We start from the raw sequence: 121,896 nt of genomic DNA, 5'->3' as shown, positions 1-121,896 counted from the left end.
CCTCGAGGGTTTCCTCAGGGTACTCCGGTTTCCTCCCCCGGTCCAAAGACATGCATGGTAGGTTGATTGGCATCTCTGGAAAATTGTCCGTAGTGTGTGAGTGAATGAGAGTGTGTGTGTGCCCTGTGATGGGTTGGCACTCCGTCCAGGGTGTAGATAGACACAGGCTCCCCGTGACCCGAGAAGTTCGGATAAGCGGTAGAAAATGAATAGATGAATGAATGAAATGTTACTGATGAGCTCCATCCTGAAGATTCTTCTCAGGTGGAAAAAACTGACTGCAACAAACCACTGACATCGAAGTCTGTAAAGGTTAAACTTTAATGTTAAACAAATCTTTACCATAACAGCTACGACGCTTTCATTGATCATTAACATGTGGTATGTGCACCCTACATGCCCCTGTAAATCAGAACGAGCTCTACAAGCAGAGATGCTGACACAGAACATTATTCAACACCTTCTAACCCATCGGATTTGGGAACGTAAATTATATTAATAAATGTATCGCGTATTCCAGGTCACGGTATGATCCTGGATGGTGGAGACAAAGCAGTGACAGCATTTAGCATTTGAGAGGAAATGCTTCAATGAAGGGCTGAATTTTACTTCGCTCTTTTCATTAAAATGTGAAGTGCTGCTGGAGTGTTTTGCTATGCAGTCATTTTGCAGTCCTACCCCTCCACCCCTCCACCCCTCCACCATTTGCCTTCAAAGAAGCCTTCTATTGCAGCAATTAATAAATCATTTAGACAAGCCCTTGTTCCATGCTGTTAAGACCTCAATTCACCTTCCGCACAAAGTAAGTAAGACAACACAGTTTGGAATTTTCTAACATACGTATCTTGATGAATACTGATTAAAATGTCAAGGTCTTTAAAAAGAACTGGTTTTCATTCTCAGCATGACATCATGGGCCTCTTTCCGACACCACGTCTTCACACTAAGATTCACACACATTTCCGCAAGGATCATTATCAGCCAAATGTTTTTTTGTTTTTTTTTAATCACTGGTTCGTTGTAGAAAACCAGCTCTTGACTTCAGAGTACTTAAGAAAATGAGTCGGGGTTTCAATAGAAGTCTCACAGTCGCACTAATAAAGAATTTACTTCATTGATAAACTGCATGCAGTCAGAAAGGATGGTTAAACACACACACACACACACACACACACACACACACACACACACACACACACACACACAGAGCTTTGTCTATGGCTACGGCTATCTGAAGCATCTGTTACAAAAAAGTAAACCTTTTGTTAACATCTGTCTTTTATCCCACAGAACAAAAACGTGTGTTAAACTGCTCAAACATATTATATACAAACACTAATAAAAAACACAACATCATAAGAATTTTTTTAATCCAAACCAACAAATTAAATTATTGTAACAATATAAAGTCAGCTTGACATTGTCAAATGATTGTGGACTATGTTTTTCCCCCCCAAAATTGTTTCCGCCATGTCAGAAGCACACAATTGTCTCGAACGCCATTGTTTGCTGTAGTGTTACAATTTCCCATTATTGAGCCTAGCCTAAGCCTTTGACCAGCATCACAGTGCCTCTGTTCACAAAGACATGTTCATGAAGATATTTTGCCAGGATTGGAATGGAGGACGTTGAGTGGCCCTTTCCAAACAAAGCGAAGTCCATGAAGACAAATTTTTACTGATGCCGGTGATAACAGAGAACTGACCTGACTTCACACCTACTGAAGTCCTTCGTGAAGAACTGGAACCGGAACACCATAGGCTTCCTTGTCCATCATCAGTGCCTGACCTCACTGATGTTCTTATGGATAATTTATCAGAATTTGCTTTGACTACGTTCCAAAATCTACTGGAAATTCATCCCAGAAGAGTGGAAGTTGTTAGAACAGCAAAGGGAGGACCAACTTCATATCAGTGGCTATGGAATTGAAGGGATGTTCAACAAGCACTATGTAGTTTAACACAAAATCTTTATAACAGCGTAATATAAACTTAATAAATAGTTATTCCAGCAAATGTCATCAAAAATGTCAGCTGCTTTGAGGGTTTTATTGTTGATTTGTTTTAAAACATTCTGTGGTTTTGTGTAATTCTGTTTTTTAGGGGCCAAAATGATCGATTCTTAATTTGTAAAACACAAGGGTTTACCTCATAGGAACAATGACTGTGGTACAATTAGTACATTTCAGAACATTGGATGAGGAGGAGGAGGAGGATGAGGATGAAGAGGAGGTCAAGTGCATGCTTCTGATGTGCTAAACTTCACAAAACGCGCTCAACCTCGCAAGAAACATTTTGCGCAAAACATCAGAGTAAGAAAATAATATAAACATTACAGCACAAATCCTGATAACAATAATGATAGAACACTTTCTGAACGTGGTTCATTATCCATATTACTACTGCATGTATTTGTATACAGGTTTATATGTCTATGTCAGGACCGAGTACTGGGCTCTGGACACCTTAGCCATTGTTTCACCCTGATAGACAAGAAGATTGACACTAACCCACATAGGGTTCCTGATATTAGCAGCAATCTGAATGCACAAGAGCTCACTTCAACCTACTGGAGTCAGAAACACACAACAGTTTAGAGAATTAGCTCTTAAGTGGAAGCTCCAGCTCACTGATGGGAGGACATTTGCCTGCGCTCAGATGCCGAACCATGCTCCATTTTCGGCTTTTTTTGCTAAACATTCGAAGCCTGTCAAAATAAATTTACATAATTATCCTTCTATATATAGGGGTAGTATCCAAGCATAAATTATTCACAGGCCAATGAATCTGCTTTATTTACCTCTTACTCTTAGTAAACACCGACTCCTTGACTACATCCGACCCGTATAACACGGCCACGATAAAGATCAGTTTAATCTCTGTACTTGAATTTTTTAAAAGGGAGGAGAGATAATACCAGGGAATGTGTGTGTCTGACTGTCCATGCAAGTGTCCTGGAGATCTGGAGGACATTAATGGAGCTGTGACAAGTGCACAAGGACCCCGAGGCAATCATGCATCACATCACGTCACGGAGGGTGAAGGAAACATCACCCTCTGACAAAATCCAGACGACACAGAGTCAGAGGACAAGTCTCTCAGCCTGACATGTCCTCTCTCTCTTTCTCTGTTGTTTTTTTTTCAGCATACACACATTTCCTGTTGCTTTTTTCTCATCACACACACACACACACCCCGGAACCCCTTGGCAGAAAAGTAACTTGAACCTAACACTAATAATCACACAATCCCCCTTTGAAATATACACATAGTAGGTTCGCACATTTTCATGCGTATTGGATGTGAATTTATTATTTGAACTGATTTCTACACACGATTATTTCAATTTCACATCAGTTATTCACATCAGTTATTCACAGAGGTTTTAGTGCAATTCATTTATTTTCACATGTCATTTTTACATGATTCATTTATGTCACGATTCATTTCTACACGATTCATTTCTACACGATTCACTCATTTTGATGTTTTTTCACACATTGCATTGTTTTTTGCCCAAATGATTCGTTTAATTATCTTATTTTGACACGTTTGGCAAACGGTTTGTTTATTTATTTAATTATCTAATAAATTTATTCCATTTACTGTCTTTGGCAGATGATTCATTTATTTTCTCATGCGATCTTGGCACATGATTCGTGTAATTTCACATGATTTCATTTGGAATTTTGGCCACACATAAATTTCAGGGTATAACATGTTGAAATGAATTATATCTTTATCTCTGCTAGTCACACTGTTGCATTGATAAATAATCTCTCTCTCTTTCTCTCTCTCTCTGCCCTAAACTTTACAGCAAGATACAGCTTCTCTGAAAGAACAACGGTTGCATAAAAAGCATTATACCTGTCACATAACTGTCAACATCATTAAAGATAAACACAATGCTATTATGTTTTAGCACCCTTAGGAATGCTGCAAAATGGAAAACGTTCCACATTAACATGCCTTGTTTTTGTAGTGCCATTCGGAGTGGCATGAAAAAAATATCATAGCATCTTCATGAACACATCTGGCAGTGCTGTATCCCAGTGTAACAGTCCCAGTTTGATGAGTGTGCCCTGCTTGGCTGTGGCTGGAGAAAAATGTCACCTTCCATTTTCCCTCAAGTTATTAATGAATGTCTCTGGATGACAGACGTCAGCTGTGCTGTCTAGCTGATACCTGCCAAGCACCATCCAAAGCACTTAAAGCTCAAACCCAAGTTTTAGATGCTCTGAAAGTTACAAATCATCCAGGTGTTGACTCTGATAGAGACATTTCTATAAAAGATGAATATTTCCTAAGATTTGTAAGAGGAATTGCTTCCACATTTAATACTCCGTTGCCATGATAAATTTTATTGGAGCTTAAAAAGCTGAGTGTGGCTCTACGTACAGACTGAAGCTACAACTGAAATAAATAATAAAAAAACAAACAGATCTTGGTTTGCTAAATAATTAGTCTTCATGATGCTGTGTGTCTTAGATATATTCTCTAAAATCTGGAATAGTTATTTTTTTTTTTTTTTTATAATAATATTCTTATATATACAGTACAGACCAAAAGTTTGGACACACCTTCCAAAAGTTTGGACACACCACCTTTTCAACAGGACAATGACCCCAAACACACCTCCAGGCTGTGTAAGGGCTATTTGACCATGAAGGAGAGTGATGGGGTGCTGCACCAGATGACCTGGCCTCCACAGTCACCGGACCTGAACCCGATCGAGATGGTTTGGGGTGAGCTGGACCGCAGAGTGAAGGCAAAAGGGCCAACAAGTGCTAAGCATCTCTGGGAACTCCTTCAAGACTGTTGGAAGACCATTTCAGGTGACGACCTGTTGAAGCTCATCAAGAGAATGCCAAGCGTGTGCAAAGCAGTAACCAAAGCAAAAGGTGACTTTGAAGAACCTAGAATATGACATATGTTCAGTTGTTTCACACTTTTTTGTTATGTACGTATATAATTCCACACGTGTTAATTCATAGTTTTGATGCCTTCAGTGTCAATCTACAATTTTCATAGTCATGAAAATAAAGAAAACTCTTTGAATGAGAAGGTGTGTTTTTGGTCTGTGTATATATATATATATAAAAATGAGTGAACCAGAGCTAAATGAGTTTACCTTTAACGAGGTGAATTCTTGTGTAGAAGTTTTTTTTTTTAAATTGAGTAGTAATATGAATGTGTGTAGATTCATTACATGTGATCCGAAATGTGAAAAAGTTCAAGCCAGGTGAATTCTGTCACATGACATAATGTCACAGGATCTGTTTCACCACCAACAAACACGGCTTTCTTTTTTAATGATGTGCACCTGCTTTTCCATCGCATACTCTGTTTTTTTTACCCTTTATTTACACCCTTCTTTTAGTTTCTTGTTGTGAGGTATATGTCCTTGTACTTTGATGCTACAAAGCTGTTAGTCTGTGTTTCTCCAGTTTTTGACTTCACTATTGTTGCCAGACTTCTGATCCTGTTAAGCTCTGATGTTCCTGTTGACTCTTCCCTGTGTCATGGATTGTGCTTTTTTTTCTTCCAGGATTTACACTGTGCCCATTTACCTGTCCCGATACTTTTGCCTATCCCTATTTTTGTGAAGATTTTTGTTATTTAAGCCAGCATTTGCATCCAACCCCTTGAATCTACCTCATGATAAATACTTATGCAAAGTGCCATATTAAGACCGCTGCTAACTGATGGATACGTGTGGACCCGAGAGAGTCCACTCTCAGGAGAAAACACTCTGAGTCACAGGTGGAATTGATTGATATCCAATAAACGTGTGAAGAGCTGCTTTAAAATTAGCCTAATCCCTAGGGATGAAATTGCTTTTAAGCTAAAATATACTCGATCCCTATTTTGCATTTTACCAAAAGCCTAATACATTAATCTTTTGTTAAGCAAAGTCTGAGAGAAGAACACGTTGCAATTTTTTCTTGTCAGCTATACAAAAGGAATGGCGGGAGGCCTGACAGATACACACGTTAGCGTTTACCGGTGATTTATTTCCCACGTTGCCTGATGACAGCAGCAGTCCTGTTTTTTCGCAGGCTTTTCTAGATAAATGAGCTAAAAGACCAATCGGAAGTTTCTCGCTACAGCCCTCTTAATACTGCCTGTCCCTCAGGGTGATCCTCCTTCCTCTCAGATCTAAAGGGAAATGACAGCCACTCGTCTCCTGTCTCCATAAATACTCTCTCCATCACTCTTGTCTCCCTTTACCTTAGACTCGGATGTGGGTTTTTTTTTTTTTTTTTCATCTGTGCTCTTTGACTTAGAGGAAAGGAAATATCTGTGAAGAGTGTCTGAAAGAAGATGAGCTCCTCGGTGAGAATGGCAAGTCAATAAAACCTCAAGCACAACCGATTAAAGTTGTAAGTGAAAATCAGAGTTTCCGGCCATGATATACACAATGATTTAGTGCAACTACTGTAAGAATTTGTGCAGATTTACACTAAGATAACACTCAGCATGATGCTGCCACCACCATGCTTCACTGTGGAAATGATGGAATAGGGGGAAGTCGTGGCCTAATGGTTAGAGAGTCTGACTCGTAACCCTAAGGTTGTGGTTTCGAGTCTTGGGCCGGCAATACCACAACTGAGGTGCCCTTGAGCAAGGCACCGAACCCCCCCAACTGCTCCCCGAGCGCCGCAGCATAAATGGCTGCCCACTGATCCGGGTGTGTGTTCACTGTGTGTGTGTTCACTGCTGTGTGTGTGCACTTTGGATGGGTTAAATGCAGAGAACGAATTCTGAGTACGGGTCACCGTACTTAGCCGTACGTCACGTCACTTTCAAATGGTCTTCTCAGTACAGGAGAAGTGTTGTGGTTATCTTAAATTATACACAGGTTTAAATCTCAAATGTAGAAAATGCCTGGTTTAACCACCTGTATGTCCTCTGTAGCAGATTTCCATTGCAGGTTGCTATAATATACAGTATCAGCCTATAGGTGGAATAAAACAGCCTACAGCATGGGTGACTAATCCACCTGATGTGTCATACTGGATACGTTCATTCACTCAAAGCATGAGAACCTTTCACATTCCACATTAATGATTTACTCACTGTTATTGATGAAATTCACATTGAATGAAATTAACCATTGGTGGTAAAGTGGCAGGAAACATGGCAGATGCGGTAGGAAGAATAATTGAATACAAAAAAAAAATGTCTGAAAAGCATCCCACGCATTGTGCAGTTGTGATAAAGTGATTCACTACGGAGCGAGTGGGCATGAATAAAAAGCAAGAGGAGTGGCAGAACAAATCACTAAAGATCGGTTGGAGACAGTTACCGAAAAAGCGTCATGACCTTGGCTGATGTTTTACTAATGGTTCGTTTCCATTTTTCAGTTTCATCTTCGCTCAATTTTCATACACTTTGTCAGGTCAGTCTTTTAAAAAGACGAGATTACATTGTTATGTCTGAGTGAAGACAGTTAAAAGATAATTTGATGAAATATTATGCCAGCATACGGTACGTACTACTGGTGTCTTCTGTCAAATCAGTCAGGAGCAAACCATTGGCAACTGCAGAGACTGTCAAAAGCCTTAGCCTGAGAAACATCTTTAAAGAGTTAACAGTTTTCAGGGGAGAACATGTCTGGAGAGAATAATCAGGATATAATTCTGTATTTACTTACTTACTTACTGTATACGCTTTCATATATTCCACCTGCTGTAAATATGCTATCTATCTATCTATCTATCTATCTATCTATCTATCTCAGATTATAAGCCTGTACTCTGTACTGAAGTTCAGTAGGTCTGCATGAGTTTTTGCTGCAGCAAAGGTCTTGTTGGAGTGAAAGTGTGAAGGTGGACGTTTGGGTGTTCAAAGTGTCAGGCTAGTTGGCTGAGGACAATGTAGTCAAATTTGACTTGAGGAAAGGCATCTTGGAAGAACGAGATTACCAGATGGGTAGTGAGAAATAAAAAGGCATAGAAGCATGTTGTAGCGCTAGAGGATTTGGAACCATGGTTGTCCATCTGGGTTCTCCAAATACATTGACGTGAAACAGAGATAAAGGTGAAGGTTTGTGAAAAGGGCAGATATGAGGAACCATACTGTCTAAAGTGACTGGGAAAACATCACTGGAAATATATGGTTCATGTACAAAACCAAGTGCATCTAAGGAATTTCCTAGAAATAAATTACTATATCATTATACATACTAACTTCACTACAGCCGTATTTGCTTGTATAAATGCTTTACTATTTCATCACTAACTCAGAAAATCTCAGGATGCATAATTGCTTTTTAAAGCCTCCTTAATTTTCCTAAAGCTTCATTTTAACAGCGTCTTAACAGCATCAAAAATCTGGTTTAAAACTTTTTCTAGCTGAAGATGACTCACGTTCACATTTCATTAAATCCTAAGGTCATTCTCACTGTACAGCACTGTACATATGTACACTGTTAACAGGTATAAAAATCACATTAAAACTGTCTGATTACAGAATTTATATCATTTATTTATTCCAAATTGGCATGCTCAGCTCTCCAGTGATATGCAATCTCAAATTGAACATGAGACTGTGGGCTGACTAAATTTGCTTACTAATAAGACTGTAAATCTTTACAATAACTGACTTGTTTACCTTTCCATAACTCAGTTGCCTTCTTTACAGGAAGCAAAGCAGCGGTTTAGGTCTTAATCAGGCAGGCTGTGTTAGCTGGAAGGATTTATTCAATTCAATTCAAGGCATTGTCTCAAAGCAGCTTTACAGAACATAAACATAGAGCAGAAGGTAAACATAATTAATGATAAAGGAAATAACAAATAATAAAAGTAAAAGAATTGACAATAAAATTCTAGATTATTATAAGATATATAAAGTTCACAATGTGTATGTATTTATTCCCCTATGAGCAAGTCTGAGGTGACTCAGGCAGCAGTGGCAAGGAAAAACTCCCTTAAATTGGTAAAGGAAGAAACCTTGAGAGGAACCGGACTCAAGGGGGAACCTCATCCTCATATGGGTGACACTGGGGGTGTGATTGTAATATACATAAGCATGTTGTTAGGCCTTTGTGATTTAGCATGAGATGTGATGAAAACATGAACACACACGGAGACCGTGCAACAACACTGTTCTTTAGAGTCAGTGACTTGCTGATGAAGCACATAAACAAACATCATGGAAAGTTGAGGTAAGGATCGTCAAGCCCAGTATCGATGTGGTTGGAATCCTGCATATTTACTTTCTCAGACACACCTAACTACACTCTGATCAATTATAAGACTTAGCATGGATGTGAAAGCAGGGAACTTACCAAAATGTACACTGTTCTTGAATGAATTATAAAGCAAGTGAAATATGTCACGTGTCTTGTGATTGGTTTAAGGTCGCTGTGCCGTGCACGGCACGGAAGTAGAAGTGACCACTAGGGGATGACCCAGAAACAAGCTTCAATTCAACTTTAAAGCATCAAATCCTCCAAAAACACGAAAAAACCTATTTACCTAGTAAAGTTTATACTCTCAATAATTTTTTAAGCCCACACACAAAGCACAATATGATTCACAGCCTTCATACAATTAGAAAAAAATTTTTGGACAAAACTGACCTAGGTGGCGCTAGACCGGCTTTTCCCTTACCTTTAGACGCGTCTCTTTCTTCACTGGGGTAATATATTCCAACACAAATAATCCACAAAAATCCACACAGGTCCAAGGAATTGAAATCTGTAAGCCATTTTATCCAAAACGCTCTGGTCGCGCCGCAAATATTCCGTTAGTGTTCTGAAAACTGGAAACAGAAGTGCGCCATCATCTCGTTTTGCCGCTCTAACTCCTAATTGGGATATTCAAAAATTCAAAGCCTACGTCATATTTATAGCCCAGGTCCTAACGAATCAAATAAGCCCTCATTTGAGCCAATCGGTGCTTGTATGGCAGAGATAGACGGCTGAGAAGCCAATGGTGGCATGACCTCATTTTTGGGAACCCGCCTTTGACTGACAATTACTCCTTCCAATAGCAATGAAATGGGCTGGGACCTTTACAGCCGTTTAGCCAATAAGCAGACGATTCCAACGGTATGCGACATGCCTTACATTCTTTGCCTGTGTCTGCGTGAACTGGATGCGCAGAAGAATTCTTGCGTAATCCCTGACCTTTTGTCCCTCTCACAGCTCAGGGTGTCAAGTTACAGGCCTGTTTTCACACCAGAGTGATAGAGAGAGAGTCTAGGCTTGTTTATGGCTTGTCAGACTGAGCCTGCAGCCTTTTATTTCAAAGTTATATAGTAAACAAGTACACAAAAACGCTGCACCAGACGACCAGGGCCGTAGAAAAATATTTTTATTGAAGCCATTTTTGGGTCTTTTGACTTGAAATTTTTTTGGTGAAAGCCAAGACATGTGGCTATGACCCTCAGTTGTTATTTGGTCCCTAACATGTTCCAGAAAAATAAGATTAATCAGTTTATCAGGTAAACAACCCAGGCGGAAATGAAAACCTGCATTCAAACCCCTGTAACTTTGTGCCAGTAAGGCCTAGAATCAATCTGTTACTGAATCAAACTAGTTTCTGAAACTAGAGAATCTCTTCTTTCCAATGAGACCAGGCTCACCCCTGTGTGTCAAAGTATGTGGGAGCTGTACCACTTTTTGTTGGGTAGGTCATGTAGGCGAAAAAGCTGCAAAAGGGGGGCAATGCTTAAAGGGGTTAATTATTGTACGTGTATTTATTTCCGCCACGTTACAGTTAGCTTCGCGGAGTCCTCATCTTTTGTCGGCTTCTTTTTTCGGCTCCTGTTTCATGTATTTATTTTTGAGTTTTGTTAATAAGTCTGTTTTTATTTTGTTATCCCTGTAATTGGGCCTGCTTTTTTCACCGTGTCCCTAAAAGAAAGACTCTGCCACTTACAGACCTAGCAGGATACTCCAAGCTTACCCTATGGCTTTGGGAGCGTTTTTTTTTTTTCTTCTTCGTTTTTATAAACTTTTTTTTTTGGTGCCCCTGACCTCGCCTCGCCACTCCACTTCCTGTTTTTTTTGCGCCATGAGGGTGTGTGTGTGTGTGTGTGTGTGTGTGTGTACTTCTGCTTAGACATTCTCTGCCGGAACATTAGGGGGCATTCCGGCAGTGTGTTTTCAGTCACGAGTCTGGTTGTAATTGGTTTAATTATTTTTTTGTGTATTTATTTCCTCCGCATTGCGTTTAGCTTCGCGAAGTCCTCATCTTTAGTCTGCCTCTTTGTTTCGGTTCCTGTTTCATGTATTCACACGTCCATATGGTTCTTCTACAAACTGTGGCTACAAAATTGAAAGCACACAATTATATAGAATGTTGTTTAGAATTCTGTACCATTGCAATTATCTTCACAAAGGCCCAACCCTGTTCCAGCATAACAATGCCCCTGTGCACAAAGAGAACCCCATTAAGACATGTCTTGCCAAGGCTGAATTATAAGCACTCCTGACAGAACCCTGACCTCATCTTCTAGCCAGTCATCAGTGCTTGACCTTACCAATGCTCTTGCGGTTAAATAAGCAAATCCTTACAGTCACACTAAATCTGGAATGGCCCATTTCATGTGCCACTGTATTAAAGGTACAAAAGCCAAAGTCCTTAATGCAAGGCAAAAAGCTACAGTAGGAAATGTGAGTGGGATTTTGCAGTAAGAAATCATTTTTGTATTTACAAATTGGAATGACCTTGAACTTGCATGAGCAATGACAAATCCATTGAATCATGAAGTTTTTGAATCATTGATGCTTCGTAGGCCCTTTAAATGGTGTTCATGGTCACATGGTTAACATTGTCTACATACAGTCTTCTCTTTCCACTGTTTCTTTGATTAGGGAAAAGGAAATAAACTAGTATTCAGACATTCAGGCTAAGATTAATGTAGCCACTGTAATTACAGGTACATCCAGTATAAAACCACGCTATATAATTCCCATATAAATATAAAATATATAATATAGACCACAATATTACTACTATATTAACATTTTTATAATAATCATTGATTTATTTCCTTACTTCAGAATTCTGTAATTATTTTAACGTTTGACTTAATAACTCAAGTCCAAATACTGAGTTATGAATAACGAAAGTCAAAATAACAACACAGCACTTCAACATGGCTTGAAGTAGCTTTGCACTAAGGCTGCGTGATGAAAATTTCCTAAATGTCCTGCCGATTTGCGATTACGCTTTCCAATCTCAGACGTGTGAGTCTATAGGGATTTAAATCAATAGATCACCGGATACACATAACTGAGCCAATATACATAAATAAATGTGGTCTAAATAAAGGCAAAATCATTAACCATGTCACATATAAGGTACAGGATGCATTAACATTTTGAAAAACATATTTGCTTTGCGAGCGAGAACAGCATAATTGGAATAAAAATTGAATAATTTTCAAAAGTGCCCAGAGATCTCTGAGTCAGTGCTGTGGATCAGATGACTCATCTCTCATGACTGAATTTTAATAAGATGCTTATTTTCAGCAAAACGGTCAAAGACCCTCTCAGATGCACTTCGCAATAACAAACCCATTTAGTCTTTTTTTAATGTGTAAGTGTAAGATTTTATACGATGTGCCAAATGGTCATATTGTCATAGAATGAGTCTTTTTTTGTGTCCATTGTTATGATGGCCCTATGTGTAGCCATTCTGTAAAGAAAAATCCATCCAACCAACTTGAATATTCATCTTTATAATTTTACAATTTGATCTTCAGATCTTCAGTGGGATCCAGGATTTATTTGGAAGCGCAGTTCTGAGGTAACCAGTTCAATTTACACTTTTCATATGCATATTGGTCTATTTTTACATTCCAGCACACTCTTGGTTTCCTGCATGATACCACTTGTCGACCTGCTTATAGTGTAGTATAAGAGGAATAAAAATAAGAAGCAAATATTCCATTTTGCAGTGATAATGATCTGACAGAAAACATCCCACGCTAGAGAGGTTTTTGTTGTTTTTTTCTCACAACACACACCCATTGTGTTGTATTCCTTACTGGAATGATAATTATCATTACATGTCAATTAATACTTGACAAATGAGCTCTAAACAGGAATAGTGCTATCAGAGCTGCATTAGTATCAGGGTGTACTGCAACATCTATACCAGTTGTCCCCAACCTTTTTATCGCCGCGGACCGGTCAATGTTTGATCATTTTACCGCGGCCCGCTGGGGGTGGGGGGTGGCGGCTATACAATTAAATTAAAATTAATAATTTAATTGTAATTAAACATGCCTTTTTAACTCACTACAACGCTAAATCAATCAGAACCCTGAGCTTGTTTTTTTGCAATGGGACGGTTCCATCTGGGGTAATAGGAGACAATGACACCCGAAGTGTGTTGCTTATGTCCAGTTTATTCCGTTGTTTTGTTTCGGTTGCCGTCACTGCAGAAATCCCCGCTTCACACAGATAGCATGTCGGAAATGGCGATAGGGATTTAAGTGCTGTGGTGACAATCTCAGGGTATTCCGCCATGACTTTAATCCAGAACACCGGCAGAGTTTCTAACTTTCCAACGACGTCTGTTTCATGCTTATTTTTGCTAATTTGTGGGTTAAATTTGAGCAAACACAATATACACGTACACCAAGTACTGTTAAACAAGTACCTGTGAACAGAGAGAAGAGCGATACACACCTTCTCTCTCCTCCAAAGCTACAACACCACTGCCGCTTGCAGCCGCTCAGCTCCAGACGTCACCTAAACCCGGCCCGATATCATGATATTTTGCGCCTGCGCGGTATTGGTGCGGCTTTAGGTGACGTCTCTCAGCTCCCGGTTAACCTCTCGTCCATGGAAAGTCGCACAAACCTGAGAGAAATACACCACAGTAAATAAAATGGAAATAATTTAATGTTCCTTGGGTGGCCCAGTACCATTTGGTCCACGGACCGGTACCGGTCTGCGGCCCGGGGGTTGGGGACCACTGATTTATTCTGTATATGTACTCCTCGCATTGCACCTCGCACCCTCAAATCTACCAGCACTGCTTCACTCGTCCCACCATCTCTCAAAGTATGGGGTATCTACACAGCAAGGCTCTTTTCTGTTCTGGCACCGATGTGGTGGAATTAATTTCTCTTAATTAATTAATGTCCAAACAGCTGAGTCTTTAAACGACGGGAGAAGACCTACCACTTCCTGAAACACTTGAACTAGCACTTTTTAACTGTTTGTTGTATGTGTATGAAAAAAATTCCTGAATTTTAGGTTGACGGTGTCTTAAATCTGTAATCTAGTGAATCAGTGTTAATGTACTGTATTTATCCATCGACTTCAAAGCACTATTGTATGTCGCTCCGAATAAGGAAAATGTAAATGTATATGTATACGGGTGAAATGACAATAAAAGCTCTTTCAGTTTTTCTCGATTGCTAAAACACTAAACCCCATTCTCCGAATCAAATGTTCAGTGAACTAAACCAATTTGTCAAATCAGACACTCTTTTGGCAAAACTCTAAACACATTCTCATTCACGAAACACATTTTGCACTGTGATGCACTTGTGCTGCAAATTGGTAAACACACGCGGCAAACAGTAAACACAACTACAACACAGTAAACCAATTGCCCAGAATATAAGCCAGTTCAGAGGGCACAGGTGTGTTGGGTGGATGTAAGAATGGCGGGAAACAATCTGAGAGGCAGAGGAAGAGGAAGCGTAAGAGGAGGAGTAGGAAGACGTGGAGGAAGAAGAGGAGGAAGACCAAGAGCAGTCATTTCAGATGATATTCGAGCAACAGTCATAGACCATGTTCTTGTTCATGGTATGACAATGAGGGAAGCAGGCCTACGAGTTCAACCCAATTTGAGAAGATTCTCTGTGGCCACCACTGTCAGGACATTCAGAGAAGAAAACAGGTAAATGTTTCTTTTCTTTTCGGTAATTGAAAGTTTACTGTATTCATTTGAACCAGTACATATCTTTGTCAACAGTAAAATGACTGGGGGGAAATAAGCATTTTCCCTTCTTGTAGAATTGCAAGACTACAACATGCGGGTGGAAGGTCTGGTATGTTCTCCCAACAGCAAGAGGCTCTCATTGTTGATATGGTCCTTCAAAACAATGCAATCCATCTGCGTGAAATAAGGGAAAGAGTTGTTGAAGACAATGCAAACTTTGAAGGAATGAAACATCCTCAAACGCAACAGGCTACGCATGCAGCAAGTGTACAGAGTACCCTTTGAGCGCAACTCAGAACGGGTCAAAGAACTACGATGTCAATATGTACAAGTACGTGTTCACTCAGACACTTTCAGCTCTGATGCTTACAGTACAATTCTATGCGACTAGCCAACCTTTACTGTAAACTGGCCTTTATACTAGTGTAGGGTATGTAAATACTGTAAGGTGTGTATACAAACACACTTGCAGAAGTTTGTCTTTCTGTATCACTTACTACTGTAAACTAATTACTGTATGTATCCTTTTTTACATGTGTAGTGAGTATTTGAACTGGGTTCCATGGAAAGGCCCCATGAATGCATTTTCGTTGATGAAGCAGGGTTCAATCTGGCAAAGAGGACAGGGAGAGGCAGGAACATAATTGACCAACGTGCCATTGTGGGTGTCCTTGGCCAGCGTGGTGGCAATGTCACCCTTTGTGCAGCCATAAGTAACCGTGGGGTTCTCCACCATTGTGAAACCCTGGGGCCATACAACACTGAACATCTATTAACCTTTCTTGGTGGTCTTCAGGATGTTCTGCTTGAGCGTTAGGACCAGGATTATCAGCAGGCAGTGCATGCTGTGTATGTGGTGGTTTGGGACAATGTCAGCTTTCACCGGAGTGTCCGTGTACGTGAATGGTTCAATATCAACCAGCAATACAGCCCTTTTCTAAACTCAATCGAGGAATTTTGGTGGAAGGTCTATGGCCGAAACCCATATAACGGGGTAAGTCTTCTAAAGGCTATGGAATTGGCCTGTGGTGACATAGATGTGGAATGTTGTCAAGGCTGGATCCGACACACCAGAGGGTTTTTCCCCCGTTGCCTGGCAAGGGACAACATTGCCTGTGAGGTGGATGAAGTCCTCTGGCCAGACCCAGCACGAAGACGCGACGCTGAGGCAGACTGAATTGTGTAAAACAGACTTTTCAGTTGCACAACATTTGAGTTTATTATGCTTTTCATTTATAATTTTCTTTGACACTACTAAGTGATGGTTACTGTAATATTTTCTATATTGCAAATGGCATTTACGTACTGTGTATACAGTAACAACAACATTTTCTTTAACTACATGCCCTGGATGCTGTGTTCTCTATTTTTTTGTGTTGTGTCTAATGATTGCTCCATAGTGTTTATATATTGATGGGTTGGGTTTATGATCTGAAAGCATAGTTTGATTTTGAGGACAGGTTAAATAGTTTAGGGGCGAGTGTTTGATTTTGCCAGAAGAGTCAACGGTTTTGGAAATTTAGTTTGAATATTTTGTTTTGTGTTTACAGTCCTGAAAAAATTGACTGTTTCAAGAAATGTGTTTTAGCAATCGAGAACAACTGTAATATATACTAATTCTATTTCCCAGTGAACTAGATGATAAATCTTTTCGTTCCTCTCACACCAGTAAAATGCTTCATCTGACGGCATTTGCTTTGTCATCACATGCCTGAATATGGGAACCCTCACAGCACTGAAAGATCTCCACCTGTGTCTGAAGGGAAAATGTAACTGTCAGTCCCATTTCATTAATGTACCATGATCGTCTTTAATAAATGATATCATGTCTCTGGCAGTGACATCTAGCTAAAACCCAAGACTCTGCTTATTGTGAGTTAACCTGTCATAATAAAAAAAAATCTCGTACTAAGCGCATTGTCTTTGATGAGCAAATGACAGCTAGTCATAATCATTTATTTTTTCAAGTAAGTATATATATTAGAGAGTTTCATATGTAAAGAATAGGTTTTAAAGTGAAATAACTTACTGTACATGTTTATATAAAGGGACTAAAATGGTTCTATCCATCCACCCACCCATTCACCCACCCACCCACCCACCCACCACCGAGAGGTCAAGGGAATAACATTGATTATCTTGTTACAATCACATCTAAATAACGGGGTGCAATATATTCTCAAACTTGATGTGTTGTAAGTATATGTGTGTGGAAATACTGTACTTACAGTGATTTTTCCAAGAATATAAGGGTGCTTTTATGCACAACATGAAGCACACTCTAAAACCACATTACCTGTAATAAATTCACTGTAAGATGCCCTTGAGTGGCTTGTTTTATAAAATAGTAACATAACAGGACGATAAAATCCAGTGCTCGGTCAATAATTTATATATTATTAGCATTATTTGCAATGTGGGCAAATGCTTTGGCTGCAAAGCAACAAAATGGGCAAAAGGGAATCCAGTTGAATAGAATTTATTTGGCTTGTTATACAAGAATGTTTGTTAGGAACAGCAAAATTTAAAGACAAACAAAACAAAATTCCTGGTGACATACAGTATAAAATTAGCTCCATGTCTTTTAACTATACCCCCAGTTCTCTCCTGGTTACTGACTTCAAATCAAACAAAACTTCCTTCAGTTTTTTTTTCTCTTATTCTCCAATTTTCTTATTTCCTTAAAAATAGGGCAGATTGACATGATCAACAACTCTCTTTTTATTTTCCTTAAAAAGTACAATGTGGGAATTGGGCCTTTGTCAGGGATTACTCCAGGTGACAGATGTAATGTAAGATGTGTGTACTGCCTCTCCTGTAAGCATTGGGATGTAATCTGTCACATCCTCACACGTCACAAACTGTTTACCTGTGGCCTACAAACATGGCTTCCCTGAAATCACGCTCCCAGCATCCACCTGCAATCCCAAGCTCCTGGTCGCCATCCCTCTGATTCTGTTCAACTGTAAATATTAAATTTAATTAGCATACTCCATTAGCATTGTTTAAAAGCACCTTTCTTTCAGTTTATGATTTGTGAAGTATATATTTAATTAAAGGGGGTACGGTGGCTTAGTGGTTAGCACGTTCGCCTCACACCTCCAGGGTCGGGGTTCGATTCCCGCCTTCGCCTTGTGTGTGTGGAGTTTGCATGTTCTCCCCGTGCCTTGGGGGTTTCCTCCGGGTACTCCGGTGTCCTCCCCCGGTCCAAAGACATACACGGTAGGTTGATTGGCATCTCTAGAAAATTGTCCGTAGTGTGTGATTGAGTGAGTGAATGAGATTGTGTGTGTGCCCTGTGATGGGTTGGCACTCCGTCCAGGGTGTAACCTGCCTTGATGCCCGATGATGCCTGGGATAGGCACAAGCTCCCCGTGACCTGAGAAGTTCGGATAAGCGGTAGAAAATGAATGAATGAATATTTAATTAAAAAAAACCAATGTTGCTGAAGAAACAGTGGCATTTCAGCACCAAGGACAGCACCACTGAGAGTAGCTGTAAGGTGAAGTGGCCAAAAGCCTGCCAAAATTGGAGGAGCCAATCAGGACTAACTCCTCAACCTCCAGGGGAAGGCAAGCTTAGAGAACCTGTTGTAATGCTGGGTCCTTACCTCTGTGTGTCTCTGCAAAATTCTCTAGTGCGAAGACGATGACAACGCTCCCGAGTCTGCTGAGCCAAGCCACGCCCCTGGGTTCATTCAGCTTACCTGCACTCTCCAGCAACACCACCCAGCTCTGAAAGCCTTCACGATCACCCCCACAACTCACCTGCAAGCTGCACTGCTTTCTTTCTTCATTTTCCACTAATAAAAGAGCACTTATTCCTGTTTTTTGAAATGTTCCTATTTTTGTGACACTGACTAAACAACCTGCATTTGCATCCTATCTCCAAGAGTCTGTGTTTATGATATACTCCCAGATGGGCGTATATCAAGGACAACATACAGCCAATCAGATTTCAGCACCAAAACATTATGTTTTATAATAAGGTTTCATAATAAGTGCTATAACCAAAAATGGCTGATATTTTAGTAAGGTCAAAGACCAATAATCCACACTTTTCCTCTGTGGATAAAAAAAGTAACTTATACTTACATAACAAGAACTTTGTCAGAGATTTTAGCATAGAATAGAATATCACAGTATTCATAGAAAGTCTACAAAAGCTTCATAAAATCATTTTTTTATTTATTTAAGAATATTACTTAAACGTTTAGCAATGTTAGGACACAAACATAAATAGGATGAAATGCCCACAACACCGTGCCTTAATATTTCTTTCAGTGTCAATACAAAGCATGAAAAAACCCAGCAGATGTCACTTTTACTAGTAGAATTGATATTTTCACCATTGGGAAGTCATAGTGATTCTCAAGGTCATACCAGTCCCGATGCATCAGTTAGCTTAAGCTGTGTTTGTGCTTTGCAACTGATTTTTCCCTGGACATGATCAGCAGTACTGTATCTCTAGCAAATGGTACAATTGGGAATGTTTAATTTTGACATTAAGTAGACAGAGTAGACAAAAAACAAACATGTTAGCAAGCGATACCCCTTTTTCCACCGACACACTGCTGGAGCTGGTGCTGGATCCGGTGCTGTGTGAGGGATCCGGCTATGATTGTTTTAGGCTCACTGGTTAAACAGCAAAACCATTACATAATCAAATTCTGTCACATAATGAGTAGATATTTCTGGGAGCACTTGTTTAATCTATCAGGGTTCATTATCAAAACTATCGTTTTAAAAAAATATATATGTATATCCTGTATGTTCTTTTCAGTGTGCGTGACATGTAGTGGACAGCACAGTGGTACAGTGGGTCGTATTCCTACCTCACTTCATCTCCAGAATCCAAGAATCCAAGACTTAACACTGTCCCTGATACTGATATTGTCCTATTGTCCAGTGTTCTAGTCATACTGTATGTTTTCTCTGTTTTTCTGGCACATGCAGGTGTCTGTAGGTCTGTTGGCTGCTCTAAATTGCCCCTTGGTACGAATGCACAAAATTAGCACAAGTCTCATCTGCTAATTTAGTTCATTTCAACTTCTGGAAAGCTTTCTAAAATAAATAAATAAATAAATAAATAAATAAATAAATAAATAAATAAATAAATAAATAAAGTACTCATATTTATCAACCTTTCAGTCTGATTATCATATTTATATTTGGCTATATTTTAGCACACACACACACACACACACACACACACACACGCACACCCGCACACACATACTATTCCACTTTGCTGACTGCTCATGGTAAAGTCAGATCAGGATGCATTGACCCTCACTCTCGAGGTCATCACACACACTCATTCACCAACACAGTCTATAACTACACTTTAACCAACCACTCATCATACTCTTGTTCTCTGCTCACTGTGTGTGACCATACCCCTTGCTTAACCAATCATAATCAAAGCTTTGCTTCTAGCTAAATAACTCAAATGAAAATAAATAAATAAATAAATAAATAAATAAATAAATAAATAAATAAATAAATAAATAAATAAACTCTTCTATCCTGTATCCTGAGTTCTGTGAATGAAAACACCGACACTGGGCCCAATTGGATCGATTTCCAAAAATCAAAAATGCTTAGCATCCCAGCACAATGTCTTAACATCCACCCTCAAATCCTTCGACATCTTTCAAGTGCTTAGTAGCTTAGTAGTCAATGCACTGGCCTATTAATCAAAATGTTTTTTAAATTGAAATTCAAATCCCAGGTCTACCAAGCTGCCACTGCCGGTCCCCTGTGCAAGGCCCTTAACCCTCAGATTAAAAAAAACACAAGTCGCTATAAATAACGATGTCTTTTCAGTGTCTTTCCATCAGCAACTGGCCTCATCGACAATATCCAGGACGCACCATAGTCTCTTATCCACATCTTTGGACATTAACATATAAACCCCTTTGTTGTGTTCATATGTGTTACATTAACGCACAGAACAGACACAGACAGCCATACTGCACCTTCTTACCTTCCTACCTCCAACTGTGAGCACTAATATAATTTTTAATTTTCAAGTTTCTTCTTAGGTTAATTTTTTAGGTTTATTCTCATAGGTTCTTTATACGTATGCTCCCTTGCTTCACATTAATATTCGCTAATACACCAAGACAGATTCCTTGTAAATAAATGAAGGTGAATCTGATTCTGATCTGAATGTAACAAAGAACCATTAATAACAACTAGTATGTTCATGATGAGCTTAATGTGGATGATGTATTACTAATTCATCTATTCAAACTGTCGGTGTGAAAAAAACAAAAAACAAAAACAGCTTCTAAACCAGCACCAAAACATTGTTGGTGGAAAAAGGCTACCATTTCCCTTCTGTATGGAGAAGTGAACATAGAGATGTTAATTTACAAAGTGAACAAAGCCAAGCTCTGGGGATCACTTAAACTATTTACAAGCTAATTATTGTGTTAAAAGTCTTTCCAGAATGTACTGCAAAGAGTCCACTGTGCTCCGTCAACCATTATTAAGGACATTCATCGTAATCCGCTCCGTAGCACTCGAGCACAGCTTCAATCACTTTGTTTTTTTTTTCTTTTTTTTTTCTTTTTTCTCCTCTTGATCATTTCCATAGATGCAACGATTCCGTCACCTTGTTGTCCTTGTTCTGGTTTAGTAGGAGTAATTCCTCTTGATGAACAAGGGCATAGTATCACCACTCCACCACTGATAAAAGTCTCCGTAATTGTGCTCTTTCCTTTATAGTGCTGTTGAGATGTCAGAGAGAAGAACAGTTCATACTAGGCTAATGGTTCCTAGACAGTTTTCAGAAAGATCACATCATTGTACACTTCTTTTGTGTCTAGTTAGTGGCTCTAACACCGAGTCCAGCTCACCTTTTTTTTCCATTAGCAGTGTTCTTTGTGTCCATTACTCACTAATTTTCCTCACATATAGGCCTGATTTTCATCTCCGTGAATTTTAGCGAGTACTGCCAGCCCGTCCAGGAGGACCACTCGATGCCGTCGGCGTAAGACGAGTGCTGGCCTCGTAGGTACTGTCCATTCAGGTTGGACATGTGGCAGTTCCGGTACCACCAGGCTCCGTGGTAGAAGGATGCACAGTTGTTCTCCGAGTGATCGTTGTCCTTGTCCTTTGTAGTGAACTTCATGCCGTTGTGTTTGAGCAATGAGTCACCTAAAGCAAGAGAAAAGAAAATAAATAAACTAAGCCAAGAGGGAAAAGGATTATTGTGTGACTCATTAAAAGGTAGAAGGCCTTTTCAGACATAATTATAAAACTCTCACTGACTAGGCTTTTTTTTTTCAGTGGCTGGAGCTTACTTTTCAACTTAAGGACGATCTTTGGAGTTGTGTGCTCTCTTGGCTTACTAGCTGAATTAAAGTGCTGTAAAGTTTGATGTATAATACCTATTCTTTTATTTTTACTCTGTAACTGATTTATTCTCTAAAACAAAAATATTAGCAAGTACACTTATGCCTCTTTTCCACCAAAAAAAACCGGGTGCCGGTTCAGAGCTAGCGCTAGTGCTGGTTCAAAGTTGGTTCCAATGGCGAACCTTCTAAGAACCGGTTTGCCTTTCCACCAGCTAGAGAGTCATCGCAGCGCCGAGTGTGACGTCACTGTATGTACGTGTCACGTGTCCCAGCAACTTTAGCGCAGCAGCGGCAAACACAAACACAACAACAATGGCGGATGTTACTTTACTGTTAATGCTCATGGCTTTGCGAACCTACATTGGCATCCAAACGCGGCGAATAAAACGTGTACGTGCAGCTACATGTAATCTGTATAAACGGAGGTTGTAATCGATAAAGTACATAACGTTATTTTATCGTTAACACAGAAAAAAATTTAGCCTTAGCATGTAGCTACCTACTATCATGTGTGCTGATAATGTATCATATCGTGGTAAAGTAAAAATTTATTAAACATTAGTAAACTTAAGGTACATTATCAAATGCGCTAACAGTAGCCCTGCCCACAGCTCCTGACGCAAGCGGTTCTTAAGTCTAGACCAGCAACCTTTTGGTGCTACATAAGAACCACTTTTCCTGGATCGGAGCCGGTGCTTCGGCTGTCGAAAAAGAAAGAACTGGTTCTAAATTAGGCCCTGACTCCGAACCAGCACTCGAACTGCCTCGGTGGAAAAGGGGCATTTAATGCCTTACTAGCATTAGGATGCTACTTGTTTGCTTGCTAGTTTAACTAATACCTTTCTGGATAAATACAGTAGTCACAAGTAATATAAATATTTTGTTGGGGAAATGTAAAGGCGTAACTGGGTCAACTATTATAAACTATTATTTGCCAACTTCCACCCGCTGGATATTAGCAAATGAATTCTGTTCTGCTTTTGTTCTGCTTCTACAATACCCTCTAGAGTAGATTCGATGATGGAATTCAGCCATTAAAAGTAATTCATACTTTTAATATTCATTAATTAAGAGAGATTTATCACAGGTATTGGATTTGCATTTACATTTGATTCATTAAATCCTTTTTCTCCGACGCGAGACAGAATACAAACCAGGTTTAACGATGTTAAATAACCCAATATGTAATTAGATCAATATTCAGTTCTTAATTTTCCTATTGTCTAATATTTCTCTCTCTTTTATACACACACACACACACTTTATGAGCTTGGCTGTTTAGTATAATTTGATTTCTATTATAGTGAAGTGTTTCAGTCATATTCTGTTTGGCCTAAATACAATGATCTGTAGAGGAGAGTCGATCTGTAGAGACTCTGGTACGTTTCATCATTAATCATGAACTAAAACAAACCCATTTTTAACTGAATCTGTCTGCTTGATTGACAATTCAAACATAAATGCTGTCCTTAAACTCGTAGCAAAAGAGAGGGAGTAAACTCGAAAAGCTCAGACATGGGCTGTGGAATGAAGAGAATAAAGATCACATTACTACGTCTCATTACGTTCCATTATGAACTTTAATTACTCAAAATAACTGAGTGATTCAACAGTACAGAATGTAATTCATCATGTCTAAGCTCATCGTTTTAATACAGGTTCTACCTTGTACACGATCTGCTAAAATATTATTCATTAGCTAAGAAGTGTTTAAGCCGCACAGATAATACATAAAAAAGGCGATGAAATGAGAAAGACAAGAGAGATGGAACAAGGCAAAAAGAACAGAAGAGATGAGAAAAAACGTACAGGGAGAGGAGGAGAGGAGAAGAAAGGAGAAGAGAAGAGAAGAGAAGAGAAGAGAAGAGAAGAGAAGAGGGGGAAGGGAGGAGAGGAGAAAATAGAGGAGAGAATAGAGGAGAGGAGAGAATAGAGGAGATGAGAGAAGAGAAGAGAAGAGAAGAGAAGAGGACAAGAGAGGGGAGGAGAGGAGAGAATAGAGGAGATAATAGAGGAGAGAAAAGAGAAGAGAAGAGGACAAGAGAGGGGAGGAGAGGAGAGGAAAGAAGAGGAGAGGAGAGAATAGAGGAGAGAATAGAGGAGAGAATAGAGAAGAGGAGAGGAAAGGAGAGAATAGAGGAGATGAGAGAAGAGAAGAGAAGAGGACAAGAGAGGGGTGGAGAGGAGAGGAAAGAAGAGGAGAGGAGAGAATAGAGGAGATAATAGAGGAGAGAATAGAGAAGAGAAGAGAAGAGAAGAGGAGGGGAAAGGAGAGAATAGAGGAGATAATAAAGGAGAGAAAAGAAGATAATAGAGGAGAGGAGAGGAGAGGAGAGGAGAGGAGAGGAGAGGAGAGGAGAGAAGGGAAGAGAAGAGAAGGGAGGAGAGGAGAATACAGGAGAGAAGAGAGGAGAGGAGAGGAGAGAAGAGAAGGGAGGAGAGGAGAAGAGAATACAGGAGAGAAGAGGAGAGAAGAGGAGAGAAGAGAAGAGAAGAGAAGGGAGGAGAGGAGAATACAGGAGAGAAGAGGAGAATACAGGAGAGAAGAGAAGAGAAGGGAGGAGAAGAGAAGGGAGGAGAGGAGAATACAGGAGAGAAGAGGAGAGAAGAGAAGAGAAGGGAGGAGAAGAGAAGGGAGGAGAGGAGAATACAGGAGAGAAGAGGAGAATACAGGAGAGAAGAGGAGAATACAGGAGAGAAGAGGAGAATACAGGAGAGGAGAGGAGAGAAGAGAAGGGAGGAGAGGAGAGGAGAATACAGGAGAGAAGAGAAGAGAATCGAGGAGAGGAGAGGAGAATCGAGGAGAGGAGAGGAGAGGAGAATAGAGAAGAGGAGAGGAGTTTAATTTGCTGTAACAGGTTAATTCGGTGTACAGTAGCAGTGTGATGGACTGCAGGTCTCGTAACTGTAATGTTGCAGTGTAATGGAATTAGATGGCGGTTGATGACATCAGCTTTTCCTGCAGACATACTGTATGAATCACACCAGAACTTTTAGAGAAATAAGCGAGAGATCATATCATAAAGCCAAGATATGCTCATAAATCTCTGATGCCTACTTTGTCACTTTGCTGTGTTCAGTGTGGAGTGTGTAAAATGTCCTAATATCTGCTACACCTCCATTCCAAGTGCCGTTTATTACACTGTGCTGTTTTTGGTGGATCTGTAATTGTGGGAAATTAAAACTAATTTACAAACCTTACGGATGGTCACATTATGGTTACCGCAAAATACACATCAGAACAACATGGAGGTCTGACATCAGAACAACATGGAGTTATGAGATCAGAACAACATGGAGGTCTGACATCAGAACAACATGGAGTTATGAGATCAGAACAACATGGAGTTATGAGATCAGAACAACATGGAGTTATGAGATCAGAACAACATGAAGTTGTGAGATCAGAACAACATGGAGGTTTGACATCAGAACAACATGGAGGTTTGACATCAGAACAACATGGAGTTATGAGATCAGAACAACATGGAGTTATGAGATCAGAACAACATGAAGTTATGAGATCAGAACAACATGAAGTTATGAGATCAGAACAACATGGAGGTTTGACATCAGAACAACATGGAGTTACGAGATCAGAACAACATGGAGTTACGAGATCAGAACAACATGGAGGCTTGACAACAGAGCAACATGGAGGTTTGACAACAGAGCAACATAAAGATATCAGATCAGAACAACATGGAGTTATGAGATCAGAACAACATGGAGGTTTGACAACAGAGCAACATAAAGATATCAGATCAGAACAACATGGAGTTATGAGATCAGAACAACATGGAGGTTTGACATCAGAGCGACATAAAGATATGAGATCAGAGCAACACGAGGTTTGACATCAGAACAACATGGAGTTATGAGATTGATCAGAACAACATGGAGTTATGAGATCGATCAGAACAACATGGAGTTATGAGATCGATCAGAACAACATGGAGTTATGAGATCACAACAACATTGAAATATGACATCAAAGCCTTGTGGGGTTATGACATCAGTACCCTGTGGAGTTGTGAAATCAAAACAACATGGAGATATGACATAAAAGCCTTCTGGAGTTATGACATCAGAACAACATGGAAATATGACATGAAAGCCTTGTGAGGTTATGATATCAGAACCCTGTGGAGTTATAAAATCAGAACAACATGGAGTTATGAGATCGATCAGAACAACATGGAGTTATGAGATCGATCAGAACAACATGGAGTTATGAGATCACAACAACATTGAAATATGACATCAAAGCCTTGTGGGGTTATGACATCAGTACCCTGTGGAGTTGTGAAATCAAAACAACATGGAGATATGACATAAAAGCCTTCTGGAGTTATGACATCAGAACAACATGGAAATATGACATGAAAGCCTTGTGAGGTTATGATATCAGAACCCTGTGGAGTTATAAAATCAGAACAACATGGAGTTATGACATCAAAACAACATGGAGTTATGACATAACCAGGCGTAGTTTAATTTTATTCCCTCCGATTCTCATATTTTCAGACTAATTTCAGCTACAGAATGTTACAAAGCAAAGCAAAACAAATCACTGATCATGTTCAAGCTAATGCAGTAATTTTCCTACTTAAACATACATAGTCATAGTCAATTGTTTTCCCCAAACATTTCAGGCTTCAGCGCTTCAGCACAGAAATGACAAAAACACCCGACTACACCACGCATTTAAATCAGACGTCTTGGGACAGACCCACCTAGCCATGAAATCATTATGAGCTATTATGCACACACATTTATAAATAGACCAGCACAGAATACATTACAAAGAGCGTGCACTCAAACAGCATTGTAAGGAAAAAAAAAACACTTGGGGGGTGTGCTGTGATAGGAAAATAATCAGGTTTGGCCTAATGTCTAGTCACTCTTATCAACCCGAAGTGATGCATAAGAATGTTTTATTCTGCTTATACCACAGTGAACTGCCAAGAAAAATGTAATGCTGTAGAATTTACTTTATACTTACATTCATACAGAAATTCCAAGACTTTTAACAACTTTTCTGGCAGTATTTTTAGCCTACATAAGAGAAACTTAAGGGGAACACGGTGGCTTAGTGGTTAGCACGTTCGCCTCACACCTCCAGGGTTGGGGGTTCGATTCCTGCCTCCGCCTTGTGTTTGCATGTTCTCCCCGTGCCTCGGGGGTTTCCTCCGGGTACTCCGGTTTCCTCCCCCGGTCCAAAGACATGCATGGTAGGTTTATTGGCATCTCTGGAAAATTGTCCGTAGTGTGTGAGTGAATGAGAGTGTGTGTGTGCCCTGCGATGGGTTGGCACTCCGTCCAGGGTGTATCCTGCCTCGATGCCCGATGACGCCTGAGATAGGCGTCCCCCGTGACCCGAGGTAGTTCGGATAAGCGGTAGAAAATGAATGAATGAATGAAGAGACACTTAGGAGAGTAAATTAATCTTTACTTTTAAATTCCAAAAAAAAAAAAAAATAATAAAAATTAGTAATAAATCTTTCAACAGGCACAAAGCACATATGTCTTTAAGAAGCCAATTTTTATACTGTATGCTGCCATTTCTATTCATTTAATCTGGTATGAGTAGAAACAAAGCTACTCTATATAGAAATTGACTTCTTGAAGACAAGGAACCGAAAGATCCGTTCTATCTGAGGAAAGACTTGTGCTAATCTTTGTTATATCGGGGTTTTTTTTAAGTCTTTTAATTATTCAAATGATTTTTGTTCACGTTATTTGTTCCAAAAATAAAAATGATGTAGAATAAAAGTGATAATATGAACCTGTGAGTTGCCTTGTAGCAAAAGCTACAGTCAGAGCTGCTGCTATAGACAATACATCAACACCTTCTTACCAGTCAGACTTTCTTTGGTTTTCGGTGCAAACAAAAGTGACATAAAAATTAGTATTAAGCTGCTGGGAAGGTTGGAACAAGCATTCGAGGAAATATGTATTAATTTAGCTGTGCTAATAGAGTGTCTGCTGTGGAGGTTCGGTAAGGTAAGTAAACCGTGACAAGTGACAGGTCCTATTGCTTTAGTCAGCTGCAGAAACCTGATTGGCCACCACAGAATTACTCCTGTATAAGAAGCAATGAAGTGAGGCCATGTGCGTCCCGAGGGACAGCCTAAGGGGATTAGCCTAAGGGACAAAATAACTGCATTAGACTTTAGGTTGCTATTCACTGGCCACATATTTTTATTTCTCCTTTCAGTGCTAGCTTCAGAATAGAATTACTTGACACATCATGCTGAAATAATACAGTATGTGCAGTGGTCTGGGAAAGCCTACTGACTGCTGCTGCTGAGGCTGAATTCTGGAAAACAGACAATAATTACAACAAATCAGCTTCAGATAGAATAAGAGCTAGAGTTTAAGAGCTAAACATTTTCTTAAAAGACTGAGATACATGCAAAAGAAAGTCTGTTTTTTTTAGAAGTAGTGGGAAATGTCTCAATGAGAAACGTTTCCATGCTGTTAAATTATCAAATACTAGTAATAATACTGTAATAGATTTTTGTGATCAAGGATTCTATTTTTGCTTTTGGTCACTTTGTCAATTTACACCTTGGTAATTGGTACAACTTCAGTATTGTTCTGTAACTCTGTGCTATTATTTAACTCATGTGTATTTCCTGTCTAAATCTCTCTGCTGGGAAGACGGTTGTACAAGCATTTCACTTCCTGCCTTACTGTGTATGGTTATGTAGGTGACAAATACATTGGAATTTTTTGAAAATTGATTAGTAATTGTGTAAATCTGTCGGGAGTGGTTCCTTGCCAAACCACTAATGCCCCTTTTCCACCAGAAAGAACCGGGTGCTGGTTCAAAGCTGGTGCTGGTCAAAGTTGGTTCCACTGGCAAGCCTTCTAAAAACCGATCTGCCTTTCCATGGGCTAGAGAGCCATCACAGAGCCAAGTCTTACGTTACTGTACACAACGTTATACAGTAACGTTAGCGCAGCAGCGGAAAACACAACATCGACAATGGTGGATGTTGCTTTACTGTTGAAGCTCATGGCCTTGCGAACCTACGTTGGTATCCAACCACGGTTAATCCTGATTTAAAATGATTTAAAAATGCCGCTAACGACCTTGTCTTTTGTCTTGTAAACGCTACTGTTTACAAGACAAAAGACAAGGTCGTTAGCGGCATGCACGCCCCCAGAACCTGACACAAGTGGCTCTTAAGTCTAGACCAGCAACGTTTTGGTGATACTTAAGAACCACTTTTCCTGGTTCAGAGCCGGTGCTTTGGGTGTCGAAAAACTTTGACATACAGTAAGTGGGAAACTATTCAATAGTTTCTATTTTAATTCAATTCAATTCAAATGTATTTGTATAGCACTTTTAACAATGGACATTGTCTCAAAGCAGCTTTACAGAAGATAAGAAACATAATCCAAAAAAATGTAACATTATACAAAGATATAATACAAACATTCAAGATTCATATTAGACTTATATTTAAATGTGTGTGTTTTTATCCCCAATGAACAAGTCTGAGGTGACTGAGGCGACTGTGGTGAGGAAAAACTCCCTTAGATGGAAGAGGAAGAAACCTTGAGAGGAACCAGACTCAAAAGGGAACCTCATCCTCATTTGGGTGACATTTAAGAGTGTGATTATAAATATGCAGTCCAGCAATTGTGTTTTGATAAGAAGGATGTTGTCATGAAAGACCGCACGTATTTGGCATCTCCTCATGTCCTAATACTTCATGAGGCAGAGTCCAACTGGAGCTGGTACATCTTGAGATGCCTCAGGATCCTCACAGGGTGTTATTCCTTTATGGGTGGTGCCACCACCTTTCTTAATGTGTTTTCCCATTTTTTCACCTGTCCCTTGTTGCGCTGCTATATATATATGCTTGTCCTGTTGTTGTGATTATTGTCAGCCATAATTTGCGATATCGCAGTGCAACGTTGTGTGTGAGCCCTTATGCCAGACGCCATTTTATCCAGGTTATTATGATGTATTGTTTAGGTTATTTATGTTTCCATGTCACGGTTATGATTTGTCTTTCTTACGTTTTATGCAAGTTGTGTTAGTCTCTCACTCTCACTCACTCATTTTCTACCGCTTATCCGAACTACCTCGGGTCACGGGGAGCCTGTGCCTATCTCAGGCGACATCGGGCATCGAGGCAGGATACACCCTGGATGGAGTGCCAACCCATCGCAGGGCACAGTTGTGTTAGTCTTCGTGTGTTAAATTAAAGCACTGCATGCATTGAATCCTGCAAATTGGTCTTAAATGCTAAATACGGAAGACCAACACAACCGCGTAGGTCATTATTTTGACTTGTTTACAAAAAATTTGAAAGATTAAAAAAAATACTTCATGATATGTTCCAATTTTGTCAGTACAGCTATATCTTATATCTAGTTACAACATGTCTGTGAAATAACATAAAGCACATATACTGGTTCACTAGCAAGACAAGCAGGTTGTCTACTGGATTTTGTCCATTGTGTTATGTTGTTCTTGGGATTTAATAGATCTGGAGATGAAAAAGTGCTTGACATCCCTCAATTTATTTTGTGACAACATGACGTTACATTCCCTGTGCCTCGGGGGTTTCCTCCGAGTACTCTGTTTCCTCCACCGGTCCAAAGACATGCATGGTAGGTTGATTGGCATCTCTGGAAAATTGTCCGTAGTGTGTGTGTGTGTGTGAGTGAATGAGAGTGTGTTTGTGCCCTGCGATGGGTTGGCACTCCGTCCAGGATGTATCCTGCTTCGATGCCCGATGACGCCTGAGATAGGCACAGGCTCACCGTGACCCGAGAAGTTCGGAGAAGTGGTAGAAAATGAATGAATGAATAAAAACAGGATAAAAAACGAGTGGACATTCTAAAGTACTCACCTCTGGAATCACTGCAGTATGTTCTGCAGAAAGCCGAAGGTGCACCGGTTAATTAAAGCAGAGCAGACTCTTTTCCTTTACTGATTTATATTTATAAAGTGTTTTTTTTTTTTGCCTCTTATAATTAGCAAACTGTCCACCTTTATGGCATCCCATAGACGTGCCACACTGCCTCATTATCGCTGCTCCTCCCAGTGAGTCCGACCTGGTGAGGAGGCCAGAGGCAGAGGACAGGAACCTGGGACGGATTGATTGCAGAAAACCAATTAACGCTTGACAGAGAACCTGAGGGCAGTGTAGGTAAAGGTTCTCTGCCACACTGAGATAAGCACCCCATATACTTTATTTGTTCAGTATTTACTTATGGGAAGTTTTAAAAATACAGTAAGTGCTGATTTCTACAATAATTCCTATACTATCTTCTCAGACTTTGGTCTATTGTTCTCTCAGGATACTGTAGCTAACTATAACAATACTTTGGGTCTTATAAGGGTGAAACAGTAGAGATTGCATACGTACGTAGGTAGTGACGTTTATACAAACACTCCTCAACTTTTCCTGCGGTAAGAGAAATCTGAGCCTCAGGCTAAAGCTGTGTCAAATGAAATAAGAAAGCGAGCAACAGCGAGTGAGCGTCTGTAGCGCAAAACCTCCAACCGTTTGAAATCCACTGAACAGATTTTGTTTGAACGTTAAATAACGTATTTTTCCGAATTCCATTTACATTCTTTCACTCATGAAAAGGAGTTCACTCAAGTATACCACAAGTTTATCCCTATTCTCTACTAGTAATGTATATATTTGAATTATTCATATGATGTCGTGTTTATATGCAAGCATTTTTACATATACTTAAAAAGTCACACCTCGTTCATCCGAGCACTCGACGCTTTCTCAAGCCGCCATAAGGCATACATGTGTATACAGTACAGTATGTGAACACTCCAAATGATCTCAGACCCCTCCAAAAGGACCCACGATTGAACCGTAATGAACCTGTGAACACCAAAAGCACTGACAGCACATGCAGCAGCTTTCCCTTTCTGGTTCATGTTAACTGAACTGAATTTGGTTCATTTGTACAAGTGTACTCTATGTATTTCTTAGTACACCGAATTCTCATATCTCAGATAAGATAGTACACATTACTACTGTATCTAGTACACATAAACACAATGCTTTTACGTTTAGGGCACAAAGTTGGTCATTGAAAAAATGCTAGTACAGTATGTTCTACTTTTTTGTAGTACAGCAGTAGTCTTTACAATATGACTCAATAAAGCAGTACGGTATAACACACCTTCAAAAAGGTTCCTCCTTCCTCATAAATCTAAAGGATTCAGCCTGAGATATAGTCTTACCTGCTGAATACTAAAGCTCTTCAGACAAATAATAAACATACCAGCGGTTCCCGAGTAGTCCGCTATGCTCAACGGGTAGCCGTCCTCGTCCGGGTCAACGGAGAACAATCCAACGCCGAAGGATCCATACTGCGCGAAGGAAGTGCTGTTCTCAAAGTCCTCCAGGTCAATCCTCAACTCATAATTAGCCTGGATGGTCAGAGCATGAATCCGCTTCAGACCTGTAAAATAAAAAGAAGATGATGCTGTTAAGGAAAAAGTTAGAAAATAACTGAACTTAATTAATTAGATTGAGGTGTCTGGCAGTGAACATAAACTTCCAGGAGAACCAGCATCATGTACTGTAGAGTTTGGTAATCAGTAGTAGTAATAAGTAAATTCAAACAACTTTGTTTAGAGGGGTCAGATATTCTCAGGTTAAGGCTGGGTTCCTAACCGGAGTCACTTCAACATACTCCTTCAAAAAAAAAAAAAAAAAGGCAAATCTAGAACCCTAAAGTGTGTATTTCTGGATTTCTCACTAATTTGTCTTTGTAGACCAAGTGTATAGCTGTATTTAGATGCATTAGTAGCAACTGGTCAGGACATAAATGTTATCAAACATAAAAATCTGTAAAACATTTTAATAAAGAAATTGCACACATTAATATTTAGACATCAGGTGCAAGTTTGGAATTAAACACAGTTCAGAAACGAATTGAAAGTTAAACACAAAGGGTAGAGTTCGAGTAAACCTGCACCGTGTCTAAGTTACATGAAATTTTATTAGCATTTATCTTGAGAAAAATCTTTTCAAGAGCATCATCACTGATACGTTGCAGAAATTAGGAAGAACACTTAAAAAGAGCTATAAGCCTCTTAAAATAGAAGAAAACGACAATGTACTAGTCAATGAATTGTATTTACACGATGAATTCATTATATGGGGGGGGGGGGGTTGCCTATATTATATACAGCCGATTCTATTTAATTTTATTTTACTTTACTTTTTTGAAAATATCATTTTAATTTAACACATTACAATTCCATGACTTTAATTATCTTTTATTCGTTCATTCGTTCTTTTTCTACCGCTTATCCGAACTTCTCCGGTCACGGGGAGCCTGTGCCTATCTCAGGCGTCATCGGGCATCGAGGCAGGATACACCCTGGACGGAGTGCCAACCCATCGCAGAGCACACACACACTCTCATTCACTCACACACTCACACACTACGAACAATTTTCCAGAGATGCCAATCAACCTACCATGCATGTCTTTGGACCGGGGGAGGAAACCGGAGTACCCTAATTATCTTTTACCTTAATTCAATTGTGTGCACAATAATCTGGGACAGTGGTGGCTCAACTTGTTAAGGCTCTGGGTTGTTGATCGGAGGATTGGGGTTCAATGCCCAGCACAGCCAAAGCTGCCACTGTTGGGCCCTTGAGCAAGGCCCTCAACTCTCCTTTCTCCTGGGGCGTTATGTATCATAGCTGCCCCTGCACTCTGACCCCAACCTCCTCAGTTCAGGTATGTGAAGGAAAGAATTCCACTGTGCTGTATTGTATATGTGGCGATAATAAAGGCTTCTATGCCCCCGTTCTTCTTCTTCTTCTAAACAGTTGCACAAACAGTTACGCGCATGTTGCGGAATAACGAGGGTGGAAGCCATATTGTCAAATATAACCAATTTTAAAATTCAGATAGTTATGTAATAATTGTGACAGGTCTAGTGATAACAATAGCAGTGATAACAGTACAGCTATATGTTGAATTAAGGTGCGCATCACTGTTGTGTAGTTAATAATGTAAAATGAGTCTTTACCATAAACCACCAGTACTTTTACTTTGTAATAATGGAATACACTTAAATAACTGTACTTTTGCACCATCACTTAAGTACAACTGCCTCAATACAGACCATTATTTTGTTTTTAATTACCGATTTCTTCACAGCATTGAGAGCTACATGTGCTAAGTTGTTTTCAGGAGTAAATGTGTGTTATGTACAAAAAAATGGTACAAACAACTTGGTCTCTAGTCCTCAGAGCTGTGAAGACAACCATTAAATTCTTCTATTGGCAAAAAGACAACTATAATTATACAGTAAAGACAACATCGTAAGCACTTAAAACATAATGTTCAAGAAGCGCTGAAAGGAAACATTAAGCTAGATGAGGGTTAAACGTAAAAAAGAAAGCTATTTGCACCCATTTTCAGACATAATTAAGCAAATCTCGCATACTTTTTTAGGAAATTCGGAGACAGAATACATATTTCTGCCCAGTGTTCTAAACTTTTTTCTTTTAGGAACATTATCCCACAATAGGTGTTGTGTTGTGGCTATTGAGTGGCTCAGAGCTGTGCATGGTGATGCCAGGTACATGTTTACTCCCCCTCGTGTTTTAATTATGGAAAAAAAAAAAAAAAAAACGTTTTTGGACATCTGTGAAATAACTATCTAAGAAAACACATTTAAATTCAATTAAATTTTATTTGAATAACAATTTTGACAATGCTTTAAAGATATTAAAATTCTAATTGAAATTTCTGAAAAGGAAAAACTCCTTGAGATGTCATGAATCAGAATCAAGCAGGAATCCCCTCCTCATCAGGGTGACAAATCAAGTCAAGTCAAATCAAGAAGCTTTTATTGTCATTTTAACCATATATAGCTGACGCAGTACACAGTGAGATGAGACAACATTTCTCCAGGACTGTTATGTTACATCATATAACATAGTGACAGTGAATAGTGTGAATATAAATCGTTTCACTTTTATAACTAAATACTATATAGCCAAGTAGTGGAAAGTGTCTTTAAGTTAACTTTAGAGCTTTAAGTTTCTTGTATCAAGCTCAACTGGTCAAACGGAGACTTAGATAAAGTAAACTTTTCTTAGTTATTGAGATTTTAAAGCGTTCAAAGAATGAATATTCACAACCATACAGATATCCATATATATCCTGATATTGGTCTGCTTCTGAATGTTTGCAGATCTGGCAACAGATTTATATATATTCATATCTATCTATCTATCTATCTATCTATCTATCTATCTATCTATCTATCTATCTATCTATCTATCTATCTATCTATCTATCTATCTATCTACACACACACACACACACACACACACACACACACACACACACACACACATATATATATATATACATACACACCATGAACACATACAGTACATCAATTTCTACATATCTACGCTTTTGTGACACTGACACCGACTTGCTAAATGTTAGAGACTAACTGTTGCAGTCAACCGCAAGAAAAAGTAATAAAGGTAAATTAGCACTTTCACTGGTTCCTTATTCTGCCCAAAATCTTATCATTAAAGCCAATTAAATGGAAAATCAGCTCCATTCATGCCCTCTACCATCCAGTTCTGACACAAGCCTTTGTTTTAATAAGAATCATTTACATACCTTCATTAGGCAGCTTGAATTTATTCCTGATCATGTTGACAGCTCTACAGCTAAACTTTTCCCAGAACTTCACGGCGGCTTTTAAACCACAATCTGACCCCGTGTGTCTAAGCTAAGAGCATGCTCAGTGAAGCAACACTCCAAAGAGCTCAAGTCAGCTCTCTGACATCAAGGCTCCAACTTCAGTACATTTTTCATTAAATATTCCCAACACTGGCTTCAGAGAGCAAGCATGGAGTGTACACACAAATTCCCCAGGAAGTCCAGGTACGTGTGTGTGTGTGTGTGTGTGTGTGTGTGTGTGTGTGTGTGTGTGTGTGTGTGTGCGTGTGTGTGCATGTGTGTGCCTGTCAAAAATCAATAAAGCAAGGATTTTTAACAGATCTAGATCTCTATTAGGGATTGTTGGGGATCTTAAATGGTTGTTCTTAGCAATAGACTGGAAGACTAAACCATATCTTAGTAATCCATAACATACAATTATAATATTCTATAATAAACCATATTCTTAAAACCTACATTCTTAAGACATTTCCTGGCCTATTAAGGAATGTTAAAGTTTGAAGCAGGTATTTCTGGTTACTTGTGTTCAGAAATCATTAACACATTACTGTTTACTGCAAACGATTTATTTCAGACCCGGTCATAGAAACAAGTGTCTACAATTTTCTCAAGCTCTTTAATTCTACTGCCAAGGGATGTTTTTCAATCCTGAGGCTGGGGAATGACACTAAAAAGATGAGCGATACTAAAAAGATGTTAATAATTATGAGGCTGTTTGGTTTACAACATGACATAAAATGTGAGGAGCAGTAACTGGTAACTGGTTACTGTCTCACCATTTCAAGTCATTTTATCATTTCAGTTTGTAACATTTAGGATTCATGAAAAAGATTTCACTTGCAAAGTGTAAAAAAAAATGGCACTTAGACATCAGAGTGTCTCTAGTACGGTTTTAAGAGATATTCAATTATTCAGTAGTTCTAAGATGAAGGTTTTTACTAAAAATTCCTTAACAAGTGTCAAATTTGATGTTTTCTCTTGTAAACTAGAAAAATGGAAGCGTAATAAGCCTCTTTATACGTGGCAAGATTCCCCATGATCATGGCTGTCTTGTCCCAGTCCTGTTCTTTCATTGTTTTGTTGCCTACTTGTGTTCACCTGTTCCGTGTCAGTCCTAAAATAGTTTGTCCTCTCTATGTATGTCATTCATTCATTCATTCATTCATTCATTTTCTATCGCTTATCCGAACTTCTCGGGTCACGAGGAGCCTGTGCCTATCTCAGGCGTCATCGGGCATCAAGGCAGGATACACGCTGAACGGAGTGCCAACCCATCGCAGGGCACACACACAAACACACACTCTCATTCACTCACACAATCACACACTACGGACAATTTTCCAGAGATGCCAATCAACCTAACATGCATGTCTTTGGACCGGGGGAGGAAACCGGAGTACCCGGAGGAAACCCCCGAGGCACGGGGAGAACATGTAAACTCCACACACACAAGGCGGAGGCGGGAATCAAAACCCCAACCCTATAGGTGTGAGGCAAACGTGCTAACCACTAAGCCACCGTGCCCCCTCTATGTATGTTTAAATTGTTATAAATTGTTTAAATAGTTATCCAATCTGATTGCATATTATTCTTGTTTGGTGTTTTTGGTTGTTTGGTGTTTTTAACTAATACTATTTTTGTCAAGTTTACAAGTTTACTAAGTATACTTAAACCCAAAAAGTTTGTAAAAGTGTCCTTGCAGAATGTGGAATTGACATCTGGGATTGATTAGGTGCTTACAAAAGGCCAGATTGTATACAATACAGCCTGAGGGTGAGCTTCAACCAGGTATAATGTTTGGACTTTTGTATTTTGTATGGCGTTGAAAGAAATCCCCATTGCTTACTGAAAAACTGTAGACATATAACATATGGCCTCATTTTACTGTACTCATGTGTCTCTCTAACTATATACTACCATGTCCTTTATTCTATCATCATAAACCAGATAAATAAAAAGAACACATTTGAAGATTATTCAGATCTCTTTGCCCCTAAGCTTAGCCATTCAGAGCACTCATAGCCATGGGCTTTCCTGAATAAAAGAATGCACGGCTCCATCGATTTATTATCCAAATGGAGCAAATATTTGAACAGTAAGCACACTGTTGATGTTTAAACAGTTCAATTGTTTGAAAGTCTAATTGATTCTCACAAGAATCTCACATTCACATTAGACTGTCAAATCATCCGAATTCTGAATCAAAGATTAATGTTTTTGGTGTAATCACAATAAATAGACTAATTCAATTTGATCAGTTGTTTAAACACATTTTAATACGTTGTCTTAAAGTAATACACTTTTTTTGTTTTTACAGTTTAATATAATAAAATATTCTACACTATCGTCTCTAAACGATTGCTCCAAAAAGATGTTGCCATTTTTTTTTTAAATATATATATTTAAATATATCCGAGTACCAAAGTATTGCACGGATCCATTATCTTTTTTCTAACAAAAAATTGGGTCTGTGACTATAAAAAAGTTTCAGTCTTCCCTGCTCTACATTAAGTGAGCTTTCATGAAAAAAAAAAAGTGTTGTTTTTAAATAAGATGTGTGTATGTTTTTTTTTTTTTGTTTTTTTTTCGTGCAGAGGAGCTGTATGACAGTCAGCTCTACTCTCCTTTTCCCTCCACGCAACAAAACAGGGTCATTAATTTTTAATCACAGTCCTCCGTTTGTGCGGCTGCTCGTGGGAGAGCTTTTGGGAAAAGAGGCTTATATATGGTGGTGTTCCTTTCACTCTGTCACACAGTGGCAGAGAGAGGAGAGATGAACAGGGAGGAGAGTAGAGAAAGGTGATAAAAGCTCACACACACACACACACACACACACACACACACACACACACACACACACACACACACAAATCACCTTCTCGCTAGAGGTAAGTGTGTTGTGCCTGTAAGCTTTCAGGTCTTGGTATGGGGTCTCTGAACACCTGGCATGTGACTGACATGTCACAGACACATTAGCTCTTTCAAACACACACACACACACACACACACACACACACACACACACACACACACACACACACACACACACACACACACACACACATGATTCCTTCACTCAATTCACAAGGCCCCATTTACATATAAATCATGTATATAAAAATTAATATTTTAGAACACAAACATAAGGTGAACATTTTAGACAAAAAATGAAAGACAGACATTATGCTTCATTTCATTCTCTCTCGCTCTCACACACACACATATACACACACACAAGATTCTGTACTCATAAATATAAAAATTTAAAAAGGTAAAAAAAGAAAGAAAAGAAAGATAGATCTTGTGTGTACGAGTGTGCAAACATCTTATGCAAAATGATTTACAAAGTATAATTTTCTACATATTGGTCATATGTCCTGGAATCCTGACAGCATCCAATGCTTTACATCTCCATCAGCAGAAATCATATGAATCCATTAGCTTCTCTGTGTAACTACTCTGACCCGTTTTACCCTCTCCATCTGGTTTCCGATCTATCCCGAAGAAAAGCATCACATCAAACAAATTACTGTTCATTACTGCTTTCCCATCCAGCTAACCAAATAGCCTCTCTGGGACCAAGAGATATGCGGTGCATCCAGAAGGTAGCACCAGACTATGAAATTAATTGCCTGTTGGAAGATTTTTTTTTTTCTTAAATCCTATTACCAGACTGCAAAGTTACAAACAGAGCTCATATCTGACAGAAACACACTTAACATCTGCACCTGTAAACATAAGAATTAGTTCTTGTGTGATAAGCTTCTGTAAGATTGACGCTAAGCTAATTTTACTTTTTTGTAAAAAAAAATGTTTAATTAAGTACTGTACGGTCTGGGCTTTCACTTAATTTACACATCACATATCTCACAAGAATACTGAGAATAATCATAGAACATCTAGATTAAAAAAAAGAGTTTGTTTTTCGTTTCCATTCTCGGGATCTGCATAAAACCTGAGCACATTAATGCATGCGGAGTGTCTCAGTATTATCCAGTGGAGAAATATAAGTAGGTGGCTTTAAACAATAAGAGCGAGGATTAATGAAATGCTTTGTGGATGTTAAACAAGGTCATGGTTTATTCAGGAAGATCAAGATCGCAGATAGATCACAGATAAAGAACGAATTATAACTACCACTACGTACTCGGTGCAGGTCAACTCAGTGGGGACTGCGGAATTGTTGTGTTTGTGTGTCTATCTGCTGAAATAAGGTTTAACATGTGACCTTAAACTGTACACACAGAATCCACAACCCCGAGGAGAAAAGGCGTAGGATCAAAGACGTCTTCCAGGATTATGTATGTAATCCAGTAGAGTTGGTGAAGCGTGGCTAAAGAGTCTGTAATTCTTTTTTTTTTTCTTTTTGTTAGAATGATAAAAATCAAAACCAATCATGATCAATACCTCCATATCTCTATGACTCAAAAACATGAAAACTGATAAATAATAGCAAATGAGGCTTGTTGATAAATTATTATTATTTATTCTATGGTTCCATCCATCCATCCACCCATCCATCCATTCAAAATTCCACACGTTTCTTTCACAGGTTTGCTCCAATCCAAGATCACATGCACTCACACTTTGTTTCCCTCTCGGTCCTTTGTGTTTCTGTGTTTTCTTGTAAAATACAGCCATGTTTTATACCTTCAATAAAACCAGCCTGTGGTTTTGTTTATCTTGTATCGTCTCTGGTTACTATTACAGATTTGATTAGCTGGGATTTGACCCCTGCTACAGACTTTGAGACCTCTCTGGTTTTTCCTCAGTAAACTCCACACTGCCCTATCACTGATAGTTACACTGTCCAAACAATAATTTATACACAATAATTTACTGCTTTGTAACCGAGATGTCAGTGTGAAGGTTCAGATTTTATTGTACATGTGTAACAGCTAAACATTTGATGAAAACCGCATTACTACCAGACCAATAGGTCCATAATTGTCAAATAAAACACCCTTCAATCAACTAGTAGAGATGCTCATGAGAGGGAAAATTACACCTCATTCACAGTGTTTAACAATCAACAATCAAGTATTCATTATTAAATGAGTTATTATCACATCGGGTGTAATCAGCATGATTAGCAAGAAAAAAAAACTTATTTCGTATAAGCTATTACTATAGTCATCTCTCTAATACCCCAACCCTGCCCTACTGGATCCATAAAATCCATTATACCTCATAGATAGGTCATGTTTTTGGGGTGACAACACGGGACTGTCTTCTAATTGGTAAGCTTACTACAAACTATATACAGCTCTGGAAAAAAAATAAGAGACCACTTCAAATTTTTCTAAATTCAGCATTTCCATTCCATTCCATTCAGTGTCACACCTCATTCTGCTTAATCATGGACTGATTAGGTGATCACCTGAACCAAATCTTATTTAACAAGAAAAAGAATAAAATCCATTTCTGTTGTCATCATTATCCTCTTCCAATAAAACTCTTGATCATGCCAAAAGAGTTGAAAAGAAGTAAGGAAAAGAAGGGTTCAATTCCGGCTTTACTGGCAGAGTGAGCATCGGGTTACTTCCATCCTTAAAATTTCAAGACAGCGGTTCATAAGAACAAGGTCAAGCTGCAGACACTCGAGAAAACAAAGCTACAGACCAGCAGAGGGCAAAAGCAACTCTGAACTGACCGGGATGACCGCCAACTCATTCGATTGTCACTCAATAAATGGATGAAATCAAGGACCTACAAAAAGAATGGCAAATGGCAGCAGGGGTGAAGTGCATGGTGAGGACGGTTCAAAACTGTCTTATAGAGGCATGGCTGAAGTTAGAATGCTAGAAAAAAGCCCTTCACCAATTAGAAGCAAAGAAGGGGTCATCTTCACAGAATCCAATTTTCAGCTTTGCCCAACACTTGGTCATGTTATGGTTAGATGAAAACCTGGAGAGGTCAACATGCCACGGTGTGTAGCACCCACTGAGAAATCTGTCGGAGAATCTGTGATGGTCTGGGGGTGAAGGGCGATTGAATCAATTCACGTACAAAGCTTTCCTGGAAGTAAAATTTCTTCTTTCTGCTCTGACAATGTTCCCCAACTGTAAGGATTGACTTTTCCAACAGGATAATGCTCCATGACACACAACAGGGCCATCAAGGTGTGGATGGAGGACCGTGACACCAAGACTCTATCCTGGCCATCCCAATCTCCAGACCTGAACCCCAAAGACAAACGATGGAATGTGATCAAGCATAAGATAGATGATCACAAGCCATAAAACAAAGCTGAGCTGCTTGTATTTTTGCACAAGGAGTAGCATAAAGTCACCCAACAGCAGTGTGAAAGTTTGGTGGAGAGCATGCCAAGACTCATGAAAGCTGTGATTGAAAATCAGGCATATTTCACCAAATATTGGTTTTAAAACCTTTCCTAAGTTTAAAAATGAGTATTGTGGTGTTTAAAAATTAATTTAGTTTTTGTTATTCGACTGGTTGTAATTTTTTGTAAATACATGCTCTAAAAGACAATATGTTTATTTGGAATTTTGGAGAAATGTTGTCAGTAACTTTAAACTAAATTTTTAAAAAAAAATTCATTTAAACACAACTATAAATTGGTCTCTTAATCTTTCTATCTATCTATCTATCTATCTATCTATCTATCTATCTATCTATCTATCTATCTATCTATCTATCTATCTATCTATCTATCTATCTATCTATCAGTGCACATATAGCACATATAACATATAACAGCATTTAATTCTATCTATCTATCTATCTATCTATCTATCTATCTATCTATCTATCTATCTATCTATCTATCTATCTATCTATCTATCTATCTATCTATCTATCTATCTATCTATCTATCAGTGCACATATAGCACATATAACAGCCTTAAATTCTATCTATCTATCTATCTATCTATCTATCTATCTATCTATCTATCTATCTATCTATCTATCTATCTATCTATCTATCTATCTATCTATCAGTGCACATATAGCACATATAACAGCATTCAATTCTATCTATCTATCTATCTATCTATCTATCTATCTATCTATCTATCTATCTATCTATCTATCTATCTATCTATCTATCTATCTATCTATCTAGAAAGAGAGAGCCTCGAGTGCTCATTTATAGTTGGGCAAGTGTGCTTGTCGGTGTAGATTTTTTCAAGTCATGCAAGTGTGAATTTTTCACTTGAATTATCTAATGACTTCTTCCTCCCTCAAACGATTCAGACAACAATGCCAGGGGCTGCCTATAATGTGTTGAATACACTCAGGCTGTAATACATTCAGACAATATTAACACGTTGTGTGTGTCGTACAGTACCTGCACCTCCACTCTGTAAGAGTGTCAAAAGATTCTAGCTGCTCCTCCAATACTGTGAAGTATTAAGGGGGTCGTTCAATAGCAGCCAGCAGTATGTGAGTAAGCAATTGTGAAAAGTCATAACACGAACCTTCACAAACAGTCGCACGCATAAGAGAAGTGACAGAATAAAGCAGGCATCGGGAGATATGGAGATGTGGGGAGGAAGGGAACAGAGAGTAGAAGATGTATAAAGTAAGTAGCCACGCTTGTCAGCAGAGCTTGTGTTGTTCATCTCAGGAACTGGATTTCAGTAGACCAGACGGAAGAGGAGGAAAGGGAGGAGAAACATGATCACACCACACTCTTCAACAGAACATAAAGAGGTGTAGGAGGAGAGAGAGAGAGAGAGAGAGAGAGAGAGAGAGAGAGAGAGAGATGGATGGAGCAGGCACACGATCTTGCATCGCTGACAGCTTTGCCAAAGAATAAAAAGCTTCCTATGAATTTAATTTTTTTCATGCAATATGCTCCAACCTGTTCAAATATTTCTCAGTGGTGCAAAGCATTGGGACTTGTTTCTGAATCCCACAAGAATACTCTTACTGTCTGTTGGTAAAATGTGTGCAGGTGTGTTTTGTTAGAAGTTTGTAGGTGTTTATAGTTTGAAGTTTGCAGGTGTTTATTCTTTGACGTTTGCAGGTGTTTATTGCTTGAAGCTTGCAGGTGTGTATTATTTGAAGCTTGCAGGTGTGTATTGTTTGAAGCTTGCAGGTGTGTATTGTTTGAAGCTTGCGGGTGTGTATTATTTGAAGCTTGCGGGTGTGTATTATTTGAAGCTTGCAGGTGTGTATTATTTGAAGCTTGCAGGTGTGTATTATTTGAAGCTTGCAGGTGTGTATTGTTTGAAGCATGCGGGTGTGTATTGTTTGAAGCATGCGGGTGTGTATTGTTTGAAGTTTGCAGGTGTTTATTGTTTGAAGCATGCGGGTGTGTATTGTTTGAAGTTTGCAGGTGTTTATTGTTTGAAGCTTGCAGGTGTTTATTGTTTGAAGTTTGCAGGTGTTTATTCTTTGACGTTTGCAGGTGTTTATTGCTTGAAGCTTGCAGGTGTGTATTGTTTGAAGTTTGCAGGTGTTTATTGTTTGAAGTTTGCAGGTGTGTATTATTTGAAGCTTGCAGGTGTGTATTGTTTGAAGTTTGCAGGTGTTTATTGTTTGAAGTTTGCAGGTGTTTATTGTTTGAAGCTTGCAGGTGTTTATAGTTTGAAGTTTGCAGGTGTTTATTCTTTGACGTTTGCAGGTGTTTATTGCTTGAAGCTTGCAGGTGTGTATTATTTGAAGCTTGCAGGTGTGTATTATTTGAAGCTTGCAGGTGTGTATTGTTTGAAGCATGCGGGTGTGTATTGTTTGAAGCATGCGGGTGTGTATTGTTTGAAGCTTGCAGGTGTGTATTGTTGGAAGCATGCGGGTGTGTATTGTTTGAAGTTTGCAGGTGTTTATTGTTTGAAGCTTGCAGGTGTGTATTGTTTGAAGCATGCGGGTGTGTATTGTTTGAAGTTTGCAGGTGTTTATTGTTTGAAGCTTGCAGCTGTTTATTGTTTGAAGCTTGCAGGTGTGTATTGTTTGAAGCATGCGGGTGTGTATTGTTTGAAGTTTGCAGGTGTTTATTGTTTGAAGCTTGCAGCTGTTTATTGTTTGAAGCTTGCAGGTGTGTATTGTTTGAAGTTTGCAGGTGTTTATTGTTTGAAGCTTGCAGGTGTGTATTGTTTGAAGCATGCGGGTGTGTATTGTTTGAAGTTTGCAGGTGTTTATTGTTTGAAGCTTGCAGCTGTTTATTGTTTGAAGCTTGCAGGTGTGTATTGTTTGAAGTTTGCAGGTGTTTATTGTTTGAAGCTTGCAGGTGTGTATTGTTTGTAGCTTGCAGGTGTGTATTGGCTGAAGTTCGCAGGTGTTTATTGTTTGAAGCTTGCAGGTGTGTATTGTTTGTAGCTTGCAGGTGTGTATTGTTTGTAGCTTGCAGGTGTGTATTGGCTGAAGTTTGCAGGTGTGTATTGTTTCAAGTTTGTAGGTGTTTATTGTTTGAAGCTTGCAGGTGTGTATTGGCTGAAGTTCGCAGGTGTTTATTGTTTGAAGCTTGCAGGTGTGTATTGTTTGTAGCTTGCAGGTGTGTATTGTTTGACGTTTGCAGGTGTTTTGTATGAAGTGTGCAGGTAAGGAATGTGCAGGAATGTAATACACATAAATTGCTTGTCACACATTCGAGTTAAATTATGCTAGTTGTCACTTTTCAGCCTAAATCATTATACATCTGTGTAAGCACAACATTAGCCTTGACCAGTTGATTAGAGCTTTCACTGGCTAGCTAATAAAATGATGATTTCTCCACCCCTGCAATAAATGGCTTTATTTCTTGTAGTCACATTCAACCCAGTTTATTTACTCACATCACTATAATTGAATTTACTTCATCTAAGGCCCTTTTTTAATGTGCACAAACCCATCTAAACTGAGCATAAAGGCAATTTTAAAGACTCTGGGATGATATAGCACATTCACAGTGCATAATGAATTCACACTGCTGAATGTTGTTTAATCTTACAAGGAGGGTGAGAGGACCACTGATGAGACGCTACTGAATGAAGCATGGTCGCTAATAAGCACTGAGGTGTCACTTTCAGCTCAATATGCTGAGAAGTGTCATCTGCTTCATTAATGCATGAGCACTTTGCAGTAGCAGCTCTGATGCCATTTACTTTAGTCATTTTTACCCCTAAATATATAATCAGAAAGTGTTAAAACCGGGAAACAGGCGTGATGAATCTGACCTCTGACCTTGCCGAGGGATTTGTCACCGGAGTGTGGGATAGTCTGTTTTGGTGAATTCACACCCTTCGATTCAGGACTGCACCGGATTTCAGGATATTGAACCAGGTTTCAGATTAAGAGCATTAAGGAATGTCTTTTTATCTTTCCAGATAAGAAAAGATCCCAATGATGCAACCAATCTGCTCTGTAAAATCACAAAATGCTTTTTAGACCAAATAATTTTCTGAAAAAAAAAACAACAACAAAAAAATCCCCTAAATCACAGTAAACTATTAAATTACTATAAATAATAACAACAGAAAGCTGAATAAAAACAGAAAACAGAAAGGGGAACGCTTTAGACTTTCATTTAGGATATGTTTGTGAGCTCTGTGTGTGAGTTTTTACATGAACATCCGGTTAGTTCTGTCAAAAATATCTAAATAAATATGATATTATATCATATAATATAATATAAGTTTGTATATGAGAGAAACGACTGGGGTGTTCACAAAATTCATCATTCTGAACTGATGTCCAAACAGGCTAGCAAAGTGGAATCTGATCCTTAAAGCACTCGTTCACGTTAGATGCTGATTAAATCATATCCGATTGTATCGCGTTGAAGCCTTGAATATTATTATTATTATTTATTAGCATATCACTTATCATTTATTCTACCTATCTATTAACTTTTAAGCTGTTATGTGTGAGAACACTTGAGTTCTGTGAGCACTGAGCACTGAGACAAATGTCCTACCGTCTCGTTCACCAAAGTCAGCTCATGAGCCATGTTGCAAATCACAGCACTTTGAGTTCATAACATCAACCTAGGACAAACGTTCACGTTCCACGATCTTAGACGTCTATAATTCCTGATGCTATCTAATGTACATCTTCAACTGTCAATCCCACTCAATCCTCCTACAGTTGCTGAGCTGCCTCATCTCTGATACTGTACAGTATGAGTTTGTCTTTGCTGAGGGCAGTGTGGCCTCTACACTCTCTCTTTCTTTCTCCATTCCCTTATCTTCATCTCCGTGTACTCTTTATTTTCTCCCCTCCAGCTCATCTCTTTGAACTCTAGGTTAATTGTGTTCAGCTTTCTTGTGTCTTATTGATCAGACATCAGAGGAGCTTTAGACTCATCTTCTTAAACAGAAGGGGTGACGTAGAGCTTCACCATCTTTAGCCCATGGTGTGGAGCATAAAGTATTATTGAGCATCGAAACAAATAGCAGGCAGTTTCCCAGACTCGGGTCAGTGTCTCAAGCCAGGCGTCTTTATAAACTGCTACAAGAAATGACATACCATTCTGACATTCAGTGACATGTCATTCCACATTATTAGTTCTTGCTCTCATGGAAACGTGCACATGTTTCCGTTGAACGGAGCAGATTAATAAAGAAACTGGATTCATCCCTGAAATAGAAACATCTTCTAAAAGAAACGTATTCCCTGATAAAAATAAAGCCAACCTTGCAAATAGTAAATGAGTGAAAATACTATTAATCTTGCCTAAATTAGTTGTATCTGATAGGAACAGACAGTCAGAAAAAAAACACACATTTGTAAACGATTTGTGCAAAAAAGACTATAACGAATATATTGTGAAGCTTAGGGAAGACTGAAAAGGAGGATGTTGAAGCTTTTGCACCAATCCCTACTGGGGTATCTCATATCCTTCTTCTTATCTATCTCTGCATCCCCCAGCATCTGTTTCTGTCATGTTGCTACAGTAGATCAGTGTTTTCTATTCTATGTTCCTCTTTTCTCAATTCCCTAAAATAACTCAGGCATGTTATTTACAGGCAATCTGTCTTGCGTGTGTCATCAGTGCTCATTAATTCAGATTGTTGTTCTCTAACAACGTTCTCTTAATAGAATTAAAATGAACAGTAATGGCTGGGTAAAGTAGCAGCCACAACATTAAGACGACTCGCTTCTGCATTTTACTTTTAAGACATAATCGCTGTTAATGTACTTCGGCCGACTGAAGCGAACTTGTACTTATCTTTTGTAACAGGCCCGGCTCCACGGGGGGGCCAGAGTTTGCCTGGCCCACCCAATCAGAGGCTTGGCCCACCCTGACCCCACACCACATAACAGCCAATCACAAAATTGGTGCGATATTCAATTCAGCTCAAGATATGTTATTTTCTCATTTCTGCCCAACCCCCCTTTCACTCTCCTAGACAGACAGACAGACTCAGCTCATTCATTCACATTCACGCAACCTTTGAGGTAAACGGACGTGCTTATAAAGCAATAAACGACAGGCACAGTAACTTTATTAGAACTGTTAGTGAACTCGATTAACACTATATATAGCCTAATAAAATACAACATGTACAGGTTTGTTTTGGTTGATGTAAATAGTTATTTTAAAAGAATTGCCCCTATTTATCAAATCTAAAGTTACTTAATTGTTACAAGATCTGTTAAGCGGTCAAAAAAAAAAAATACAAATGCAAAAAGAGAGATGTAAAAATAAACGTTAACCCTTTATATATATAGTTACTAAATAGTTCCAAAATATGTACAAAAAATATTAAAAATGAAGAAAACACAAACGCAACAATAACAAACAACCCTAACAATTGTCTTAAATATATGGTATTAAAACTATAGACAATCCGACCGGCCCAACTCGAATATCACTTGGCCCACCTTTTATCTCATAACTGGAGCTGGGCCTGTTTTGTAATATGGAAAATAGAATTAAACACTGCTTACCAAGCCAGTGTTCCCCTGTGATCTTCCCGAAGCCCTCACGATATGCAGCCCAGTCCCTGTAGAAGTTTACAGAGCCATCCTCTCTGCGCTGAAACACCTGAAAGACATGAATTTGGCGTTTTACAGCCTATCGTTTTATTTCACGAGCCTTAGTTTTGTTATTCCGTCATACACGGGGGAATACATTGGATGTGTGATATTGTACAGTTTAAAGAAATCAATCAGTGACTAATTATCTTGATTAACTAACAAGATATTTAATGTATTTTTTTTTTAAATTAGGGGTTACAAAACATCCGACTGTGTCTATCATGGGATTAATTGTTTAATTATTATTAATTGCACTGTTTAGACACAAGAGGTCCCAATCTGCAAATAACCCATAGTAGTAAAATATACAGAGATAAAAACCATCCAACCTACACAAATAATTTATTATGGATTTCATGACTATGGTTTTACCAATGAAAAAAAATGTCAGCAATTCAAGAACGAGTTCATAGAAAACAGGAATTTTAAGCAACTGTGAAGCTGTACGTTCGGTTAAAACGATGCCTCGGGAGCTGCAACGGATCTCATTATGTGTCAGTCAATCATTTTCCCCACATTAGAAATGTTTTAATATTTTGATTTATTCCTTCGCTTTTTTTTAAAGGAATTAATAAATGCATCTTCTGTGTTTTGCACTATTTTGCATCACTTTCAAATCATGCATCCTTGCACCACCCAAAACTATCATTACACTTCTGTATGTCCATCCATATTTATTCTGTTTATTCTGTATATATACAGTAGATGTATATATCCATAATGACGTTCCTTTTGTACAGCTATATCTGTCATACCACTTCATACTGTATCATACTTATATAAAAACCTCACTATATTTACCCTTATTCCGTTATATGTACATATTACTACACCTTCTGTATAACCTCATACCCTTATTTATTACACTGCCACTTGTAAATAAGCCATCTACGCACTTCTGGTTAGATGCTAACTGCATTTCATTGGCTCTGTACATGTACCTTGCACAATGACCATAAAGTTGAATCTAATCTAATCTAATCTAATCTAATCTAATCTAATCTAATCTAATCTAATCTTGTTACCAATAAACTGTAAAACCTCTTCTAAACATCCTCTAAAAGGAATAGTTTATAATAAAAAAAATTTTTTTAATTACTATATCAATAGTCATAGAATACAAAAAGCATCCACATTCAGGTCGCTGTGAATCGTTGTTGCTATAGAAACGACAACATATTAAAAGAAGTCCATTAATATAAACCCGTCATTTGAATTTACGGAAAACGAACCGATATAATCTGATTAGTCAAATTCCATAATGCGGAAATATTACAAAGACCAGAAATGAGAAAGAATTCTCAGAACGAGGGATTTTTCAACAAGATATCACCGATCGATAAGAAACAATCGTGCTAGAATATGTCATTTCAATCAGAAATATTTGCCTAGTGAGCTATAAATGTAAAAGTAAGACCTGGACAGAATTCAAAGCATAATTCAGGCTGTAATGGACTGCGGATGTTCTTATAGAAGATTAATCAAGCAAGCAGTAGATCAATGACTGCTGTAAATGCCAGGAATGGAGGGGGGGGGGCTCCCTATTTAAATAAAGAGAAAATAATGTTCTCTTTATATGAGAAAAAAAAATGTACACACAGACAAAAAAAAAAAAAAAACTACGTTTGGAGATGCATCACCTCCCTTCTGTAGAAAAACTACGGTAAAATTAAATGCACATGGATATAGATACATTCTCTGGAAATAATAACCTTGTGTGTGTGTGTGTGTGTGTGTGTGTGTGTGTGTGTGTGTGTGTGTGTGTGTGTGTGTGTGTGTGTGTGTGTGTGTGTCAGAGATCGACAGCTTCCTTGTCACCTGGCATTCATTTCAAAACAAAGCCTCACCATTAGTGTGCTTTAGCTGAAATACCTAAAGGCATTTTTATCTGTAAAGATACATAGAGTATAACTCAGATCTCACAGTGAGGCCTGGGAGCTGCACCTTTCAGTCAATACATCTTAAAAAACATAAGGCATCTTTTAATAAAACATGCAAACGTACCATGCCCGTGCTCGGGACCGCATTCGAAACGAACGACTGCGTTTCGATTCTAAATAAATCCCCACTTTCGATCCTTCTTCAAGCCACAAAAGCATCCATAGAGCTTTAATTATTTACAAAGATCCCTGTAACTACTTACTGAGTCACATTTAAGTAGGAAGAGCTCTAAATCTTTATTGAACCTAGAGTATAAATCTAGGCAGTTGAAGACAAGGAATTTTTTTGTGTTTTGATAAATATTTCAACACTGACGGATATGAAAATTCTAGGCACCGCATCAGTTTAGATTTTGTTGACATTTAAAAAGCATTAAGACGGTATATGGGGAAAACAGAGGGTACACTGGCAAAGCTTTGACAACTCCTGACTCCGAGAGTTAGAGATGAGAAACTGGCTGTGAATGAAAGGTGAAGCTTAGGGTAATATGTTTACAGCAAACTTGCTGACTGTATCGTCTGTATACCGGGTAAACAGAAAAGCACACACACACAAACACACACACGCATGTTATAATAGCATTAGATGGAGTCAGAGTGGGTGTGTGATGTTATGTCCCTCAGTTTCTCTTCATATCCATCATAAATCTGTTTCAGCCTTCACACCATGCGTCCACTAAACAATTTCTCTCCCTATAATGAATGTCCACTGGCAGCAGAGCACACAATAGCTGACACTAGTCCTTCAGTTCAGATGAGCTTCAGCAGCAGATTACACTGCTTGGACATGTACGCCAGCCCACTTTTGTCTAAAAAAAAAAAACGACACGGAAGGATGACCTTGTCCCGAATAATATGAACTATTATCCGTATTATTCTATTCCGTTCTACTGAATTCTCAAATGTGTTCGGTTCATCAGCAGCTCTGACACCAGTTCCAGCTGCAAGACAAATCCCAGGTTAATAAAGAGATCGATACCAGTTTATTGTCATAGCACCGTACAGGCACACAGCAATAAAATGCCATCTACCAGAAGTGAGAATATTAAAATTGTGCAAACAAACAAGTATTATGATCAAACAAGTAATTATTTTAAATATGTAAATATAATAATAATAATAATAATAATAATAATAATAATAATAATAATAATAATAATAATAATAATAACACCAACAACAACAACAACAATAATAATAATAATACCACCACCAACAACAGCAACAACAACAACAACAACAATAACAATAATAATAATAATACATTATCATTTCTCTAATCTACGGCTAGTAATACACAGATTTTGGTTATTTAACAAAGAATTTTTGTTTTCAGTCTTCAGAACTTTCTATATTTTTTGTAACAAAACAATCTTCATCATTTTTGTGTTATTAAATTTAAGAGAAGGAAAAAAGTCTGGTGAGCAAAAACTGATCATTGTTGCAGTAAGGTAAGTGATAACAGGGTCTTGTTTCATGGATATTACAATGTATCTGTACATTATATCTGTATAGCTGTACAGAAAAATGATTGTGTAATTTTTGGAAATTTGCTTATACCGTTCACTCCGCGTAAGTCTGCTTAACAGCACACCATTACATCATCGGTTATTTTCACATAACGGAATGAAATGCGAAGTAGTGTTTTATTCCTTATGAGAGACAACAGTGTTTAATCTAAATACAGGAAAAGATGTGTACGTGAGTTTAACAACCTCTTGTCTCTCACTTTTACAAACTGTTATCGCATCTTCTGAACTGCTGGACATTGATTATTTTTTATATTTTTAAAACCATTAATACCATTAATGTTAATATTGATAGTAACATTATTATTATTATTATTTATATTATTATTATTTCCTGTATTTAGATTAAACACTGTTGTCTCTCATAAGGAATAAAACACTACGTCGCATGCTATCATTCCGTTATGTGAAAATAACCGATGATGTAATGATGTAATGAATATAAACTTGTTTCTATTAATTCATTTCTATAGTAACAAACACAACACAGAAAGTTTCCATGTTCCACATTATTTACAGCTAATAATGAATCGATTTTCAACATGCAAAAACTAAAGAAAAATACATATTTATTATTATTATTATTATTATTATTATTATTATTATTATTATTGTTGTTGTTGTTATTATTATTACTATTATTTATAATAATAGTAATAATAATAATAACAATAATGATAATTTATTATTATATAAATAATTATATATTTAATTTATATATATTTATTATATATAAAATAATAATAGTTTTTGCATGTTGAAAATCGATTCATTATTAGCTGTAAATAATGTGGAACATGGAAACTTTCTACTATAGAAACATATACATTTCTTTACTATAGAAATGAATTAATAGAAACAAGTTTATATTCATATATGATTATTATTATTTTTACATTAGGTTTATATGCCTTGTTATATAAGCTGCTGTTACAGAAAATGAACCAACACCTTCTGTCCAATCAGAGCTGAGAACGTAATAGCACTACGAGATGCAGCGATGAGCAGTGAAGACAGTCGTGCTTGCCGAGGACTGTAAATCATCTCAGCTCTCTGTGGGGTTCGAAAGCCATTTAAAGACAGAGCAACAAGGAAGCCCCAAACGCCATCTCTTTGTAACCCGAATGCCTCAAAAGCGAACAACAAAGACGCTCGTTCAGCAAGCGAAGCGATCGATCTACTCCATTAAGCCAGTAAAGATTTCATACCCCTGATATCTGTCAATTTGGTACAGATGTGATGAGAAAAGGACAGTTAGGGAGCTGAACTGAAAATATTGCTTTAAAAGCCTGTGTTTGCTTTCCAATTTACGGCCTCGCCGTCGGTGCTCGCACAGCCCAAATTACGCAGCTTCATCAATGACAGCGATGTGCCACTAAGACAGAGCTTTTCACCGATGGAATCCTCAGCATCTCCTCGGCAGCATTCTAATCCACAGATATCACAGCGTAGAGACAAACAGAAACAAATAAACTGATGCACGTTGCTACTGAAGCACGTTTTTTTCCCCATTTCAAGGCGCCAAATTACAGAAGAGTCGATATCTGTAAAATTCAGGCCTGTCTAATCGTCGGAATGCTTTAAAGCTCTATAAAACATTGCATGGTCAGCGTTCTCGATCCCAATCACTGTGTCTCATTTGCTTTGCTCTTAACCTGGAATCTTTTTATTCCTTTGTTTTTTTTTTTTGTCAGACACCAACGTGGATTTATAAAATATTACAAAACCGTTCAGCTCGTATAAGAAGTCTAAATAATTATGCCATTTAAAAAGAATGTTTTCTTGTGTAATGTAATGTAATTTCTTTCCTTGACACCTTATTATAGCTCACAACAAAGAGAAAAGACTTCACTTTACACTAAGGGATAGTCTGTATGACAGTCTGTAATTTAGGGTTTAGAAATGTGTTACATAAGTAGGGGATAAAACACAACAAGTTTTGCTGGTATAGAAAAATATGTCATTAGTTCATTATTCTTCTATACTGTAATGGCGAGGCGGTGCAAAGTCGATCAGTGTTTGAACGACGCGAAGTGTTTTACGCCACAGGAATTCACTCCTGCTGACAATTTTGTATTATTTACAGAACGATTATTTACATCGTACTTTTTTTTATCCGTTTGTAGTTACATAGTCTTCTGAAAAATGTTCCTGTTATTATTTAATAATACTTTATAGCAGCTATATACTGTATAAACAATTGTTCCCTTACCAGCCTCTTCTGATTTCTTTTACAATTTACATTTATCTCAATTATACAGCGGAGCAATTGAGGGTTGAGGGCCTTCCTCAGGGGCCCAGTAGCGGCAGCTTGGTTGCCCTGGGGCTTGAGCTCACAACCTTCCCGAGTAGAAGTCCAACACATTAAGCACTGAGTTACCACTTTCCGATTTTCCTTTTAATGTGATTTGTTATAATTCTATACACTTAAGTGGCCGATTATTGCAAAATTTGTCTCGGCCAAATAATCATATTTCTTCTCTCTTCTACTACTTCTGTCTCTTTCATCAATCAATTCGATTTCTAATCAACAAGCTCCGATAAAGGTGTGTCTCAGAGTTAGGAATAAGCCATTCCAGTCTTCCATGTTTATTTCGAAGAGCTGTTTGTAATATGTGTAATAGCTAGAGGCAAGTTATAAGAGATTAACGACATAAACATACCGAATGACTCAATTACAGAGATAAACATATCACAGGATGTTGTTTACCTGCACATTTGATCATTGATCTGTGCCAAAGATGAGATAATTAACACGTTATTAGTGTGCATGTAAACACAATCACTATATGACAAAGATCCAACAGCACTGAATTAAAGCCAGAGACAGCATGCCAACATTCACCTGCACTAAAATGAGAGAGAGAGAGAGAGAGAGAGAGAGAGAGAGAGGAAACAGGAATTGAGCTCACTGTGTTGTTGCTATGTGTACAGCGTTTTCCTGAGAATCAAACCCCCAACCCCAGAAGTGCGAGGCCAACATATCGACCATCTCTGTTTATTTTAGCTTCTTATTGTAATTTTGGTCCTGATTCTCCTTTAAAGCTTTAGTGTTCCTAATCAAAAACCTTCTAATCAATACACAATTATCAGACTGTATCTGACTCTAGAAAAGGACATTAGTCCTAATAAACCTCTCCTGTGTTTATAACAGTGTATAATCACACCCTCCAGTGTCACCCAAATGAGGATGAGGTGCACTTTTGAGTCTCAAGGTTTCTTCCCCTTCCATCTAAGGGAGTTTTTCCTCACCACAGTCACTTCAGTCACCTCAGGATTGTTCGTTGGGGATAAATACAAACACGTTTAAATACAAGTCTGATATTAATCTTTGTATTTGAATTGTTCTTGACTGTTTTTATGCATGAGATTATGCTGTAATCATGAACAGTATACCCACTATTTGACATGATGTGTTCTAGGTACTAAACTGTCATTTCGAGGCAGAATGAGATCACATTCCCACCTTTTGCAATATTTATATATCAAATGGGATATTTTTCAAGTTGACGCTAATGACATTTCAAATGCTTCAGTAGAGAGTTCCATGCATGTGAACGCATATAAGCTAAATATAATTTCATTTATCATTTTGAACGCCGGCACGACAGCAGGTAGTTTTGCTGCCTCACAGCTTCAGGGCTCTCTGGTGTGATCCTGATCTGCATGGATCTTTAAAATGTTCTCAGGGTTCTTAGCACCTCCAAAACCTCTTGATTTCAGTACGTTTTTTTTTTTTGTTTTTTTCTTTTTGTATGAATAAGTGTACACATGGTTTTCTTATGAATCCAGGACAAAATGAAAGTGAAAAAAGTGAAAGTAACGTGACATACGGCTAAGTACGGTGACCTATACTCAGAATTCGTTCTCTGCATTTAACCCATCCAAAGTGCACACACACACAGCAGTGAACACACACACACACACACCATGAACACACACTCGTAGCAGCGGAGGGATTCGGTGTCTTGCTCAAGGGCACCTCAGTCGTGGCCGGCATGAGACTCGAACCCACAACCTTTGGGTTAGGAGTCAGACTCTCTAACCATTAGGCCATGACTTCCCAAAGCCACGACTTCCCAAGGAACAAGGATTTGGAAGCCACTGTACCGACGACGAAAGAACACGTGAACGAATGATTTAATTAAAACGTAATTTAATCACCGAATGAATTTAAAGAAACCTCCAACACGTCTTAGTGTAAATAAAATATCAACATTTTGCACTACACAGCACATATGAATGAAAAAAGTTACACTGACTTGTTCAATTGAGCCGAAAGCTGCACATATGGCTGAGACATTAAGATTCTTACATAGAAATGCAAAGTCATTCCACATATTAGACTTCAATTTCACTCCTAATCAGATCAGGGCCTTAATCCAGAGAAGGAAATGAGCTCTTTACTGAAGTAAAGCAGGACGCTGATATGAGGTACTACTGTAGCTCGTTTGCCCTCAGTTCCTGGAGAGTGTTCATCCGGCCCATATGTACACCCTCTCCGTATAGTCAGTATTTAACTCTTCTTTTTTTTTTTTTCAGTCATAAAAACGTGTCCGTGTTCAGCGTTGAATATCTTTGTCATGTCCCACTCCATCCTATTGGTTAATGCCATATGAAAATTAACACTCAGGGCTTTAAGTGAATTTGTATTTTCATGACATTTTTTTTCTAGCTTCATAGAGAGAATATATTCATGACAAAGTATTATGTTTACAATACACAAATGTTTTTCAATCGCCATTTCTGCTGTCTGTGAAACCTTAAGTGCTTATTCATAAGCAACTCGAATTTGAAGGCGTTATTTTTCAACCGTTAAAATTCGGTGTCCCGATAGACAAAACAGAAAAACGCGAACAGAGTCGTGACTCATCTTACATCAAAATTAAAACGATATATAAAGACCATAAAATAATTTATTTGTTTAGAATGATCGAAAATGCCTGATAAGTCGAGCGCCGGTGTAGTGGTGAAAAAGCTTAAAAGAGAAGGCGTTCATTAAATTCCAGGGGTTTCTTTACTATGATGTAATGTGGGCATGTTTCTGGAGGTCTTGGAAAAACGATCTCTTAAAAAAAAAAAAAAAAAAAAAAAAAAAGAGCATACCTACGATGGATATTGAAGGACAAAACAGGTAGATTTTATATTTTATATCTATTATGCTTTATTATCCTACAGTTAAGCTATTTTCGAAAACAAATCAACGACCAAAAACTACGGTTAGGGTTAGATGATCAAATAGGCCACGCCTACCCGATGACGCAATATCTGTCACTCTGTTCTGAAATCCCTGGAAATAAGTGCATCCCTAAAAGAGAATTAGCGCTCTACATTCACCTGCTTTCGTAGCATCGTTAATCTAATTGCATTTGCTGTCCATCCCTATGCACGATTTTTAATTCTAAATGAGATCTGATTCATTTACAAAACCGCAAACCGTCAAAAAGGACTTGCTATACGTCGGACTGCTGTGTTAGTTTATCCTCGGTATAATTTCTAAATACTGATTAATCATGTAAAATGCAATCTGTCCAATTAAATGAGACTGGGAGAAGTGGTGAGTGGAAATCACTGGTACCATCTGCAGCCCATCAGCAATCTAACCCCTGCTAATATCCTGCACACTGAATTGTGCGAGTGGACTTGTGCGTCTCCTCCACTAGTAAATCAATAAAAGCCAGTTGGGCAATCAAGGATTATACAGATAGCATCTGGTGAAAACAACTTTGCAGATACTCACTAAGACTCCTCACTACTTTTTCACAGGATGCGTAACTCTTCATGCGGCACATAAACGGGCGCCGCAGAGATTCCGAGTGTGCGCAGGATCTGAAAATGGACTGTGTGTTTTCCCATGTTTTATTTGTGTCGAAGCAATTTGGTAAAATGGAGCTTATAACTAAGTACACTCCTCTCAGGAGGATTAGACGGTTCCTTCTGAAGCATTAATGGTACTTTGGTTTGTCCCTTTGGAGAAAAAGATTACAAATAGTGCCTGTTTAAAAGGGTACAAGGATGAACTGTCCGAAGAAGTAAGAAATCTTTCCAAAACTACACTTTTAGTTGCAGTGGTGTGACGGCAGAAGACTCTGAGGTCACATTTTATACAACGTGACCGAGAAGAAATTAGTGGTGCTGTTTTTTTTTTCTTTTATTTTGTTATTCATCCTATGAATATATGAAGATTATGTGTTTATTTTAGATCTCTTCAGAACTAAAAACTCTGGCCAAACAAACCAAAGGGTGGATATAATGCTTCACACATCGAAGGAAGGAAGGAAGGAAGGAAGGAAGGAAGGAAGGAAGGAAGGAAGGAAGGAAGGAAGGAAGGAGACAGAGAGGGTTAAAAGGAAAAAGGAAGAAAGATGACAGGGAGGGAGGAAAGGAGGGAAGGAAGAAAGATGACAGGGAGGGAGGAATAGAGGAAGGAGGATAGGAAGGAAGGCAGGAAGGAAGGGAGGAAGGAAGGAAAGGAGGAAGGAGGGAAGTAAGGACGGAAGGAAGAAATAAAAGAAACAGAGAGGGTTAAAAGGAGAAAGGAAGGAAGGAGACAGGGAGGGTTGAAAGGAGGGAAGGAAGGAAGGTAGGTAGGATGGTAGAAAAGAAGGAAGGAAGGAAGGAAGGAAGGAAGGAAGGAAGGAAGATGACAGGGAGGGAGGAAGGAAGAAGGATGACAGGGAGTGACGTGACGTGACATACGGCTAAGTACGGTGACCCATACTCAGAATTTGTTCTCTGCATTTGACCCATCCAAAGTGCACACACACAGCAGTGAACACACACACACCGTGAACACACACCCGGAGCAGTGGGCAGCCATTTATGCTGCGGCGCCCGGGGAGAGAGGAAGGAAGGAAGGAAGGAAGGAAGGAAGGAAGGAAGGAAGGAAGGAAGGAAGGAAGAAATTTAAAAATGCCGAGACTCAGAATAAGCTAAGGACAGTGTTGCTTAGTGTCTCACACATGACACATTCCTGCACGCTTTTCTCTGGCCTGTGAATGAGCTGTTACACACATCTACAGGAGACACCATGTAGTCAGGACTACTTTCTCTCCATGTCGCTGTGACTAGTTCTAGCTTACACAGCTTTACTCCCTACTGTAAGTCTCAAGCACAGCACAGACTTGTCACTGTTCTCTTAGCTGCATTAATCATTAGTGCTATATAAAGAACGCTACTTTCTCTGCCATCAGATTCAGGACACTGAGCCTTAAAAATGATTCTGAATTCATTTCACTGTGATAATACAAAGTAAAACGACATCTGTTCTAAAAAGAAAAAAGTTGTCTAGAAATAATTAAGAGTCATATCACTAGCGGATATAAGCTATAGAATTAGACAACAAAGAGTTGATTCATAAGCACCGAACACCAGTATAACAAACAGTATATTTACATATACAAATATATTCAAATATAATTTGTCAGTTTAAATTTCCACCTACTTTCATCTACATTACATTATTGTCTATAATCACATCTCTGTACAATTATATATATATATATATATATATATATATATATATATATATATATATATATATATATATATATATATATATATATATATGTATAGTACAGACCAAAAGTTTGGACACACCTTCTCATTCAAAGAGTTTTCTTTATTTTCATGACTATGAAAATTGTAGATTGACACTGAAGGCATCAAAACTATGAATTAACACGTGTGGAATTATATACGTACATAACAAAAAGTGTGAAACAACTGAACATATGTCATATTCTAGGTTCTTCAAAGTAGCCACCTTTTGCTTTGATTACTGCTTTGCACACGCTTGGCATTCTCTTGATGAGCTTCAAGAGGTCGTCACCTGAAATGGTCTTCCAACAGTCTTGAAGGAGTTCCCAGAGATGGTTAGCACTTGTTGGCCCTTTTGCCTTCACTCTGCGGTCCAGCTCACCCCAAACCATCTCCATTGGGTTCAGGTCCGGTGACTGTGGAGGCCAGGTCATCTGGTGCAGCACCCCATCACCCTCCTTCATGGTCAAATAGCCCTTACACAGCCTGGAGGTGTGTTTGGGGTCATTGTCCTGTTGAAAAGGTGGTGTGTCCCAAACTTTTGGAAGGTGTGTCCAAACTTTTGGTCTGTACTGTGTATATATATATATATATATAATTCATATATATACAGTATATGACTGTGTGTGTATTTGTGTGGCATTATACTAGAACTGTGTTTATTTTATAAAGGAGTATGAGGGAAATGAAAATGAAATAAATGGAACAACAACAGAAAATAAAATCATTACTCACAATCACAGCAGCTAAAATTGCACAACTGTGAGAGGACTAAATTAATTTATGCAAATACAACACACACACACACACACACACACACACACACACACACACACACACACACACACACACACACACACACACACACACACACAAGAAATTAAAAAATAAATAAATAAATCAGCCCATCTTGGCAGTACGAAATAAAACAAATAGAACACAAATTTTCTTTGTGCCTGAAACAAATAAACAATAATTAAATAAATAATTTTTATAATTTAATATATTCTGTAAAAAAAAAAAAAAACCTTTAAATCACACCCAAAATTTGTTGAGAAAAATAGTGTAATCGTTTTGCCTTTTTTTTTTTTTTTAATGATACCGTTTTAAAATGACAAATTGCCTGATGCTCTACAGAATAATTGTTGTTATTGCACTAATCACAAAGTCATACACAGATAATTACACAGATGATTCAAACCCCATCCTGATGATGGTAGCTAGAAGCCTGTTAGCTTTGGTTGGAGATAAACGTTATACTTCCTGTCCTGCATTCGGTTTATTGATAGCTAACCGCTAATAAATTCCCAGCAACTTGTGAAACATCTGCTGGTTATCATTATCACGACGGCTTAGTCGTCCCTCGACAAGATTTCTCAGCAGGCTGCCTGTTTGCATCTATTCAAATGTCAGAGACATGAGGTGCTTCTCATCGCCATGCTGAAGTCCCATGTGATCTTATGCTTGATGCAGCTGGCAACAAGTTAACTGGCTTCATTAAATCTGACTTTTTAATTTGCAACTAATTACCAAGGGAGTGAGAACGAGAGAGGGAAAAAAAAACTTCTGAAAAATACTGAAAAAGGGATATGAGCTTAATGGATCAGAAAGAAAGAGCCAGGAGAGCACTACAGTTCTGTACATTGTTATTGCTCCCTCTCTCTCAGATTTATGCAAATAGCTCATTCCTTAATGTCTTCTGGGATTAATGGAGCTGTTAAAAGGTAACGGCGGGAAACCGGCACTGGTGATATATAATGAAGTTGGACAGCAGTAATGTCCTCAAGGCCTGCTGCTTTACAGAGTGGATGAAAGAACACAATATGTTCTTCACAGGAATCAAAATTCTTGTCTTTGTTCACAAAAAACGATAAATCACAAAATAGCGCCGAGAAGCGACCGTTTGAGGAAAACACAAAGGTAAAAAAAAAAAAAAAAAAAAAAGAACTATAAAACTTAAAAAGCACTCGTGACTGCACCCACGGTCGTACTTGTGACCAAGCATTCGTAAAAATTCACTTTAACGGGCAAAATAAATATTTCATGAGAGGCACTTTAGCGTCAGTCATACGCTCGCTTTATATCGATATAAATGGAACATTCGTTTTAATTCCTTTCACCACAATAAAATGTTAATAAAACATTTATGTTCAAGGGGAACGTGTTGAGGTCATGCTTGCGGTTGCCAACGCAACTCGTAGATTAAACTGCATGGATAAATTCAAGTCAGCTTTCCAGGTGGTTCATGTGTGTGACTGTAAGACATCGTTATTTCCAGTTAGATGAATAACGAGGCTGCATAGTTAATGATGCGCTCGTCTAAAGCTCGGAACTTGGTGGGTTATAAAAACAAACAAAGAAAATGTCAGAAAGTTCTCCTTACTTAGGAGTGCTCACCATCGACAGTAAATAAGGTAGACTCCACTTTATTTCCTGGTATTTCTTTGGATCGATAAGCAGATAGTTCAATATTTAAGTATCTACAATCAAACGATACAATATCAGTTGGCTAGATGTAGACGGTGGGCAATGGTGCCTCAAAACGTTGAGGCTCTGGGTTGTTGAGTGGGGTTCAAGTCCCAGCACTGCCAAGCTGCCACTGTTGGGCCCTTGAACAAGGCCCTTAACACTCAGCATCATGGCTGACTCTGTGCTCTGACCCCAACTTCCACATTAAAAATACAACACATGGCATAGTAGATATACTGTCTATAGTAGTAAGAGCAGCTCTGCTGTATGGGTTAGAGACTGTAGCTGTGAGGAAAAGATGAGGATGTTGAGGTTCTCTTTAGGAGTGACGAGGATGGACAGGATTAGGGACGAGCACATCAGAGGGACAGCTCAGGTTGGCTGTTTTGGGGACAAGGACAGAGAGGATAGATCGAGATGGTTTGGGCATGTACAGAGGAGGGAGATGGTTATATTGGTAGAAGGATGTTGGAGATGGAGCTGCCAGGTAAGAGGTCAAGAGGAAGGCCAAAGAGGAGATTTACTGTATGGATGTGTTAAAAGAGGACATGAAGGTAATTGGTGCGAGAGTAGAGGATGCTAAAGATAAAGTTAGGTGGAAACAGATGTTTCGCTGTCACGACCCCTAACGGGAAAAGACGAACGGAGAAGAAGAAAACATTTCGTAGTAAAGTTACACAATTCAAAGTGGTATTATCACAAAGGCTGGCTAAAGGATGTTCTGGCTGTAGTGCTGTTTAGTTTTCTTTAGACCAGTTATTTAGAACAAATGATGACAGACGATCATTTCTTAATCACTTCTTTTCCTCTTGGCATAAGATCTGTTCTTATCAGTTTAATATCTGTGGGAATGTGAAGGCCAATGGATGAGTAGTGATAAAGTTGTTGGACTATTAAAAGGTTGTGAGATCAAAGCCCAGGCCCACCAAACTGATGCTGCTGGGCCCCTGAGCAGGGCCCTCATTTGCTCAATTGTATAAAGTAAAAAAACGTTGCTCTGTATAAAAGCATCCACCGAATGATACAACTATATGGCAAAAATATCATCATTTACACGCATTTAATATTTAAGCAGAAAGGGCATTGAATAGCTCTTCTACTTACTGCACACGCTCGGCAAGCTGTTAAACATGATGAAGAAAATTATTTGTAAGAATTAAGTAAAAGTTTTTACATGTAATGCCGGGACAGATTAGTGCAGCTTCTCTTTCTTCGCCATGATGATGCTCGATTTAAGTTGTCTAGGCAACCGAAACATAGAAATGCACGGCACACTAGAGTTGCCTAGCAAAAACATTCATCATTTGTTCACAACTGAAAACCCTGAGGGGGGAAAATATCAAGAAAATATACAGCAAGACTTTTCCCCATTGCGGAATTAACATTTCTTTTTATCTCCCAGCATTTTCTAAGGTAAGGTCATCAAAACCTGAGCGTTACACTGTACTACAACAGCGCGAGCGCTAAGAGTAGCAGGAATGACAGCAGAGCAAAGTAGACGAGACCTTTGGAAGGGTCTTGTGGAAGTATCAGAGTGATAGAACGATGGCTTAGTGGTTAGCACGTTCGCCTCACACCTCCAGGGTTGGGGGTTCGATTCCTGCCTCCGCCTTGTGTGTGTGGAGTTTGCATGTTCTCCCCGTGCCTCGGGGGTTTCCTCCGGGTACTCCGGTTTCCTCCCCCATGCATGGTAGGTTGATTGGCATCTCTGGAAAATTGTCCGTAGTGAGTAAATGAGAGTGTGTGTGTGCCCTGCGATGGGTTGGCACTCCGTCCAGGGTGTATCCTGCCTTGATGCCCAAAGACATCTGAGATCCTCTGGGAGTCGTTCCTCGGCTCCCCATGACCCGAGAAGTTCGGATAAGCGGTAGAAAATGAATCAATGAATGAATGGCCTGTATTTCCCAAATAGGAAAGACACTCCCTGTATGGATTTACTTACAGTACTCGCTTCACTTTACAGAATTACTTCACATGTGTCTAAGACTACCCGCACAAAGACCAGGCAAAACAAAAAAGCAAACCAGCGCATCCAAGCACAAAGTAATCAGAAATTGATGGAAACCACCAGAAGGAGACTGAGACGGAAACGCTGTGTGACCCTCATTGTTAAATGAGCTTTGAAGCTCCAAATGTCAGCGCTGCATCCCACGGTGCAGGAATCGGTCGTGCTATTAGGCCGGCGCGGCACAGGCGTCAACCCTACGGAAAAGCGGTGTGTCAGCGTGTGAAAAAAAAAATCTCCTTGAGCCACTGAGCTCTCAACATGAAGTGCAAATACTTTCAAACACCCTGTCGCAGATGACACAGAGTCTAAAAAAAGGTTTTTAAACTCATGCTGTCAGCGAGTGCCTGCTTTCAGGATCTGCATGCAGGAGCAAGAAGAACCTCTTTCACACATGCAAGTGGCACCCAGAAATGTGTGAAGACTCGCCAGCGCTGCTCATCTGGCAATTAGCCAGGATGCGACCCAGTGAAGTCAGACAGACTGAAACCTTCACAATCTGGACTTTTTTTTTTTTTTTAACATAACAAGCTGTATTTTCTCTTCTTTCTGCTGAAGGTGAAAGGAATTCAGAAATTCAGCTTCGACACAAACGAGACATTCGGAGGACTCCTTCTGTTCGTGTTGTGAGGCTGATCAGTCTTACTCATTTTTCTGAAACATCTTGTTATGTATAAACAAGGTGGACACGGAAAGGCCAATTTTCTTCAAATGTGAAAAGAAGATAGATCCACTAACGTTGCTTGGCACGTCGGTTCTTTATTAATTTAAGGTCTATAAAAAAAAAAAGACATTTGTTTGTTTGTTCTTTGCTATTTAAAAATCAGACAACTCATTTCAGAGAGCCTGTAAATCATTGCTATTCAATTAGGTCGATATGGGGCTGAAAAGATCTGGCTTGTAATAGGAGTGATGACACAAAAACAATATAGGAGTCCATATGTTGTGTTTTTGCACCAAAAGACACCCAAGTAAGCTTTTTTCTCTACATTTAAACATGTTCGTGTTGTATTTTAAAACAGCGTTACAACATCGGAGCATTATAAGATGCCCAAGTAGACATTTTCTATGTTCAAATAGGTAACTCATCGAGCTATATCACACTCGTTTAACTGAGACTTAAAGGCGGGGTTTCCGTTGTTTGAAAGCCAATGTTGACATTTGAAATCACCAAAACAAACACGCCCCTAACTCAAATGCGTCCCACCCCTGTTTTGATAGCTCCGCCCCACACATACACCAGACAAGTATAACCCAGACAAGTATTATGGCGGAACCTGTTAGGGCAGCTGACCAAGGGTATATTTTTATCAATAAATGAACTCAATGAGTAATACTATGGTAATACAAATGTGTTTTTGTAGTACTGCGTGTTGTACCGTGAAAGGTTTATCTCCATTTCACGCGGAAGACGTTCAGTTCTCCAGCGCTGGAAAGCTGATCCTATATTAACACGTCCTACTTCTTGCCTTATCGTAAGCCTTTCTTTGCTTTCTTTCTTTCTTTGTTTTTATCCTCCATGTCAATGTTAAAACCGCTTTCTGCTAATGTCACACATGCACACTGAACACACTCTATTGACAAGACACGCCCCTTTCTGCTCATTGGCTACACGTTTGTTTTGTTTTTTTGTTTTTGCCAACACAGTTTTCTGAAGCATTTCTCAAACAACGGAGACCCCACCTTTAAGTGAACATAAAAAAAAGTTCAAAATATGGTTAATCAAAATAAATAATTTTAGTATGACCACAATTGGCAAACATTTATGCTGCATTCTAATAAGAGAAATGACATTTTTTAGATTTAGCAAGCGTGTAATACACATACAGTGGTGCAGGTACTGGGCTGTGAGGGATGTGTGATTATTCATTTTAATGCCCTTTATGTGTAAGAATGACTAAATGATACTAACAGATACTAACATGCATCACTTTATAACTGTAGGGTCTGTTGTCCAACTGAACTATAGTTATGCTAGAGATGTCTTTTTCACACTGGGTTTCCTGAAGGGTCGGAACAAATGACCTTGCGAGCACAGGTACAATCGAATAGCCCGGCTGTAGATAGTCACGGTGGTCGGAATGCCAATGGTTTCATGCTCAGTGCACGGCCATGAAGATGAATTTACCTCGAATAGCATGTAATAAAAACCCAGGAACAGCTTGTAATAGATATGACAGCAGACGTGTTATAGAAGATGTCCAGTCTGTAGTTTTTAAGAGAAAAACAAATGTGGACACAGGACGATTATTACAGACAGTCGCAGCTGTTCCACAGATGTGTCTACATCTGATTATGGCACCTAAGCTCTCTGCTCCAATTAACCACTGTTTGTTAGAGAGATGTTCTGTTTTAAGAGAATTTGAAGCTTTTTTTTTTTTTTCCAAATCCTGCCTAAATCCTTTTTCTTAGTTTTCTTGCTTTTCTCTCTCTCTCAAGCCATTTGCGTGACAGATTTTGTGTATGTATGATGTGTATCTCCGCCTCCCTCTGTGCTCCTTTCTCTGTCGTTTTAATCTTTTTCTTTCTCGCTCCATGTGGCAGAAATGGAAAGAATTTTTTAATTAATAAAGTAACACGAGAGAATTTAAGCAAGGGATGGAAGAAGAAGAAGAAAAAAAAAAAACGGTACGGAGGCACTTTATTTGTATGCGTCTGCTGAACGGCGCTGCGAGTTAAAGAGTGTGAACGATACACGATAAAACAGTTCCTCTTCCTTCTCTCCTCTCTTTCTCTCTCTCTCTCTCTTTTTTTAACCAACACCTACCTTCTGCTTCCCTTCCTCTCACTTTCTTCATATTTTTTCCTTTTGCTCTCTGAACTCAATCTGCTCCTTCAAGCCCCACATCCTTGTCAGGAAGAAAAAAAAAGGCTGGAGGCCAGCGATGATGAATTTCTTTCTCTCGGCTTTCTTCCTCCTCTACAGTCTCTCACTGCTGACGATATGCTCAGGAGGGAACGAGTGGGGAAAACGCACTCATGTTCAATATGTCCCCTTTTCAGATGGGATAGAAAGGGTACGTATAGAAAATGTGTGTTTCTGTCAGCTTAGTCGAGGATTCTGTCAACGCACTTGTTCTTAGATGCTCGTTTCTATAGTAACTAATATAGTTACACGAGGACGTGTATTAAAAATGGGTGGCGTAAAGAGATTTCAGAAATCGTGTGTAATTGTTGACATGGTGATGGGTTTTTCCTTTTCTTTAAGGAGACATTTATTGATATTTTTGAAAGGAGTCTCCAGTATCAGCACTTTGTAACTCTAATTTTTGCTGTTAATCTGTAATATGAGAAGCTGTATTTTTTTTTGTCTTATTGTGTGAACGAGAGAGAGAGAACGAAAGAGAGAGAGATGCTGAGGGAATGACTGATTAAAGCTGCTTTAGCATAAACGATAACTAACTTGTTTCACAGATGGTATACATCACCTCATCGTCTTCTACCTTCGTCTTTTCCCGTTAGGGGTCGCCACGGTGAATCATCCGTTTCCACCTAACTTTATCCTCAGCATCCTCTACTCTCGCACCAATTACCTTCATGTCCTCGTTTAACACATCCATACAGTATATCCCCCCTTTGGACTTCCTCTTGACCTCTTACCTGGCAGCTCCATCTCCAACCTCCTTCTACCAATATAATCATCTCCCTCCTCTGTACATGTCCAAACCATCTCAATCTAGCCTGTTATACCAAATACAGTAAACTTTGTGGCGCGCACAACATAACTCTGTTTCCCTTTTTTTTTTTATATCAGCAGATGTTCACATCAAGCATCAGTCTTCGAAAAGACGTGATTAAAGTAACATGAGTTACTTTTCGAAAAGTCTTCGAAAAGTAACATGATTCTCGGTGTCAAAAGGGCTGGTTTGAGTATTTCTATGAATGCTAGTCTCTAGAGTTTGCTCAGAATAGTGCAAGAAAAATCACCTAATGAGAAACAATTCTGCAGATAGAAATGCTTTGGTAAAAAGGCCGTAAGACAGTAACTCAGATAAACACTCTGTACAATTGTGGTGAGCAGAAGAGCATCTCAGAATGTACATCATTTCGTGGGCAAACAGGTTACAAAGGCAGAAGACCATGTCATGTTCCACGTCTGTCAGCAACAGTGGAAAGATGGAGACTGGAAAAACGCAGCCTGGTCTGATGGATCTGGATTTCTGCTGAGGAACACAGATGGTATGGTCAGAATTTGGCACCAACAGCATGAATCCATGGACACAATCTGTCTTGAATCAACAGTCCAGGCTGGTGGAGGTGGTCTAATGGTGATGGGAAGGTTTTCTTTTGGGCTTGTAAACAAAAAATCAATCATAGCATAAATGCCACAGTATTGTTGATGAACATGAACATCTGAATCCATTAATAGCCACAATTTATTCTTCTAACGGCTCTCGATGAGCAGGATGAGAGCCATGTCACAAAGCGAAAGTCGTCTCCGATTAGAGTCTACATACTTCGGAGGTCTTCCCAGTCACCGGATCTGAACCCAGTAGAACATTGAGATGTGGTAGAACAGGAGATCCAGAGCAGTGTGCAAGATCCACGGGAACTGTGATCATGTCAACGTGGACCACAAACTCAAAAGAACGTCTTGCCAGGAGGAATCAAGGCTAATATGTGAGCAAAGGGAGTCTCCTCTCAGTATTTGTATTCCTAATAAATAAGAAAGTGTACACTGGGTGCAGCACCTCCGATAATAAGGCAATCTTTTGTTTATTACTGGGATTAATTAGCCAAAAGATATCATGGGAATAAAAAGTTTGATGGACCCAAATAGAAAGGTGAAAACACCATGCTGTTCTCAAACATCAACCAAGACGTGTACTGCTGTTCCTGATCCTCGCTGGGAGCCACATTGCTTATCATTTGCATGAATTTTAGCCCTCCCTGAAACTAACACTGCGACTGAATAACTTCCAGCTGCTTTGTCACATCACGTCACTGCCAGCGTGAGAGCAGGGTTTCGCATGAAATTAATTGCCACCTCTGGCGTTGCCACTTACTAGCGTGAACAGCGATGAGGACAGGAGAGTAATGTAACCATGCTTTAATTAGATCTGTACCTATAAATGGTTCATAATCCTTTTGTTCTGTTTATGTTCTAATTGTAATCATGTTGTATTTAACATCCAAAATAGCAAAACGTGTTACAGTGATATGGTAATCCAGAAGGATGCGTAATTTTAATGATCTCAACACAATCACCATGTGAACACACGAGAAGATCGGGGCAGACACGTGGTAATCAAGCTTGTTATTAGGATGTAGAAATGTAGTCATTTATAAAATTTTATATATATATATATATATATATATATATATATATATATATATATATATATATATATATATATGTGTGTGTGTGAGTATATATGTGTGTGTGTGTGTATATATATGTGTGTGTGTGCATATATATATATATATATATGCACACACACACATATATATACACACACACACACACACACACACACACACACACACAAACACACAAACACACACTTGCATTTTTATTTTTTTTATTTTTAAATAAATATTATATATTGTTCCTCCAAATGCAAATGTTTCAGCATGCACTAAAACTAAAAGTTTTTTCATTCTCCATCGCCAATGCTATACGGGATGCACTTATTTCCAGGGATTTCAGAACAGCGTAACAGATATTGCGTCATCGGGCAGGCGTGGCCGTGGATTTGATCATCTAACCCTAACCCTAACCCTAACCGTAGATTTGGGTTGTTTATTTGTTTTTGAAAATAACTTATCTGTAAGATAATAAAGCATAATAGATATAAAATCTACCTGTATGACTGTTTTGTCCTTCTTTATAAATCGCTGGTATGCTCTTTTTTTTTGAAAGAAGGCGTTTTTCCAAGACCTCCAGAAACGCCCTCTTTACGTCGTGGTAACCAAACCCCGGAAATGTAGTGAATGCCAATGCTATACACATGACATGCAGGTTGATATGAATGAAATGTCTTTCATTTTGATTTTTTTTTTATATTTGTTTTTGTTTTACATTCACAGCTCCCTCATGATTTCTTTGAGTTCTCCTTGACTATGACTTCATGCTATGAACAGCTTCTGTCATCTGAGCTGTAGATTCCTTCAGCTCCTTTGGAGTTTCACCTCTGGCTACTTCTCTGACTAATGCTATGTTCACACATACAGCATACGATCGCTTTGCTATGAAGTCGCCAGTAGGCGTTCCTGCTACTGGTTGCCGTAGTGATAACGGTTATCAGCGAGCGGTACGACTAGCGTTCCAAATCGTTTTCCTCGCCGCTAACACGAAACGTTCTAGAGGGAGATTTGAGGTTCGTGAATAAAATTCACCAGCAAACAAATGCATGTTATCATATGAGGTGAAGGGGAAGCAGTGTATGCTCTTTGCCACAGATCGATGTGCTGTGCTGTCTTCGCTCCTGTTGGTGGTAACTGCACCTAGTCATTTTGTCACATACGCATTACAGCACAGTAAAATGGAAATCGGACATTTACAATCCGTGTAAAGTCTTATATAAACCAGTCAGGACTCTGTTGGCTTTCGGTTTTTCTCTTTGTCTTATAACCTTACACAGAATTAATGGCTGAAGATAAACACCTTCAAATTTTAGATGCTTATGAAGGTGCAGTTCAGAGAGGCTGGAGGCTGAAATTACACACTTTGGGTACAAAAGTGGACTCGATTCTGCCCCACAGCCTGTTTTCATCTTGCTCATCAACCACATGAATCTGCTGTGTATGCTACAAATAAAGCAGTACGAAAGAAAACAAAACAGGGACGTAAAATTGCCTCTTGGAAGCTTGTCAGCTTTAACACAAACACTTGAGCTTGTGTGTGACTGCTCTTTCACACAGCAGCGAGTGTAATTGCTTTAAAGGAAGCAATGTAAATATAGCACTAGTAGTAGCATTTATATAAATGTGAAAGAGAAATTTGCGTGAGTTTACGCAGGGCACAGCAGCTGATCGAGCCGTAGAGTTACCGTGCAGATTTCTACATGCGTCACTCAGACTGGAACATGGAATTGTGTCGTTTACCGTCATAGACTTGTGTTACTTCAAAGCTCTTGTCATTCCTCGCCCTGCACCTCACACCCTCTGATCCACCTTCACTGCTCGACTGTTCCTCTCTCAGCAGAGGTGGGAGTAAGTCACACATGTGCAAGTCACAAGTAAGTCTCAAGTCATGAATGTCAAGTCAAAGTCAAATCGAGTCTTTTTTAATATTTGTCAAGCAGGTCTCAAAATTGCGACTTAAGTCCGACTCGAGTCAAGTCGAGTCCCCCATCTCTAAGTCATTTAACTCAAGTCTGAGTCAAGTCTCAAGTCATGAATGTCAAGTTAAACTCAAGTCGAGTCTTTTTTTAATATCTGTCAAGCAAGTCTCAAATCTCAAAATTGCGACTTAAGTCAGACTCCGGTCAGGTCGAGTCCCCCATCTCTGAGTCATTTAACTCAAGTCCGAGTCAAGTCTCAAGTCATGAATGTCAAGTCAAAGACAAGTCAAGTCATCTCAAATTTGCGACTAGTCAAGCCATATGACTCGAGTCCCCCATCTCTGATGTGTGATTTTTTTTAAATATACACATGATGGTGTCTTAAGTTTGTAACCTAGTGAAGTAGTGTTGAAGTATTTATCGATTTATTGAGTATTTATTGAGCACTTTTTTTTTAAGTCCTTCGGGATGAGGGTTTGTGACTGTACAAATCATGTGACATTCACATGATGTTCACACTGTCTCACACTGTTCAGTTGATGTATGATGATGTCTAACATTCACACTGTACACATCTGGCAACACAATATGGGGCTAACACCAAAAAAAAACGTGGTGCTAAGTCTGCCTCAGAGCAGAGTTTCATAACCCCGGGTAAAATCAGTGCAAACACAGACCCTGGATTACAAGTTTCTCAAGTTTCCCCAGGTTAAAAGCAGGGTTTTTAAACAACAGTAACCCAGGATTAAAGGCAGTATGAAAAACCCTTAAAATGGTAAATTCTATAGGTCCCAGTCCATTAATCATGGAGTATGGAGCAAAAGGATAAATTATCAAGGATTAATGTGCTGAATTAAAGGTGTTTAACCGGAGACTCACCGTCCAGCCTCCTCCGTCAGTGCTCATGTCACAGTAAACCTGGAAACCTGATGGGAAGTGAATAGGAAACACCGAATAGATCCCATCTTCCCTCTGTCCACTGGCGTATATATCACTGCAGTCTCTGGGATGGGAGCCTGTGAGAAAAGAAAGAAAAAAGCACCTAACGTTATCATTTATCATCTTAAAATGTCAGACACGACGTGTCATCTTTCACATGCTGCCTCCGAATGGCATCAGTCACTCAGAGAGCCTGCAGAGAGAAAGGACCAGCCTGAGGGAAGTCTGCAAGCTGTGCAGAGCACTGAGGCTCATTACAGCCAACTGTCCACTTTTAGATAGCGAGGGAATAAGGCATTTGCTTTACCGTCTCCTCTGGCGCATCCTCTGGGCCGGACGCCGCTGCGAACCGGAGCCTTCTGAAGCAGATCCGCCTTCAGGAGCCCCCTCTCGCCGCCTGCGTCCTTATGCACTGCGTCAAGCACGTCGTGCAGAGAGTTTACAACCTTCATCATGTTGATCTGAGTCTCTGACAACAGCTGGAGTGAGAAAACAAACAGACGGAAAAAGAAGCCGTCAGGTGCAAATAACAATTCTTTTCACACCACCATATCATACAATCTTTTAATTGTGTACCTAATATTAAACCTCTGACTCCGGCAGCATGTTACAGAAACAAAAGAGGAGGATGTATAAACAGCTAACAAACAAAATACTAAACAGACAAAGAGAGACAAATTTGTAGTGTCAGAAAGAAGGATGACGTCTAAGCTAATGGTCATCGTCTTTCACTTGCTCCATGATTTCCTGAACGGATACCGGAGTATGTTCAGTCGCGGACTCGTTCAACGAAGGAGCGCCACAGAGCGTCACTTCCTACCTGTCCATTAGACTGTAGTACAACAACATATACACTGTGTACAACAAAATATCAATACAATAACATCTCTCATTGTGCAACAATACACCTTTACCTGTACAGTTATTTAAATCTTAGTTTTATTTACATTGTTCGTATATATTACCTCAGTGCATATAAGTCTTATATCTTCTTTCTTTTTATACAGAATTCTATATTTGTATTCATATTTTAGTGACTTGGGGTAAAAAAAACAATTACTCCCTGTGGATTTATAAAGTATTTCTTATTCTGATTTACTCACTTATTTCCTTATTTGTTTTTTGTATGTATTTATTTATTTGCAATTGTCTTACAAACGTAATTACTTATTAATTAATAATAACCTCAAACCATAAACACGACAGCTCAGCAGCTAGCATATGGGTTTCTCCGAGACGTGTGCAGACCGCCACTGCGACTTCTCAATCTGCTTACTTATCTGTTAAAGTGTTTAGTATCTAACATTAAATCTTTGATCCTGCGACGTGATAAAAAAGGTAAAACAATAGATCTTGGCGAATGTGTCCATAACGCGATTAAGCGTAGCTCACAGCAAATGTGAGGAAACATATTTGTATTTATTTTAAACAAATTTGTTTACTTGTTTGTTTACATAAATGTTTTGATCAAATTGAATTTAGTTGCTCCTATAGTGTCCATATATCTATCTCCTGAATATTTAGTCATAGCTAATTCTCAAAACTAGCAAACTGGACAGCTAGCACCTGGCAAGTGGTTCCTCTGAGACACCTGAACCCTGCTAATGCATCTTAGGACCTTTCTACACCTGGTCACTTCATGTGTTTTCTCTGATCCGATAGCTATCTGATTTGTTAAAACTGTTCCATTTACATTATTCCACATAAATGCGTCTCGGCGAATCGGAGATCAATCCGATCTTTCTACTCCCGCCCAAAATGCAAATATATTTTACCTCATTTCCAGGGTAATTGAAATGGAACATGCTTTGGTTTATGCGCAATTCAGGATGCAATCAAAAAGAAGACGAGAAAACTTACGACGGTTATGCTACAAAAAAAAAAAACAGCATTTACTGTTTGCTGCATTTTCGCTGGCGGCAGCAGTGCATTTTACGACCCAACGAGACACCTGGGTGAAAGATCATTTGCGAGTGACGTACTTCCGTTTGGGAGGAGCTGTTAGCGCCGTTAGCGCTGACGTATGTGGCTTGAACAACCAAATGCATTTACACCTGTCCAGTTTCATCTGAAATGCATCCCACCTCCTGAACTGGTTTGAACGATCGGATTTATATCCGCCTTGAAAACGTTTCGGAGGGCATTTAGATAGCTATCGGATCACAGAAAATGCATGAAGTGACCAGGTGTAAAAAGCCCCTTAATGATTTGCGCCTCATGGTTCGTCACAGAGCAGCTTTTGTGACCCATACTCAGAATTCGTTCTCTGCATTTGACCCATCCAGAGTGCACACACAGCAGTGAACACACACCCGGAGCAGTGGGCAGCCATTTATGCTCTGCGCCCGGGGAGCAGTTGGGGGGGTTCGGTGCCTTGCTCAAGGGCACCTCAGTCGTGGCCGGCCCGAGACTCGAACCCACAACCTTAGGATTACGAGTCAGACTCTCTAACCATTAGGCCACGACTTGCCCCTGAGGATGAACTGTCTGCCCTCTTCCACATACATGAGTTCCTAAAACCGGTTCGTTTCTTTCCGAGAAAGTGAAGACTTTTTACTCTCTTTAACCAACAACAATTTAAGGACTTATCTAAACACATTCAGTTTTATGACTCTGAACCCAAACAGAAACTTTTGTCCTCCTTAATGATGAGCAGAAAAATGAACAAAGCAAATCACAGTTTACTAAGGCAGGTACAACAAATTCCCTATTAGTACCCTTTCTTTACTAATACCCGTCATGACTAGGCACTGTAATAACATTCCAGCCAGTGCACACAATGAATAAACAGCTTAGTAGCTCTCGGACTAATGAAACGGAACAGTGTGTATTTAAATATCACCACTTTTACTAAATAGTCCCCAATATTCTACCAGATTTTTACTTTTCCTGGTGCAATGGTGAATATTTGTACCTGGGCTCAATGAGGTTAATCATATTGGACTGGAAAATATAACAAAATCATAGTAAAAGTTCTCATAGCTGTTTCCATTAGTTTGTTCATCTAGAATAACCTCGAGTTTTCTGGGCAGAGTTGCAGTCAATCTGGAGGTGAGAATAACCAGGGATTGATGCCAACCCATTGAAAGGCTCCACGTATGCTCACACACACACACACACACACACACACACACACACACACACACACACACACACACACACACACACACACACACTTAATTTTAAACCTAGAGGCAATTTATGGTTGTCACTTTAAATTGGGAGGTGGAAGGAAACCAGAGAAACTTGAGGAAACGGTCACGGACACAGTTGAAAACATGTAAAACTCACACAAACAGAATAGTAAGTCGAGCTCAGGATCGAAATGGAAAGCCCGGAGCTGTAAGACAGCAGTTCTACACACTGCATGACATTTTGAAACTCATCTAAAAGTCAAACACCGTCATGCCCTTCAGTGTTCGCGCCAAAGCTAAACCATCCAAAGGCAGTGACTGACAAATTGGTAGACACGCCTCCTCTGACTAGTTCAGTATGGTGCTCCATGTATTTTTTTTTTATTTCAGAGCCTGCGGCATGACAGGCATCAGAGTTTTTTTTACAGAGCAAATCTAAATATATAACCTACTGGAAAATAGAAAAAAATATATATTTTATATATGAACTTATATGATTTTTTTTTCACCCAATACATAACCTTTTTTTTTTTTATTATAAAATACCAATAAGTCACTAGGGACCCATTTTAAAAGCCCGTGCTTTTTGCCGTTTCATGCAGTTTCTGAATTTATTTCTGCAGTGGTAGATAATGGCAGCGGTGAAGGTGTTTACTTTCACAGCAACTTTTAAAAGTAAACTCAAAAGTGCGACGAAATTTTACTGCTGCTTTAAATTCTGACACTAAATGATGTGGCCTAAAGCATTTTTAGCATTTTACCGCTAAAAATCAGGCTCTGTGATTCAGGCCTGTGTAAATCCCTCAGCCTCCAGTTAACAACCTCAAAGTATGAAAGATGAAGTCCTACAGAGATAAACAAAACTAAGACACAACAAATGTGCAGTACTCTGTATGTGTGTGTGTGTGTGTGTGTGTGTGTGTGTGTGTGTGTGTGTGTGCGCCTTTGTTGGAGTGTTGTAATCCCGTTAGTGAAGTGAGCATACTTTGGGAACACCAGCTCTCAAGACTCGCCGCATAAACATATCGCACGGTATCGCATTGCAGGTTACCACAGCAACCGCTCTTATATGTCATTCATGAAAAAGAAGTCGATGATAAAAAATACATGACAAACATGTGTGTCTTAACCTTTTGAAGCCTGCGCCTCCATACAGGCTTCAAACAGGTTGTACATCACCCAACACACACTACAATACAGTACAGGTATCTTTCATGCATGCTCCCAGACTCCCAACAGAAAAAGATTCAGCCTATCATCAAGAAATTGCATGTTCAAATTCCCATGATGCTCCTGGCAACCTATGGGCTGTGCCCTCTGTAAAGGAGGTATGGCATTATTATGTCATCCTTGTCAATCAGAATTACACTGGTCAGTCATGGGCATTTATGTGGAAGAGGGCAGATAATACATTTTTCCAAAAGGTCTGGTAGATGGCTTCACATGTCTCGAAGGGAGCATGTGCAAACCTCCAACATTTACAGAAATTGGCAGATTTAATATACATCTCATTTTTTATACAACTGAGCATTTGAGGGTTAAGGGCCTTCCTCAAGGGCCCAGCAGTGGTAGCTTGGTAGACCTGGGCGGTGAACTCACAGACCTCTGATCAGTATTCCAACACCTCAATCACTAGGCTACCACATCCCCGGTTGATTGGGGAGAGCTGAGTCATGGGCAGAAACAGCAGACAAACAAATTGTGAATTAAATGGGGATAGTCATCGTCATGGTCACCTGACTATTACACCCATATGTACTTGTTAATATCCCAATTCAGATTTAGACCCCATTAGGTAATCCCCTCTTCTGGAAATGCATTTCACTAGATTTTAGAGCACGGCTGTAGGGATTGGTTGCAATTCAGCCGTAGGAGCTTTACTTAGGTCAGGCAGTGATGCGTTCCAATTTAACAAAAGTTGTTCAGATGGGTTGAGGTCAGGTCTTGGGCCATTGGGGTTTTGTCATGATGAAAAAGATTTGAGCCAGGTGATCAGTGAAGATCAGTGAATCGAGATCTTAATAGTCCGGCATACAAAAAGGGTCTAGGCTGTGAAACTGTGTGGCAACAATATATGGGTTTGTCCACACACTTTATAAAACGTGCGATATATACATCTCACTATACATATATATATATATATATATATATATATATATATATATATATATATATATATGTACGTACAATATGCATCTCATTTTGAGTATTTTTTTATTTTTTCCATTGTACTCAGGATCAAGATCAGACTGTGTTGTTTAGACAGAACCTTTAAAAGAACAATAAAATAGTATGTCTGCGCAGAGCAGGTTATTAAAGTATTCATGAGGATTAAATTGTACATCATTGTAAATGATGGTATGGAGCAGTGAAGTGACTCTGCTAAGAAACATGTCTGTTTTCTTACCATTCCCTCCCAAACTAAGCTAATTAAAGTAAAACATCCTTTAACCCTTTTCCACCAAAAATTACCGGGTGCCGGTTCGGAGCTAGTGCTGGTGCTGGTTCTTGGTTCCACTGGCGAACCTTCTGAGAACCGGTTTGCCTTTCCGTCGGCTAGAGAGCCATCACAGAGCCGAGTCTGACGTCACTGTATACTGTACGTCTCACGTTTCCCAGCGCAGCAACGTTAGCGCAGCAGCGGCAAACACAAACACAACAACGATGGCGGATGTTGCTTTACTGTTAATGCTCATGGCTTTGTGAACCTACATTGGCATCCAAACGTGTACGTGCAGCTCCATGTAATTTGTATAAACGGAGGTTGAAATCGAGAAAATACATAACATTATTTTATCATTAACACAGAAAAAATTTAACCTTAGTATGAAGCTAACTACTACAGTATCATATGTGCTGATAATTGATCATATTGCGGTAAAGTAAAAGTGTATTAAATATTAGTATACTTTAGGTACATTATCAAATGCGCTAACAGTAGCCCCGCCCACAGCCCCTGACGCAAGAGGTTCTTAAGTCTAGACGAGCAACGTTTTGGTGCTACATAAGAACCACTTTTCCTGGTTCAAAGCCGGTGCTTTGGCGGTCGAAAAAGAAAGAACTGGTTCTAAATTAGGCCCTGGCTCCGAACCAGCACTCGAACTGTCTCGTTGGAAAAGGGGCATTTGATTTACAATAAAAAAAAACAGACTATGAGATAAGAGATCGTTCTGTTATCGCCACACAGCTACTCGTTAATATTCTAAAAAATCAGAATATCAACAGTTATTAAAACAAGGAAGCTAGAAATGGTTCAGAAAATAAGTTAAGAAGTTTTAGATATGGATTTTACTGGAGTTCTACATTGTTCCAAATGATTGTTTATTGCAGAACCAACTCACCTAGTTCTGTTAGGAAATTCAGAGCTTAACCTGAAGGAAGCATCATGCTCATACTGTGATCTGGGTCTTTAAGTTCTGCATGAAAAACTGGAGCAGGATTCAGACATTTCACTTAGAATTCAGGTCTCAGCTCTCTGCCGGTGCTCGGCGAGTAGATAAAGCCCGCTTTGATTTCTGCTGCCCAGTCTGCTCTGTAAATGGACTATCAGCTGCACAGAGCAGGACGCTGATGCCTGCTGTGTGAACATTATTTAAAATACGTTGGCTTGCTGACCGAGTTGTATCCATTAATCATCGGCAAATTCAGTGCTATTTTCCTGCAGACTTCCATATCATCAATAATCATCCTAACATAGTGGGCATCTGAGTGTGGAACAAAGCACCCACTTACACACAAAAAAAAATAACTAAAAAAAAAATAAAAGGCTGATGCTTGGTGGAGAAGGAAAGATTAATGAACCCAACAGCAACGGAGGAAATGGAATAAATCAATCAAAACTTTCAAACTTTCGGCATGAGTGAGTGTAAGACTCTGATGTGAACTGTACAGTCTATTAGGGCTTACTCTCATTACCAAATGTCATTTTAAACAGGAAATTTTCAGGATTAATAGATGACATTTGAAATCATTACTGAGATCAAGAAACACAAGCAGGATTTTTTATTATTATTTTTTTTTCCTTCAGCAAGGCATGACCCTCATAGCTTAAGTCCTTATAGCACTTCCTCTCCAACCCAAGCTAGTCCCATGACCTTATTGTGCTCCTGTATCAGTGATGTTATCAAATATGAATACATTATTCAAGCTGAACAGAAAATGTGTTTTGGTCGGTCAGATATGAATACTGATTTAAAAAAAAAAGAAAGTAAGGTGCAAAAAATTTAGAAAACAAAATAATAAGGAGCCTGAAAAAAAAAGTAACGCTGGTTTAATGACGTGTCTGGGTTCGTACTTGATCTTTAAACATTAAAAAAAAAAATAATGCAAATGTTCAAGGCTCCGGTTTTAGGCTCCGTGGTTAGTTTCAGAAATCAGATTCTGTATGAACATTTCAGTTTGGAGTTTCAGTAGAACTCCAAAAAAAAGGTAGAACCAAATTTCTTTTTTTAATTTAGAAGCTTTGTGAGTGTACGATGGATCAGATGAAAGATCCGGATTTGTCGAGAGTTCAGACAAAGTGACAGCATGGATATATTTCAGCGTGCACCTTTCCGACGAATCAGTCATCTAAATTCTTTCCGGTTCACCGACTAAAGGGCAAGAGGGTGGAGACGTAGAATTAAAGGTTTCTCACCAGGTGATAGAGGGATGCACGGCGTTGGGCTCGGCAGGGGAAACCCATGCTGTTCGTTCTAACGAAGCTGCTCTCGTAATTAATTAACATGAAGTAGTCTAACAGGATAGATCTCAAATTAAATCTCTGCTTTGCTCAAGTTGAGCTTTCCAAACATCGGGCTCTATTTGAAAGCTAGCCTCTAACTTGAAATTCCCTGGCATTTTCATTAAGCTTAATTAATGTTTTCAAGTGCAGTGCCAATGATTTGTAAATTTTGTCTGCTGCTGTCAGCCAAGAGGAATCTGAGGCTACAGTGGGCTAAGGTTCACAAAAACTGGATAGCCAAAGGTTGGAAAAAATGTTGCTTGGACTTTTTACTTCATCTTCCTTTCCATCTTATACTCCTCTGCTTGGCTGACAGGAGTGGAACTGAATGTGGTCTTCGGCTCTTGAAACCCATTTGATTGACAAAATGAGATGCTTTTCTTCTCAGAATGGTTGTAAAGAGTGGCTTTAGTTCAGTTACAATAGCTGTCAACACACTGTAGAGACTGTTGGGTGTGGAAAACCTAGAAGATTCTGAAATAGCTAAGGAATATAGATGGCAGGTTCAGAATTTGGCACCAGTTCCATGGACACAACCTATCCTGTGTTGACCATCCAGGCTGGTGGAGCTTGTGTAATGGTGTGAGGAATGTTTTCTTTTTGGCTTGAATTCCACGGCGTATTGTTGAGTATTGTTGCTGATTATGTGGATCCCTTTATAGCCACAATTATATCCACCTTTTAATGGTTACCTTCAGCATGATAATGCACCGTGTCACAAAGCAAAGCTCGGCTCAAGCTCATTTAATAAACATGACAATGAGGTCAGTGTTTTTCCAGTGAATCCAATTTGAATCCATTTGGACAGAATCCAATAAAACACCGTTGGGATGCGGTGCAACGGGAGATACACAGCAGCATCAAAGTGCACCTGGAAAATCTGCGGGAACTGCATGATGCAACCATGTTAACATGAACCACAAACCACAATGTTTTTAACATCTTGTAGAACCAATCATTTTGATAGCAGTTGTCTGTAGGTACAGTATGAACATACACCTATTTAAAGGAAACCACTTTAACTATCAAAACTACAGTTATGGTTAGGGTTAGATTATCAAATACTCCACACCTCCCCGATGACGTAATATCTGTTACGCTGTTCTGAAATCCCTGGAAATAAGTGCATCCCATACAGATGCCAGGATCATTAATGTGAGTTGATTTCCTGTATCTAGGTGAATACTTTAAATCATCTCAATGCTGGTTAATTGTGTATGCCATGATACAAACATTCAGTTTCTTAGGAATGTTTTGACTCAGAAAAAGAGGAAACCAAATTTATATTGTTGTAAGCCTATGTTCATACCAGCAGAAGACCAGTCACTTGAAGGTTTTCAGTTGTGGACATGTAGCAAATGCTCCAGTTGTTCCTCATGGGTGTGTAGCGAGTGTTACTGTTATCACTTGTGTCCATGTAGTGAGCGTGAATGTTGTCGCTTGTTGGTGTGCACTGTCCAGCATTTTTAAGTCTGTCTGTCTTTGACTGTCTTGTCCTGTTCTTGCTATGTCTTTTGTGCCCATAGCCTGATTCAGTCCTTTTTTTTTTTTTTGGATCCACCGGTTTTTGATTTGTGGCTGGACTTAACAAAACCCACCTGCACCTGTGTCCTCACCTGTGTTGGTGGTTATTGAGAAGTACGAGATAGAAAAGTTTAATCATTTTTTATCATATAGATAAAAATATATAAGTTTTATCATACAGGGCTTTGATATATGCAGTGTTTAATTGGTTTGAATCGAACCCTCATACAGTCTCAACTTCGATGTGGTTCATTTAGGTTCACTCAGAATCAGACCACAAAGAACCGATCTGAGAGTGTCTGAGCAAGGTGGTCAATTGAAGTGAGAATTTGATACAATGCTGAATGAACTCGACTGCATCAATTAGACAAATCGAGATGTTCGGTTTGGGTTCGGAGCATTTTATTTGAAAAGAATAAGAAGATTTTTGTTTTTAATTATATACTGTGAGAAACCAACCAAACCCAAAGAGCAACTGAATCAAAAGTATTGATTTGGCTATGATTTGGACTCTGCAAGCTAAGTAACAGTTCTGAGGTAGGAGAAGCCAAGAAGTCTGTTAACTCTACCCAGTGATTTAGTATGTATAAAAAAACAAGAGTGGACCAAGACCTGAACCCTGAGGAACTCCTGAAGTAAAGCTGTGAGGTGATGAAACGAAACCTCGGCATGCTACGGGGAAGGATCGATCTTAAAGATTCGATGAAAAAGCCAGGTCAGAGTGAAGCTTCTAAAGCCCAACCTAGCAACAGTGGATATAAGGATCTAGAGATTCAGTGTTCAAAGGCTGCGGACAGAAGCATGAGAAGAGGGAAGGATGAGGCAACAGAAAGTTGAGGAGGAGTTTTTGCTCTTCTGGTCTTTTTGGACAGTTTATAAAGTTTATAAAGATCATGGAGTAATCTGGTTTTATGGCTAAAGTAGGATGTTGCTTTAAAAAAAAGGTTTGACGAGCCAGAAAATAAACTCTAATTAGCATGCAGCTCTACTCCAAAAACACACCCGTTTTGTTTAGTTCTTCTGTGAGTTTGATAGCCATAGACATATTCTCTATGTCAAAGATACAAATATGCTAGAAGTACATTCATCCATCCTTCCATCCATTCATCCATCTTCTACACCACTTTTCCTGCACATGGTTGCAACGGAACCTGGAGTCTATCCCAGGGTACTTGAGGCACAAGGCATGAGACACCCTGCACGGGGTGCCAAACGCATTGCAAACCACTATCCCACACACTTACACTCATTCACACACTACAGACAATTTAACGATGTCAGTAAGACAAACACTCCTGCTGTGAGACAGGAGAGGAAACTAGAGTACCAAGTGGAAACCCTAACCAGGAGACAAGAATTAAACCTTCAACCCTAGAGGTGTGAAGCAAAAACAAAGAATTGAGAATGACTGGATTAAGAAACTTGACAGGGTAAAGAAAAAATGAACATGTATAATGTAATAGACAAAAATGAATTTTGACTGGAATTTAAAAAAAAAAAAAAAAGACCTGGCAGTAACTTAACTTTTTGGACATCCAGGAGTCAAGTTGAGTTATGCTACAGGCTCAAATATTGCGTAGTGCAGAACATTGTATTACTCCCACAGTTCGAGCTGTAAATACTCTAAAAATGTACATTTTTCTCATGTATTGCATCCTACTTTACTTCATGCCGCTTGAACCTGTGACCGCTTTTTATTTCCGAGCCAAAAAAACCCCAAAAACCTTGTGTGTGAAACATAGAGCTCAGCTGTCCTTCAGACGAGGATCTACAGCTTGTTATAAAACTAACCTAAGAGTACATGACAAACACTAACCGTGCACACTGCAAGGTTTTAAGGGCGAAAGTTCACCAGGTGGATAGCTGAGAGAGCCTGGTGTTTATTACATGTCTGAGGGAATCTAATGAAGGCATGTGCCTAGTTCACTGGCTGAATTCATAAAACGCTGATCTAAATGGTCGGGCAGCTGCTCCCATCTGCCGCTCAGTCTGCCAGCAGTGTCTAGTGCCAAACCTGAAATAACACTTTTACAGGTTATATTTTTGCTCTCAAAATCATCACCTTGCACTGTAGAACCACCAAAATAACAAGTATTTTTTGTAGATGGAAACCCTTTAACTCAGTAGGGACACATTAATTGAAATATAATATTTATATACCCAAAATAAATATTCATTCATTCATTCATTCATTCATTCATTCATTCATTCATTCATTCATTCATTCATTCATTCATTCATTCATTTTCTACCACTTATCCGAACTACCTCGGGTCACGGGGAGCCTGTGTCTATCTCAGGCGTCATCGGGCATCAAGGCAGGATACACCCTGGACGGAGTGCCAACCCATCGCAGGGCACACACACACACACACACACACACACACACACACACACTCTCATTCACTCACGCAATCACACACTACGGACAATTTTCCAGATATGCCAATCAACCTACCATGCATGTCTTTGGACTGGGGGAGGAAACCGGAGTACCCGGAGGAAACCCCTGAGGCACGGGGAGAACATGCAAACTCCACACACACAAGGCTGAGGCGGGAATCGAACCCCCGACCCTGGAGGTGTGAGGCGAATGTGCTAACCACTAAGCCACCGTGCCCCCCCCCCAAATAAATATCTAATATCTAATATATAATATAATATATAAAATATTAAAATATCCTCCTAAATCACTTGCCAGACTCAAATGATACTTAAATGATGACTCAAAACATTATATTCTACATCAGAAACTTCAAATACTCATTCATTTCACTGATTTATGTTTACAATGTTTGTATGGAAGGAAGGTGCAGTAATTATTTGTGAGATATGTCCAGATTTGCATTGTCTATTCATTAGAGCATCATTTACTGTACAAAGTATTGGATGTTGGTCTCTAAGCATTTTTTAAGTATGAGAAAATGAGCACAGTTGGATAGCTACCCATTCTAAATACGTGCTATTAATAAGCTCGAACAGCTCAATGTGTGATAGCACACTTTCTGGCTTTGCTCCATTTCCCTCATTATATCAACTCTTAGTCCACAAGGCTCTCACCTGGATGAGCCTGGCCTGCTCGGTCTGCAGCATGCTGATCTCCTGGCTGATGCTGCTCTGGCCCTGCCTCAGCACGTTGTACTCCACCTTCAGCTGATTAATGTGGGCTGACAGCTTAGCGATCTCCTCGGCCAGTTGGACGAGAAGACCTCGCTCCTGTCCTTTAACGGACTTCAGGTCTGTGTCATGGTGGCTGAGCGAGTGCAGCAGTGACGTCTGAACCCCCTCCAGTCGCAAGAAGTTGCTGTTGTAGTCGGGGCAGTTAGGCTCGATGAAGATGTTAATGCGCGAGCCATCTCCTCTCTCCACCGTCACCAGTGCGTTGCCTTCGTCTTGATTGGTAGTGATGACAGGCGGAGCATCAGGGCCTGAGGATGCCTGGGAGTGGTTCATTAAGAGAATGGTGCCTGTTACGGTGAGAGCCAGTAGCACAGCAATGAAGAGCAGGATGGTGCACAGGAGGTAACTACAGCTCCTCCTCTGTTAAAGAAAGAGCAAAATAAAGCCAGGGTTATTGCTTGAGATCCAATGATTGCATAAAGGCACACATTATTTCTGTACATGATCATTGCACATTTAAATGCTATTTTGAAAATGCTCTATGAGATTAAATGGATTATTGAGATGCTTCTATATACAGTACATACAAATCTGTATAGTGGGGTGTGTAAAGTGTGCTGCAGGTGCACACTAGTAGATGAGCTCGGGTGGGTTTAGTAGTGACTTCGGGGAAGGCCATAAGCTGATTTCTGTGATTGCTCTGGGCCTGTGAGAGCATGGCTCCAATAATAAACTACACAAGATACTTTGTCTGTGCAGCTCCTCCAGCAAGGGAAAATCCCCCCAGGGCGAAAGTATGTGAGAGAACTAGCGATGATACTAACACAAGTGCTGCAGCTCAATCCTTTCCGGTTCAGCTAAGTGTCTGGAGTTGACAACTCTTTTCTCTGTGTGTACCTACACAAACAATAGCAGCTTGTCACAAATAAAAAGAAAAAGATTTGATGACAAACGCTGAGGCTCAGGGAGAAAGAAACGGTCACAACGGTAGACCGAGGCCCCGGTTTTCTGTGATGTTCTTTACTTATTTGTTTGTTTGTTTATTTATTTCTTTACTTTGGATAGATCTACAGAACTCATCTCACAATGCCCTGCAGCATCCTCAGCAGTTTCTGTTCCACTATTTTTGTTTTTTTTGTTTTTTTTTGTTTTGTAGGTACTTATAACAGATTCCCAGCATCGTTCCTTGCAGCAGGGGTTCCCAAACTTTACCAGTAAAATAAATAACTAATAATAAAAAAATACTACTTTGACAAATCTTAGATCCCAACATGCAGTAAAATCAGCTATTGCAATCACCACAGTGATGATCAGTACAGTTATCTGGTCTTACATTAGATTCTGAAATTCCTTGACAGAGACAGAATGCCGTGACTGTTACACCACGCTACAGTACATGTCAAAAATTGGTCTTGGCTTTATGTCACTGATCCTCAGTTGGAGTGGAAACATTCATCTATTTTCATCAAAAGTCTTCACATTTTCATGACCTGAATTTAGATCGGTTCTGCATCTTTTTCTTCCACTCAACATTCTGTTAACATGCTTGGATACATCACTCTATGAACAGCCAGCTTATTTTGCAATGAGTGTTTGTGGCTAGCCCTCCTTGTGAAGGATGTCAATGATTGTCGTAAGCCCTATTCGGACGGGATTAGTTCTACGTGGCGACGTGGGGGTAAAGTAATTATTACCAGAGCTTCTCTGTGATTTTAGTCCCGTCAGAATGTGCCATCTCGGTAATCATTACGGACAATGTCAGTAAAGATTACGGCGACTTTTACCTTCTGTAAAATGTCTGGAAAAATTACCTCAGGTAATACTAATTCCGTCCGAATAGACCCGCTGCAAATATGTACGGTAAAATTCCGTCATTTCCTGTTTAAAAGTATTTTTTGGCACGTTTTTCAAGCATGGAGGCGCCAAGTTGTCTGTTTGCGCACGTGATAACAGGAAGCGACGTAATACGCACATGACGTCAAGGAGGTTACTGTGGTGCGTAAAGCAAGTTACCCCTCCCACTTCTGCTAGTTTTACTGAGATGTCTTGTCTTGTGCGAATTGGCCAATTAATATTACAGAGGTAAAATTGCATTACTCCACGTCCCCACGTAGAACTAATCCAGTCCGAATAGTGCTTTAGTGAACCAAACAGAGAGAAGTGAACCAAACAGAGACCATTTTGATGGCTCAGGAAACCTTTTCAGGTGGTTTGAGTTGATTAGCTGATTGGCATGTCTCCATATTCAAATTTTTTGAGATTTGAATCATTGGGTTTTTGTTAAATGTGAGTCAAAATCACCACAATTAAAAGTACCAACGACTGAAATCACTTCAGTCTGTGTGTGCTGAATTTGTATAATACACAAGTTTCACTATTTGAGTTGAATTACTGAAATAAATGAACTTTTCCATTTATTGAGACCTGTATATTGTATTGATATTAAATAGGTCATGTGGTCATTGTGACTTTGTTGATAAGTTGTGGCATACAACAAAGTTATCCAGGTGATGGCCCCTAGTGGTTAGGAGGGGCAAAAATAATCTTTATTTTCACTTCAGAAATTCTCATAAAAGGTTCAATGATGCTAAAACCTGACGACTGCCATGGACGGTACTGTTAAGTATCATCATCTTAGTATGAAATAAACAATTTTCTCAGTACGAATAGTTGCATTATTTTCACTGAATATAGAAACATCATTACAAAAAAAAAGAGTTTGCATAATGTGCACCAGGTTACGCAAAAATTGCCTCATATTTGTTGACTGTTATGTGATCCTACAAAGCAATCACTGGACGTAATGAGTACCATGAGAGACCTGCCCACATCATTGTGGATCTCTAGCAGACCCTGTTGGTTGAAGGTTTCATCTGGCTTCCTCTAGAAGCAAATCTGTCCAGATATAAGAAATAAAATGGTCTCATCATACCACCTTTCCTTTCTTCATATTGTTCAGAAGTCGAGAAATCGAGTTGTGTGATGTCATGCGTTGGGCTTTGAGTAAAAAGGTGTTCCCATAAATTCCAGTTGTGAGGATTTATTTAAATTGCAGCAATTATTACATGCAGGAAATCAGCCTGCAAGTATTGCGTCTGTGAGGAAATGTGCCTGAGTGCAGATAAAAGCAATGATTAGAACAGGAAAGAGTCAACAGCAGCTGAGCTACATTCATCATCAACTCAAAAGGAGCACAGTCCCATTGGGTCTCTGGAAAAAGAAAAGAAGCCGTTTCTGTCAGAAATGCCTTGTCTTCCTTTGTGCTTGTTGTATGAGTGTTGACAGGCAGTGCACATATTAGATGAAAAAAGGAACAGACTGCATTCACGACATGCAGAGATGCTTATATTCATTAAGAAGCATATGCCATTGCTGCTTAGTAAACCATAGCCTTTAAAAACAGCCTTGCTGCTTCTGTTTTGCTGAGTCTAGGTCTTTTTTTAAGCTTCCTAAAGATTATATTAATTAGTAACTACATACTTGTTCCCTTACTTTCTTTTATATCTTCTTTACATCTTGTAACAAGAGTTGCATGAATTAGTTAAGACTGTTACACTTCCTGCCAAAAAAAAAAAGCTTTTTAAATATTATAATGGTTTTCAATGACAATTTTAAAGGTGTTTTATGGCCTATACTGTCTCGGTCATGCTCATCCGTCCGTCTGTCTGTCTGTCTGTCTGTCTGTCCGTCCGTCTGTCTGTCCGTCCGTCTGTCCGTCTGTCTATCTATCGGTCTAAACAAGGTTCTGGATGTTTATGTTGCCAAAACTTTGTCCTATTTGTGTCTGAAAGCTTTTCATGATGCTTTTAAGTCTGAGGTCATCCAGGAACAGATTTATTCATACTGAGGTCACATTGTACTCCATATATGCCTCCGTTCACCTTTTTATTTCATGGATCTCAAACCCCACATGGCGTTACCATTCTTAAAAAAAAAGTAACAGTAAACAGATATATGAGCTAAAGAGCCTTGTAAGGGTAACCTGAGTATCTGTGAAAGTGAGGGTAGTCCAAAAGGGACCTCTATGGGACAGATGAAGCGTCTTATGAGGTTTATTAACAAACTCTAAACTGTATTCAAAAGAAAAGCACTGATGATTAAAATACCTTACACACATTATATATATTTCTTTCTGTTAAGTTGGTTCCTGTGGCTCTGGCAATGGTGACTCGATGCACACGTTTACGGTCATTAATTTTGATACATCATCATTTTTTTTCTGTTTGAACTTCTTAAGAACCTTTATGTGCCAGAAGGAAAGTTAAAACAATATGAAATGACACAGAAAGCAGGAAAAGCAGAGGCAGAGTGAAGGTCAACTGCACTGACACCTGAGTAAAAGACTACACTACGGTGGCCATGATTACTTATTCAGAGAGGTGAAGGTAAGGTATCAGGTTCACAAAGAGAGGAGAGTTGCAGAGAGAAGCCCTGAGTCACAGATTGACTTCACTTTGGCTTTGATGTAAAGTGAAATAAAGCATAGTGCACGTTAAAGAAAAAAAAAAGATTGTGGAGATTGATAGCTTTGGTAAAGAGCCTTAGCTATCTTTGTACCTCCAATACTGAATCGTTTCCTCAATTCTTTTCCCATTTTATAGTGAGCTTAAATTATTGGTAAATGATTGCTAAGTTTCCCACTGAACATTATCTTCTGTTCGTGATATCTTACAGTACTCTTCAAATTGTGATCCATATGCAGCAGGATAGTAAATCTAAGCTCCCACATGAGTGTTAAATCTCATTAAGTCTCATAAAAAAAAGTCCAATTATTAACCATTTAGGGTTGTTCTGGTAATGCTCGGAGAGATTAGTTTATCACAAAATCCTTTCAGGAGTTGGAGGAAAATGGTCTTCTTCTTAACCCTCAAGCATGTGGTAAAGCTTTAAAGTAATTCCGCAAAAAAAAAAAAAAAAAAAAAAAAAATCGTAAAGCGAACAGATTACAATCACAAAAGCTTCGAAGCCCTGCAACTTCACTCATTTGTTTAACTTTCACTTTATGCTTTGAAAGTAAAACAGTAAAAATGTTCAAGAGTGATGTGTGTCAAGATGTTTTGAACGTCATGTGATAATTACATCGTGACTCAATTGATTCGTAGGGGTTTCGATTGGTTCGTAGGGGGTTCGTACACACGCGCTGCTGTATCTCTAAGACTAAAGTGTCAGTTTAAAAGCCAAAAATATGTCAAATACCACCAAATACTCCATCCATCAGTGGAAAAAATCCACCGTAGAACCAGCAGATATTATTTTAGTGGTGAAACATTCACATGACAATTTGGACATTTTCACTTAAAGGTGTGGCCCGGCAGTTTAGACATAAATGTGTGTGTGTGTTGAGTTATTTTGAGGGGACAGCAAATTTACACTGTTATACAAGCTGTACACTCACTACTTTACGTTGTAGCACAGTGTCATTTCTTCAGTGTTGTCACATGAAAAGATATAATAAAAATTGTACAGAAACGCGAGTGGGGTTCTCACAGAGTAGAGCATGGTATGAACAGACAACTTAATCACAGATAAACACAGTGAGGTAAAACGTTGACAGAACAGGTGCAGGTGCGGGACTAACAAAAACAAAAATACTTTGCAATGTAGACAAAACAAATTTTGGGAAAAACTCTACAAGCCATAATTCTGAGATGGTTCTTGTTGTTGGTCCACCATGTATGTAAATGTTTACACTCTAACAAATTCATTTTCCATCATCAAGCCTGTAAATCTTTGTCATTTCCAGCCACAGGACTGCTGATAATTGAATATATTGGGGTTGGTATACAATTTCTCAATCCGGTTTTGTCCTTGTCATTATCAGGAATTGCCAAATGGGTTCTTTTCCTCTATCTGATAAATGCTTCTCCACTATCAGCATCATCGAGGAATCATCGCCCTTAAGGAGAATATACAGTAGGTGGAGCGGCCAAAAATAAAGCAAACACACTAAGGATCAGGATACAATAGTTACTTTTGCCACAAGGCAAATATGGAGTAGTAGCCCCAAACACAGGTTCTGTCATTCTTGTGGAATGTATAGTATGTATATTATGTGTATTCTGTGTGTGTGTGTGTGTGTGTGTGTGTGTGTGTGTGTGTGTGTGTGTGTGTGTGTGTGTGTAAAACGAAACATTTAATGTGTACTTTCGGAGAATCAACTAACAGTACCAATCAATGATGGACTGGTAAAAAGAAAATGAACAAACGAACGAATGAACGAACAAAGAAATAAGAATTATGAATATGATATGTCTAAAACGTTGCTAGATTTTGTTTGAACACTAACGCAAACATTTTCCTGGATAATGGCTGTGGAGCCAAATGATATGATGGCAACCATTTTTTTAATCTCCCAGTCACACAAATACCTGAAGTATAGAGCTTCTGGACAACATGTTAATCTTAGAATGATGGCCTATTTTTCTTATCAGGCCTTTAGCATGCACAAACACAGCTGCTTTTTCAGACCTGTACAAGCTGATGGGAGTGGTAACATATGCAGCAGGTGTTTTCATCTCCCCGGTTTACAAATTTACATGACATCGAGTTTACAAGAGCAGGTCAAAAAGCATTGCAAAGTAGTACTGTAATTATAGCTGCAGTACAACTCCATTCTTGAGGAGTGACCTCTCGCGTTCTTGAAAACCAAGCTCTACTGCACACTGATATGATAACAGCATCTGGCAGGTAGCATGGCACTGCGCTGATAAAAGCTGAAATCTTAATCTGCGAAATGCATCAGATGTGCTATAAATACTGAACGAGCTCTGCAACTCTTGACAGAGAGTGAAGCGTCATCCAAACACAACAGTGCTCAAAAACCACAGCGGAAAAAAAAAATAAATAAAAAAAAATGTCAGGCTCCAGTTGCTCTGTAAATTAGACCTGGGCAAAGACCAAATCTTTGAAAGCAACATCTGTCAGCCTGGATTATGACGGCTCCTATGTAAGACCACTCATCCCTACGTTACCCAGAGGTCCACTCTCCAAACAAAAAGGCACATGGACCACACCTTGTAATGTGGATTATATACTGCAATTACACAATATGGACAGTGCAATGGATTAGCTGGATAGGCTTTACAAATACATCAATTCCTTATGGTTTGCAGTGTGTAGTAATAAGAAGCAAAGAGGCAGAACTTTGGATTAACTGTAGCTCTTTCAATGCTTCAATGCAGAATAAAATGCTTGACGGCTTGAGAAAACCAATCAGATGCATGGGATGCACTTATTTCCAGGGACAGCATTACAGATATTGCATCATAGGGTAGGCGTGGCCTATTTGATAATCTAACCCTAACCCTAACCGTAGTTTTTGGTGGTTTATTTGTTTTTCGAAAATAAGTTAACTGTAAGATAATAAAGCATAATAGATATAAAATATAAAATCTACATGTATGACTTTTTGTCCTCCATTATCCATCTGTCAGGGATCAGCGCAGATCCGTCATGGATCCGCGCAGACTTATGGCCATGTGCGTTTGTGTTTGTTTGTGTCACGTGATTGCCCCGTCTTCGTCTGCTCCTCCGGTCATCACACCTGTTCCCCATTGTGTGTGATTGTCCCTGTCTGTATATATGTGACCCGGGTCGCCTTAGGCAGCGCGGCTTCATTAATAATAATGTTAGTTCCCTGTGTAGTGTGGTTTATGTTTGTCTTCCTCATGTATTAAACCCCTTTCATTTGAAGCTATCTTGCGTACGGGTCTGTCTCCATACCACCTCCGTCCGGGTCCTGACACCAACATAGGTATGCTTTTATTTTTTGGAAAGAGGGCGTTTTTCCAGGACCTCCAGAAACGCCCTCTTTATGTCGTGGTAACAAAAACCCTGGAATTTAGTGAACGCCTCAGATGCATCATCACTGCGGCTAAATAATAGAAAGTGGTAATTCCTACCTGACAAGGTCAAACTCTCTAAAATGTTTCAGAGTAACAAATTAAATGGACATCAGATCACCTCTTTTCAGATATACCATACACACTTTACTGGATGAAGACAACACATTTTGGGGCATCTTAGAAAGCAAAAACTCTTTACTCACTATTTACTTTAATAGAAATATTTGTCTAAAAAAACTCAAATTTTCTATGAATATATTGCCCCTAGCAAGAATGGTAAATAGAGCTTTACTTCTGAAACCACAATATCTTGAATGCCTATTTTTTACATGAGCCATTATCCACCACTTCGGAGTGTGACATGACAAAGAAACTCGATGTACACATGGGCAGAAATTCCGTTTTGAAATTATATATTCCAGTCCATATACATGCAAGCTTTTTTTTAATGTTACTGTTCATAGGCATGTCATTCACACTTGACATTAACGGTTCATACCAGAAAAGTGTGTAACAAGAGCATGACTGTGTGTCTGAGAATTGCAAATTAGATTCCTACAAAACCTGCATGAATGCAGCATTTCTAATGATTGGCTAAGGTAGTGGCTGCTTTAGAGGCAGAAATTCTTCTAGTAAATTCATGGAAATTCAAATAAATAGCAAAATACTGCACATCATGCAACAAAGTGAGCTTTGCCGGTTTAGCAAGGCACACCCACACACACACACACACACACACACACACACACACACATCCATATTTCTCAGTGATGAATTTATCGGCTCCACTGAGAACCGAGACCCTACAAGATCATCTTGTATATTGTGCATGTGTGTGTGTGTGAGTGGGTGTGTGTTCTTGTGTAACTGTCTTTGTACATGACTAAAATGCGAGTTGTCTTGCCTTTGGACACTGGTTAAAAGAAAACAACCACTTGGAAATCCATTTAAGACTTTTTTTTCCTGATTGCATTTCTCAAATAAAGTGGATGCCTCGAGAGATTTACCTCATTTTCCAAGAAAATTGTGATGAGCATTTAACATTTGACAAAGGCAAAATGGAGTGAGTGATATAGAGGCAGATCTCTCTCTCTCTCTTGCTCTCTCTTGCTCTGTCTCTCTCTGTCCTTGATTAGGATGCTAGATTTGGACTATTATGTCCCAGGCTGATAAAATGACAATTTGTTATTGCTGTTGAATGTTGGCACTAATTGGTTTGTCCACACCTGATTTCTATCTTGGTGTCCACAGCCCCAGATGGCAGATGTCAAAGTCACTCTGAGGTTCGAAACAAGCTTCCTGTTTGAGCAGACCCAGCACCCCCCACCCCCTCTATTAGTGTCAAAATTTGCGCTCCACGTTCTTAACTCTAATGTGTTCAGTGTACAAATCTTCGGATGTCAATGTATCGGTGAGATCGGTGCCGTTTTGTACCTCCTTTATGTGATGTCGTCGAGACGTCACGCAGATCGTATGACATACTAACAGTAAAAGGCACGTCATGACTGATGAAACCTAGATTCAGCTTTAGAGATTAGTGAGAGGTGAAGACAAAGAGTTGTGCTTTTTAAAATGTATTTTTTGCAATGCAGTTTTCTCCTTTATTTACATTTGTGTGAAGGAGTCTCATATGGATGAGTTCAATAATAGATTCCATGAAACCACTGGCCCTGGTTTAATGACTACAGGAACAATGTGTGGATATTATTACCCTTTAATTTTTTCACTGCTTTGCACCTCCTGGTCCAGTAAAGCAGTAATTTTGCAAATGGGCCTTTCATTGTAAAAGTAACACTTCATCGAATAGCAAAATAAGCATCCGGTAAGTGGCTATAAGTGCACCAACTTGTCATGTTTATTTCTGACTTCATGTGCACTACAAAAATGACATGCTAGTAATGAAGAGCAAATGTATCTCAGTTTTTCATTATGAAATCCGTACGAAGCGGGTGGAAAATTAAGAAGCCGATTTCTAGCAGTGTTACTAACTCGCTCCCGATATCGTCAGATTTGGCAGCCAGTTAAAAAAAATAAAATAAAATCTGAAAACAATTTATTACTAATAACCACTTGTTGCAAACAATTTATTCACTAATCAGTATAATTTCAAACAACCAATCACTGTTCCAATCACTGACCATCAGTATTCCCAAAAAAAAAAACACTACTCACCAATCATAAATCAGCATTATTCCCAATGACCAATTACTGATCAGAATTACTTACAAGGATCAAATGCTAATCACAATAGTTCATGATGACTAATCACTGATCAGCATTGTTCCCCAATGGCCAACCATTGATTACCACCGTCACAAAATCTTCCAATCGATGTGGTCTGGTGAATCTAAAGGTCAAAACACATGATTTACATCATCATGCTCATTAAAATATCCAGTGTGGCCCATGCCTGGTGAATGGGGGCGGAGCCATGCTGAAAGAGATCACTCCAATTAAAATAGAAATGCTTTAAAAGCTGAATCAGTCAGAGCGATATCCTACATGGATATAAAGTGATATGAACTTCTATATAACGTGGAACCAAAACATGCTGATTAAAATGCATGCGCTTCCTGTTGCACTGCACTAAAAAAAAAGCTGCATCCTCCATGTTCACAAGATCGCTAAAATGTATTATTCCATAGTTACCGTAAGCTGATTCTGATTACTCCATAGTTACCGGCATTGTATATTATTATATGTGCCAGGATCAGTGTTGTGCTAGTTACTAAGAAATTACTAAAGTTACTAAATTTTACTAAAGTTAAGAAATTTTAAGTTACTAAAAACCGTTACTAGTTACTTCATTCAAAAAGTAACTCCATTACTTTGTTGATTACTTACACCAAAAAGTAATGCGTTACTGTTAAAGGTAACTTTTTAGTTACTTTTTTAAAGAACATTCTTTAAATTTACCCATTAATGGACAGGACCTTCGAACGAGAAAGACACAGCTTACATTTGACTAAACTAAATTTGTCTTTATGCTAAACTAAAGTGAAATAATGAGCATTTTCCACTTAGAGAAACTCATCTTGCTCTCGCCTTGACTCGCCGTTACTGCCGCACATACATGAATTAACGGAAACACGCCCACAGTGCGGCGTCTTCGTGTTTACAGCGGTTGGCATCCACCAATCCTGCAATGCATCGCTGCTGTAAACAGGTCAGGCTGTAGGCTTGACTTCAGCCAAAATTAATTAATTTAAAAAAGTAACGAACAACCGCACCATATGGTAACGATAACGGAGTTAATTTATGTAAAAACGAATGCGTTAGATTATTAATTACTGTCAAAATAACTGTGTTACAGTAACACGTTACTAGTAACGTGTTACTGCCCAACACTGGCCAGGATTAATGTTGGATTATTCTTTAAATTCCTCTAACTAGTTCTAACTATAGTCAACTAACTAACTGTCTGCTTTCCTGTCAGGATTGCTGCAACATACTGTATTTGCAGGATATATTCATAAATCTTCATAATCTTCACTCCAAAAGATAGACAGCCAGATAACAAGTGTGAATTAAGGTTAACTCTCATCTCATTCTGGTATAAGATCCGTTGCAGAAAATCTATGCAGTCTGTAAAAGTGATCGTGTGTGTAAGCGGTATAGCGGTATATAAATGCCCTAATGAGCAAATCCTTCAGAGCCGGCAGACTAAGCCGTATTACAGAGGGCGAACTGCTGTAGAGTAGGTTCCAGCTGTGTTTATGTTCCCCTGTGGTGTACCGCACACACACACACACATGTGGCACACTGTAATGAAGACGCCGGTTTAGACATGCCCGCTCTCCACTATTGCGTTCGCTCTTGAAGGAACCACACGCTGTTCCCCATCATTGCATGAGAGATAAAGTGGTGCTTACAGATGGAAATCAGATCCAACACCCTCTCCAGCTCACATTGATTGGTCCTGAAAGACAGATGCTTTCAGTGAGTGTCCTTTGGGAAAGGTTCTGGGTCTGGATAAATACAGCAGCTTAAAATAGGAACTCTGGAAAATTGGAATTTAGGATCAGGTATCCGGTTTTCAGGAACAGCACTTCTATCAGGTTTGGGGACAGATTCAATTAAATTCCGACTACACATTTAGTCAGTAGAGTATATTTAACTTGATCTAAAGTGATATTAATTGGCTATGCCGATGACTCTGAGACTTCAACAAATACTATTTTAACATAGATTATTGATTTTAACTTTTAGATTAAACTGGTTGAGTAAGGAAAATATTATACCATTTAAAAAAAAAGGGTCAATAAAGGGCAAAGTGATTGTGGCCAGGCATGAAGAGGACTACAGAGAAGTAGATAGTAAAGTAGACCCCAAGTGCCACAGAAGTTTGTCAATGATTCCAATTTGGTGATTATTAAAAATAAATAAATAAATAAATAAATAAATAAATAAATAAATAAATAAATAAATAAATAAATAGCGAAACAAAACAAAAAAAACATCCTATATAGTTTAACATTGTGGAATGTCCATGCAACCAGTTTGTTCCGGTTATTACCAGTCTCTTGTATAATCCACCATCTTCACAACTCTTCTGCCTGAAAAATAACATCTTTAGCTCTGACTTATTCACATCACTGACACTCCAGACTCCTTCTAAAAACCTTCAATGAATGTCTTCACACATAACATAACCCTGTATCAAAAAAAATCTACACACTTTCTTTAAATAATTTGTGTGGATTCTACTATAGAAGCGATACCGTGGGGAAAATCTTGGGATTTGCCCAACAGCTGACATTATTTCAGTCTCTCCAGGAGTTCACAAAAAAGCAATGAAGAAATAAACACAAAATCAAATAACTCATTAATAGCAATGATGTACAGTGTTCAGTGTTTTTAGGTTTTCTTGCTCATCATACCCCGATGATAGATATTTAACATACAGCAATGGAGAAGCAAAAGCCATCCTTCTGCTGGAGACCTAGCCAGGTTTTACACTGTTCAAGAATCTGTCGACCGAAAACCAAGACCGTAAGACCTTAATTTCGCACGCAGTCCTTGTTTAAGACTCACCGCTCGGAGATACGGTGAAGCCTGAGGATCAGGGATCCAGTGATTTGTGCACACTACTATTACACATCCATTCTGAGAATTTGAGTAATTTTGGCCTTATTTACTGTAAATGACAGTCTTACCAGAGGCAATTAGCTTCTTTGCCCCAGCATTTGGCTTTTCACTTCACAAACTGATCCAAAAAATCATGAAAGACCAACGCTGTAACTCGAATTCAATGGCCAGGAATGATAGCATCATGCTTTCTTTGGTACAGTATATTTTAATCTGACCCACAAGGGGAAAAAAGTTTGCTACTTTGCTTTTAGGTTTTCCTTTCATCAATACACTTAGTATAGGTTTATAGATATCTGTATCGATATGTTTTGCAAATGACCATCGTTGGTAAGATATTCAGGCCTACAGACAAATACATTTACAACACTTCTTTCAGACATTCATGGCATCATGTTCTATGTATTCTATTGTCTGTGGCAGAGCAATGGCCAATCAAACTTCATATAAATGCTTATTGAAGACTCCTTAGTCTTCAGCATCTCTAGGCTTTTCCCCAGTAGACTGGGTTCATAATTCATCTGTTATACTTAAACTAATTTTAAGATTTTCCTCAAATAGAACAATGGGGTCTAGCCCAATCATGTTCCAGCAAGACAATGCCTCTGTGCACAAAGCTAGCTCCGTGTGGACATGGTTTGCATGGTTCATGTAAAAGAACTCGAATAGCTTGCACTTGAGCCCTGACCTCAACAGAGGTGGGGTTGAGGTCAGGGCTCAAGTGCAGACTATTCAAGTTCTTTCACCTGAACCTTGCAAACCATGTCTACAAGGAGCTTTTTGGGATGAAATGGAAGACTATGTGTTAGAACTCCCTGACCAAAACCAGACCTCATTAATGCACTGTGGCTAAATGAACACAAAACCTCCACAGCTAAACTGAAAAATGGAAAAGCCATCTAGCAGAAAACCTTACCGGAGGTGATCATAACAGCAAAAGTGAAGACTCGCCTCACATACTCACTCAGCAAATCGACAAAGTTCAGCTCTTTAACAATGCCAGCAGCTATAGCATGTTGATGTGATGCAATGTCTTGGTCCCACTGTTCTTTGTAATTCATTTTTACAGTACATACAATATACCGATAACAGAAAATGGATGTTCCTTGTTTTTTTTTTTGTTTGTTTTTTTAACATTAGCACACTTGATGGGTTAATGATTAGCTGTCTTTTTTTCCCCATCTGATTATCTAGCTAAAGCTTAGGAGCTGAGGAATATCCAAACATATCCAAGATCTACAGTTGATGTGAAAGTGAAGCTGTGATGCTGGAACTCCTTACTGTGTAAAAAAAAAAAAAAAAATACGCAAAACTTGGCAAAAACACGTGCAGGAAAAAAAAAAGATTGATTTTCACAACATAACACAGTAGAACATGCCAGGAAGCAGAGCCCATGCCGCATGATTCCCCGCCACATAATCAAGCTTACTATTACTGCACGATGCGATTTTTAATTGGCATTCAGTTTGGGGTTCTGGAAAACTAATCCCTAGAAGTTTTCACACAACTTATAAGATTCTGCTAGTAATACTTTTACTTCCACAAAGCTGGAGATTGAGTTAACCTCAAAGCATTAGTTGTGGTTCGTACTAGGTGGCTGATGAATAGAAAGCACAGTGATTGTCTTCAGCCTGAGCTTTAAAAGCCACTTCATTACAACAAAAGCTGTTTCGCCTCAGGAGCAATTCACACTGCTGGTTCAATTTCTGAACTCTAATAGCTGCCACAATTTAAGCTGATGGAAGTGATATTAGCACTTCTTGGCAAGTTCTTGTACCAAACGTAACCAACAAAAGAGGTTGTTTTTCTTTAATTAACCAATTTTTTAGCTGAAACAACACACTTCCTAATGAAAACTGCTGGAATTGTTACCATTAACCATTTTCTCCATATGTGTCTAATGATTTGAGTGTTTAATGTAAACCTAATTTTCAGAGCAAAGTACTCTGAAAAGGCCTTGCTTCCAAATACATGTACAGTACAAGCGCTGTACCAACAGGAAGGAAAGATAATGAAGGACAACTGTGGTACTTTTGTTCCATGCTAGCTGTTACATGCTTGAATCCAGACCAAGAAACTTAGCAACACCTGCATTGACTGAATTTATTAAACAAACTGCTTGATTTAATCAAAAATCTGCTTTGATAACAGCCATATAGGCAAATTCCAGCATAACACATTGCACATTTTAACCGTTAAATGTAATGAACCACCCATGAAAGAATCTACATGTAGTTCCTGTTATCACTTACATTATAGCAGATATAAACAGTACTTCCTTTATCATTCTCTCGGTTTTCTCTCTCTTGAAGTGAATAATTCAAAACACAAATTGTCATGTTATAGAGAAACCAGAAGGCACAGACACTCTTCTGACAGGAGACTAGAAAGCTTAGTCAAAATGTCCTTAAAAATCACTTATTGTATTCATTCATTCATTCATTCATTCATTCATTTTCTACCGCTTTATCCGAACTACCTCGGGTCACGGGGAGCCTGTGCCTATCTCAGGCGTCATCGGGCATCAAGGCAGGATACACCCTGGACGGAGTTCACTTATTGTAGCTTTACGCTAAATAAGATTAATGATAAGAATGAAGCTGTGCATCTTCATGCTCATATCAAGTGATGGACAGTTTACGCATGTATTCACTACTCTATTGGTAAGTAAAAGACGGGATATGCTGTTCAGTCCTATATTTTGGTTAACCAAAAATCTACATGTCAGTATTAAGTAATGCTGCTAGAAGCAGGTTTTGTTTGCAAACCCTTGACATAAAATCAGAAAGTTCTAGCCAACATCTTTATTTTCACCACATGGTGACTAACAGTAGTAGGAGTTATTTGATGGTTTTTATACCCGAGTTTATTTTGTTAAAGTGTTTTCATCAACCTCTTTGTTCCTGACCAAAAAAGGAGGTGTGTCTGTACTGAAACCCTGTGACATACCACAGCTGGCCATGTATTTCCTGTAAAATGCCATCAGAGTAGTGTTTGTCCCTTCACACTTAACTGGAAATTCCTAACAGACGGAAGTAAAAGACACATTCATCAAATGCTAAGCCCTTCTGTTCTACTTCTCCACTGCAGGTAAGTGTTATTGATCCCATGAGAGTCCGTTTGTCTCCTGTGGGAGAGGAGTTTATTAATAAACACCAGGCAGGCAGATGAAATCACACTGATTAACTAGCAAGCCCTGAAATATCTTACGGCGCATCCAACAGGAGCCAGCACAAAGCGGGGTGTGTTGTATGGTATGGCATTAGCATTCGAAATACAGGTGAGTAAATGCTAGTTTATACACACACACACACACACACACATTATATATATATATATATATATATATATATATATATATATATATATATATATATATATATATATATATATATGGTATATATATGGTGAAACTTGTATATTAAGCCCCGTTCACACTGCAAGTAAAAGTGGCCAAAATCTGATTTTTTGGGGGGTCAAGTGACCAGTTCAGACTTCTTCAGGAGTAGTGTGAACTCAAATTTAGCCCAAATCAGATTCAGACCATATGTGGTCCTGAATCAGACCCCAATCAGATTTTTTCCAATGTGGACGCAGTGTGAACAACCAGATTTGATGCGACTTTTACGTCAATCTACATTCGTCACAATTATACAGTGACAGTGACATACGGATAAGTACGGTGACCCATACTCAGAATTCCTTCCCTGCATTTAACCCATCCAAAGTGCACGCGCACGCACACGCACGCGCACGCACACACAAAGCAGTGGGCAGCCATTTATGCTGCGGCGCCCGGGGAGCAGTTGGAGGGGGTTCAGTGCCTTGCTCAAGGGCACTTCAGTTGTGGCCGGCCCGAAACTCGAACCCACAACCTTCGGGTTACAAGTCAGACTCTCTAACCATTAGGCCACGACTGCCCACTACATTTTATGCGCGGTGAGTACGCACACAAACGTGACTATGCCTACAAAATGGATCAAATAATCAAAAGTTGCCCTCGACATCAAAAATTTTCAAACCACTGCGTCTCTGTGCTGCCATTACACACAGATTTAGAAAGAAAAGCGAAAATGCTTACTTCCTCCATAACCTCGCCAACTTTAGCGCAACGGCGTGCTGCGTGTGACGTCATTATTATTGTTCGTTTCCGCATGCGGGTCAGTTCGAAACAGCAAACAGTTCACACTGGCATCTGATATAGGCCACATTTTAAAAGGTACTGTAATGGAACAGCCAAACAAAAAAAATCAGATCTGAGCAAAATATCCGAACTGAACATTAAGACTGGCAGTGTGAACGTGGCCTTATATTCATTCATTACACACAGATACAGATATTATATATTTCAAATGTTTATTTCTTTTAATTTTAGTGATTACAACTGAGAACTAAGTAAAAATCCAAAATTCAGTATCTCAGAAAATTATAATATTACTTAAGACCAATACAAAGAAAGGATTTTTGGAAATCTGGGCCAACTGAAAAGTATGAACATGAAAAGTATGAGCATGTACAGCACTCAATACTTAGTTGGGGCTCCTTTTGCCTGAATTACTGTAGCAATGCGGCGTGACATGGAAACCGTATGTTTCCCATTATCATGAGTAAGGATGTGGTAGCCTAGTGGTTAAAGTGTTTGGCTACCAATTGGAAGGTTGTGAGTTTGATTCCTACATCCAGCAAGCTGCCACTGCTGGGCCCCTAAGCAAGGCCCTTAACCCTCAATTGCTCAGGTGTATAAAAATATGTCTATAAGTTGCTTATTATTTTCCAGTACTCTTGAATCACAGCAATTTGTCAATTTTTATTCACCAAAAAAAACAGATGTTTTACGTTTTATCAGTTTATAGTCGTGTTTAATTTTAGGGAACATCCATGAAACAAGCCCCTGATATCACTTACACTTACAACTGTGAACACAAGCTCCCTCATCTCAACTCCAATTTTTTTTGCTCTCTGAACTGAAGAGAAAAACTGCAAAAAAATGCAGCTTGGCATGTTGAAGAGAAACTGGAAAGTGAACTCTCTTAAAAGTGAAAAATCTTCTGCTATGGCTGTTAGAAAGGGCTTAGCCTGCAGATTCATTCATGTACCTGTGTAAGATGATACTACAGAAACAAGCTAATTAAATAAACTTGTGATTTCTCTTACGGTTAGAAATTCTGTCAGAGGTAACAATAAACATGTTTTGACCAATCAGAGTCAAGAATTCAGCAGCGCTGTGGTGCAATGTTTAATAATGGCTGATTAGGACATAAACTCTGACAGTCCTTGCAAAAACACAACGCAGTCACAATTTTCCATAAACCAGTGGTGTTAAATGTCACTACAGACACCTACATCTTTTCGTCTTACTGTAGCTGATCGTTAGATAGCACATAGTCCACAGTAGGCTACATGTAAGACCGTTTTTTTATATGGCTGAGGAAATAAGGATGCCTAAATGTACTATTCGTTTAAAATACATACTGTACACCTACAGTAGATGGTGAATGCGAGCCTGCAAAGATAAATGGATGCTACAGTGCTACGTTGTTAAAATGTATTGGCATTCTGAAACATCTTTTCATTAATAGTTATTTTATCCTGTTCAGGGTCACGGTGGAGAACACTATCACAGCTAGGGGCAAGTAAACTGAAAAAAAAGAAGAAAAAGCATCCTATACTAAGTTTGTCCCACATGAGAACATCTGTGAAAATGTTCTAAATGGAACCCATGAATATATATATATATATATATATATATATATATATATATATATATATATATATAACAGTCTTTACAGAAAAGGTTCAGAGTAGAAACCCTTTGAAAATCTTAAATCGAGGTACCTTTATTATGTAAGTACCATCAAAACAGGGTAGGGTTATGGGGAAGTACAGTCAAAACAGGGTAGGGTTATGGGGAAGTACAGTCAAAACAGGGTAGGGTTATGGGGAAGGATAGTGAAAAGCAAGTAGGGTTATATAACAGAATAGTGAAAACAGGGTAGGGTTATGGGGAAGGGTAGGTTTATGGGGAAAAAATAGTCAAAACAGGGTAGGCTTATGGGGAAGGATAGTGAAAACAGGGTAGGGTTATCGGGAAGGATATAAAAATCGGGTAGGGTTATGGGGAAGGATAGTGAAAAGCAGGTAGGGTTATGGGGAAGGATAGTAAAAATCGGGTAGGGTTATGGGGAAGGATAGTGAAAAGCAGGTAGGGTTATGGGGAAGGATAGTAAAAATCGGGTAGGGTTATGGGGAAGGATAGTGAAAAGCAGGTAGGGTTATGGGGAAGGATAGTAAAAATCGGGTAGGGTTATGGGGAAGGATAGTGAAAAGCATGTAGGGTTATGGGGAAGGATAGTAAAAATCGGGTAGGGTTATGGGGAAGGATAGTGAAAACAGGGTAGGGTTATGGGGAAGGATATAAAAATCGGGTAGGGTTATGGGGAAGGATAGTGAAAAGCATGTAGGGTTATGGGGAAGGATAGTGAAAAGCAGGTAGGGTTATGGGGAAGGATAGTGAAAAGCAGGTAGGGTTATGGGGAAGGATAGTGAAAAGCAGGTAGGGTTATGGGGAAGGATAGTGAAAAGCAGGTAGGGTTATGGGGAAGGATAGTAAAAATCGGGTAGGGTTATGGGGAAGGATAGTGAAAACAGGGTAGGGTTATGGGGAAGGATATAAAAATCGGGTAGGGTTATGGGGAAGGATAGTGAAAAGCATGTAGGGTTATGGGGAAGGATAGTGAAAAGCAGGTAGGGTTATGGGGAAGGATAGTGAAAAGCAGGTAGGGTTATGGGGAAGGATATAAAAATCGGGTAGGGTTATGGGGAAGGATAGTGAAAAGCATGTAGGGTTATGGGGAAGGATAGTGAAAAGCAGGTAGGGTTATGGGGAAGGATAGTGAAAAGCAGGTAGGGTTATGGGGAAGGATATAAAAATCGGGTAGGGTTATGGGGAAGGATAGTGAAAAGCAGGTAGGGTTATGGGGAAGGATAGTGAAAAGCAGGTAGGGTTATGGGGAAGGATAGTGAAAAGCAGGTAGGGTTATGGGGAAGGATAGTAAAAATCGGGTAGGGTTATGGGGAAGGATAGTGAAAAGCAGGTAGGGTTATGGGGAAGGATATAAAAATCGGGTAGGGTTATGGGGAAGGATAGTGAAAAGCAGGTAGGGTTATGGGGAAGGATAGTGAAAAGCAGGTAGGGTTATGGGGAAGGATAGTGAAAAGCAGGTAGGGTTATGGGGAAGGATAGTAAAAATCGGGTAGGGTTATGGGGAAGGATAGTGAAAAGCAGGTAGGGTTATGGGGAAGGATAGTAAAAATCGGGTAGGGTTATGGGGAAGGATAGTGAAAAGCATGTAGGGTTATGGGGAAGGATAGTGAAAAGCAGGTAGGGTTATGGGGAAGGATAGTGAAAAGCAGGTAGGGTTATGGGGAAGGATAGTGAAAAGCAGGTAGGGTTATGGGGAAGGATAGTCACCAAACCAAAAACAGCATTCTAAATAGAGTAGTTTATATAATGATCTTTAGAGAAACACAGGGGTGTAACGATTCATTCATCTTCTTGAAGCATTGAGCACGTCCCTCTCTATTCCATAAAAAACAATGCCAAGACATGATTCCTATTCGTCAATATGCAGAGAAAATGCATCCTCAGCTCGAACACTCTGTCAAAGAGATGGCTGCACTAAACACTGACAAGAGCCCTGGCAAAAGCAAAACGATATTCCCCAGCAAGCGTTATCAATAATAAGGACACATAGAACCAATACTGAAACTACTGTATGAGGTGTGTACAGTGTGGGATATTTCAGTCACTAATACAGCCCTCATGGCATGTCCTAGAAACATGATTATGTCTAGTCTAACTGCTGATTCTGCTCCCCACATCCTTAGCCTTGCATATACAATAGATCTGATGTTTGACACTTATTGAAAAGTGAGCCGTTAATTGTGTGTTCGTTTTCCAGAGAAAAGCGGTTACAGATATAATCTGAAAAATGACGTCTGCACCGTTGGTGAAATATGCATTCATTCATCCTGAGTAATCTTTTTTATTCAGGTCAGAGCCACTATACAGCTACGGAGCCTGTCCTGGGAATACTGAGAATACACCTGGATCAGATGGAAGTCTATCACAGCACGCCATTTCCTGTTCACACAGGGAGAAATTAACTGTCATCGTTCCACCTAATTAGCATCCGAGGAAACCGTCGAAACCTGAAGTAACCAAAACAAACACGTGGTCAGAAATCATGCATGTATTCCTTTCTGTTCTGATAACAATCAATGCTATTCTGTTGTCATTCATGTTAACGGAACACATTTGCATATTCAAACGACTATGACGATGAGTGAATATGTAAATGAGTCCGTGACGTCACCCGGTGAACGATACCCACTTCTTTTAGCTTGCATAAGCTAAACTTTCCCCTGAAAAGACAAGTAGGTAACATTAAAAAAAACCAAAAACAATTAATTGAAATTAAAAGAAACAGATAAAATAATAATATAAATATAATAGTCATGGCTATTTCTTAGAACACGAGGAAAGGATGGAAGTTCAGCCTGTTTAGTCATCATGCTGACAGATTCCACCTGTCACTGTGAGCTGAGGGAAGGAAGGAAGGAATGATGCTGTTTAGATGAGAACCTTGAGTGTGTAAAAATGGCTGTGTCTCATTTCACCTGAGTCTTGTGCTGCGGTCCGTCTTCAAGCTCCGTGACGCTGTTCATGGTGTTTGATCTCCTTCACCAGGTATCTCCGGTAATTAAAAATAAATAAATAAATAAATAATACACAAACAAACAAAGTTCAAAAAAATCCCTGATTTGTCTTCACGGATTGTGAAGATATCCGTCTTTCTTTAATCCCTCCATTCATTTTACTAGGATTTTTCACTAGGAGATGAACTACTTAAGCAGCGCGCGCGCGCGCACACACACACACACACACACACACACACACACACACACACACACACACACACACGCGCTGAACCTGATGCAGATTTGACACACTCCTTTTTTTAAAAAATAAATAAATAAATGACATGCACACTTACTAAGACACCTGACTCAGAAAAAAAAATAATAATAATAGAATTATGCACGGAGATAAAAACCGAATGATGCGCGAGCCGCTTGTCCCCGTACAAAACTTCCTCTGTCTGGTAACGTGATGTGAAGAACAAAAAAAAAACGTCAGTATTGTGGTAAAAAAAAAATATGTATCCACAGCAGTGTTGCAGTTCGTATTAATCCTGTAGCGTCCATGCGAATATTGTGGAGTCGCTAAAATGTGTCTCACCTCACACTCAGTGTCTCTGTAGTGTGTCTCTGCTGAGCTAAAGCGCCGCTTCAGAGACAGCAGCAGAGCGCCTCCTGAACAGGGTTGCCAGATTGTTCCTCCTGATTTGTACTGTTGCTATCATGGCACACTTTTGAACATGTCATATCATCTACACGTTGAAAAATACTTTAAGGAACATAGATTCTTAAAATAATAATAATAATAATAATAATAATAATAATAATAATAATTTCCTCATTTCAAAATTTCAGTTGAATTTGTTTTGTTTGTTTTGAGCAATGATGTGGACTTGAGTCAAATGAATTGACTCGGAAATTTGAGACTTGAGACTTGCTTGACAAATATTAAAAAAAGACTCGACTTGACTTTGACTTGATATTCATGACTTGAGACTTACTTGTGACTTGCACATGTGTGACTTACTCCCACATCTAGAACAATTCACGTTGTCGCAAAGCAGCTTTACAGAAGTATAGAAACAGAATTTTTTTTTAAATGTTTGTTTAAAATATTTTTATCTCTAACAGTTTCGTGTAATGAGCAAGCCGGAGACGACGGTGGAAAGGAAAAACTCCCTGAGATGACATTGAAACCTTGAGAGGAACCAAGCTCAGAAGGGAACCTCGTCCTCATTTGTTTGACACTGGAAAGGAAATAATGTAAATGTAAATAATGTCATTTCTACAACAGTTTAAAGTTGAGTTGAATTAAGCAACCAAGAGTTTGAGAGAAACTAACAGGTCAGGGCGATTTCCGAGTTCACCACAGAGCCAAGACTAAATCCTTCCTGCCAAAATCTTCAAATAATCTGTGATGAAAACCTGACCATAAACCTGAGGCAACAGTGGTTCAAAGAAGGCGTGAAAGTCTGTGGGTGAGTCCATCCACAGCAGAACATGAAAAAAATGTTTAGGAAATTGTAAATAATTTCCTTATGCTAATCCTTATAACTCAATGTTTATATACACTGGTATTATTATCACCATACAAATCTTTACCTCATCTTTTTGTCATACTTGTCTTGTCCATGTCTAAATTAAGATATAGCTTTGTCTTGTTTTATGTAGCTTTATGTCTATACGTTGTCCTGTAGAATGTACTGTGTCAGCGATATATTGTTAAAATGACAATAAAAACTTCTTGATTTGTCTTGACTTGATATAACAGCAACAAACATCTCTAATTTCAATAAATTGTGTGTGGGTTTTTTTTTTGTGGAAGAATTCATTCACAGCTATCAAAATCCCCTTAACAGACATTAGCATTGATGATGACTAGCTGCATGTAATTTAATACTGTGTTTGTATTATTTCACATTTACCACATTTCTATTCATTTCCATTATCACTTTTACATGCTACATTCAAAATGTGAAAATTGTTGATAGGTGAAAAGACTTAAATTTGATCACTTATCGTATCTTTTTAGCTAATGTTAGCTACCTGTATATCTACGTAGTAAACACTCAGTGAAAATTATGTGCTTTATTGGTCAGTACCAGTTAGCTGTTTTTTTTTTAAATCCACTGCATTGCAATGTTGTCTATTCCACATCTAAATCTGTTTAATTCAGTTGTGGTTGCAGTAGAAATTTTATCCTGCAGGTTACAGCCACAATAAAATGTGAATAGTATTGAACTTCTGTCATTGCCACCGCACAGCTTCAGGATGTCTTGTTCAAACCTGAGCTTGGATCACTGTATATATTGTTTATATTCTCCTTGTGTCCATGCAGGTTTCTCCAGGTTCACAAATTCTCACATCTTTCCCAAAACATTTTGGTACAGTGCTGTGAAAAAGTGTTTGCCCCCTAAACCTAATAACTGGTTGAGCCACCCTTAGCAGCAAGAACTGCAATCAAGCATTTGCGATAACTTGCTGTGAGTCGGTTACAGCGCTGTGGAGGAATTTTGGTCGACTCATCATTGTAGAATTGTTGTAATTCAGGGACATTGGAGGGTTTTTAAGCATGAACCGCCCTTTTAAGGTCATGCCATAGCATCTCAACAGGATTCAGGTCAGGACTTTTACTAGGTCACTCCAAAGACTCCATTTTGGGTTTTTTTTAGCCATTTAGTGGTTTGGTGTGTTTTAGATCATTGTCCCGCTGCAGAACCCACGTTCGCTTCAGTTTGAGGTCACAAACAGATCGCCGCACATTGTCCTTCAGTTTTTTTTTCAAAACTGAGACGAGACTTTATGTTCTTTTTGCTCAGCAGTGTTTTTCATCTTGGAACTCCCCCATGCAGGCCATTTTTGCCCAGTATTTTTCTTATGGTGGAGTCATGAAAACTGACCTTAATTGAGGCCTGCAGTTTTTTGGATGTTGTTGTGGGGTCTTTTGTGACATCTTGGATGAGTCGCCGCTGCGCTCTTGGTGTAATTTTGGTCGTTCGGCCACTCCTGGGAAGGTTCACCATTGTTCCATGTTCTCGCCATTTGGGGATAATGGCTCGCACTGTGCTTCGCTGGAGTCCCGAAGCTTTAGAAATGGCTTTATAACCTTTTCCAGACTGATAGCTCTCAATTACTTTCTTTTTCATTTGTTCCTGAATTTCTTTGGACCTCGACATGATGTGTAGCTTTTGAGAATCTTTTGGTCTACTTCACTTTTGAAAAAAAAGTGTGGCTAGAGAAATTGAACTCAGGTGTTCACAGTTTAGTTGGTTAAAAATAAAAAATCAGGAAGAGGAAAACACTTTTTCACACCATTGTGTGTGCATTTCCTGTATTATAATGTCCAGTTTGTTGTGCAACTGATGCAGTTTTTGTACTGAACAATCCAAGTTAGCAAAGAAATTAAAGGTAAAACCTGCTGAGTTGACAAAATGGGGAAATAAACAATAGTGCAAGCAATCAATAGACAGGTTACACAGTCAATAAGCTATTTGTCACTCCATTCACTTACCTGTGTTTATTCTGCTACTGCATGGAAGAGTAATGGTGCAGTAAATAATTTTTGGAAATATGTGTTAGAATTGATTTCTGTTCTACAGAATAGCAGATGAAGTATGATGTATTGCAAAAGGTTACAGGAAGTCAAATATCTCCTGTGGTTTGATATTTACTTGTGATTATGCATTGTACTGAAATATCCAGAGAGAAATATTTCATACTGTTAGACAGGATTAAGCAGCTTGGTGGCGAATTTATGGCCTGTTGGCTCGACTGTCACCCACAGAGCTCTGCTTCTTTAGTTCCTTATGGAACTAAAGACTATGTGCTCAAGTAGATGAATACATGAAATTCAATGTCAAGTTAATGGACACAACAATATTATTGACATGGATGGCTTGGACTATGCCCGGCCTGAACACTAGGGGGACTTTCTGGTAGTCTTTATATTTGTTTTTTGCAATGCCCTATCATTTAAGCTCTATATGCTTCTTTAAATAAACCCCCTGTTTCCTGGACATGGGTCTGATTTTGTTCCTGTACAAAATAGAATAAGAAGCCTTTATTATTGTCACATATATGGTACAGCACAGTGAAATGCTCTCCTAAAGGTGGGGTCTCCGTTGTTTGAGAAATGCTTCAGAAAACTGCAAACGAAAACAAACAAAAAAAAAATAACGTATTGTAACGTCTGTGTTTTTCCTTGTTTCTGTCTGCTGTCATTCCCTGATGTTAATTGTTGACCCTGCCCACCTATTTGTTACCATGGACATTAACTGCACACATTCTCTTCCCCAAGTGTTTTGTCTTAGTCTGTGATTGTCTCCGTCTTGTGATTGGTTCTTGTTCCCTATATCCACTCTGTTTGTTCATTTCCCTGTTGCGAGTCATTGTTAGTGTGTGCTGTTCTGTTTGGTGTATTATGTTGTCTGTTCCTGTTCTGCTCAGTGTTCCATCCTGTTTTGCCTGCTTATCTGTTGTTTTGCTTATCTGTTTGTTTCTTGTTTTTGTTATTAAATCATAAACTGCATTTGGATACTCATTCGCCTCTGTGACTCCACGTGACACGTGTAGCCAATGAGCAGAAAGGGGCATGTCTTGTTAATATTGGTGGAGAGTGCAGAAAGCGGGTTTTAACATTGACATGGCAGATAAAAACAAAGAAAGAAAGCGAAGAAAGGCTTACGATAAGGCAAGAAGCAGGGCCCGTGTTAATATAGGATCAGCTTTCCAGCGCTGGAATGAACAGAAAGTCTTTCGCATGAAACGGAGATAAACCTTTCACGGTACAACACACAGTACTACAAAATTACCATAGTATTACTCATTGAGTTCATTTATTGATAAAAATATACCCTCGGTCAGCTGCCCTAACAGGGATACTTGTCTGGGTTATACCTGTCTGGTGTATGTGTGGGGCGGAGCTATCAAAACAGGGGTGGGACCCATTTGTATTAGGGGTGTGTTTGTTTTGGTGATTTCAATAGTCAACATTAGCTTTCAAACAACGGAAACCCCACCTTTAATATATACCAAACTTTGGAAGTTGGGGTCAGAGCGAATTTAATAAATACAATAATATGTCAGAGACGTAAAATGTATCATGAAAATAATTTAATCATGTTGGTGGAAAATCCTATGGAATAACAATAACGTGAAAATAAATGAATCATGCTAAAGAATCACATGAAATCATTATGTGTAGAAATGATATGTGGAAAAAGATTACGTACTTCATGCGGAAAAATAAAATAAAAGGTCTAAAATTCACTGATTATTCACAATGACACTTCTGTAACAGCTGGGAGCCAAAGAAAACCTTCAAGCTTGTAAAGAAAATACTTGGATTGTTCCTTATTATAACATAAGTATAGTTAAAACTGAAACAGTGAATATAATTAAGCTCTAATCCACCATTCAAGCAAAAAAAAAAAAAAAGAATCAACATTAATTGGTGGAGATTGAGGTGCAATTATAGTGAGCAACCCGAGTTAGCGAAGTAATTACATGTTAAAACCACTCTGTCTTAATAAATAATCAATCAAGGAAATCAATAAACAAATATGTTCATCGATAAGCTGTCGGCATGTTGGTTCATTTACTTTCTTACACATAAACTAAAGTTGAACTAGCAGCTGAGACGAGATAAAGGAATAAATACACAATCCATTACTGCACCGGTAAAATTTTAAATTCTTTTCATTTTTTGGATTTGTTTTCTATCCTTTTTCATGTGTACGCTTGAATTCACACATGAAATTTGCATTTATACATGTATATTGATGATATGAATACATATGATTAAATATGCATATATAGTGTATAGATACCCGCATACATAGTGTATATTATTCACATGATCACATGCGAAAAATGTTTGATTTCATGAAATGATTGTTCTGTAAGGGAATCCTTCGTGATTAAAAACATCCACCTCTAAGACCAGGCTTTCTATTAAAACCATGTACCGATAATATATTGATATAATTATAAAAACAGAATCAAAATACTGAATAAAAATAATTATATGAATGATTGTTTCAACACTGGATTTATGTGGCAGTGTTAACTTTCCTGAAATATCTTTCCAGAACTTATGTGCTAGATATACTCTCTTATAGCTCTTATATACTCGAAACGTATAAAAAAATAATAATAAAATTTGGGCTTGCTAGGGGACTGGATTAAGCGGCTCAGTGAACACAAAGAAACTAAATTCGGGTTACTTCAAATAGAACTTCTGCATTGTCTGCGCTGGTTAAAATTGTAACACGGTGACAAGGGTGAAAATCTATGGTGTATGGCAGCATTCTGGCAAGGTAATGGAAATCTTATAGAAGATGAGGGTGTGGAGAGGTCAGAAGGTGAATGATGGGTTTTAGAGGTAGAAAGGCTCTGTGCCGCATCGACAGGGCTGCTGCGGGTCGATCACGATCACGTTTCACTCTCTATTTGTGCTGAAACACTTCAGTGCTTTTGTAAATAGCCAATTATTTCTGCCAGGAATTTCTGCACCAACTGCTGCATTGACTCCTTGGCTGCTTTATTATCTGCACACATCAAGCGATGTGTTTTTTCATACGTGGTAATGACAACTTGCTACAAAGCTTCACAAGCAGGAGACGTTTAAGAGAAAAATAGCAGTTTGAGGAAAGACACTTCATCCTGAGTCATCTAATTAAAGTAAGTCAATGTATTCCGGTTTATTGGTGCACGTTCTAACTGCAGGTGCTTGGACCTTGAGTCTAAGGGACTGGGATGCTGTAAACCAGTCCACCTTTAACAGTGAGACAAGGTCACGGAAATAAAACCATCCAGAAAATGCTAAACAGCTTGATATTTTGGAGTCAGTTGTGTTTTTTCGGGGCAGTCGTGGCCTAATGGTTAGAGAGTCTGATTTGTAACCCAAAGGTTGTGGGTTTGAGTCTCGGGCCGGCCACGACTGACGTGCCCTTGAGCAAGGCACTGAACCCCCCAACTGCTCCCTGGGCGCCACAGCATAAATGGCTGCCCACTGCTCCGGATGTGTGTTCACTACTGTGTGTGTGTTCACTACAGTGTGTGCACTTCGGATGGGTTAAATGCAGAGAACAAATTCTGAGTATGGGTCACCGTACTTAGCCTTATGTCACTTTACTTCACTTAACATTATTCTGTTTCTCCATGTTTTCATACTGTTTTGTTGATTGGGTTTAGATCCATCAGTTTAACAGCCGTAAAAATTTTGTATGCAACCCCGTAACTTAAATATGTTCATGTAGAGCATATCAAATCCCCACAGCACACCTGTTCACCCGCATCGACATCACACTGCGTTCACACACACACTGCAAAAGAGATTAGGCAATGGGTTTTGCCACTGGGTGTCCTAGCAGAACTAGTGTTTGGCTTCTAAACAAAACAAAAATTCTCTTTGTAGCATGAAGTTAGTGATATTAAAGTAGAATGAGAAGCCTTTGCCTTGGACCTTTGGGGAAGCATACAGTATGTATTCACAGCAGTGAAAATCTCTATTTGGGAAAGTCCAATAGATAGTTAACTATCGTTGCCACACACAAAACAACGGGAACTAAGAGACCCAAACCTGCTCGAGCATGGCAATGCCCTTGTGCACAAAGCATGGTTTACCAAGTCAGCGAGAACTCTGAACTTAAGTGTCCAGAGCCCTGACCTCAACCCCATTAAACATTGTTTTGGGATGAACTAGAACTCTGTCTGCACACCAGGACTCAGTCATGCTATTCTTGTGGCTGAATGAACACAAATCCCCACAGCTACACTCCTTCATCTAGTGAAAAGCCTTCACAGAAGACTGGTGCTTGTTATCAGGGCTAAAAGAGACAAAATCTGGAACGGGATGTTTAGAAAGCACATACTCTATGAGAGTTATGGTCAGGTACAGAACTTTGCCCATATAGTGTATATTTAAATATTTATACAACCGTTAGTTCTACATGGGTTTGCTCAATACTTCAGTTCCTAACCTCAGTAAAAAGCTATGTGTTGTAGATTGAGTAGCATATTTAAATTGTACATAGTGTGTGAATAGATATGTGTGTGTGTTTGTGTGTGTGAGATTGTGCCCCATGATGGTTTGGCACTCGATTCAGTGTGCCTTGTGCACCATGTCCCATTGGATACTCTCCAGATTTCAAGAGACCCTGCATAAGACAAGCGGTACAGAAACTGAATGTGTGTATGGATAGCTTCGGTTTGCTAATTTGATTGGACGAGCAGCGTACGACATGTTACCATATTGATTTACCAACACTAACGATTATTATTTATTTAAGAACAGTGTGCTGTATATTTTATCCATTTATACAACAGTTCCAGGTACTATCCAAGCTGTTATTATCGGAAAGTAATTAACACCTTCTAACCAATCAGAGTCGAGAATACAGTAGCACCGTGACCTAATTTATGATAAAGAATGTTATTTAAGTAAGGATAAAGGATAAATAAGTGTTACTGTAAATCTAGAAGAAATGGGGAATGGAAATGGATAAAAGTGCATACTTTTTAAATGCCTAGTATAAAATGTATTCATGTGAAAGCTTAAAAAAATATGAGTGTTGTTTGTATTTCCCTCAGGTGCTATAATTCTCAGTATCTTTGCATTGTACTGTCAGTCTGTTACCACTTGAAAATGCAGAGAGGCTCTGGATAGTGAATGCTCACTCAAGTATGTTTTCATTGGTTCTAATTGACTAGTGTGCCTACAAATGAACAGAAAAACGTTCTCATGCAAACGTACTGGCGTGCAAATGTTGACAAATCCTGCGAATGTCTATTGCCAATTATAGAAAGCCGCTTAAAAGGATCAGACGTGGCCAAGCGAGCGAGCCAAATGCCCCCCAATAGAGATGTAGCCCTAAAATGGAAGCTGGAAATGATTTGTTGGTCTCAGCTGCAAAAAAAAAGAGACACTAGAAGTGTTTGTCTTGTTGGCCAATATTGCTGTTTTTGTCTCGATCTTCACATCGCACTATTTTTAAAAGTCATTTCGAGTGCATATCTGCTCTATTTGTTCACATTATTTCTGCCTGTTGTCTTAGAATCTCATTTTGATAATGTTTGCTTAGATTATGTTGTTAAAAAGGATCGCTTATGGAAGCTTCCTCGAAATCGTGGTATGCTGTTTAACTGAGGATTTGCTGTTCTTTGCAATTTAGACACCCATGAGAAGACTGCAAGAGTGTGTGTGTGTGTGTGTGTGTGTGTGTGTGTGTGTGTGTGTGTGTGTGTGTGTGTGTGGTACCTATCACCTGTGGTACTGGAAAACTACACAGCTAGTGAAGCACATGTGCAGATGGCCTCCCCAGTGGAGGTTCCCTCATATCTATTGGACCTACAGCAGGGGTGAAGGCCATTTATGTCACCTGATGTTCTGGGAAAGAAACAGAAACAGACGGAGAGAGGGGTGAAGTTTGGATTCATGGTGATGATACCACAGTGTTGATCTGTAAATAACATCTCAGAATAATGTCATTTCTCTCATATCTTCTCTGAAATGTACAATTGGTGCAGCAGGAATACAGACTGTATATGAAAAAAACATATATTTATTCGATTTAGATTTGATACCTAGCTTTTTTTAATCACCCATCTTTTACTGCCACTTTATGTTCATTATTCTATATGTATTCTATTTTTTATAGACTTTCCATTTCAGGTTTTTCTTAGTCTATTTTTACTTACATTTACTAAAATTATTATTTTTTTTATATATCTTTTTCTTCTATTATTATTATTATTATTATTATTATTATTATTATTATTATTATTATTATAAAAAGTATTACTTATGGATTTGGTGTCATGTAAACATGTTTATTGTTGCTTTTTGAGAATCCTGTTTGCTTTTAATTTTACCTGCTGAAGGAAGAAAGGAAAGAAGAAAGTAAGGATGGATGGATGGATAGATGGATGGAAGGATGGATATAGTCAGTACATAACTGTGCTTTGTCCATTAGCTGTAGGCTGCAAATACAGTAGTTTTTGAATGTCAATGAATGTTGGATGTCACTGTGGCTGAATTCTGACAAAATGCCGAAAACTCAAAATGACATTTTTCCCCTCTAACATACTTTGACACAATAAAATATTTTTTTAAAAATCATATATTTTACCAAACAATTTTTTTTTTAATATAATGTTGTAAATATAATTTTTGTTTATGTGTTTTTAAATATAAAATCTGTAAATATAATGTTGGGTAAAGAGCCATTTAAACTAACACACGACATTCTTGACAGAAAAGTGAACAGCCTAGTGTCAGGAGAGTGAAGGTTCAAATCCCAAATGATGCCACATCTGTAAAATTAGGGTATGTGGGAGATGGCAGACAGTTCTTTCCTCCTTCTGTGTTTGCATGTGTTTGCCTTCACCTTCTCTTTGGTAGCTGTCATATGTAGGAGAGAGTTACCTAATGGGACAGGATTGGTAAACCATGGTCTATTTGTCCCATATATTGTGTACCTGAATTCTTTCTCCATTGCTCTCTGTGAGCTGAGTATATACTGTAGTATGTTGCAGTTAGCAGACCAAACCCAAAGTCATGCAGAAAACAGCATTCGACTAGGAAATCTGCATTATTTATGTGAAAACTTATTTAAATGACAACTTACCCCCATGCCGAATTTAAAGCTCATGTATGCTCTTACCCTGGGTCTGCTGTGTGTGTCTTATCTAATACTGCCAACATGTTGTAATAGTGCGAAAGATCAGAACAGCCTCACAACCTCAGGCTTTCAGAATGGTTCACGGTTCAGTTAAATATAGTTAATACATATAGTTTATATTTAACTGTGGCTTGATTTGTCTTTCAGTTTTAACATGAAAAAAAAAACATGTATGAATCTCTGCTCCTTTCAGAAATATCTTTTTCAGCCTTGGGGTGAGCAGCAAACGCTCAAACTACACCTGGGATTTGGTTACTCCATTGGTGGCTCACTTATGAATAATTCATGCTCATATATGTCCAGATAATTTGACTCATTTGACTTACTCATACTGTACATCATTATTTCCTGTAGAACCGTATTAAAAACACTCAAGCATTGTGCTTAATATTCAGCATGCAGAGGATGAATCTAGCCTCAGATTCTCTTCAGGTGATATGATACCATTTTGAAATATGAAATCATTTTCCACTGAGCTTGACTTTGCTGGCAGGGGAACATATACCTTAGGCCACAGTCATGCATAATTCTCAAATCATGCCAGAGAAATGCTCAAAAGAAGCATTCAAAAAGGACAGCAATAATAGAGGAGCAGAGGTGTGTGTGATCACAGACGTTTGGATTGAGCGCCCTGCTGTAATTAGCGATGCAGGGGGAAAGACGGACACCTGCTGTTTCTTCAAGCCCGAGGGCATCTGTGTATCTTCTCTGATCTCCTCAAACAAACCACATACATGTATCTGAGGAGAGCAACTTTTACACAATTCCAGCACTTAAATCAAAATGATTGAAAACCACATCAACAGTCTGTGTTAAAAAAACTTTCTCTCATACTTCATGAATTTGTTCTTATTTAATGCTTTTTGGAATTTTCAAACTCCCATTTAAAATGTCATTTGTTTTCCAATTCACATCCAGTTTATCTTCTATATTTTCTTTATATAATATTATTTTCTAAGCTGAGGTATTAACTGAGCAAAACTATATTACTCTGAGATTAAAATCAACTGTATGATAAATGAAGATATTTCATACTCAAATTTCAAATCAGGCAACACCAGGAAGTACAAAGAATTCAGAACTTGGAAGACATGACTTGAATGCAGGATAAAACTTGGAGAATATAAGGAAACAAGACACTAAACACAGAACAGGTTCAGACATTAGGAAAACAACCAGTAAAAAGACAAAAGGTAAAGACAAAACTAAAACAAAACATTCATTCATTCATTCATTTTCTACCACTTATCCGAACATCTCGGGTCACGGGGAGCCTGTGCCTATCTCAGGCGTCATCGGGCATCAAGGCAGGATACACCCTGGACAGAGTGCTAACCCATCGCAGGGCCAAAACAAAACTAAAATTCTAAATACTGATCTTTATCTTTTATCTACAGCTAAGTTAAGGCTCTGGGTTGTTGAACAGAGGATCAAGGTTTAAGCCCCAGCACTGCCAAGCTGCCACTGTTGGGCCCTTGAGCAAGGCCCTTAACCCTCACTGCTCCAGTGGTGTTGTATCATGACCGACCCTGTGCTCTGACCCCCAACCTCCAATGTTGAGATATGCGAAGAAACAATTTCACTATGCTGTAATGTACTGTACAGTGTATATGTGAAAAAATAAAAGCTTATATTCTAGAATCTTCAGTGCAATATGTACCGTATCACTGTTTTAATTTTCACATGTTCAAAGCACTAATGAAAAAAAAAAGTTTTAGTATCAAATATTGTCTTAAAATATAAAAAGAAGAAGAATATAAGAAGAAACTTTAGTTTTGCTTAAACACGGGATTCTATTTTCAATTTCCAGTAACTTTCCAATGACATTTCCAATAGTATACTTGTAGACAGACAGACAGACAGACAGACAGACAGACAGACAGATAGATAGATAGATAGATAGATAGATAGATAGATAGATAGATAGATACTTTATTGATCACAGAGGAAATTCAAGAAAAAAAAGAGTTCCGATAAAATTACTGAAAATTAAAGACAAGCAAACTAAAAATCCAATAGGATTTATTTTATAAGATACCATGCAATCACAGAGGTCTGTAAAGCACAGCTTAAAGACTTGTAATATAATATTTTAATTAAATAAAAGCATGTGGAATGACAACCCACCATTATGAAAGTTGTTATAATATTATTTAGTTCTTAGCTGGTTTGACTAGTCACATGAACTGAATGGGTTAAATCCAAACTTTAATAACTGAAATCAGCAACAATTTCTACTTATGTGTTGTATCAGTGGCAAGTCAAGGAATCAAAAGCTCATTCTACAAATAAAGGAGGCTACAAAATCTTGTATGGCCATGCCATTTTTGGAGCTGTTGATAATACTGCAAGCTCTAACCCAGTAACCTTTGTGAGGTTATAGAGCCATCCCAGCCCCTGGCTTTGGCTTCAGTTGATCTTCACAGTCTCAGTTCATCCCTTGTGCACTACACTCATCTCTAAAATAAAAGAGTTTGTTTAAAGCCTAATCCAGCCCTTTATGGATGAGTGGTTCCTGGCATTCAAACGCCCCTACACCTCCAAGGAGGATGTACTGTATGAGCAGCATTTATCACACTGATTAGTGGACATACATTGACTAGCGTTGGTATATCCAATCACAATTGTTCTTCAGCATTGAATTTACACTTTTACCTTAAATGCTAGACTTCTACTGAGTCGACACACGGATATATTATATTATAGGTGATCATTTCCACTTGCTGCTTTAGATGGCTACAGTGATGGTACAGTATCTATGGCACATGATACAGTCTGATCGTACAATTTGTGTTGATTATGTTGCCTAAATGCATTGACTGATCATGATTAGACCTTTAACAGCTTATCAGTCATCCAAGCTGTATATTGCTAAGATAAACACAGCATTCACATGGCCCACAATTTCCCCTGGATATACAACAGACCACAGAGTTGATAAATTTATATGCATAATACTTTGTGCTCCGTAAAGATGCAACATTGCCTTTAAGAACATCTTCTACCACTTTTTTTTTTTTTGTTGTCGGCTGAATGTCGTCTCTAAATATTCTGTGTTGTGATTGTGAGAGGGTGTATGATTGTGCCCTGTGATTGGGTTGGCACCCAGTCTAAGGTGTCCTCCACCTTGTGCCCCAAGTACCTTGGGATAGACGCCAGGCTCCCAGCAACCACATGAATTATAAGTGGATTGATAGATTAAATTGCTGCTACATAGCTTGATGTCTTCATGGAGTAACAATCAGTTTTTTCCCACTTTTATCAATTTACTGTATTTTTTCCTTAGTGTTACTATAAATTGCTTACAGCTGGAATTAGGACTTAATAATTATACCATTATTCAATTCTTGGATTTAGTCATTTTAAAAAGATGGATACAGTGCTTCAAATTCCTTTGAAATGGTTTGTACCTTTGCAAGATTGTGCTGTTTCCCACTCAGATAAATAATCAGAACACTTTCTGTCTGTAAGCTCAAATCTCAAAGCTTTGTGCAAATGTGAGTGGCATAATTGATCAGAAATGGACGAGAGAAATAAATATGCAGCTAAATGTGATAAAGCAAATACTGGACACATCAGAATGAAGCTTTAAAGCTCAGATGATTGGCTTTTTTTATGCTGCGTGAATATAATTTTGCATTTGGACTTTAATCAAGTCAGAATTTCATTTCAGTTCTGAAGAAAATATTGGCCTTTGAACGGTAATGTAGGTAACAATGATGTGTAAGTTTGATCTATTTTTTATATACACTTTGTACACGACGTCAGTGTGGTGTATATATTTATATACTGTATAGAAAATAATTACCTTTCCCTAAAAGCTCACGTGACAATGAAGAAAAATCATCATTGATATCCAAATAGTCCTCAGAGCTTTCTTCGCTAAAAGAAATCAATACATGTTTGAAGATGTTTTTAAAGCAACACTGTCAATGCTTCTGTCTATCACCGCCTGCCTGTTTTTAGGCTTGAGTGAGTTTCAGACTTTTGCACTTGCTAAAAGCTCCAGTAAGTGAAAGCTGTGATTCACTTAGAAGCTTCTAGTGTGATCGTTACTGGATCATTATCCACTCTGTGTGCTCCATACACACTTCTCTCTCTCTCTCTCTCTCTCTCTCTCCCTCTCTCTCTCTCTCTCTCTCTCTCTCTCTCTCTCTCTCTCTCTCTCTCTCTCTCTCTCTCTCATTCTCCCACAGTCCTATACATTATGTTTCATTTTCCCTCTTTTCTCTCCCTTTTTTCTTTACACCTCATCTCATTCTTTGTCTCCTGTAACATGTTTAGATAGTTTGTCACCATCATCTCTTGGGAAGACCAGAAGTCACATGAATAGCATGCTTGATGTGAAACTTACACCTGTGGTTTGATAGATATGTTATGTTTCACATATTTTTTTAGATGCAATGCATGTGGGGGGCTTTTTTCCTCATGATCATTTTTTTTCAACATGCAGGGAATTTTTCAGAAGTGATTTTCCACATGAAGAAATACTACTACAAC

General features: G+C 38.8%; 1 protein-coding gene across 3 annotated transcripts; it reads right to left on the bottom strand.

Annotated features, from left to right (window-relative positions):
• Positions 1-19,117: 19,117 nt before the first annotated feature.
• On the bottom strand, positions 19,118-107,401 carry LOC113645511 (fibrinogen C domain-containing protein 1-like). 3 transcript variants are annotated; one of them, XM_027151152.2, is made up of 8 exons: positions 106,694-106,991; positions 85,023-85,502; positions 72,889-73,060; positions 72,522-72,658; positions 48,845-48,941; positions 32,562-32,741; positions 21,783-22,083; positions 19,118-21,653 (listed from the first exon to the last, which is right to left on the bottom strand). In XM_027151152.2, exons 1-7 carry the CDS (start codon positions 106,739-106,741, stop codon positions 21,824-21,826), a joined length of 1,374 nt encoding a protein of 457 aa, XP_027006953.1. In that variant the 5' UTR covers positions 106,742-106,991; the 3' UTR covers positions 19,118-21,653; positions 21,783-21,823. The 3 variants fall into 3 exon arrangements, with proteins under 3 accessions (XP_027006953.1, XP_027006952.1, XP_027006949.1); XM_027151151.2 differs by adding an exon at positions 107,316-107,401 and having other exon boundaries at positions 19,119-22,083; positions 106,694-106,767; XM_027151148.2 differs by having other exon boundaries at positions 19,119-22,083.
• Between the last annotated feature and the right edge of the window lie 14,495 nt (positions 107,402-121,896).

The sequence above is a fragment of the Tachysurus fulvidraco genome, chromosome 14 (genome assembly GCF_022655615.1).
Source record: "Tachysurus fulvidraco isolate hzauxx_2018 chromosome 14, HZAU_PFXX_2.0, whole genome shotgun sequence".
NCBI lineage: Eukaryota > Metazoa > Chordata > Actinopteri > Siluriformes > Bagridae > Tachysurus > Tachysurus fulvidraco.
This window is presented reverse-complemented; position numbering and strand designations above follow the sequence as displayed.

What these genes read in the sequence shown, in the direction of transcription:
- LOC113645511 (XM_027151151.2), bottom strand. Translation starts at nt 106,741, where the DNA reads ATGAACAGCGTCACGGAGCTTGAAGACGGACCGCAGCACAAGACTCAG. An exon ending in GACCGCAGCACAAGACTCAG is followed by an intron (nt 85,503 to 106,693) that starts GTGAAATGAGAC and finishes TTTCTTTAACAG; the next exon opens with AGGAGGAGCTGTAGTTACCT. An exon ending in CACAGGGGAACACTGGCTTG is followed by an intron (nt 32,742 to 48,844) that starts GTAAGCAGTGTT and finishes TTTATTTTACAG; the next exon opens with GTCTGAAGCGGATTCATGCT.